At 41.5% G+C, this 144,179-nt stretch overlaps 1 long non-coding RNA gene across 2 annotated transcripts; it reads left to right on the forward strand.

Annotated features, from left to right (window-relative positions):
- Positions 1–12,306: 12,306 nt before the first annotated feature.
- Positions 12,307–115,134, forward strand: LOC113256117 (uncharacterized). 2 transcript variants are annotated; one of them, XR_003316548.4, is made up of 5 exons: positions 12,307–16,324; positions 79,744–79,787; positions 81,631–81,732; positions 114,011–114,094; positions 114,826–115,134. It is a non-coding gene; the product is annotated as an uncharacterized LOC113256117 (long non-coding RNA). The 2 variants fall into 2 exon arrangements; XR_006409693.3 differs by lacking the exons at positions 114,011–114,094; positions 114,826–115,134 and adding an exon at positions 86,186–93,672 and having other exon boundaries at positions 12,340–16,324.
- Positions 115,135–144,179: the final 29,045 nt, after the last annotated feature.

Below are 144,179 nucleotides of genomic sequence, written 5' to 3' on the forward strand. Positions count from 1 at the left end.
TGCTAATGTTAATTTGCTTATCTTGCGGCTTTCTCGCCTGTTTTTTGTTTTGCTTTGTTTTGTCTTATTTGTTTCTGATCAGAGCTGAATTTTAAGAGCATTTTATCTTTAATTTCCGAATGCAGCCATCTCCAATTCCCAGGCTGTTACAGGTATTTATTCACAAACACTGGGGAACATCCCATAAACTACCAACCCCTCCTGTAATCTAATAAACACGGTTCCTCTAATATTTAATGCATATTTGTGGCAGTTGTTTTAGACAAGGAGTTTTCAAATCCATTCCCAATGCAATCAAATATCTTGACAATAGCAAAATGTTTCAGCTTTATCCCTTAACAATAGCAAACATTATAGAAATTGGCTTGTGCCACATGAAATGCTGATTAACACACACACACACACACACACACACACACTCACTCACGCACACACGCGCACGCACACGGAATACCTGGTGCCTGACTCACGATCAGTCTTAGGCCCCACTTTTTGCACCTGGAAAATTCCAGGCAACAGATAAACCTTTATTCCTTTGCCTATATAGGGATGCGTGTAACTCAAAATGTTTTCCTGCCTTGATGGAGAAGATGAGGCATTATCAAGACTAACACTACAATTTAACGCTTCAGAGGAGCAGTGTATATCATTACTCCCTCTGTAGCCAAGCACACTAATTAATATTTATTGCACCTGTCAAGCCAGTAGCCACAGCCAATCCATTCCTGTGGCAGTTCAATGGGAGACTGGACACCATATTTCTCCTTGGCAGACATGTTTGGGTCATCAGCAAAGACAGAAGCCCCTTTCCCCACCGAGACGTCGTAAACGCTCTCTTTTCTCTTGCAAAATTAAACCATTAATTCTGTTCCTGTTAATTTTTTTCCGTGTTGGGGATTGCTGTAAAAAAGGAAGTGAGGGGAGGATGGAGAAAGGATGAGAAGCCGCTGTGTGTTCAGGATCAGCTGTCTCACGTGTTTATTAGAACAAGGGCTTTTGGAACCCATGACCTTTCCTTTGTATGAGACATCCCTTAAAGGTTGCAGACATGTTGGGGGAGAGATGGTTATAAATCCTCATGAAGTTTAATCAAAAGTGGCAGACCACCCAGCAGTAAACACGTTATTAAAACTCTTTGGCTTCAAACTTTGTTCAGCATTGTCAACAGACCTCTGTCATCAACAGGTAGCTGGCAGTGGAATTAATTACGCTAGGGTAAAATAATAAATGAAATCTCATATTGCACCTACAGCAAGGAATTTGGCACTCAGCGCAGAGAAGTTTCTATCAAGGCTGTGAATCATTCTATAGTGCATCTGAGTAAACCCAGCATGGCTGTGGAATGAAGTTTACTCAAAAATTTAATTAGGAGAACATGTAAACCATACTGGAGGAAAGTAGGGCACCAAATGCTGCTTTATTTATTTTATTTTACTTTTTTGCTAATTCTATCAGGAGCACCTGTGTCATTAGACCTACACGACCCAGACTGCCAAGCTTTTGATTAACAGGAGGAATACCCGTGAACTGATCACCGAAGATTATGTGGGCCATTAAATTTTCCCTCTGACATAATTACTCTTCCCTTGAGGATGACAATATATTTTTTAAATTTTTAATTTTTAAAACGATTTTATTTATGTATTTGAGAGAGAGCGTGAGAGAGAGAGCACGAGCAGGCGGAGGGGCAGAGGGAGAAGCACACACCCTGCTGAGCAGGGAGCCTGATGCTGGGCTCCATCCCAGGACCCTGGTATCATGACCTGAGCCGAAGGCAGACGCTTAACCAGCTGAACCACCCAGGCGCCCCAAGGATGACAATATTAAAGCTGATGATAACAAAGCAAGAAGAGCAACAATAGTAAAAGAGCCAGCAGATTCTGAGCTGGCATGATGCCCCAGATACTAAATGCTTTACATATATTATCTCATTTAATTCTTACAACCATTGGAGACAGGAATTATTAGGTCCATTAAACAGATGAGGAATGGAGGTATAGAGGAGGCTTGTAACCAATGTCACCCAGGTATAGTCTGTTATATTCCAAAGCTGTTCTCCTGACTACTGCCTTGTCTCTAGGGTGGAGGCTGCTTCAGAGGGCTCTGGGGGTGGTATGAGAAGAATTCATTAACATGGGAGAGCCACACCTCTGCAACTTCTCTACTGCTGTGCCCTGGCTCCTGCTTGGGTCAGTGTTTCCCTGGGGCAGTTTTATTCATCTCCCAATCTCTGATTTCAAACTCCTTTCTTCCAAGCTCTCCCCATCCAAACTTCTCCCCAGGGTCCATGATGGCTCCCTGGTTACCTTCACTGTATGTTACTCATGTGTGGTAAGGACCATGCTTCTCTGACCTGTCCCTAACACGATTCTTTGGGAGCCTTCCATTCTCTTATTCCATTTCTCTTCTAACTTATTGATAGGCCTGGCGCATACATCCAGTTGCTGTCTGCAACATGATTGATTACTCCTCTCACAGTGCATAATGGCCGCACCAGTAATGTTTCCCCAAAACTACCCTGCAGTGTGTTTATGAGTTTACCACTGCTATGGACTTTGATAGTCAATTTAGCGATTTCTAATTTTTCTTGGGGGGGGGGTGGTGGTGGTCCATGATGACTTAGTTGGGGTTGGTAGTGCCCAGGTTGAAGGGAGATTCTTAAAATCCCAACGCTAAGAAGACTGTACAGACCACTGGGGTTTAGGATTAGCCTTTCCATTCACTGGGCTGGCCAGTCACCTTAGCCTCAGATTCCTCACAGTAGGTTGGGGGTATTTATTCCCCTTTCATAGCATTGTTAGAAAGATTAAATAAGACGACATACCTAACACCTTCAGCACAGTATAAGTACTCACTACTATTAGACGTTTGCATGTAGTTTTCCAGGGGTGGTTTCCCAAGGGTGGTCCTCAGAACAGCAGCAGCGGTATCGCCTGGGAACATGTTAAAGTGCACATTCTCGGGCCCGCCCTAGACCTACTGAATCAGAACTCCTGGGTGTGGGTCCCCGCTACTGCATTTTAACAAGCCCTCATGTGATTGTGATGCTCTAATATTTGGGTTCTCCTTGGCAAGAGTTATATTTTGACTGCTGGACACATGTTTCCCCCTTCCTCTCTTCTTCCTTTGGGTAATGATGGTGGCAGCTTGCTCGCCATCTTTCTCCTCTTCACTCTTGGTGTGTGGGGTAGGGGATTCAGCTGGCTTCCCTATCCAAAGTAAGATTTTGACCGGGAAACTTTGCTCCACTCGTGGCTCACTAATAGATGTCTCCTACTTCCTCTTGCCGTTCTAGTGGAAATCATGGACCCTCTGAGTAGGAGCTAATTCTATGCTCTGTGGATTGTCTGCTTCACTTTTTAGTCCTGATGATTATTCCTAATAATAATAATTACTGAAAGCTTTTCTTTGACTTGATTACTGCTTCATGCTGAAGAAAAAAAATCCCTTCAATTTTTTTCCCTTTTCTGAGGCCTGACAAATGACTATTACCATGTTAAATCATTCACCTGTGTAAAGCAAAGATTTTTATTTATGTCTCTAATGTTTGTTCTTTAATATCTTTAGAAAAACATAAAATTTGTATTAAATTGTAAATGGGGACTTTCACTCTAAACAAGGGTCGGTGGCTTTTCCCTTTTACTTGTTTGCCATACTTAATTCAACCCTAGAAGACTGGTACACGCATCATTTCCTCCGCATCTCTGTTTCACCGTTGAGTGAAGTGTTTTGAATTAATTTTGTTAAATTATTAATAGCTCACTATTGGAAAACATTCCAGCTCCAGAGTTTATATTTCATCATGCGCTGTGAAGTAATATGGTAGATTCCATGCACACGAATGAATATGCTTCTAGTGGTTAGGTGAAATTTTGGCTCTGGCCTACCCACAATGAATTCTCATGAAGATATAATTTAATAATGAAGTGGATATTTTAGTGTTCATTAAATCCTGGGAATCAAATGATGAGAATTACAGAATGGCTTGGGTCATTCATTTATTTTACAGAAGTGTGCTAGGCACTCTGTTAGGCACTGGAAGTACAGGGGATTAAAGGAGACATGGGCTTTGCCCCTAAGGACCTCACAGTCTAGTCAGGAAGACAGACAGTCAACAAATCACTAGAATAAATATAAAATGACAACCATGGTAACTGTTATAAAGGAAGGGAAGAAGGTATGTGTGAGCATATGACAGAGAAATTGACCTGGTCTTTCCTGGGAAGTGGTGTTTGCTCTGAGGTGACGCAGGAGTATGATTATTTCAGGTAAGGGGGTAGGATGGTCATGGAAAGGGCACTGTGGAGAGAAGGAACAATATGTACAAATGTCCTGGGGCAGGAGAGAGCATAGCATCTAAGTGGGGCTGAGACAAGGTCAGTGTGGCTAGGAGTCAGGGAACAATTGTGGCCCATCAAGGAGTTTAAAGCAGAAGAAGATGTAAATAGATTAAGGTTTTGGCAAGATCACTCTGGTTGCAGTGTGGGGTGTGGGTTGTCAGGAGACCAGAATGAATGTAGGCAGACTAGCCAGCAGGCTATTTCAGAAGAGATAGCACAGAAGGGCAGAGATGGAGAGAATGAGTGAATGTAAAGATAACAACAGGATGGTGACGGATAGAGAGGTGATTCTCGGATTCTGGTGTGCGTAGGGGTACTGTTCAGCAAGCTAAGAGATCTCTGGAAGAAAACCAGGCTTGCCAGGGAAGCTCATGTCTGTTTTTGGACTGTTGAGTTTGGTGAGCCAAGGGAGGGCAGGATATTTGGGTCTGGGGCTCCGAGGAAAGTCTGAAGTGGTATATGTACATTTGGATTTATCTGTATGTATGTGAAGTTGCATCTACGGGCGTGGATGGGACGATGGGGCCTAGATTCCTACTTTAAGGCACAGCAACATTTAATGCTAAGTAGACGAGAAGACGAGGAGGGAATGGCCAGAGGGAGGGAAGGAAATGAGAGTGAGGTATCACTGAAGCTGAGGAAAGAGAGTATTTCAAGAGAGCAGGAGTGACCACAAAGGCAAAATATGCCAAGAGAAAAGGCCAGCAGAAAGATCTATTGGATATGAAGAAACCCATGGTTTGGTTTATTTGACACTGGATCTTGGGAAAACATTGGCTGATAATAACCTAACGGTGGTCCCTGAGAATAATTGAAATATGTACTGTTGAGGTTATCCATATCTCCCTACCTGAACCCATCTGCTTACCGCCCAAGAGGGAAGGGAACAGGGAAGAAGACCCCCTGAGGAATGAAAGGTAGTGAAGCATATGCAAAAGCAGGCTCCGGAGGCAAATGTCAAAGTTCAATTCTGACTCCAAACCACGGAGCTTGGCTGGATTTCTTTATCTCCCTGAGTTTCAGTTTCTTTATCTGTAAGATGAGCAGAACTACCTTATAGGTACTTGTGAGGATTAAGGAGATAGGGACCAAAAGCTTAGCAGGGTATCTGGCCCACAGTAAAGGTTAAAAACAATTGTTCATTTAATAACTGAGCGATGGATTTCAAGCAAGGAATGAGGAAGCGATATGTATTTTAGCAAGATGACTCTATCTATCTATCTATCTATCTATCTATCTATCTATCTATCTATCATCTAACATCTAAATGGCTTCATAACTGGAAGAATATCATCTATCTAAATGGCTTCATAATTGGAGAATAACAATAACTAAATACAAAGAATGCTCATTTCTGTTACCTTAGAAGGGAGTTTCTAATAGTCATTTACCTTTTCAGTTAATGCCTTTCATGAGGATATAACAACAATCTTAGGAAATGCACAGATGATAAGATGATATGAATGTGGATGTGATAGTAAATATAAACTGTGACAGAATAAAGATTGAAAACAAAACAAAACAAATGGTCAGAATCAAATCAGACAAAAATTTAACAAATCGACTATTGAGTCTAATAAACCAACCGCACAAATTCAGGACAGTATAACTCATGTGGCTTTTTTTGTGAGAGAATTACGGTTTGAATGGACAGTGAGTTCTATGTAAGGCCATGATGGGAGACAGCTGCCCCCCAACAGCTCTGTAGACACCACTGTAATCAACATAACTCAGTTTCTCTCTTCTTTTGGGGCTCCATCTAAACTACATTTCCCAACCTCCCTTGTGTCTGGTTTTTGCCAATGGAACGCAAGAAGATGTGCTTCCCCTCTGGGCCAAGGCAGTTAAGAGCACTAAGTCTTCTCCATAATTTCACTTTTCCCTTGACTTAGGGCTAGACCCAGTGGGGCACTCTGAGGTCCTAGGAAGTGCCAAAGCCCAGGTCCATGAAGGACTGTGTTGAGGAGAGCCCTTCACTGCCATTACCTCCTGATCTGTAACTTCGTATCACCTGAGAAGTGAGCAAAAAACCAAACTATTATTGGTTAAGCCATGAAGATTTGGGGACTATTACCATAATGACCACTATTATTCCTCACTAAAAAAAATCAACAACAATCAAAAATAGAAACGAAACAAAACCACTTCAGTTTTTGGTGATATTAAGAGACAGATGTATGGTGTCCAGTTTAATGGGAAATGATATTCTTATAGAAATTGTCCAGGAAGATACTAAATGACTTGACCAAGTTTTTGTTTTCTATTAGTAGAGCTATAGACCACACCTATAGCCTGACTTTTAGGTTCTTGGCTTCACACAAGAAGACATGGACACGTTAGGAGAGTTCTTGGCATACACTAAACACTCACTATCTGTCAAATGAATAAATATTAAAATGTATACATTCAGTGGTATGACCATAAGGAGAGTTGGTAAATTGAATCTATGTCCTATTAAGGGTGGTTGGAGGAGCTGAGATGATTCAGCCTGCAGAAAATGAGACAGGATGTGTATCACCAACTATTAAAAGTACTATTCTGTAGAAGAAGGCTTAGATCAGTTGATCAGTTCTCTGGGAGCCCACCAGGTAGAACTGGAATAATATCTTGAAGTTAGACATTTCTTTTTTTTTTTAATTTTTTTATTATATTATGTTAGTCACCATACAGTACATCCCTGGTTTCTGATGTAAAGTTCTATGATTCATTAGTTGCATATAACACCCAGTGCACCGTGCAATACGTGCCCTCCTTACTACCCATCACCAGTCTATCCCATTCCCCCACCCCCCTCCCCTCTGAAGCCCTCAGTTTGTTTCTCAGAGTCCATAGTCTCTCATGCTTCATTCCCCCTTCTGATTACCCAGACATTTCTGTTCATTGTATGTGATGGAACTTATGGAAGTCCCTCATCAGTCAGAGATGTTCAAAGAAGTGGCCTCTTATAGCATTTGAAGTGTTCAAGCAAAGAGTGAGTGACCATCACTTGGGGGATATTATGGAAGAAATTCAAGTACTGGATGGAGTCCTGGATAAAATGCCCCTTAAGACCTCTTATAACCTTAAGGTTCTACGTTCACATGGTTCTAAAATAAACTTCATCTGGAAGTAGTGTCGACAACAGGCACTGAACATAGAGACTCCCATGGTGGGCCACACATAACTTGTCTGCAGTGAGAGAAAAAGTCCTTTTCATCTTTCCAATAGTAGTACTATTTTGTTCCTTATAGAGCAGAGATTATGAATGTTTCTTCCCAACTGCCTTCTCCAGATTGCTAAATGGGGCTCTGCCTGATAATTTTTTTTATCATGAAAGCAATATTCATAGGAGGGCTCTCCTTACAAGTGGTCTTGAACCGCTGTGGAGAATTTTTAATTGAAGCTCAGTTGATTTGAAATCTATTGCATATCAAGTTGTGTTGCTCTGAGTGCCCACCAAATGCCTGAAGCTCTGTAGGTTACAGGCACCTTCAAGAAGGTTCCAGTCTAAGCAGTTAAAGTCAGCTCTGCCACTGAAGTTGGTGAAGAGCTGGAGTGTGAGCCCAGCTTTGTGCACACTGTGGCTTGTAAGAAAGCTGTGAATAGCTCCCGAGTGAGTGTTTCCCTTCACAAAACAGAGGCACAGCAATTGGCTTTCCTGAGAGGGATACTGTAAAGATAAAAGAAAATGTGTGTGAAATTGCTTTGACTTTTTAGGAGAAATAAAAGAAACTTTGGAGAGTAGAGCCAAGGTTTATACCAGCTATTCTTTTAAGAAAATACTTGGAGTCTAAAGGATGGGCCTCTGATCAACTAGGACCTTGATGTAAATGTCAAGGAATCCTGTACTTTTATTTTGCTATCTATGTTGTCTATTCAGTTTGCGAACTCTCAAGAAGCTTGACCTCATGGAATTATACAAATAAAGTCACGGACAAAATTTATGAAACAAACAAACAAATAAATGATGGGCCTCAATCTCTAATGGGCTCCACATGATGCTTGCCAGTGAAGTCTTCAACTGAAAAGTCAATATGGTACACCTAAAACATCCAAGATTCCCTTTATTGCCACACTAATATGTGAAAATCAAAGCTCACTACTAAGAAACAAGTATTTGTCTGAGGGCGAGTTGACTAAATGGCTAGTATTTAATAAAACCAATAGGGGTAGAATTAGAAGTTTCATGTAAATTTCCATCTGGCACAATTGTAAAAAGGTATAGAAGCAAGAGAATAAAGTGCATACCATATATTACTCTAAGAAAGGATGTAAATTTAAAAGATATAGTGTGTTAAAGTTTGATGATGGTTTTGAATTTTGAGGGAATATTTAGATTCTTTCCAGGAGGCCACTGATATCCCCAAGGGGCTGTTAATTCCCTCCGAAACTTTTAATGCCTTAATATGTTCTGCAACTATTTTCTGAGTAAACACTAGGAATGAATACATTGAATTTTAAAGTGAATTCTTCCTTTTTTTCACGGTTGTCACGCATTCTATTTCAAATACCACTCTGGCAGAAAAAGCTCTGATTTGAGAGAAATACCAGATAGTTCTACCTAACATAATGAAATCAGCAGGACTTGAGGCTTTCCACACTCTCCTCGTTTGCTCTGCTAACAAGGGCTTTGCCTCCGTTCAGGAAACTCTCACACATCCTCCGCCACCCCCCCCCCCCCCCCGCCAAAGCGTCAGGTCCTTCGTTGGACGTGAGAGACGCAAGGGATGTATGTACGCAAGGGATGTATGACTCGGAGGAGCTCACGGCCTAGAGCCACTGTGAGATTTATCCGGTGCTCTAATACTGGGCTTAGAATGAGTTTGAGGCTAGATTAACCGGGAACAACCTGTGAACAGTTACTTAGCTTTGATTATCCTTTTCTTGAATCTTTCTCTTTCTTGAAGATAACGTCTTGGGCTGTGAATCCCATAGATTTTCATGGAGCCCTTTTGGGCTCAGAAATAAAATACTTCAAGTCCAAAGGATGGACTCTCCTTTATTCCTGTTGTCCGGTGGGTTGCTCCACATCTTGGGCATATTTAATTCATTTCCCACACACTGGCTGCTCTCGCCACACTTAAGAGCATTTGCCGTTGTTATGGACTTAATTGTGTCCCCTTTAAATTCATATGTCGAAGTCCTAACCCATCATACCTGGGAGAGTGACTGCATTTGCAGATAAAGTGCTTGAAGAGGTAATTAAAGTGAAGTGAGGTCATATCGGTGGGCCCTGATCCAATCTGATGGGTGTCCTCCTAAGAAGAAGAAGAGGACTAGGGACGCACACACTCAGAGGAAAGGCCAAGTGAGGACACAGTGAGCAGTGGCCATCTGCAAGGCAAGAGGGAAATCTCGGGAGAAACCAAACCTGCCAAAACCTTGATCTCGGACGTCTAGCCTCCAGAATGGGGAGGAAATAAATGTCTACTGTTGAAGCTGCCCAGTCTGTGGTATAGCAGCCTGAGCTGACTAAGACAGCAACTATTTTTGATACTGCTCCATTTTTGGTAAAGTTGCCAAATTGAGCAGTTATTCCCAAATTTTCCTCCAGGTTCTGCAAATGGCCCCTTTGAGTCCCAACCATTCTTTCGTGCCTCTATGATCAAAGTTCTCTAGCTTTCTGTTCCAGACTTCCCATAAGATTTGAAAAACTTGAAGGCTAAAGAAGGGGAGAAAATCCATTTTTTCTCTTTGAACTCCGCCAGTGTCACCTCAGGAAAGGCTTGGTTGTCACCTTGTTCTCTCCTCAGGAGAAAGGAATGGAGAACCTGGCTGAGATGTAACGCTGAGTCTCTGCAGTGATGTTTGTCTCAAGATGTACCAGAGAAACTGCACTAGTGGGAGTGATGGGTGGCCCTGCCCGTCTGCAGTGGGGCAGCTTGGGTTAACTTCTTAAGATCCCAGGTGTTGGAAATATACCTGCAGGAGCTTCATGAAGATAGGTATGTTCTAAGGCAGAAACACTAATAGGAGTTCAAATTAAAGAAATGACATGCATTTCTTAAGGAGGGAAATAACACTCAGGAACATTAAATGATTTAATTATGCTTGAAAGTGCTTTTTGAGCTAAAAAATGCAGCAAAAGCAAAGTGTGTTGGGATATAGTTTGAGAAAGAAGCCATAAGAAAAATCTTGAAAGCAAAGTACGTAATCATCCATAGCCATATCGAGGGCAAAGAGGACCCTCCATTAACATTCATTTTGCTTTTTCTAGGACAAGGACCCGGAAGAACAGAGCAATACTTTTGTGTATTATTGAGGCTTAATTATCCCTAGTGGGAAGAAATAGTGTGAGCCTTCAGATTCTTCAACTTAATAGTTCTCAAATATATTAATGTACATTTAACACATAGCATTAAAATCAGTCAATAGTTCTTCTAGGTTCCTTAAGGACATTCATATAAAAGATGACCGCTCCCAAAACCAACTTATTGTTGAGATGTTAGCAGATACTTTCTGGCATTAATACCTGAAAAATTTTATGTGTGTGTGTGTATGTGTATAACAGAATATATATTCGTATATATATGTATACATATATATATATGACATTCCGTACATGCCAGTGTTTACTATAGAAAAGGGTCATGGGCATATTTACCCCCAAATGTTTTTCTAGTAATAAACTAGCATCCTGAATGGAATCTATGGCTTAAATAGATTCTTGAGGCACCTCTGCAGCCTCCAGCTTCAGTTCTAAACTTTAAACAGAATACAAAATGGTCCATGTGGACTGGGATGCGAAGTCCCCCTAACTGAACAGTTCCTGGTATGGTGCAAATTTTCTTTTATGGTGCCAATTAGTGGCTGACTTGTCTTTTTGCCATGTGATGAATTAAAACTGCATGATTTGGAGGCTGGAAAGCTAACCAGCTCCTGGATAGAAGCCCCTGGACACTGCCACTCTTCCAGTTGATCTTTTTGCCCTCCCTGTGTTGGCAAGTACCGCCTCTCTCGCCCACTGCTTACATCTTTCCCTAACAGATGGTTCTTTTTACTAGTCAAGATCCAATCTGGTGATTTACTTTAATATGCTTTGGCCTAAAGAATACCCATGACAGACAGCTAGCACAGCCTCCTGAAGCAAAATTTTGCAAAGAAAAAGTTAAGTAGACACATGCTATCTAGACTGCATTCCATTTTATGCACCCCATAAATCAGAATATTTGTCAACAGCAATTAAAATGTAGTTTCCCCGGTAATAAACATTACGGGGGGAACAAATCAAGTTTCATTTATTCTGTCAGAAACCGAAGGCGAGCGCTTCGTATTATTTTGTGGATAATCTCTGAGGAGTAAACTAAGCACAATTACATTCTTGATTTTAATTAAAACTCTGGGTACCTTTCAAGTTCCGTTAGGGAGATGTCCTGGGTCTGCTTAGCTGAGGTCTGCACTGCGAAGTTAATTTGACATATAACATATTTTTCATGAGGTAACTGTCGCAGGAAGCTGTTTGTAAGAGCGGCCTCTCCAGTGCCTGTGGGCCCCACAAAAAGTAATGACTTCTCCTGAAGCAGCAACTTCGCCAGGAAGTACATCTGCATAACAGTCCCCGAAGCCCTCCCGATAATGTCATTAAGCTGGAAAAAATCAAAGGAAAAGGCGCCCCAAAGATGCTGTTAAAAATGTTTCATTACTCACTGTACACAGAACAACGATAGAACTGAGTCACGGAGTCATTTCAAATCCCGGTAAAAGTGGAAGCATCCCCAAATGCCTGAAAGCGGGGCAGAGGCAGAGGTGACGGGGTGCGAGCTGGCCCTGTGACTCCGAGAAGGCCGCCGTGGAAGGCCCGCGTTCCCGCTGCCGTCTGTGAGGACCCCGTTCTTCGAGAGTGGGCCTGACTCTCCACTCTCAGCCGTTAGTTTTTGTGTTACTTGACCAGGGTTTGGCTTCTCATCTGCTGATTTTCTACTTGGCCCATGTTTTCAACTTCTTTCTACAAAGTAATGAGCAGAACTGCCATGAGGGCGCTGGCTAGTGTGAGCTGTGTTGTTCCTGGCCTGTTGAGGGGAGAGGCCACACACATGGCCCTCTTCCTGACCCTCACCATAACCCTCCTCCCCTCCCCTCCTAGGCAGGATTTCCCTACACTTGTCTGAAAAGTAGACTCTCCTCCTCCAGGGCATTTCTTAAAATCATAGCAGACCTGAGCTACTGTTGGCCTTTGGAGACCATCTTCTCCAGCTGGTGTGTTAATTCACAGATGGCGAGGCTAACGCAGAAAAAGAGAAATAACAGCTTCTCTTGGTCTTTCCAGCCACATATATTCATTGCCACCTTTGACTCTGAAGGGCACTTGATTTATCCTTTCCTGTTGGAGCTTTTCACTTCCAGCAATGATGGCCGTGGTAGTGATATTTATCCCTATTTACATAATAATAATATTATTGTCTATACTCGTGATACTGGGCATTAGATCTGTTTGGCTTATTCACTACTCCTTACGTGTTTGTGCCTTTAAACATCAACCTTCATCCCCTGGCGACTACAATTTTACTCTCTTTTTTACAGCTTTGAATTTTTCGGGTTCCACATATAAATGATATTGTACGTGTCTTTCTTTGTCTGACTTCTCTCACTTAGCAAAATATGCTCAAAGTCCATCCATGGTGTCTCAAATGGCAGGATATTCTCCTTTCTCGTGGCTGACTAACATTCCAGGTAATAGTATTTGTTACTGTTAATAACTCAAAAGCCTGACTACAATGATATATGGACAAGTGTGCTGCGTATACCGTTTAGTATATACCTGATTTCTGTTCTCAGTTCTTGACAGCAACCATCTTTACCACTCATAATAATCTTCTGAAGAAGTATTATAAACCCTACTTTTCAGATGAGCAAACAGAAATTCAGTGAGTGTAAGCAAGTTGCCTGAAGTAACACAACTACTCAGTGCTGGCCAAGCCAGCCCTCCAGCCGAGGGCAGGCCAACGTCATCATTCCATGCTGAACTGCATCGTGGAGGAGAGCAAGAGGGGTGGTTTGGACCCTTAAAGCTTAGAGAGGAATGGAGAAATGGCGGGCTAGTACTGGGTTTTGAGCTGGAAGGATGGGACCCTATGTTATAAGAGTTATAGGGGTAAGAGGTCCACCCCCTCAAGGAGACCCATGCTCCTTCAGCTTCTTATTTCTCAAAACAATCCTAGCACAGGGTCCCAGAGAGTAGGAGCTCAACCATCATCTGTGGGATAAAGAAAAGAAACGACTATGGACTGGCCGCCCAGTGCTTATTCCCTCATTGCTAACCTTACCTCTTACTTTGCTGCCAACATTCCAACGAGGACTTTTTTAGCCACAAATGTGTCTCTCCTTCCTAACTTCCCCAAGTTTCTGAAGGCTTATTTATATCACTGTCTTTCCAGGACTTTTTTTGAAATTGTGGACTTTCTTTCACAAATATAGAAATCCTCAGCAAAGCTGGCATTATTCTGTGAGTCGGTACTGAGCAGGGTAAGAAAAATAAATAAACACGCAAAAAAACAAAGCCCACTTTGACCAGATCCAGTTTTGGCCACATACAATAATTGCTACAGTTTATGTATTTCCCTGAGTAACTTCTCTTCACGAGATTTTGATCATCAGAGAACATAGGGCCTGATATCTAGATGGGTGAAAAAAAAAGAGATTAAAAAAATTAATCTTACATGTTATCACCACACACACATGAAATGGTAATTATGTGAGGGGATGGAGGTGTTAACTAACCTTATTGTAGTAATCATTTTGCAATATATTCATGTATAAAATCACTATATTGTACACCTTAAACTTACATACGTTATATGACAGCAGTATCTCGATAAAGCTGGAGAGAAAAAGTACCATAATGAATATACACTGCTACCTTTTGTTGGGTATTGAGGTTATTTCTTAGTATCTATGTGTTTGTTTTGATTATGATCAGAAAGGAGCAAGGAGCATCCTGTACACATAATTTTGCCAATCTGCCTGAGTTTATCTATGAAATAAATTCATACAAATAAAAATAGCTCCCCCCCCAAAGAATGGGTAGATGATACCCCAGGTATTAACACACGAGAATTTCCTTTGACTTGCTGTATTCTTCAAATTAACCAAACCTTAGTGAGTAGCAGAAGCTGCACGTGGCCAATGGAAGGAATCCCTGCTAAGCTGGGATTCTGGAATATTCAGCAACTGCTGGCACTGTTGAAAAGCCCTTTACTCCTTTTGCGGGCCCTCCTTTTTTCCTTTGAACTTACTAACTCCAGGACATCAAACAGCTTGAAAGAGTTAATGCAACTCTTCGTCAATCTCTCTTGCTGAGGTTCAGCTTTCTCATTTGTGAAAAGGGCTGTTATGGTCTGAATGTTTGTGTCCCTTCCAAATTCACGTGTTGAAATCCTAACGACCAATGTGATGGTATTACGAGGCAGAATGGCCGGCCAGGAGGTGTTTAGGTCTTGAGGGTAGAGCCTTCACGCATGGGATTCATGGCCCTGCAGAGCTCCTAGCCGCCTTGGCCAGGTGAGGCTACAGCAAAAAGATAGGCCTCCGGGAGGCAGGTCTTCTCCTGACACCAGATCTGCCTGGGCCTTGATCTTGGACTTCCCAGCCTCCAGAACTGTGAGAAATAAGATCCACCTCGTCTCTGGGGTATTTTGTTAGAGCAGCCTGAACAGACCAAAACATTAGCTCTACAAAGTCTGTCTTCAGTGTTATAAGAATTAAATGCAGCATTCATAATAATAATAGCTCACCTTACTATTCTAAGGTATATTTATATCTATCTATACCAATGGCTATCTATCTATTTATATAATCATTTGATCCTTATAACAACCCTGTGAGGTAGAAATCATTTTCTCTCTAACAGAGAAGAAAACCCTGTTCAGTCATGGCCTGAGATCATTGCACTGAGGCAGATTTGTGAATTCCCCAGGGCTCACCCACTCTGGCTCTTGGCACGTCTTCTGGGGCCTGGAACAGTGCTAGGCACAGAGAGGCACCTGCAAATGTACCTTGACTCTGAATTTGGATGCTGGTATTTTTCTCTGCAAAGTCAGAACTGAAAAATCACGAAGTATAAGAAGAACATGCAATTAGTTGTGCTGTGTTGTGGCTTTATGTTCTCCAGCTTGGCTTTGGTCACCCAGTCACAGTAACAAAAATGTCTGTGGGCAGCCAGTCTATCCCTCACTCAACCTCTGCTGGCATCTCATGGCTTCTTAGCTGGTGAAATAATGTTCCATCCTGGCATGTGGATAAGCCCAGTGAGATTTTTAGTGGGCTGAGGGTGTAATATGAAGAAAAAATAGTCCGGGCTGACATGGTGTGCCAGAGACAGCCATTATGGATGATATCATTGTCCTCAATACAGCACTTGGTTAGACTTGAAAAACTCCCTCATTTCCTGCTACATGCAATTCAGGCTTGCCTTTCAACCTCTGCAGTGTTAATCTGTGTAGCCACAGGGTATCTTCAGTCATAAGAGTACAAATCCCTGGTCTAGAAGGTCAAAAACCACATCACCATCACTCTAGATCCTTCCTCCAGCATCCCCTTCCCTTCCCTCACCGCTCCTTGGCCCTCATCGCTTCAAATCCCCTGAAGAAATGGAACATGCAGTCATTCAAAAAATATGTATTGTTGCATAGGTCAAAGCAGTAAACTCCAATTCAACAGAATCTAAGAAGGATTACAATTCTGATCCCCCTGTCTGGTGACAGACATCATCTTTGGAGGAGAAAAAAAGCAGTGTGCCATCAATCCACTCTAGTAGAAAGGGCAGGAGGTACCATGAATTTAACTGTTGTGGTGCCAGGAGGACTCCGGAAAATCTCCCCAGGATGTGCTGTGAGCTGGAATGGCAGCCGCTCCGGCCGAGTTCTTGGTCTCTGTCCAGGATTTGCAAGGAGACTGGCAGTAGCTAAGAAGCCTCTTTGAAATGACTTTGCATTGTGGAAAGAAGTTCACGGTGGATGGAATGTCCTCTCCATTTCCGAACAGAGACGAAAAAGTGCCACTGCATAATAGTGAGTTGTCAAAGAGGGGAGAAAGGGAGGTTGAACAGAGATTCTCTTGCCCTCAGTGGGTTTGGGTTGAAATTTAAAAATAATCAAACTAACTATTATGGCTCTTCTAACGGAGCAGATGGATCATTCTTATATCCGCCCCCCGCCTTTTTTTTTTTTTTTTTTGTAAATAGAAGAGCAAATGCTTTAAAGGACACCTTACGTGTATCTGAGGGTGAAGAGAACTTTATTAGGAAAGAAATCGTGAAAAGAATAAAGTACTAACATAACATTAGGTTCATAGCTCATGCAAAATGAGGGTGGGATGTGAAACTCGGAAATCAAAAAAATGCAGGGATGACGGATTGAAGAGGAAATGCTTTGAATCGGCTAATTTTCACAGTCTGAAGGCTGAAAGCAAATTGGGGCATGCGAGGACTATGTGTCAAAAGTTTTAGCAAGAAAAGAGAATGTTCTCAGCAGACTGAATTGTAACGGTTTGGGTGGATCAGAACTCATTATTCAGGTTCATGCTCCTTCACAGAGGCTCCAAGCGGGAGCTTGTTAGAAATGCCAACTCTCAGGCCTCCTCATTGAATCAAAATCTGAATTTTTAAGAAAATCTCCAGATGACATGTATACACATTAAAGTTTGAGAATTTCTGATATAGTCTAGTACTCTCTACTAGTACTCTGGAGTTATTAAGTTTTTCACCTTTTCCTCCCACTATTTATTTACCAAATCCACTACACAATAAACTTGCAAAGAAAATTAAGCCCCATATTATCTGGCAAATATTTTCCTTCAAAAGACGGAAGACGAAGGCTGAGGCCGTCTAATGAAGCTTTCCCTTGACCTTTCCACTACGATTTCACCCCGTATGTTAGCAAATTTAGTCATAAATAGAAATTGCATTGTCAAAGCACAGGGGTCATGCCAAGTAGCAGCAACAGCATCCACTGAACTCTGTTAATTGTACAAAAGGCTAGTTGGTCTTATTGTGACCGGAAGGTCAGCTAGCAGCTATGTGGAGAGAATGCTCCTTGGGAATATGTACCTTTCCAAATGACAAAATATAATTAAGGTTTGAACTATTAAATGAACTGTCAAGAACACAATTATTATTACTATTGTCTCTCTCTCTTATTTCTTTTTAAAGCAAAATTGGGCTACATTAAAGGCCAAATTCAGATATTAGATCTGTATGGAATTTCTGGTTTGGAGGGTTTTTTTTTCTTCAATAAAAGGGGTTTTCTAAGTTACTATCTCCCATAATAAGCAGCTTTTCTGAATCTTGAGATTGCTATAAGCATACGGAGAATGTGATCTGCCTGTGGTGAACTGCTGAGAGCAAATTTTTGTAAAACGTCCTCAATTTGCTTACAAGCTGATTTTTTAAAAATGTATTATTCCAAATTCTCTTGCTTAGATGATAGGAAATATGTTGGAATAATCCAGACTGGTACTAACACAGTGATCATGTAAACCTCTTTGGTCTTTGTGGATTTTCTTGTCCCCAAAATTTGGAGTATTTATGTCTCTGATATAAAAACTGGCTCCAGCTAACGCTAAGGAGAGCAGAAGATCAAGCAATGAGAACAATGAATAGGGAAAGGGGCAAAAAGTTGAAAAGAGGAAGGAAAGTGAACGAATCTTGATATTGGGGATATCTTAAAAAAATCATTTATTCTTTTGTTCATTTTTCAAATATTTATTAAGGGCCTTCTATTCAAAACACTCTACTAGGCACTGAGGATACATAAGAGTCATACATAAAAGACACGGTCCCTGACCTCATGGAGGTAATAGTCTAGGAGTGGTGACGGGAGCCAGTCAGTAAAATATATGTTGAGTTCTTACTCTCTGTTCTGTCCTTACTTTGTGCCTAGATGCTCTGGGGAATGCCAGAAAACTATGACACAGTAAAGCCTCTTAAGAGGCATTTAGATCACCTGGAGCTTGTGTCATTTACCTTTTTCCCCTTTTTGCTCCTCATCATCTGTTCCCTTCTTTTTTAGTGAGAGTGCCCCGTTTTATGTTGGGGAGCTACAATGAACCCATTAGGTAGAATATAGAGGGATTGTGAATTGCAAGGGGTTGTGAACCCATTAGGTAAAGTATGGAGGGATTGTGAACTGATTTCCCTTATAAAGACTGCCCACAGGGTAAAGCACAACCAGTTGGGTATTCTCTCTTTAGAATTTCAATCCTGAGCCAAACTGCAAAAAGCCTGAATTGCTGATTCAATCCTCAGTAATGGTGGCCTGAAGAGCTAGTTCTCAGGATGCTGGACGTACACTCCCAGAGCTTTCTTGGTTTCTGGACTTTTTAAGCCAAGTCTTTCATCTGGGAATTTCTCCATATGCTTTTCAAATAAAATCCTTTTTGCTTACGTTAGCAGAGTTGGTTTACGTTTCTTGCAACCCAAGAAACTTGCCAAGTGAAAGTAGCACCAGAAGTGGGGAGATGGATTCTGGGTAGCAAAGAAAAGTGTATTACAAGTATAGTCACAGCCCTCAAGGAGAATACAGTTCATCTGGAGCTTCCCTACTGGGTTGAGAGCTTTTGTCTTGCTAGAATTATTTCTACAAGTACCAGTATTAGAAAACAAATCTTAACTGCCCTACTTTCACAGGGAGTTTCTGTAGGATCTCAGGGTTAAGTAAACTTGAAGGGAGAAAGATCCTAACAGAATCATTGAAGAAAATAAAGAAAGGAAAGAATGAGAAGAAAGACTAAGAGGGAGAGAGAAAATGAGGGGGTGGGGTGGGGGGGGAGAGAACATTGTTATGTGTCTTAATTTTTATTTTTGGTTCTGAAACTGTTTTGTGAAGATTTGTAGGGAAAAGTGTCCCTCTGGCACAACACATCTTGTCAACTGTGAAGGGCATTTTCAGAAGAATGAAAAAGACCCTCTCACACCCCGTTCATAGCCTGTAGCTTATGGTTGATGGCTCACCTACGAGAGACTAAAAAAATAGAATCAGTTTCAAGACCCTTCAGCCAGTAAATAACGTTTAATACCGAGGGATTTCAATCGCCCAAAGGTGTCTGTCTTGATGACTCTATTTGTGGATAGTAAAATTATCAATGTTTATCAGGGGGTAAAATATTGGCAAGTCCATTCTGTACTTTACCATCTGAAAGATTCTATTTTTCAAGCAAAAATGTCTGACAAGCAAATCGCTTGTATATATCAGGATCTCACTGAACAATCTCTGTTTCTAGACAATTTAAATCAGATTCGAGCAGGGAAAACTAGATGCTGATAAGAACATTAGTCAGTGATTTTAAACAACGAGCTTGACCTCATCTCTGCAAAGATGCATAGTCTTTAAAGGACAATTAGCCAGGAACATTGCCCCAAGTTACTCTCTTGCCTCCTGTGCGCGGTCCTACCCATACTGCACTGTTGAAAAGACTCTTCTTAGTCTGGATACCTTCTCTTGGTATACTTCTTTCTTTTTCTCTTGTCTTTTATGAAAATAGAACACAGTTGCCTCAAAGGCCTGATGTTACTTTTTTATGTAGCTGGATGTCCTGCCTGGGGACTATCATGCCTGAGAGCCCCTGCCCCCCATTTCTTTACCTATAGAAGTTGCCTGTTAGCACCCAGATTATACAAGGACTACCATCACATGATAATCACTAATTTTAGCTTTTCTCAGAAAAGTAGCTTCGGGCACTGTCTTAGTCTTTCAGGCTGCTGTAACACAATACTATAGATATTACTACTTCGCTGGGTGGCTTATAAAGAGCAGATCATTATTTCTCAGTTCCAGAGGCTAGGAAGTCCAAGATCAAGCTGCTGGCAGCTTTGGTGTCTAGTAAGGGCCAGCTTCCTCACAGGTGCCTGTCTTTCCTCTGTGTCCTCATGTGGCAGAAGGGGCAAGAGAGCTTTCTGGGATCTCTTTGCAAGGTCACTAATCCCAGCCATGATGGCTCTATCCTCATGACCTAATATTACCTCCCAGAGGCCCCACCTCCTATTACTATCACCATGGGGGTTAGAATTTCAACATATGAATTTGGGGGGTGGGGGAGATAAATTCAGTCTATTACAGGCACCATAGAAACACTAGTAACTTCTCTCGGTGGAGTTACGTGGTTAAAGTAACCTGAATGATCAGGAGAGAAGGGTATAAGAGACTTTTTGTATTTTGGGTGGCGGGGAGGAAGTTTAGGCCTTATCTCCTGGGGAAAAGGAACAGATTTAGGTCCCATTATGCCAATTTGTGCCCTAAGAAGTGGGAATGATGTGAACTGAGAAAGATGTCCACTAGAGTTAGTCTTGGAGCACTGAGGGGACGGGACCAAAGAACATAGACCTGGCATCACGTCACCTAGCGTGAACATAAACCCATGGATTATGGTACTGTGTAAGGATAAGCATCGACACTGACACCTTGTGTTGTGAGGAGCAGTGGTGGTGGTGACTTTGAGTTCTCTGTGCACCTGGAAAGGCAAGAGAAGGCAATTACCTCTGGAAGCTCTCAGGAGTTCTTGAACAATTGGCAGGGACACTTTGACAGGAGAATATTGAACTTCCTGCTTGTATGGCAGGTGGGAACTTAAGTGATTATTTGTAACAATAAAATATGTGATTTTACTTGTATTGGTTTTTTTTGGAGTATTTCCTTTCGTGTGTGTAATCAATGACATCAATTTTTATTCTCTAATGCTTAAATCAATTAACTTCTTTTTCTATTCACATGAACGTGTCATAATTTGTCTTCTTTATTATCACAGAGAGATTAAAAAAAAGGGCAACTCAGTATCATATCCTCTATCATTTTTTCTGGTTTTATTGAGAAATAATTGACATACATCACTTTAAGGGGTACAGCGTGATAGTTTGATTTACATATATTGTGAAACGATTATCACGTTAGGTTAAGCTAATATCCATCTCCTCATGTAGTCACAATAACAAGAAAGAAAAAAAGAAAAAACATCTCTTTCAGATGAGAACTCCTAGAATTTACTCTCTTAACAACTTTATGTATCTTACAGCAGTGTCATAATCATCATGTTGTGTATTACATCCCCAGTACTAATTTATTTTATAACTGGAAATTTGTACTTTTGAGCATCTTCCCCAATCCCCCGCCACCTCTGATCTCTTTTTCTCTGAATTTGGTCCCTTTTTCTTTTCTTTTTAAGATTTTTACATATAAGTGAGATCATACAGTATTTGTCTTACTCTAACTTATTTCACTTAGCATAATGCCCTCGAGATCCATTTATGTTGTTGCAAATGGTAGGATTTCTTCATTTTTAATGACTGGATAATATTCCTCTGTGTGTGTGTGTATTTCTTTATCCATTCATCCATTGATGGATACTCAGGTTATTTCCATGTCTTGGCTATTGTAAATAATTCTGCTGTTAATATAGGGGTGCAGATACCTTTTTAAAATTAGTTTTAGAGGTAGAATTTAGTGAATCCTCAGTTGCATGTAATATCCAGTGCTCATTACATCAAGTGCCCTCCTTAATGCCCATCACTCATTTATCCCTTTCCCCCAACCACCTCCTCTCCAGCAACTGTCAGTTTGTTCCTTAGAGTTCAGCATCTCTTATGGTTTCCCTCCCTCTCAATTTTTATCTTATTTTATTTTTCCTTTGCTTCTGCTATATTCATCTGTTTTGTTTCTTAAATTCCACATATGAGTGAAATCATATGGTATTTGTGTTTCTCTGACTGACTTCACTTAGCATAATACACTCTAGTTCTATCCACATCATTGCAAATGGCAAGATTTCATTCTTTTTGATGGCTAAGTAATATTCCATTGTGTATATATACCACATTTTCTTTATCCATTCATCTGTCAATGGATATGCAGGTATCTTTTCAAGTTAGTGTTTTCATTTCTTTTGAATGTATTCCCAGAAATGGACTTGTTGGAGCATATGATAGTTCTACTTTTAATTTTTTGAGGATCTTCCATACTGTTTTCAATAGTGGCTGTACCAATTTACATTCCCACCAACAGTGTACAAGTGTTCCCTTTTCTCCACATCCATGCCAGCATTTATTATCTCTTGTCTTTTTGATGATGGCCATTCTAACAGGCATGAGGTAGTATTTTATTGTGGTTTTAATTTGTATTTCCCTAATGACTAGCAAGGTTAAATATCTTTTTATGCTTCCTGTACCTGTTGGCCTTTTATATATCTTCTTTGGAGAAATGCCTACTCAGGTCCTCTGCCCATTTTAAAATTGGATTATTTGGTTTTTTGCTATTGAGTTGTGTGGGTTCTTTATATATTTTGGAAACCAACTCCTTCAAATATATGGTTTGCAAATATTTTTTCCTATTCCATAGGTTGTCTTTTCATTTTGTTGATTTTTTTTTTCTGTGAGGAAGATTTTTAGTTTGATGTAGTCTTACTTGGTTATTTTTTGTTTTGTTGCTTGTGCTTTGTCATTTCCAAAAAAAACCTTGCCAAGACCATGTCAAGGAGCTTTATTCCTATGTTTTCATTTAGGAGTTTCATGGGTTCAGATCCTACATTTAAGACAGTAATCCATTTGAGTTAATTTTTATGAGTGGTATAGATATGTGTTCAATTTCATTCTTTTACATGTGAATATCCAATTATCCCAGCACCATAACTTAGAGACTGTCTTTTCTCCATTGAGAAATTGACCATATGTGTTTGGGTCTATTTCTGGGCTCTTGATTCTCTTCTATTGGCCTACTTTGCTGTTTTTATACCTGTACCATACTGTTTTGATGACTGTAGCTTTATAGTATAGCTTGAAATGAAGTGTGATGCTTCCTACTTTGTTCTTTTGTTCTTCCTTCTCAGCTTTTTTTTTTTTTTTTGGTATTTGGGATATTTTATGGTTCCATATAAATTTTGGGAGTGTTTCTTCTACTTTTGTAAAAAAAAAATGCTATTGGAATCTTCATAGGGATTGCATTGAATCTATAGATGACGTTTGGAAGTATTGGCATTTTAACAGTATTAATTCTTTCTATCCATGAACATGGGATACCGTTCCATTTATTTTTATCTTCTTCAAATTCTTTCACCACTGTCTAGTGGTTTTCTGAGTAGAGATCTTTCACCTCCTTAGTTAAATTTATTCCTAAGTATTTTTTTGTTTTTTATTTTTGGAGCACTTTTTGCCAGTGAGATTTAACATTTAGAAATTATATTGCAACTGCTAACTTACATGTTCTTTCAAATAGGTAGAAACTTTTTATATCTTTATAACAATTATACTATAATTCATATATAAGTATTTCATGAAATAATATTACATAATAGTATTGCCTATTATGTAATGATAAAGCTATGACTATGTAGTCACTTTATTTTTTAAAAAAAAATGTATTTATTTATTTGAAAGAGAGAGAGAGAGATGGCAAGAGAGAGAGAGAGCAAGCAGAGGGGAGAGGGAGAAGGAGGCTCCTGGCTGAGCAGGGAGCTTGATGTGGGGATTGCTCCCAGGACCCTGGGATCATGACCTGAGCTGAAGGCAAATGCTTAACTGACAGAGTCACCCAGGTGCCCCTATGTAGTCACCCTAGAATTAGGATTTGTTCTTCTGCCAGCCTCTTTGGTGATTAACATAATTTTGGCAAGAGAAGTAATTCAATCTTGGCCAAATGAGGCCTTTGTGAGTACCATATTCTTACCAACTCTAATCATTAATTGATTGAGTCATTTATTCATTCATTGACTAAACATTTTTTGAGGACCTAACATAAATCAAGCACTGTATAGGATTCTGGAATTTCAAATATAAAGATGATATGATGTCTTTTCTTTTTAAAAAAATGTAATTAATTAATTAATTATATTGTTCAGTTAACCAATATAGTACATTGTTAGTTTTCGATGTAGTGTTCAACTATTCATTAGTTGCATATAACACCCAGTACTCATCACAACATGTGCCCTCCTTAATACCCATCACCCAGTTACACCATCCCCCCCACCCCCTTTCCTTCTGTAACCCTCAGTTTGTTTCCTGGAGTCCAGAGTCTCTCATTGTTTGTCTCCCTCTCTGATTTCTTCCCATTCAGTTTTCCCTCCCTTCCCCTGTGGTCCTCCATGCTATTCTTTATGTTCCACATATGAGTGAAACCATATGATAATTGTCTTTCTCTGCTCGACTTATTTCACTTAGCCTAATCCCCTCCAGTTCCATCCTTGTTGATGCAAATGGTGGGTATTCATCCTTTCTGATGGCCGAGTAATATTCCATTGTATATATGCACCACATCTTCTTTATCCATTCACCTTTGAAGGGCATCTCACCTTCTTCCGTAGTTTGGCTTTTGTGGACATTGCTGCTATGAACATTGGGGTGCATGTGCCCCTTCTTTTCACTATATCTGTGTCTTTGGGATAAAATACTTAGTAGTGCAATTGCTGTATCATAGGGTAGCTCTATTTTTAACATCTTAAGGAACCTCCATACTGTTTTCCAGAGTGGCTGTACCAGCTTGCATTCTTACCAACAGTGTAAAAGGGTTCCCCTTTCTCCACATCCCCACCAACATTTGTTGTCTCCTGCCTTGTTAATTTTTGCCATTCTAACTGCTGTAAGGTGGCATCTCATTGTGGATTTGATTTGTATTTCCCTGATGGCTAGTGATATTGAACATCTTTTTTCATATGACTGTTAGCCATTTGTGTGTCTTCTTTGGAGAAGTGTCTGTTCATGTCTTCTGCCCATTTTTTTGACTGGATTATTTGTTTTTTGGGTGTTGAGTTTGATAAATTCTTTATAGATCTTGGATACCAGCCCTTTATCTGAAATGTCATTTGCAAATATCATCTCCCATTCTGTCGGTTGCCTCTTAGTTTTGTTGACTGTTTCCTTTGTTGTGCAGAAGCTTTTTATCTTGATAAAGTCCCCAAAGTTCATTTTTGCTTTTGTTTCCCTTGCCTTTAGAGATGTGTCTTGAAAGAAGTTGCTGTGGCCAACGTCAAAGAGGTTACTGCCTATGTTCTCCTCTAGGATTTTGATGGATTCCTGTCTCACATCGAGGTCTTTCATCCATTTTGAGTTTATCTTTATGTATGGTGTAAGGGAATGGTCCACTTTCATTCTTCTGCATGTGGCTGTCCAGTTTTCCCTGTGCCATTTATTGAAGAGACTGTCTTTTTTCCCATTGGATATTCTTTCTTGCTTTGTCAAAGATTAGTTGACGATAGAGTCGAGAGTCCACTTCTGGGCTCTCTGTTCTATTCCATTGATCTATGTGTCTGTTTTTGTGTCAATACCATGCTGTCTTGATGATCACAGCTTTGTAATATAGCTTGAAGTCAGGCATCGTGATGCCCCCAGCTTTAGTTTTCTTCTTCAATATTCCTCTGGTGATTCCAGGTCTTTCCTGGTTCCATAAAAATTTTAGGATTGTTTGTTCCAGCTCTGTGAAAAATGTCAATGGTATTTTGATAGGGATGGCATTGAAAGCGTAGATTGCTCTGGGCAGCATAGACATTTTAACAATGTTTATTCTTCCAATCCATGAGCATGGAATGTTTTTCCATCTCTTTGTGTCTTCCTCCATTTCTTTCATAAGTGTTCTGTAGTTCTAGAGTACAGAACCTTTACGTCTTTGGTCAGGTTTGTTCCTAGGTATCTTATGGTTTTTGGTGCTATTGTAAATGGAATTGATTCCTTAATTTCTCTTTCTTCAGTTACATTGTTGGTATATAGAAATGCAACTCATTTCTGTGCATTGATTTTGTATCCTGCCACGTTGCTGAATTGCTGTATGAGTTCTAGTAACTTGGGGATGAAGTCTTTTGGGTTTTCCACATCCTAAACACACAAGCTAACCTTACACCTAAACGACCTGGAGAAAGAACAGCAAATAAGGCCTAAACGAAGCAGGAGCAGAGAAATAATAAAGATTAGAGCAGAAATCAATGAAATAGAAACCAGAAAAACAGTAGAACAGATCAATGAAACTAAAAGCTGGTTCTCTGAAAGAATTAATAAGATCAATAAACCTCTGGCCAGACTTATCCAAAAGAAAAGGGAAAGGACCCAAATTAATAAAATCATGAATGAAAGGGGAGAGATCATGACTAATACTAAGGAAATAGAAACAATTATTAGAAATTATTACCAGCAACTATATGCCAACAAATTAAGCAATCTAGAAGAAATGGATGCATTCCTGGAAACTTATAAACTACCAAGACTGAAAAAGGAAGAAATAGAGAATCTGAACAGACCAATAACCAGCAAGGAAATTGAAACGGTAATCAAAAACCTCCCAAAAAACAAAAGTCCAGGGCCAGATGGCTTCCCAGGGGAATTCTACCGGACATTTAAAGAAGAAATAGTACCTATTCTACTGAAGCTATTTCAAAAAATAGAAATAGAAGGAAAACTTCCAAAATCGTTCTATGAGGCCAGCATTACCCTGTTCCCAAAACCAGACAAAAGCCTCATCAAAAAGGAGAATTATAGACCAATATCCCTGATGAACATGGATACCAAAATACTCAACAAGGTCCTAGCCAATAGGATCCAATAGTACATTAAAAGGATTATTACCCACAACCAGGTGGGATTTATTTCTGGTATGCTAGGGTGGTTCAACATTTGGAAATCAGTCAACATGATAGAGCACATTAATAAAAGAAAAGACAAGAACCATATGATCCTCTCAATCAATGCAGAAAAAGCATTTGACAAAATACAGTATCCTTTCCTGATTAAAACTCTTCAAAGTATAGGGATAGAGGGAACATACCTCAATATCATAAAAGCCATCTATGAAAAGCCCACAGCAAATATCATTCTCAATGGGAAAAACTGAGAGCTTTTCCCTTAAGGTCAGGAACAGGACAGGGATTCCCACTCTCACCATTATTATTCAACATAGTACTAGAAGTCCTAGCCTCAGCAATCAGACAAAAAAAGGAAATAAAAGGCATTCAAACTGGCAAAGAAGAAGTCAAACTCTCTCTCTTTGCAGATGATGTGATGTCTTTTCTTAAAGAGTTTACAGATTATTGGGATGGATAGTCACATGAATGGAAAATCACATTACTTATGGTCATTGCTTGAACAGCAATATGTTTAACATGTTAAGGGAAGAGGTAGGCTTGAGAAACTGTGGCTGTTGTGGGAAGGGCTTCACAAGGGAGATGAAATTTCAACTCAGTTTTTTTTTTTTCCAGGATAAAGAATCATATACCAGGTAGATGAAGAAAAGTGCAGGCCAGATTGAGGGAGAAAGCTAATGGGTATAAAATAACTGAAAAACAAGAGCTAGGCCACTATAACCAGGAGAGTGGTTTGATAACGCAGCTCAGAAGTTGTATGTATGGAGGTAATGGCAGAAAAACCTTCTGAAGCACTACTCGGACCAGAAGGGTCTATTGCTACTGAATTTCTGGCAAAATTTCTAACTCAGGAGGAAATAGAAGACATTTCTTTGCACTTGTAACAGGCATAGTTTTCAGAGTAGGCAGTAAAGGAAAGATGTATTCCCTAAAGTTCCCATATGTGCACTGATCTGTAGAGTTACTAACAACAACAGACCTGCCTATGGTTAGTTCAGTAAACAGTACTTACAGGTGTTATCAGATAGAGTATCTGAAGCAGAACGCAATGAATGATTGCAATCAAGATTCTGGTGCCATAGTGGACAGACGTGGTAAACGACACACATGTTATATGTATTACATATGTATTATATATATCACATAACGTCAGAGAGAGATTTGGGACTATTAAAAATTTTAGTGTCTTTTAAGGGTTGCAAGTGGGTTGTATGCCATACTTAGAAATTTAAACTCGATTTTGTATTTCATTATTTCCCAAACAGTGCTCTGAGATGTTTGTATTGGTTACACTTTAATTCAGCTACAAGTACCAGAACATCCAAAACACAGTAGCTTCAATGATAAAGGAGTTTAATTTTCCTGTGAGAAGTCCAGGGTTGGTTCACGGGCAATGATATCATTAGGGAAACAGGTTCCTCTCATCTTCCTGCTCTTCCATCCTTAGCAGAGGTGTAAGATGGCTGCCATTTCTCAGGAAGAGAAGATAAGGAAAGAGGCAAAAGGAAGTACTCTCCATGACTTCTGTCTACATCATATTGACTAAAATGACACTTAGGCATACCTGGCAGCCAAGAAGTCTAGGGAATATTTTAATTTTTCCAACTTCTGTAATAAAGGAATATAGAGAATAAAGGGGTTGATGTAGATGATGAGTGAGTCAACCTACAATGTCGGACTTATTTCCCCACGAAAAAAATCTCAAATCAAATATGTTGGGAAAGGCTTGCTTCCTCTCGAAGACTCACCATACAGAGCAGGGCATCAAAGTTGCTGAGAAGTCCTGCAGCAAACCTGTTTAAATGAGTTTAAGCCAATGTTGCCCAAAATTATTTAACCATAGGTCACTTTCTCAATGAAACACCTTCTAACAATGTAATTTGGGAGTCACTGAAGATTTTTATGAGAGTGACCTAAAATGTGTGAAAGGTGAAATTGAAGATGGTAAAGAATGTTGACAGGGAGATTATTGGAAGCGACTTTAACAGTTCAAGCAAGAAATAATTAGGTTTGCTAAGTCAGTGGCAATGGAGACCATGGAGAAGAGAAAGACTCAAGTGATGGATTAATATTCATGAAGGAGAATAAAAAGGAATTGGTGAGTATTGCAGAGTAAAATACAAAAACAAAAAAACAAAAAAAGAGCTTGGTGAATTAAGAGAGACAGTTTCTAACTTGAGAAACCAGGAGGATTTCAGTGTCATTAAGTGATATAAGGAAAACAATAGAAGGAGGTTTCAGAAACAAAATAAAAAGTTTAATTTTGACTCTGTTGAGTTTGGGTAGACTTGTCAAATATAATTGACATTAATATTACTATATAGTAAGCAGGTTGAAACTTCTATCATAAAAATACTTTTATTTAAGGACTGAAGGAGTATTAATCTAATTTAGCTTTCCTCTAGGAAAAGAAGAAATATGCTTAACCATTTTGATATTTTTAATTTATCCTTTCATTTACATCTGCTTAATTGAAGGAGAGTTTATTGAGGCAATGCCATATAAGGGTGCTGTGTTAGGAGATGGCCAAGGGGTTTGTAATCCATAAAACATGAGCCAAACATGAAGCATAAAGAGCTCTGAATCAGCAAGATATGAAGGGGGTATAGAAGAGGGAAAGTGGCCAGCGTGGTATTTGATCTGAATCTTTATGAAAAGGCAATATTTCAACAAGAATGGAGAGGGAAGGGTACTCAGAGGCCTGTCTTTCTAAAATTTTTACTCTTTTTCTAAATATTAATACTTAATCTTCCGAAATGTAAGTAATTAGCACCCTTCCTTAGAATGTCAAGCTCTGGTAGAACAAGAATGTTATCTGTTATGTTCACTGCTGTATCCCTACCACCTGGAAAAGTGCCTGGAACATAGTAGATGCTCCAAAACGTTTTGTTGAAAGAGTGAATGAATTAATGAATGGACAAAATGCCTGCCTTATGTCTCTTTTTACTACACTTTGTCATATATCCATAATGTCCTTTTTGGAAGCTATGTATAGATCTCCTTTTTTTTTCTTTTTGCTTTGTTTTTTAAATGAAGTTGAAAGAATATGAAGAATCACAGAATGTAGGCTGGGAATTTTTACTAGTTCTTGACAACCAGATAATTTTGGTTTTGATTCTTCTTTTCCATTTTTACATGAAATGTAAGGAAGCCACTATGTCTGTCTTGTCTGTGATTTCATCACCAGCACCTAGCAGCGTTTGGACCACAAATAACTGTTGAATGAATGAATGGGTAAATGAATGAATAAGTGAATGAATAAAATAATAAATCTACAAATAGAAAAGGGTTTCTTTTTACCTTTCAATTCAACAATAGAGAGTGAAGTATTTAAAATCTTCCTGCTGACCAATTCAACACCCTAGTCCCATTCCCCCTAATGATATTAGATTAGCCATGGAAGGTGATTTTTTAATTTCCAAAAGTCAGAAGAACTCATCACAAATGTGTCAGAAGCACTATCCAGTGTTAAACTCAAAATGTGGGAAGCAGCTGTAGAACTCGCAAATCCTTAGAACACATGCTAATGAATTTGGTTTACTCAAAAGAGGCGAGTTGATTCAAACAACTGGACCAAATGTTTAGCTCCTTTTTATTGCTGTAATTTTTTTTATTGTTACACTGTAACCCATGGGCTCTTTGTACCACTTACAAAAGAACCACATTACTAAGTTTTACAACAATCTTATTTTGTTTGGGGAAAAAATACAATAAAGATTATTACTTCTCTATACATATCACAGCCTCGAGCTCTCAGGGCTTTTTTTTGTTTTGATTTGTTTTTGTTTGTTTGTTGTTGTTGTTGTGCTCCTTGGAACTTCTAACTATCTGTCCTTGGTCTGGGCTGAGGACAAAAACATCCCCTGTGCCATGGTTATAGCTTCTCTGCCATAAGTATACTCCAGAGAAGGCTGATAGACCATTATTAAACTTGCATTAGTGAAGCTAAATTGTTTTGGTTTTGTTCAAAATTTAAAAACCTTTTACATTTTGTATGATAAATATAATTTATACTTATGTACAAAATTTACAGAAGAGCAAAATTAAGATAGAAGGTCAGTTGGCTTACAACTAACACTCAGGCCAAAAGAGCGTGAGATTGCCCATTTCCCCATACCTTTGCTCACAGTGAATAGTGGCAAACTTAAATCTTTGCTTGGGTGACAGGTTAAATCATTCTTGAAAGCATGAGAAAACTATTGACTACAAAAATGCTGAAAAGTATAGAAATTGATGGTAATATGGCTTAATGGTATAGAGTCTATGCTGCTTGGGTTTTTGAGAATAGGATTGACATCTTTCCTATTTGACACATAAGCAATAATAGTAGCTAATATTTATTGAACATTTGTTATCTACTTCTAAGTGTCTGGGAGACAGTGAACCATTATTATAATGAACATTTTACAGGTGAGAAAATGAAGCACAGAAAGGTTGAACAATTTCCCCAAATTCACATAGCTAGGAAATATACCTACATTTTTCATTCCAGTGCCCTCCTTTTTATTTAAAAATATGCTTATCACATTTAATAGCTAACACCCAAGCAGGAGATGGAGAATGCCTTTTGTATGTTGGAAAGAGGAAAACATAAATATATAATTATATTGACTAAAGAATAGCCCCAAATCACTAAGAGGGTAATGGAAAATCTGGAGAGGGGTATAGCCTAGAACATAACTGTGTAGGTTTATTAGTTTTCTATTGCTGCTGTAACAAATTATTACAAGCTTAAGGGACTTGAAAAAGCACAAGCTATCATCTTTACAGTTCCATTGGTTAGAAGTCTGACATGGGTTTTACTGGCTAAAATCAAGATTTTGACAGGGCTTTGTTCCCTTCTGGAGGCTCGATGGGAGAATCTGTTTCCTTGCCTGTTGCAGTTTCTAGAGGCTGCCTGTCTTCCCTGGCCCATGGCCCCTTTCTTCATCTTCAAAGTCAGCAATACTGCATCAGTCCTTCTCGTATCACATCACTATGACCTCCCTTTCTGCCTCCTTCTACTTTTAAAGACCTTTGTGGTTGCTTTGAATCCACTTGCATAATCCAGGATGAGATACCTATGTTCAGGTTGTTTTATTAGCAACTTTAATTTCATCTGTAACATGTTCACTGAATCCAGAGAATAGGATATGGATATCTTTGAGGGGCAATAATTCTGCTTACTGTAGTAGGCTCCAGAGTCCATCTTCCTTCCTTCCTTCCTTCCTTCCTTCCTTCCTTCCTTCCTTCCTTCCTTCCTTCCTTCCTTCCTTCCTTCCCCATTTTCTTTTTCATTAACTAAACAAATACTTATGCATCCCTCTATGGTTTAACCATGGTTCCTGGTTCTGGGAATATAGCAGAGAACTTAACCAACTAAGTTCCTGTTCTCACAGAGCTTACATTTCTAAGGAAGAAAATGAATAATAAGTGAATTAATACACCTGTGAAAAAATGTCAGGTAGTAGATAGTATCCTAAAGAGAAGGAAAGTAAGGAGAGGGGATAGAGAGTAGTGAGGGGAAGGGAATACGGGGTGATTTTTGAGAGCCATAGGGAAAGCTGACTATTGAGAAAAAAACCTACATGAAATGAGAGATCTCAGAGATGAGCATCCCGGGCAGAAAGAATGGCATATGCAAAGGCTATGATGTGAGAGCGAGTGGTATTTTTGAGAAACAGCTATCTGGTCAGCGTGTCTAGAATGGAGTAAATGAGGCAGACCTTGATATGAGATGAGGACAGTGAGGTGGCAGCAGCCATGGAATTGATTCTGAGAAGTACAGAAATTCCGATCAAAGAATGACTCTGATCTGACTTGAATTTTGAAAAGATCATTTTCCCCAGTGTTTGGTTCAATGCCTTTGAGAAGGTAAAAATGGAAGCAGGAAGACCAGTCAGATGACTTCTGCAATAATCTAAACAAAAGGTTATGATGACTTGGACTATGGTGGTGAGTCATAGAGCTGGTAAGATGTCAGATTCAAGACAGGACTTGCTATGGATTGTAGGGGGCTACAGAGGAAAGAGAGGGATCAAGAATGTGCTTTATGTTTCAGCTCGAGCAATAGGATACATGCTCCTACATTCTGACATAGAGATGGGAAATACTCAGAAGGAACACATTTTGGGAAGTGGTGAAATCTAGAGATATTTTGGACATGTTGGATTTGTCTATTCAAGATCCAAGTGGAGATGATTTGAAGGGAGTTGGATACCTGAGACTAGAATTTTAGGAAGAGTCAAGCCTAGAGATACAAATTTAGAAGTAATTAGCTTATGGTGGTTTGTGCATCAAGGCTGGGTGTGAGTACTGGAGAGTGAGAGAGTGAATTAATTGCTTGCTGGGTGGTTTTGCGGAAACTTTGCGGTCATGTAAGGTGATAATGTTAGCACAGTTTGCATTTTGCTCTAGCCACATACACTAGGGTAGTGAATGAGGAGGCTGAAGAGGACTGTAACAAGGACTAGGAGCTCTGGATTGGAACTCCAGTTTTTCACTTCCATGCTTCAGTCTGCAGCTTGTCTTGGTTCCAGTCTCCTGGCAATGGGGACAATAACAATGTCCATTTCTAAGGACTTTTTCTAAGGAGGATGAAGGAGTGTGAAGGGCTTAGTCCAGTGTCTTGAGCAGGATAAGAGCTCAATGGTTGGCAGCTGGGATCACAGATATGGTATTTATTTTTGCTATCATCAGGGTGAGTAACACTGCATCAGAGTGTCCCAAAGTACTGAACTTATTTTTAAGGAATAACATGTTAGGAATATGTCTCTAAAAATGACAAACAATAATGTGAAATGAGTCATTTGCCTTAATATTGATAATAAATCACACATGATGCAGTATTTTTTAGACATCCAGATAACTTCCCTCTTTTTTTCTAGCACCTTAACCAATTCTTTGTATTTCACATTTAGTTGCAATAATTTCGAACTCCTCCTCATCTTCTCTGCTTATTTCTAGGTGCCATTGTTTATACTTAGTGTCCCTTTAGATGACTTTAGTATCTTTAGATGACTTCAATATCTCCCCTATAACTTCTTATTCTGAAGCAGGTTTTTTTTTTTTTTAAATTCAACTCTCATGGAAGACAATCTCAAGAAATGAGATGATCAAGGGTCAAGTGTTGCCAGAGACTGAATGCTTGTGTACCCCCAAAATTCATGTGTTAAAACCTAACCCCCAACATGATAGTATTACGAGGGGGGCCTTTGAAAGGTTATTAAGTCATGAGGGTAGAATCCTCATGAATGGAATTATTGCCTTTATAAAAGTTATCCTGGACCTACTCTAAAAAAAGACAAGGGATAGCAAATGCTGCTGAAGATGTGGAGAGAAGGAAACCCTTGTCCCCCACCTTGGTAAGAAGGTAAACTGGTGCAACCACTGTGGAAAACAGAATGGAGGTTTCTCAAAAAATTAAAAATAGAACTACCATATGACCCAGCAATCTCACTTCTGGATATATGTCCAAAGGAAATGAAATTATTATCTCAAAGAGATATCTGTGCTCTCATGTTCACTGCAGCATTATTCACACAAATGAAAGTATGGAAACAACCTAAGTGTCAGTCAACAGGTAAATGGACCAAGAAAATATGATACACACACACACACGCACACACACAGACACACACACAGACACAATGGTATATTATTTAGCTTTTAAAAAGAAGGGAATTCTGTCATTTGTGACAACACGGATGAACCTGGAGGGCTTATGCTAAGTGAAATAAGCCAGACAGAGAAAGACAAATATCGTACTGCCTAGCATCAGTTATATGTGGAATCTTAAAAAAAGAAAAAGCTGAACTGATAGAAATGGAGACTAGGAAAGTAGTTGCCAGGGCCTGGGGTGTGAGGGAAATAGGGAGAGGTTGGTAAAAAGATACTGACTTTCAGTTATCAAATTGATGAGATCTGAGGTTCTAATGTATAACATGGTGACTATAGTTGATACACTGTATTGTGTAACTGAAATTTGCTAAGAATGTAGAACTTAAATGATCTCACCAAAGAAAAGAAAAGAAAAGAAAAGAAAAGAAAAGAAAAAAGAAAAGAAAAGGTAAATATGTAAGGAATGGATGTATTAATTAACTCAATAGCGGGACTCCTTTCATAATATATACATATATCAAAGTCATCATGTTGTTCATTTTAAGTATATTATCATTTTATTTGTCAATAAAGCTAGAAAAAAAAAGAGAGATCCCAGAGAAATCCCTCACCCCTTTAGCCATTTAGGACATTAGCAAAAAGGTGTCTGTCTATGAAACAGGAAGCAGACTCTCATCAGACTGCCCATGCCTTGATCTTGGACCTCCCAGCCACCGGAGCTGTGAGAAATTAATGTTTGCTCTTTTTAAGCCACCCAGTCTATGGCACTGTGTTATGGAGCAAGACAAGTGTTTATTTGCTAAAGATTCTGGAATTACTCTGAGTACCAACAAGAAATAGATGACACAAATTAGCAAATTAGATCAATTTGAGCATTTTTTTTAAGGGTTGGGTAGGGTGTGGAAGCCAAGGGAAACAGATGAGGGGTAAGATCAGCGATCGGTTTCAGCCCATGAAGACACTACAGTCAAGGAACCAGGGAAATAAATATCTTGACCTCACCCTTCTTGCACCCCTACTCCTTGCATCTCCTGCCAAGACTTCCCACTGACCAACCCAGCTGGAAACCAGGGAGTGCAGGAGCCCGGTGATACTGCCAGTCCATACCACCCGGGGATAGCACTCTCAAGGCAGGGAGCAGGGAAGAAGAGGATTTAGAGTGTGTCTTCTTCCCTAGGGAAGAAGAGGATTTAGAGTGTGTCTTCTTCCCTAGGGAAGAAGAGGATTTAGAGTGTGTCTTCTTCCCTAGGGAAGAAGAGGATTTAGAGTGTGTCTTCTTCCCTGCTCCCTGCCTTGAGAGTGCTATCCCCGGTTGGTATGGACTGGCAGTATCACCGGGCTCCTGCACTCCCTGGTTTCCAGCTGGGTTGGTCAGTGTGTGAGGTACTCAGGAACTCAGTAAAGGTCTCTAGCATGATGCTTACTGAACACCTGCCCTCAATACAAATATCTCTTGCAGGAAGAGCCCTTTTCATTTCCTGATTTCCCCATCTGCAACACCTGGACTGCCATCACAGCATCATATTGGCCTTAGGTCTGCATTTATCTTTTCTCCTCCCACCTCCATCTTTCTTTAAAATGGATTTCTTTAATTAGGCCTTCAAATGAGAACCCTTCACTGGTGGTTCTATCCAAGTAGCTAAATGAATAAATAAAACTGTAGGAATTTAATACACTCACCACATCTCCTTCTTTCCTGATGAACTTTCCCTTTGACTCATACTGCCTACAGTCAAGGAACTGTATGCATATTACTTTGAGAGTTCCTGAGCCGGATCTGGTACCATCTCTGAGACAATATTCAGGAGTTAGTGTTCCATAGAAGGTAATAAGAAACCAATGAATCTTAAATGTGTGCCATAAAAAGCCATTTAAAAACACTAGCTCCAAGTACCCTTCTAAAGTCAGTTACTTAAGAAGACAGTGTTTTTAAAGGAACACTGTCAAGTTAGTTCAGTCTAGCATAATTTATAGGCTTTTAAATTGCTCTGGCCCTACAGTTGTTAACAATGTCCCTGATATAAAAATACATTTAAGAAATTGCCAACATATGCAATGGCCATGGCCTTCCAAAAACCATTTCCAATCTTCACTCTCCAGTGCTATGGTCGCTAAATAAATTGACGACATTCTTTTGAGAGGGATCTGCTGAATCCCCAGGCAGACAAGAAACAACCATTGATATTTTGGCTCTAAAAGGAAACCAGGAATATTAGATCGAGGGCTTTTCTAGATGGAGACCAAGTAAAAAGAACTTGATGTTGAGATTGAATTTTATTTTCAGAGTGTCCCCTTGAACAACTGTAGGAAGAAGAGAGGAGAAATGGCACGTGAGGAACACATTGTGGCAGAAATAACAAACACGCAGTCTCATGACCAGAGATGGCTTTGTGGTCAGGCAGAAGATGATACCGAGTGTGGCTTTCAAGAGAGGAAAAGATGCGGCCACCTCTTTGACTTCCAGCTTCAAAGATTTGGGGTTGGGGGTTGGGGAATGGCCTTGGAAGCAGGTGGGACTGCCATTCTTGATCCTTTTTTCTAATTATATGAAGTGTGGGGAAAAAGGATATTGGAAACAGAGACCCAGCTGTGCAGAGTGACAGTTCAAACATAATGAGGACAAAGAACACCAAACATAAGAGGGAAGATGTTTTAATCTTGGGTGTCTGCACTCTTGCAGCAATGAGTAAAAGAGAGAAAGCAGAAATAATGAAAGAGAAATAATAAAATGAATGGGTTCCTCTCTTATAGTTCCTTCTGGTACCAAACCTTAAATCAGTCATTAAAGAGAAAGCCCACAAGACAAAGCGAGCAAGATCGAGTAGGTAGCTAGCTGTAGAATTTAGAGGGTGTAGACTAATCAAATGAGAGTAACACTTTGTCCTTATATCACGCAACATGGTAGTGCATTTAAGGGGACTGTTTGAGAAAAGGGAGAGGTTATCTCATGGGAGAAATGAAACAGGTATATACTTATCTCCTTCCACTCTCTTCTTTCCTTCCCACCCTTTTCCCCCTGTCTCTCTGCCTCTCTCCTTCTTCACACAGTGTTAGAAATAATTCCAGAGCCTGAACAGCTTGGAGCTGCCCACAAAGTGTTTGAGGAGCTGGAATCTCGGGCAGTAAAAATAATTCAGACTGTTCTCTTCATGTGTCATAGACACAGCTTGAACGACAGAACAAACTTCCTACAGAAATGCAGATCCATTTTGTCTAGTTACTTTAGTAGCTAAAGTTTGGCTGATTACAGCATGTACTATTTTTAGTAAGACTTCTGTGTAACCATGGAAACTGCTTTTGCTGAAAACTCACACTATTTCCTTAGAAATTAGCCACAGAGAAGAAAACCTTTGCAGAAAACTAATAAGGAATAAATGAGTTAGATTCAAGGAGGAAAAAAAAACAACTTAGTAGGTCACAATAACATTTATATGTATGTTGACACCTGTACTTTTGTTTGGGGACAGAGTTATAATCCATAGGCCTATATTTGTATGCGAAAACACTTGCATTTTTCATTCTTTTTTGACTGGCAACAGCCTGAGCGCATGACACAAGGGGACAGCACTGCGTGTAATCTGAGGGGAAGCCTGCTCCTGAGGGAATGGGGCCACAGCTTCCCAGACATGAGAGATGGGAGAAAGTTTGCAAGACAATCCTTTTGTCATATTGGGTGCTTGCTGGGGTGGGTACAGTGGGTGTGGGGAGAACAATTCACCATACCAGTTTGGAAAGACTGAACTAGTTCTCCCAAACATTCCCATGGGAGGAAAGATGGCTAATCACATGACTAGATAGCAGAGTTAGTGCAGCTTTGTGGTTCTAGGGGCAGGCTGGATGGCCACCCCCAAACTACCCATGCTCTCATCCCTGGAACCTGTGAATATGTTGTAGTACATCCTGAAGGGGACTTTGCAGGTGCAATTAAGGTAATGGACCTTACAATAGGGATGCTGTTCTGGAATATTGCGTGGACCCAATCTAATCACAGGAGCCCTTAAAAGCAGGGAACTTTCTTGGCTGGAGTCAGAGAGATGTAGCACAAAAAGAAGTCAGAGGCATCCTGAGTGCAAGAAGGACTTGACCCGTAGTTGTTGTCTCAAAGATGGAGTGAGTTATATGGAAACTGAGAAGGAAATGCATTCTGCTAACAACTGAATGGGGCTGGGAGAAGCCTGGACTTCTCCCCCAGAGCTTCCAAAGAAGAGCCCAGCCCAACCAACGCATTTATTTTTCACCCCATAAAACTCTAAACAAGAGTACCCAGCCAAGCGCATTGGACTTCTGACCTAGAGAACAGTGAGACAATGAATGTGTGCTGTAAACAGTGAAGTTTGTGGCAATTTGTTGCCATAGCAATAGGAGACTAATACATACCCCAAACTGCTATGTTAGGAATGTAGCTTAGTAGTGAATCTTCTTTCCCATTAGCACAAAAGGGGCCAAGAGAGAAGTTCTTTGGGTAACTTTTAAAAATTTGTCATTTATCAGAAACCTTGAAATTAACATTTAGAATGTTATATATCGCTGTACAATATGGGAAACTACTTAAAATTTTGGCAATACAGTTCTAGTTAAATTAATTATGGAACATCTGTTTGGTAGAATATTATGCTTCATTAAAGTTATGCTGCATAAAAATATTGATTGATCTGGGAAAGTATTCATGTTGTATATAAGTTAAAAGTGGGGAGAATAGTTGAAAAAGATATATATGCATTAAAAAGGCGGGAAAGCTGGTTAAGTATTTAATGCTCTTTCCCTCTGGGTGGTGGAAATACATGGTTTTCTATTTTTCAACTCTTTCTATGATAAAATATATCCTTTTTTTTTTTTTTAAGAGAAAGAGAGAGCACACACACTTGAGCAAGGGTGGGGTCAGAGAGGGGGAGGGAGAGATTCCAAGCGGGCTCCACACCCTCAGATTCTGACCTGCGCTGAAATCAAGAGTCGTAGCTTAACCAACTGAGCCACCCAGGTGGCCCCTAATATATAACTTTTATAATTGGAAGAAATGGTAATAAATGTCATTAAAATCATAAAAATAAATAGAAGAGATTGATGTTGGGCAGAGCTGCTGGTAATGGAGCAGTTTAGGCTGTGCATCAAACAGAACTTCTTTCAAAGGCTCACCACATTGCTGCCTTGAAAGTGGGGCATTATGACTTCAGCTCCCTCCCACTTCTTTTTTTTTAAATTTAAATTATATTAGCCAACATATAGTAAAACATTAATTTCTGATGTAGAATTCAGTAATTCATCAGCTGCATATAACACCCAGTGCTCATGATAACACATGCCCTACTTAATGCCCGTCACTCAATTACCCTGTCCCCCCACCTCCCTCACCTCCAGCAGCCCTCAGTTTGTTTCCTATAGTTAAGAGTCTTTTTCTTTCATATTAGATAGGATTTGTGCAGTTGTAAGTAACTGAAACCTAATTCAAAGTAGCCCAGTCTCAAGTAATGAAAAGTCTAGGGGTAGATCCTGGCTTCAAGTAAAGCTAGATCCAAGTGCTCCAACAAAGTCTTCATGGCTCAGCACTGCTTTCTACTTCTTGGTCAGCCTTTTTCTCTAGCCCAACAGAAAGAGAGCTCTGATGTTGAACTCTGATTAGTCTGGTCACAGGAACCAGGGGGGGTCAGACTTAAGGCAGGTTTAGCTTTGCCTGAATCACATAGAGTGGCTTTTCTAGAGGAAATAAGGTGTCTTTTAGGAGAAGAAGGGAGAAGAGACACTGGAAAGGAAAAGCAAGAGCCACCCATCAGCAGATCTGTACAATGCAACAACCAGAGTCCTCATCTAACCAGGATTACAGTCAGTCTAGTTCTTGCATTTCCAATGGAGGCACATACTTCCAAGGAATGCTAGAATCTTCTTCATCTCCAACCAGTATGTGAGCCATAGCCACCAGCCGTTCCATAGCTTCTGCCATTGCCTTCATGCTTCCTACTTCCGAAACTTGAGAAAAATTATTTCCACATTTGAGGAACACCATGCGATGTCACATTAAAATGCTTCGTACTATAATAAGGGCTAAATCTTTGGGCTCCTTCCTAACCCATAATGAATTCCTTGCCTTTCTAGCTCAGTGTCTGGTTCATGGCAGCAAGTCAATAAATTTTTGTTAAGTGAATGGAGGTTTCTGACTTCTGCAGTTGGTATAAATATTTGTCTCCTGTCTTTGGGTCTCAACCTCATCGTCACAGGATCTTTACTGCCAACCCTAACTTCTTCCCCACAGAGGCTCCCAGGAGGTGGAAGGAGGCAGCTCCTGCATCCCATGAAACCCCAAGTTCATAGGTGGTCATTCAGATTATGCTGTCCATTCAAACCTTACAATAACCAAGTCAAACATTATTATTTATAGTCTAATTGTCTGAACAATGGTAGTCTATTTTTCCATATGTCTGTCTTCTGTATAATCCTCAACTACTAAACATGGCTGGAGAATTTGGAAGAAAGCATTTTAAAACTATAATAAACTCTTACCAGTCTTTGAGGACAGAGTCCCTCAGAGTCCCTTTGATAGGCAGTGCCTGGAATAGGAAGAGGAGAGGCTGAGGGGTCTTTCAGATGGCCTTTAGATATCTCAGTTTTCTAACTTGTTTGTGTTTCTTTACACGTGTCATATTTCTGGATGTTCTCTGCTATCAGAAAAGTTGTGCAGCATGGACCCTAATACTTAAGGTGGTAAACAAACAGGAGGAAATGAGGAGCTGAGGGTTCAATCTATGGCTTACATACTGGATAATAGCCTGCATTGCTGCAGAGAGCAGGGCAGGGTGACCTCTGGTCTCTTCCACTTAAAACTTCTTTGTTTTTGATGCTCTGTGAGGCTCTTTGCACAAAACCTTCCCAGACTGGCAGCAACCGTTTGCACTTTTTTGAACACTCTTAAAAAATACTCTTGAGTATATGAAAAGGCCTAGAAATCAGAGGCAGTGTGTACTTTCAGATTATTACCCATTCCTGGAGTTCTCTTTGGAGGATACTTGCTAGATAATTACCAGAACAAATCACTGAGTGACTGGAGGACCCGCAAGACAAAGGCTGTCCCTAGACAGAATGGCAAAGTAGGCAAAATTGTCATTTGGTGCCTTTGGTTTTCCCACCCCATCCACCCCCGTATCTCCCCCCCACCCCAGTTTGCTCATGGTTTCATGCTCCTCCTCCCGAGCACCCTGGCTCTCTAGAACCATCAGCTGTACACTCCATTAAAACATAAGCTGGTCTTGCCTTGAGTTCTTTCCTAGTAAATACAGATTCATGCTATATTCCGGTCCCTCAGGCATCCTTCTGGAATGATAGCTCTTTCTGAGTGACAATTAGCTCATCTGGCAAAACGTATTTATGGTATGAATTAGTGTTTCCCGTATCATTTGCAGGTTAGCAGGGGCTCTCTGGAGATAGCATGTTAACATGCTGAAGCCTGATCAAAGTCTGAAGGACCTTTTCTTCACACTGCTTTACTTCAAGATACATTTTACACATTACTCTCTTTTACCAAAATAATCTTAAGGGAATACATTGCACTTGATATGTCTATTTCCTTTCTTACTCTGTTATAATTTGTATTTCCTTCCTGCTATTCCATAGCTGACAGACTCTCAAAAATTACCCATTGCCTAATCAACATACTCTCTCTGCTAAGCCTGTTTGACCTGTCCATGACATTAGATAGTGCTACTCTGATCTGCAGCCTTCTTTGGTACTCCGCTAGCTCTCTTCTTCTTTGATGAAATCCAGGTTTCATTTACTGGCTTCTCTTCCTTTGTTTAAACCCTTAAAACTGGAGCCTCCCCAAGAGCCACTTGGAATTCTCTCTCCCGCTCCCTAACACATCCAGCTAATCCCAAAATCCTCAGCCCAATGTCTGCTAAATCTCAACTCTGTTGCCATTGCTTTCATTTCATCCCGTGCTACTTTTGCTTGGACTCTGGCATGTTTCCTGTCCCTAATCTCTTCCCCTGCACGTCTGTCACGCACACAACCTGAATTATCCAGTCTTGATAGTCCTACTAGGTCTCAAATATATTTGTGTTTCTCTATTCCTATTCAAAGAGCTTGCCACATCATTTGTACCTTTCTTTGAAGTTCTTATCCCTTTGTTATTCTTTCTCCCCTTAGTCTCTGCCTCTCCAATAAACATCGCTCAGGAGAGAGCCCGGTGGGCCCCTCATATTCCATTCCCGAAAATATCTCCTGTTTTAGTCCCCCAGGGCTTCCATAATAAATTATTACAAACTAGGTGGCAAAACACAACAGAAATTTATTCTCTTGAAGTTCTGGAAGCCACAAATCCATCAAGCTGTTGGCAGAGCTGCACTGCCTCTGAAGGCTCTATGAAAGAATCCTTCCTTGTTTCCAGCTTCTGGGGCTCCTGGTATTTCTTGGTTTGTGGCAGCAGAACTCCAATCCCTACCTCTGTCACTGCATGGCCTTTTCGCCTTTGTCTCAGTTTCCTTATCTGTCTCTTGTATGGATATTTGTCATTGGATTATGGCTCATATTAAATCCAGGATGATCTTACCTAGAGATCCTTAATCATATCTATAAAGACCCTATTTCTTTCTTCCTTCCTTCCTCTCTTTCTTTCTTTCTTTCTTTCTTTCTTTCTTTCTTTCTTTCTTTCTTTCAGATTTTATTTATTTATTTGACACAGAGAGACAGCCAGTGAGAGAGGGAACACAAGCAGGGGGAGTGGGAGAGGAAGAAGCAGGCTCCCAGCAGAGGAGCCCGATGTGGGGCTTGATCCCATAATGCCAGGATCACGCCCTGAGCTGAAGGCAGATGCTTAACGACTGAGCCACCCAGGCGCCCCTAAAGACCCTATTTCTGAAGTCCCATTCACAGGTACCAGAGGTTAGAACTTGGACATGTCTTTTGGGGGGATACTGTTCAACTCATTACACCTCCTTCCTGTGAAGTGTTCCTTTACAATAACAACCTTGCCTCTTGGAGTGGTCTCTTAGCCCTTTCAACTTGTCTACTTCCAACCCAGTTTTGAAAACTAACCCAAATTCCAGCTTCTCCATGGGCATGCCGTAGAGTCTCCTAGAACTACTGTCATTTTCAAACTCTCAGAGTACCTTATATCTCTCCTACAAACCTTCCCATGATATGCCTTGAGGCAGAAATATGTATGAACCTGTCTATCTTTATTTATTCTGCATAAGACTCTTAGTTTCTGAAGGCAAGACCACCTCTGTAGCCCCTGCCAGAAATTTCCAAATTGGAGCCATTTATGCATTGGCTGAGTGAAATGGACTGTAAAGGCATGTTCTAGTGGAGGGGACTTCACGTCCATGGGTAGACAGTGGGGATCTCTGTGGGCTGACTGGGACCATGGTTTCTTTGGCTCTCTCCAGATAGGAACTTTTGGGAGGGAGTGCAATTTAAACAAGGTAAAGCAGCTAAACAATCACCATAAATCTTGAAGACAAAGGTAACATTTCCAAAGAAGAACCCAGAAAAATCCTTTTGAAACACCTGCACCCAGCATCGGAAATTTTTTTTTAACCAAATGGAGCAGTCTTATAGTTAATAGATTGCTAGGTACTAAAGAAGCTCAGTCCAATCATAAAGATGAGCGTATGGTTTGCTTAAAGCCATAGAGCTGCTCCATGCCAGAGTCTGCAATGGAAAGTGCAGGTCTTCTCGCTGAAAACCTAAAGAGTAGTTTCTTCTAGTATTTTCCTGTTGAGATATAGCCAGTCTGATCCCCTTCTGTGAACCCCTCCACACTCTAATTAATAGCAAGGATGACAGAATTTACTTTGTTTTAAAGAAGCTTTGGATTCTTGAATGCCTTTGGCATAACTATCCTAAATTGGAAAAGAACAGAGCACAAATAACATGGAGATGTATTTCTCATATTTTTAGTGTATAAAATAGCCTGTTTGTTTTTCATCTCATCTTTTCACATTCTCACTAATAAGCAGAAGTCACTAGATCATGTGTTCATTGGGTCTTGTGGTCATTAGTGCGAATCAGAAAGGTTGTACTCTAATAGCTTACACCCTGCGTAAAGCACTCTGTTGACCAAGGTGCAAACCAGCTTCCTTAGCGACAAAGGGAATCTCTAGGTCAAAAGCCCTCACCACATTTTCTTTTCTGTAATTTTTAGATGTGCTGTTACCAACGTGGGAATCATTAGAACCTATTCTTTAAAATTACATATACTCATTACAACCATTTTCAGAATGAAAAGTCAGGACCAAAGGATTTCAGCGTGATTTGTAAAATTATGTATTTGGAAACCTTGCAGTGATACAAAAATTAAATCTCATTTAGCTATCTATTTAGCAAATCAAGGCCTTTTATGAAAGAAGAATAAAATTGGGTTATCCAACAAAATCTGGGACATGTGATTACTGCACTATGCTTTATCAGCGTTGCTAAAAGCCAGAGATAAATAATATGTACACATTTCCTCAAGAATATCCTAAAAATGAGGTTAGTCATAGAATTGTGAGATCATGCAATGATTGATGAAAAATAGAGTCAAAAATAATACACAGAGTGCAGAGATTGGATGGTCTCTTACGATCCTTCACAATCTTGTGCTATTAACCTGTTGCTAATATTAATAATAACGATAACTAATATTTACTGAGCTCTAACTACATGCCTGATTTATGCTATAGCATTAGACGAATCCACTGTCTTAATAGCTTTATGTCTATTAAATTAGTCCTCAAAATAAACCTATGACACATGTCATAATAATAAAGAAGGTACTAATATTATCCACATCGTACAATTTTACAGATGAGAAAATTGAGGCACAGAAAACTTGTGTAACATGTCCAAAGTCACACAATTTAATAAATGGCAAAGTGGGATGGACTGTGGTGTTTAGGCTCCAGAACCTGTTCTCTTAGCTTCTATATCATCATCAAAATTTACTTTAAATGTCACCATACATCTGAGTATATATAATGTAATGAAATGTAAGGTAGCCTGGCAGGATTGATGAAAATATTTCTGAAATAGTGCATGGGGGTGACTAGGATGCATATATTCGCCTTCTGGCTAGGGGTTATTGGGCAAGGTACATGAGGAGGAAATCCTTTTCTTTTCCCAATCCTTTATTTATTTTCAACCGTCTAGAATGACTGGGTCATTTGACAGCCGTGAATGCAAACACAGCATGAGAAGTTTAGGCAGTTACTCAAGCCTCTGGCACCATGTGGTTGGAACATACTGATGGCTGAGCCATTCCACTGTGAGGCCAGGTGCTCTGGCACCATGCAGGTGCAGTAGACAGCAGGCCCTGGGTTCTTGGCTCCCCACTAATTGCCATTCTTGCCCCTCCTCTCGTCTTCCTAATCCCTTCAGCTTCCAGCACATGCTAGAATGGTCTCATCATGGAGAGCAGGAGGAGGAGCCCAGTGAGGTGCGTGATCAGCTGTGAAATAGTGATGCTTTGGACCTGTTTTCTTCCAGGAAAGGACTCTTCCACTTTTCTCTCCTCTTCCTCTTCTCATGCCTAAGTTTCCACAAAAAAGATTTTGGATGCTGCTTAGTTAGGTATTCCTTTCTTCGAGTATGGCAGGTTGGTTTTTTCCTCTGGGATGTGCAAGATCCAGGTGAGCACAGACCTACCTCATCAAAGATTATTTACCAGCAATGTCATCGTTTAGAATTGCCTGGAGTGTTATGGGAAAGCAAATCCACATGGTAGGTCAGGTATTTCTGTCTCACTGCTAGCCTTCAGGGATTATGTCCTTTTGTCCCTCAAGGACAGGGGGACAACAGGTTGCTATTTATTCTAGGGCCATTGTGTGCCATGGGGTCTACATACCTTGTTTCTTTTGTGTCTTATGACAATTTGGCAAGATAGACATTAGCACCCCATTCTACAGATATGGAAATAGAGGTTTTGAGAGGCAAGCTCAAAGAGCTAAGGAATAAAATGGGATTTGACTCCCAGTTGGGCTGACTCCAAAGTCAGCATACTGTCCTAAGTGTTGTTGCTATGGAGGTTACCTGCATTTTAACTGACATAGGGGACTGAGACTGTCAGTAGAATTTTAGACATCAATCTGATGCTGCTTCTGAGGAATCCTTGTCTTGAAATGATAACAAACTAGTAGTGATTTTGTGTTGCTCTGTGGATAATCTGCCCCAGCATCCGGTACAACTACTAGTCTTGTGCTCCATGAAGGGAGAGGCCTGTCCCAGGAAACACAAGATTGGTACATTGCATACAAGTTGTAATGCTTACAGGCAGGAATGACCTGATCAATTAGGGATATCTTTGTCTAGGCAATTGATTGCAATTGACAACAGATAGAAATAGGACTCTTGTTAATGAATTTGCTAACAGTTGCTTCCTGCTAACTCACATTGGTTTAAGTTCAGACATTGACATTATTGTCTGAATGCTCGACCTTTTGAGTGCTGACAGGGGTACTGCTACACGCACCATACCTGGGTGTTTCCTTACCTGGGGTGACTGTTGATTAGATAGTGGCCCCCTGCTCATCAGTCCTCATATTCTCCCCAGTGGAGAGCTCATTTAAATTCCATTCCTTTGATATCCCTTCCTTGTAAATAACCTCCAAATTGGCATCACCCCTGCTCCATTTCCACAAATATCCCCCTGCCTACCAGGTATTTCCGATTGGACATGTCACAATCCCTTCAAGCCCAGAATTTCCAAGCCCACTAATTATCTCCCCTCAAAGAAAGGTCTTTCTCCCAAACAGTCCATCTGCTGGTAACTCAACAATGCTAGTCATCTTCACTTTGGGATCCTTTATGACCCATCTCTCTTCTTTATCCCTTGCTCTTCTTCTTAAGCAAAATTTCTAGGACCGTTTCTTTATCCTGATCTTTATGGACTCCACTCTTCCCTGCAATGGCCTAGCTTCTGCCCTGGGAGACCCTGATTCTTCTGCATCTACAGACTAGATTCTATCTTCAAATTCTGGGACTCATCCCATTTGTAGACAAAGGAAAATTAAAGAACACTGGACTAATTGTTTTCTTCCCCCTCAGGAGCAAGCATCATAGTTTTAATCATGCATTTAAAATTTTTCTAAATTAATTTTTTATTAGCCAAGTAATATGTGAATATTCTCCTTGTAATAATTAAAACATTATCATTGAAGCTGAAGTCCCTACTGACCCTCTCTCCTTTGCCCCTAGAGAATTTCCAGTTTGTTTGTATCCTTCCAGATCTTTTCCTAGGCATTAATGCACGTGCATATATGTATCCATAGAAAATACTATTGTTTTTCTTTTTTCCAATACAAATGATCACATGTAAGAGTATCATACTGAACATATTCTGTAACATGCTTTTGACTCAACTTCTGTTTATTCAACAAATGTTTATTGGGTAGCTGCTAGGTGGCGGACACTGTTCTGAATTACTAGGAATACACTGGACAACCAACAGAAAAAATCAAAACCCCTAAGCTCATGGAGTTCACAAGGCAATCTATTCATGTGGTACAAATAGATACATATCATGCTTTTCAATGACTATGTAGTATCCACAGTATGGGCGTGTTGGAGTTCATTTAGCCATGCCTCTACTGATGACATTTAGTTGGTTTCTAATGTCTGCTTCTGGCAGGACTACTGTGAGCACCCTCAAATGTGCCTCCTTGAGCGTATGTCTGTGTCTCTCTAGGGCAAATGTCAGGAGGTGGAACTGCTGGGCCGAGGGCCCTCCAAAAACTTCCAGCACTTCCAGCAGTGTGCACAAGAGGACTCACTTTTGTACATCCTCTCTAATGCTTGATATCATCCGAATTTTATGCATTTTCACCATCTCATGAATGTAAAATGGTATCTTGCTGTTATTCAAAGTCAATCAAGTTTTCATAAAATTCACATCTATACACTGTTGTGGGTGAAATGTATAGATTGAGTTCAATTAAATCTACCACTTAAACATTGATGAGGACAGATATGAAGGACAATGCAAGCAAAAACGAACATGAAGTGGCTACATACAGTAAGTAAAGTAGCTATCTTTGGTCTACCTGTCTTCTTTGTGGACAAGTTTCATGGCCTTAAAGTTCTTCTGAAACCTGGAGATTTGCTTCCCTAGTGGTCCTCTCTGATCTTCCTTCATCCTCTATGTCTGAATCTCAGTTCTGATAATCTGCCCTTGAAAGAATACTTGGCAAAACCAGAGGGAAGTTGGTAAAGGGAAGGAACAGCACATACAAAGGTCACTGCAGGAAACTACTATGCCGGGCACAGAGGAGGTCCCACTCAGTATCGGGTGAGTGATGGATTATCCTGAGTTGCTCAATACGTCAAAATCTAAAGCAGGAGGCAGAGAGTAGTGGCAGTGAGGGTGAAGGAGAGGGCAGGAGCCTGGTCATGAAGAGCGTAGTTTGATGAATTAAGGATTTGGCCTTGACCTTATGGACAATGGGAAGCCCTTCCACATTTATTAGCACTCATCTATAAAACTGTTGTCTGTTAGGGGTGCCTGGGTGGCTCAGTCAGTTAAGTGTCCTACTCTTGGTTTCGGCTCAGGTCATGATCACGGGATCCTGGGATTGAGCCCCGAGTCAGGCTCTGTGCTCAGTGCGGAGTCTGCTTATCCCTCTCCCTCTGCTCCTCCCCCGCTCACGGCTCTCTCTCTCTCTGGAATAAATAAATCAAATCTTTAGAAAAAAGCCTGTTGTCTGTTTTATGGGTCTTATTGTTAAAGTAAAAAAAAGAAAAAAGAAGGCACTCTTCAGAGAAATCTCTTCCTGGTATTAAGATCACTGAATTAGGACTACAGAGTGGTTTAATGAACACAGAATTGGAGCAAAGAGATGGGGATGGCTTTGAGGGAGTATACAACTATATGAACCATGCATTCCTCTGTTCAACAAGTATTTATTGGTGCTTACTATGTGTCAGGTACTGTTTAATTTCTGAAGATAACTGCGTGCACATAAAAAATATTCCTATTCTCATGGAACTTATATTCCAGTGGGGGTGGAGGGGTAGGGGGAAGTTAGTAAACAAATAACCATGTGCTATGTCAGGTGGTAAGTGCTGAGAAAAGCGCAAATAAGGGGAAGGCAATGGGAGTGATTGGAAGGAAGAGCAACAGTGAGCAATACAGATGGGAGGTTGAGAAGTGAGTAACAAGTGTGAGTGTCCTGAGGCCGGGTGTGCTAGGGATATTCAGGGAACAGACATGTATGGGGCACCTGCCTACACACCATTCTGGAGTGCTAGAATACAAAAGCAAATAAAGGAGGCAAGGTTGCTGCTCTTATGAAGAACACCTTGGTATACTGTTGGTTTTTTTTTTAAGTCTCTCTCTTAGAGGGTGTATTAGTTTTCTAAGACTGCCATAACAAAGTACATGTTGGCTTAAGCAACAGAAATCTGGTTTCTCACAGATCCAGAGGCTAGAAGTCCAGGATCAAGGTATGAAGGGTTGATTTCTTCTGAGGCCTCTCTCCTTGACTTATACGTGCTCTCTTCTCCCAGTGTCCTCACATTTTCCTCTGTGTGTGTCTGTGTTCTAATCTCCTTTTCTTTTAAGGACACCAGTCATATTGGATTAGGGCCCACCCACATGATCACATTTTACCTTAATAAGCCTTTTAAAGGCCCTGTCTCCAAATACAGTCACATTCTGAGGTACCAGGTTTAGAACTTCGATATATGAATTTGGGGGAGATACAGTTCAGCCCATAACAGAATTATGTTATTTCTAAGTTAAGAATAATTATTGGGCCATCTGTCCATGGTCTCCTTTTCTCTTTTCCAAATGAATATTTGTCTTTTAAGACTCAACTTAATCCTCACCTCCAGGTGCTTCTTCTTAGCCCTGCTCTGATTTGCTGCTCCACCCTGTCTGTGCCCATGAAACCCATGTACTTCATGTATTTTCATACAATATTCTGTTTATGTCCCTCTCCCCAACCAGTCTGTGAGCCTCTTGCCATGGTGAGAACTGTATATTTGGTGGTTTTGATCCTTACTAACATTTTCTCTTACATGATAATTGCTCCCTATGATCTTTGCTAAAGGAGTGAATATATTATCTAAATCCATATCAGAGTCATCTCCAGAGGCTGTGGGAAGACCATCTCATACTGTCCCTCCACAGAAAGCCCAAGAGAGTGTGGGAGAAGCTGATGGAAGAATGTCAGAATGAAGGGGCTTTCTTGGTGATGGGCCTCTGGCCTTCTCTTCCAACATGAAGAGGAGATAACTGGCCTTTCAAACTACTCTTCCTACCCCTGGACAGAGACACTAATTCCTCACCAGGAAGATGGGCATGGGAGGGCCTTGGCTCTGAGCAAGATATCAACTACAAAGGCTTTGATGTGTATGTAATCTTTCTCCCCCATTTCCCCATTGATGGGGAAGTGTGGCTTTGGATTGGAAGACCAGACACGGCTGCTAATGAACATGGGTCACATCTTCTCTCCTCCTGTCACAGAAGGTCCCTAACTATTCCTTCTTCAGGACGTGGTTACTTTATATCACCGTGAGACCTCAAAAGACCCCTTTTCCTTCAAGTAGTTGATTGTAATTTTAATGGTTTTCCTGGCTGTGCTCATCTATATCTACGGAGAGAGGGAAAGAGAGAGAGAGAGAGAGAGAGAGAGAGAGAGAAGGAAAGAAAGAAAGAAAGAAAGAAAGAAAGAAAGAAAGAAGAAAGAAAGAAAGAAAGAAAGAAAGAAAGAAAGAAAGAAAGAAAGAAAGAAAGAAAGAAATAGATTTGCTCCAACAGATGACCGGCCCACCTCTGAGAAGCAATCAGGCCTGTGTGTATTGGATTTGTTTTCTTTTAAGCTGAGGCCATCTCTTGCTTGCAGCAATGATTGCCACTTCTCTGGGCTTACTCTAGAGGGTCTGTGAGGTTGTTTTATTCCAGTTAACAACTCAGTAATTGGAAGTGTTCAGGGTGAGAGGAACCAGTGACTAGAGGAAAGGATTAGCTATTGAGGGATACCTAGGAACGGGGGCCAAAAAGGGGTGGGAAAGTTATTAAAAATATCACAGAGGAGGCTGTTTTATAGAAGTGGCTCCACTTTTGATGAGTCCACAGCAAAGTTAAATGGCCATTATAAATCATCTAGCTGTCAGCTGTAAGATGCTTGAGCTTGAATGGGTCTTTTCTTGTGTGTAAATACATTGGTAGGTGTTGCTGTCTGCATGGGTCTTTATTATGCTATAGGCACTCCCTAGTGATGAATGAATTATGCTCCCAAAGTTGGGTCTTAGGTTGTTCGGTAAGCTTTATAAGCTCAGTTTTCTCCACCAAAGGGCATACTCTACTACGTAAAATGTGCACAGTGGAGGCAGATTTCCTGATTTTAAACCTCGCTTCCATCACTTAGTGCTGTTGGCTCTTGGAATGAATCACTTTGTCTAAGTGTCAGCTTTCTCACGGGTAAAATGGGAATAACCATAGCAATTCTTGACTGTGATGTTGTGGGAATGAGAGGATCCAAGAGAATTGCTTCCTGCCTGGCACTTAGGACAGCCTCTTTGGGCCAATCACTGCATCCTTCTGCCCCTATCTTCTCATCTCTCTATTTGAATGGCCACTGCACATGGGACTTTTGCATTCAGAGGAATAATTTCCAGAATGCATCTTTTCCGGGAGACAGGACAATCAAGAATCTTGCTATGGATTATAAAGCAGTAAGCACCCAGGTTGTCTTTCGATTTATCAGAAATTGTTAACTTTGTCCTTGATAAAGGTCCCATGAGGATGCTCATGACCTTGTACCTGACCAGGCATGGGCCTTGAACAGAACCGGCTCTGAACATGTATGCAGCAGCAGGTGATGCCATGAGGCGTGGGGTGCTGTAACTCTCAACACGGGATGTCCACTTAAGCCTTTGCCCCACCTTTTGCCCAGAAGTTCCAATGACATCATGAAAGGGTGTTAACTTATCCCAAGACCCGCCCCATGAGGAAGAAAGCTGGGTACCCAGACCAAGCTGCAAAGTGCATTCACGCAGTGGAAAACATTTCTTAACTGCAGAAAACTGGACATTGAGCTGAAAGGAAAATCTAGAATTCATGGCAGGGGTGCTTTTTCTCTTCTAACCATTTTTTCCAATCTCTCATTCCCAAGCACATTTCTTTTCTTCCCTCCTGCCCCCACCTTTTTTCCCCTCCACAGAAACAGGCTAACAATGACTATAGAATTATTGAGTTTTGTTGTTCAAATTCATTTTCAGGAATTGTTGACCCAGTAGACCTTAATGACACTTCAGAGTTGAGGCCCTTTGTGTAAATCTTTCATCCTTTGCAGATTAACAGCCAGATGGGACCTGAAAGGGCTCCAATGTCCAAATGCTAAAATCTATACTAGACTTTCAGCTGAAAGAAAGTTACTGTTCCTGCATATAGCTTGATTAAAAAAAAAAAAAACTGGAACAACAACAACAACAAAGTTCAATTGATGTCCCTTCCCTTTCTAAAAAAAATTTTTTTAAGCCAAGAGACTAATCAACTGGCTGAGAATCAGAAACACTAACTCAAAGCTCTCTCTCAAGTGTTCTTTGCTCATGGCCTGTAAAAATCTGATTTCTAACAACATCAAATTAATTATGTGTAGACAGCAGATTTTATTTTAACTTTAATCCATGAAAAATAGGGAACTGCATTCCTAGGTCCTGTACAGAAAGCCATCCCTCTATTGCTAGATTGTGAAGTGCAATTTTAATTCTCACCTTTTAGCAGAGAACCCTCCACCCCTCCAAAAAAGGGGATATGAGATGTTGAGTTTGTTTGCCTTTAGCCAGTTTCTAGGGAAAGCATGAGACTGCTAACTCAGTGCCTGACTCCTCTGGGATTAGAAGGTATTGGGACATGGAGGAAGGGTGCCGTCCTCCTGTGGGAGCCCATTCCTCTTTAAAATGAACCCAGATGCACAGCCCGGGTCCTGTCTGACATGCACAGCTTGGGCTGGCACCGTTATTACCCTATCAAGGCATCTGCCCATTTCTAATCCTTCAATGCTGAAGAGACAATTCCACCATCCCACATAATATGTACCAGCTGAATGGATCCCAATTTATCAGGAAAACTATAAATTGCAGAACACCAGGCTGAAACTAAAGTAATAAACCCTGTGATCTCTGTACCATACATTTTAGGCTGTTATTTAAGGTCTCCAAGGAGATCGGTGCCATAAAAACCATTTCTCAGGAATTCTGCCAGCTATAGGAGCGTGCTGCAACTGTTCGCGCTAATATATTACAACTTGTTTATCACACTCCCGGAGCAGCCACGGCATCAGCAGCGTTACCAAGGGAGGGGAAATGATGCGCATACCCTCTCCATAGGCAGCCAGATTTTTGTTTCCTATGTACACATAAAAAAGGATGCTTTTCTTTTCTCATCCTCTTACTACTCTGTACCCGCTCCCCAGAAATAGCTCTTGGGCTCAAAGGAGATGGAAGAGGGCCTCTATTAATCTTCATACCTCCTTGGGAGCCTTCACCACTGTCAGTACAAAGATAACATGCAGCTGTGTGGAAAACGTTGTGCAAAATTTTGGGAAAACGTAGGAGCTCGAGAGCCACGTAGATCTAGATGTTAATTTCACAAAGCATCCATGTGGCCTCGGGCAGGTTAATTAACTGCTTTGAGGCTTGGTTTCCTCATTTGTGTTTTTGTTTGTTTGTTTTTTAAGGAACAACAATGCCTCTCGTGAGGATTAAATGAAATAACAGATGTAAAGGGGCTGTTCCAGTGCCTGGTGTATGGCGGGGACTTGAAGAATGTTAGTCCTTTTCACCTAATCGGTGCAATGAACAGAATATAAGATACCAATTTGCTGCTTTTATAAAAGAGTTGAATATATTGGAAACAAGATCATAGTACATTATTTCTGACTTTTTGCCTAGTAGAGAGGTCGTTAGTGCAATTTCTAGGGTGCCAATAAAGATAACGCCCTGAATTAATTTGCTAGGACTGCCGTGGCAAACTACCATGGATTGGGTGCCTTAAACAACAGAACTTTACTCTTTCATAGTTCTGGAGGCTGGAAATCCGATATCAAGGGGTTGGCAGCTTTGGTTTCTTCTGAGGTCTCTCTCCTTTGCTTGTGGATGGCCATCTTCTGCCTGTGTCTTCAGATGGTCTTCCCTCTGTGCATGTCTGTGTCCTAATTTCCTCTTCTTAAAAGGACACCAGTCTATTGGATTAAGACTTACCCTAATGACCTAATTTTAACTTAATTATCTCTTTAAAGGACCTATCCCCAAATACCATCACATTCTGAGGTACTAGAGGTTAGGACTTCAACAAATGAATGTTAGGGGTGATGAAATTCAGCTTGTGACAACCCCCTACCTTGCCACCCCTGTGTCAGCAGTGGAAGGGGGATGGGGAGAGCCTTATTCCACTTTGGGAGGTGTTATGTGGGTCTAGGTGCCATTATGTGCTCATTATCATCTGTTAACACTTGAAGTGAATTTGGAAACTCATTCATTATGTTGTCTAACACATTAAACAAATCTAGAGGATGTAGAAGTTTCAGTAGAAACATTATTATCTTAAGATGTCCTCTGCTTAATTGGCTACCCAGTGAAGAACTTAAGAAAAAATGTCAAGTCTTCCCAGTAATGGATTAGTAATCTGATGACTGAAATCCTTTAGGTTGCTGAGAAGTTATTTCCCAGTTAATAGAGCTGGTGTTATCTAGAGTGCCGTCAAGGTTGGTTTGGCCCATGATGGATAATGGCTGGATCACAGAGTTGGACAGCTGCACTGTGAAGAGGCTCTGCACATCAGTATTGGGACTTGCTCCTCTTCTCTAGGGACTAGGGCTTGAAAACCCAGAGTGGCTTCTTATCTCTATGTGACCAGTGTAGCAAACCAAGGTGGGGAGGAGCCCAGCAGTCAGGCCCTGGGGCTGGTTCCTTGGAGGTGTATTAGTTTCCTATGGCTGCTGTGACTAATCATTACAAATACAGTGGCCTCAAATCACAGATATTCTCTTCTGTTTCTGGAGGTCAGAAGTCTCAGGTCTGTTTCGTGGGACTGAAGTCAAGCTGATGGCAGGCTGGTTCCTTCTGGAGGCTCCAGGGGAGAATCTGTTTCCTTGCCTTTCCCAGCTTCTATAGAGCACCTCTGTTCCTTGGCTACTGGCTTCTTCCTCCATCCTCAAAGCGAGCATCATAGCATCTTCAGATCTCTTTCTGATTCTCTGACCTTGCTTCCCCTGTTACATCTTCTCTGTTGCTCTGAACTTCTTGCTTTCCTCTTTCACTTATAGGTATCCTTGTGATTACATTGGCCTCACCTGGATAATCTAGGATAATATTTACATTTCAAGATCCTTAACTTAATCTATCAGCAGAATCCCTTTTGCCAGGCAAGGCAATGTATTCACAAGTTTGGGGGATTGGGTTGTGGACATCTTTCAAGAAGCCATCATTCTGCCTATCACAGAAAAGAGGCCTGGCAAATGGGCCCTAGAGCCAGGAGATAGGAGGTTGTCAGCAGTTCCAAATTCCAAGCAAAGCGTTCTTAACATCGATTGAGGGTGGGGAGATGGGTGAGCATCTGTATGTGGGAATGGAGATTAGGGGGGAGCCCATGTGTGTCTGTGGGGGGGTTGTACAAATATAGGGTTCCGGAGGCCCATGAACTCTCATTCATTCATTCATTCATTCATTCATTCATTCATTCATTCCTATGAAAGTGTTCCTCTCTTTAGATCCTGAAAGGTATCTTTGCTTCTACTAGGTTAAGAGCTGAACTTCAGGCCCCAAATAAACAGACAAGGAACAGCAAGACCCTACAGATCTCAGCGCTCCCTAGAGCTTCTCTCTCAGGGTGAGCCACTCACTCTGCTCATCATCACAAGTTCTATTCTCCTCATTCTCCTCTTCTTCCCCTCCTCTTCCTCCTCCTCCTTCTTCTCCTTCTTCTTTCTCTTCTTTTTTTCCTGGCTACCATTTATTGAGTACTTACCATGAGTAGATAGAGGGCTACATGCTTTTCCTGTTATTTATCTTGTAATCCTTGCTGCATTTGTGGGCATGAGGCCTCCTACCATAAGAAATAAATCACAAACTTTCAGGGGTTCAACACCAAAGAGGCTTATTTCTTGTCCACACAGCCCTCCAACGCCAGAGCTCTGGTCCCAGGGCAGCTTTCCTCCCCAGAATGGTTTGCCACCAAGGCCTTGTCCGTGGTGCTGATCCACATTCTCTAGGACTGCAAGATCCTCTGTATCCAGTAGGTGGTTGGGGAAAAGCAAGTAGAGAAGGTTTACTTGCCCCTTAAAATATCCTGGCCATAAGAGGTATGTGTCATTCCTGCTCACGTTCTATTGTCCAAAACATGGAATACTTGCCACAAGAGGTCTAGGAAATGCAGTGCCTAGCTGGGCAGTTTTCTCTCAGTAACAACTCATACTATGCAAGTTTTTGGGAAGTGAGAGTTTTGGTGCACAGCTGCCATTTCTTCCGTCCTCTGGATAACCATATTTGGTAAGATTATCTCTATTTATCAATGAAAAAAAATCAAGACCTAGAAATCTCTAATAAGGTGACCCGGTTGAGTAAGTGGCAAAATGAGAATTCCTGTACAGGTCTGTTGGAATTCTCTATGATTGTCTTTGTAACCAGTGTCTCATTGTAGGACTTGTTCTGATGCAATGTTTATCAACGTCCTTTTCACTTAATGGTCTTTGAAGGAATCAGCCACCCTCCAAAACCGTAGGGTGTCACATCTGCATGGCCTATCCCAGAGGCAGCCTAGAATCAGCCCCTTGCTGTTCTCCTTTCCTGGCATCTGCCCTTCTCCTGCCAAACTCCCAGGCCCCTCATACTGTCCCCAGGTCCCATGATCCAGATAGTTTCTAATCCCCCATCTCTCTTAGTCACACAGGGATTCGTCATAGTTCATTTTCCCAAACCTGTTCCAAAGAGGTTGCGAGACATGTAGGTCCAAACATCAGCCATCTTTAATTCCTCCCTCTCCTCTACCCATCCACTTATCCACCTCTGGCATTTATCCTGTGCCTACTCTGTGCTAAGAGCTGTGCAGTCTACTTGGTAGGAATATGACTCAGGACTTGGGATTAAGGAGCTCATGTTACCCGTTTCAGAACCAATAATGCCAGCAGTTGTCCGCCTCTCTGTTTCTACTGTCAAATGTTCCAGCTCATGCCCTTACTCCTTTTTACTTAGAGCATTTGGTAATTTCCTCACTGCCTCTGCCTTATTTGTCTTTAGTTTAAATGCTTCCACACATTGTTGCCAGGTTAATCTTTACAAAGCAGATTCTTGATTATATTAATTTCCAGTTCCCTACTGACTGTAGAATAAGGTCTAAACTCTCTAGCATGATATATAAAATCTTCCATGATCTGACTGACCCCTCTTAATCTTTCTAATTTTATATTCCATTTCCCACTTTCATGCATCCCATCCTAAATGGAATTTCTTATGGTTCTCTTCATATCCTTTTTCTTTAACCCTAACTTGTATACATATCCTATACATACTCTTTTTGTTCTTACATTAAAATCTTTGATTTTGCGTGGTCTCTCATATGAATGGGTCTATTTGTGCTCAATAAGTATGTGTTGAATGAATGACTAGGTGCTAGCCTGGTCTTTAGCACATCTAAATTCCAAACATAATACTTTGTACCTTTGTCATGGCAATAAATTCACTGTACACTGTATTATATTTGTTTATGTACATATTTATCACTCCTACTAAGTGGTTCTCAGGGCCATATATGATTTACCTTTATCTATCACATGCAAAACCATCCTCCACCTGAGTACAATGCCCTGTGCATAATAGGTTCTCAAAAGGTGTGTGTGTTGGGGCACCTGGGTAGCTCCGTTGGTTAAGCATCTGTCTCTTGATTTTAGCTCAGGTCATGATCTCAGAGTCGTGAGATTGAGCCCTATGTCAAGCTCTGTGCTCAGCACGGAGCCTGCTTAGGATTCTCTCTCTCCCTCTCCCTCTGCTCCTCTCCCCAGTCTCTGTCTCTGTCTCTCTCTCAATCTCAAAAAAACAAGTGTGTGTGTGTGTGTGTGTGTGTGTGTGTTGGATGGTTAGACCCTGCTGGAATGTTTTCAGGATTATAGATAAACTCTATATAAGGCACCTAGCATAACCCACGGCACACAGTAGACTGTCATCTGGAAACGTGTCATGCTAAGGTGTTAATGGCTGATAACTGTGTCAAGCCATTTCTATAGGAACATTTAGTAAGGAATCTAAAGAGATGAGTGTCCATTTTTAGGGTTCCTGGACCAAGTGGGAGAAGTGCTTGGGGATAGGGCTCCTCTAATCACCCCACATGGGCAATGGGACCCTCAATGGGACAGGGCAGCCTGTCTGCTCGCACATGAAGCAATTCAGGCTTGCTGAAATTAACCGTGTAGAGTGAGATGCCCTGCTATCCATCCTGGCAGAAGCTGGGGAAGTGGAGTGGGAGTGACTGGGTCATCTATAATTCTGCACAGAGTTGAACAGAATATTGGTTAAATGAGTTAATAAAGGTATCAGAGCTGGGGTGTGAATGAGAACTCTAGTGTAGGGTTCTTTGCAATAGTCCCCTCACTGGGGGCTGCTTCTCACAAAGGTGGAGAAGGACTTGGAGTGTCAAAGGAACAAGGAGCTTCACTGTGCCTCCATTTGGTGAGTGGGCAGCTCTCTAACTGTGCCCTTCTGATAACCACAACTGTCCCCATCCTCTTCATTTGGTGCTAGTCCTGGGGAGCACAGACACAGGCTGGGGGTTATGTCTTTATTAGAGACATTAGCCACCAGGGGAGCCTGCTCAGAGTTTCACATGGTTTTCTCTGAGCAGGAGGCTAGCAAAGTCACCAGACTCCACATGATTTAATTAGAGACAAGATTTCAAGCTTTGTTTGTGTTCCCAGGATTTGGCGTGATGGTACAGCTGGGACCCTGGTATCTCAGCTTCCTCTGTTTAGGTAATTGGTACAGCAGGGAGGGCTTTATTGGACCAACGGTAAGTTTTCTCCACTGAAGATTTCCAATACCCAAAATACATTTCATTGACTTTAAATGAGTCACTGGATACAATCCAGCCAAGGAAGGCACACGTCTTAGAAACTCCGTGGCTTAAATTCTTTTTGAAGGATTGGGGAAGGCAGGATTTGAAATCTAGCATACCCAACTCTTACATTAGAGCTGGAAAGTTAATTCTTTTTGTCAGTCTTCTCTATAGATTGTCTCCTTTGTACGTTTCAGAATGTTGTCAGTCCATACTGGAAGTATGACATAGGAATCCATCATATCTCTAGCCCCCCACCATCAAGTTTCTCTCTCCTACTCTGATATAACCTGTTCTCACAGCTGCTGTCGCTTTCTCCTTCCCCTCGGCCATCTCACTGCCAGGTGACCCAGTGTGGCTCCAAGTGGCCTATGTGCTGGTCATCGATCCTTTCTGTACCCATGGCAGACGGCACTAATTAATCGATCACAGCACACTTTCTCAAAGAGCTGGATCTTATGTGTGGAGTTCTACTCAGGAGAGCCCCAGGCAGCCCACTGATCAGTGAAAGTTAGCATGTGAGATAAAACCTATTTCCCCAATTAAGCGGTTTCTATTGACTCCTGGAAATAAAAAATGAGGAATTAGCTCACTTGCACTGTTCCTTCTCCCACCTTTTCTCCTCCAGGACTTTTAGTGTTTCTACTGATCATCTCTGTAACTTTCAATAACATAGTTAATTTCCTCTTCTTTGTTCAATCAAGTTTTAGCAGTATTTCTTGATTTTCCATTTTGTAGGAAGAGGTAATAGCTTTCTTATGGTTTCCTCCATCTTTTCTCTCCCATTTTACAACCTCTATATTGTCATTCTGTTAACATTCACATCCTTTCCTTTATGTAGCATGTCCTGATCACTCATTGACAGTCTACCCCACCAATCTCCTTGTTAGTCTACTTTATTTTTTTTTATTTTTCTTTATAGCATTTTTCACCACTTAAATAGTACATATTTTTTAATGACCTCTCCCCAACTAGAATTTAAATTTCATAAAGGGAGGGAATTTGTTTGTTTTGTTTAGTAATATATCCCTAGCACCTGGAATACTGTTCACATGGTAAGTAAGGTGCTTAATAAATACTTGTGTAAGGAATAAATGAATTCTAATCATGCTCCATACCCCAGTTAACTTTGTCGTTGTTGCTGCTGTTGTTTTGAGAGAGAGAGAGAGAGCAGGGGAAGGAGGGGGAGGGGGAGAGGGAGAGGGAGAGAGAGACAGAGAACGTTAAGCAGGCTCCACACCCAGCATGGAGCCCGCCTCAGGGCTTGATCCCATGACCCTGAGATCATGACCTGAGCTGATATCAAGAGTTGGACACTTAACCTATTGAGCCACCCAGGCATGCACCCCCTCCCGCCTCCCTCCCCCCAATAACTTTTATTGTGCATGAGGAAGCTCTCTGACCCTGCGACATGAAAGGATAAGCTTTGGATCTACTAGAGCATTGAAAACATCCATTGAAGGCATTCGCCAACCCAGGTTCCTATGAAAAGAAGATTGCTTAACTGATAATCTAGCTTTAACTTTATAAAGCATATTGGCCTCCCGAGAGAATGGAACCCAGAACAGGCAAATTTTGATAGGAAGGAGGAAAAAGGGAAGTTTCAGAACATGAGTTTGCGTTTGCTTAGGGACATCAAAGTTTGGGAGTTGCGAGATTATGCAGCTCAGAATATAAACTGAAAGGAGAGAGAGAAAAGAAAAAGGAACTTTGCCTACTTAAAATATTTCTTATTGGAATGGCTAACAAATACATGTGTAGCAACAGTAGTGTTTGGAAAAGACTGGCCTTTGAAGCAGGCACACCTGGGTTCAATTTTTTGTTGCTGTTCTTGGCTGTGTGACATTGGGTGAGTTACTCACCCTCTCTGAAAATTGATTAGTGTTATTCATAACGATGAACCTATGTTGAATAACACTTCCATATTCCTGCTCAACTGCTCAAGGACAAAATGGAGAGTCTCTCTGTGCCCTGGGGGAAGACAAGAAAACAAGAGGGGTATCGTTCAGTTATAAATAATGAGAGGAGCTTAAATGCTAAAAGCACTTCACTATCTCACATGACAAGGAGCATGGTGCTAGGTCATTCTGGCTTAGTTCAGTAGCTCTGTAATGCTAGTGAGCAAGACCAGAATCTTGTTTTAGCAGTTTCCTCAAGATTTAAGATGCCTGCAGCAGCTTGAAGGATATTCTTACATGCAGAAGGGTTAGAGAGTGAAAAAGGGGTTTTCTCATGTTCTTTGTCTTTTATCAGAGTGAAAGCTCCTTCCAAGAAGGGCCCCGCCATTTTCAGGGACGCTTGGCCCCAAAGGATGATGGGAAACGGGGAGAAGGCATTTGAAGCCTCCATCATGGAAGCAGGCTCCGCCGATAGGAGGCGGGGGTGAGTGCCTAATCAAGGTCTACTCCAGAGATCACCTGACCAAAGGACCATGTCCGGAGCAGATATTTCCCTTCATCTTCAACATGTAGTACTGATCAGCTAACAGTCCGGGGAGAATATCTTTTATAAATCTGAAGAGTAAATTCTTAATGGGAGTTACCACTTCCTACTTTGTATCAGACACTTTACAAACATAAATGTCTTTAAAGTTTTCCAGCAACATCTCATAAAGAGGTAGCATTATTTCTTTATCACAGAGATCTGGAAATGTATAACAAGTTGCCTAAGGCCCATGAACAGGAAGGGGCTGAGCTAGGATTTGAAGATTCTTCTGACTCCTGTGTTGGTTGTATTCCTTTGTCTCTCCCACACTCTTCCCCAAATGCCCACCTGCTCCAGTCTTTTGGAGGTAGTAAGATGGCTAAATTACTGCTTCTGAAGCCCTTTCGAACATAGTCGTCTATGAAGCGAACCTTTTTGATGGTTTTAAGAGATCTTTCAGTTATTTTTATTTTTCTCCTATTGACCTAACACTTTTTTTTTTTTAAGTGTGCTTAGGTATGATTCAGTGATTTTGAATACTTTTTTTTTCTTCCACGTTTAATTTTTCTTTCTGACTGCTCCACTCTTGTTTGCAGCTCCCGTGGCTGGATAAAGCCAGGGCAATTCTTTGGATGTCAGTCATTTTGAAAGGCGACTTTCTTGCATGACTTGGTAAGATCTGAAAGGAGGATAACCACAATGGGGAGGCTGTGGTGAGTCCTCCCCAGGCAGCTGGCGGTCTTGAGCATCCAAATGTAATTGCTCTATTTTATTCACCACAGCCTGCCCGCTGTGTTCATCAGACTGCCCAGCGGAACAGAAGGCAATCAGGGCCGAGGTGGCCCCGGAAAGTCAGGCAAACACAACCAAAGTTAAAAATATGTAAAAAATTACTTGAATGTAATTCGCTCTCATAGAACTCAATTTCTGGATAAGAACAAGAGGAAACAGTGCAAAACTGGGGCACTAAAATTCATCCTCGCTGGAGAAAATGCAGGGAGATCTGTGAACATTTAATAACTTCAGTATCCAACCGCCCATAGTAAGTGCTTGCTTAATGCATAGACAAGACAGGGAGATTCAGAAGGCAGGCAACTCAAGGCATTTCCAATTTATTTAAGGAACTCTTTGATCTGTTTTGAAATTTAGGATTCTGCTTTTGACTTTGTTAGATAAAGTTGGAGTAGAAATGAATTATTCATATGAAATATTGCCTCAATAACACTGCATCAAATAAACATAATGAAAAGCTGCCCATGTTATATAAGGGAAGCTAAGTCACAACTCTTTTGAATTGCAAAGTTAAGCACTCGGGGCTAGACTCTTCTCCAACATTACTCTATGGAAGAATCCGCTTAGGAGGATGTAACGCTCAGATCCTTTTTATTTCCGGTCGGACATGCATTTGTGGTTTATGGGTTTAAACTACAGTTGTAACCATGCTGTTGTTAAATCTCACAGTCTTCGTCCTGATTCCATCCAAGTCATCGGAGGCCAGAGAGCAATTTCCATGACAGTGTATTCCATACCACTCCAGCATTTTAAGTTCACCATAGAAACACAGTGACCGGGATTTACCCCCCACACTCCACAAATTGGGCATAGTACCATATTTTCAGCAGCCACTGAGCGCATACCTATATCCAGGCCTTGAGGGAACATTTTAAGACAACTAGAACCCTCAGTATTATCAGTTATGTTTCTTTTCTGACAACGCTTCGGCTAAAAATTAAAAGAGAGAGAAGGATAAGGTGAACCTAAATAAACAGCACACATCAGGGGGGTTGAGCTCTGCAGGAATTCAATAGATCGCACTTGAATTCTTGCCAACAAGCCAACTTTAAAGAATTGTAGTTCAATAAATGTATAGGAAGTGGCCAGAGTCCGCTGTGGGCAAAATGGTGAGGAAGACAGAGTGTGTCTTCAGAGTCGCCCTTGCCCCCTGTCCTCTGTCCTTCGGACACTCGAGGCTCCACGGGAGCAGGCCCACCACAGAAGCCTGTGCTCCACGATTCCTAATCACTGGCTGAAGGCTGCCGAGGGGCTCTGTGAAATTGGGCTCCTGAATTGCACTCTGGACCTGAACAGGAGCCTCTGAGTTGGGGAGCAACCTGTGTTCCTATGAAAGGGGTGCTGGGCCCGAGCTGGGGGCGGCCAGTGCCTTCAGGACTGAGAGATCGAGCTCCGCAGTTGGCCCGCGGGCAAGCCTCGGGCAAGGTCATGAGCGGCTGTGCCTTAATTGCCGCACCTGTGAAATGGTGCTCGCCCCGCCATCTCTCCGGGTGGTTGTGAGAATTCAGGGAGAGGTTTTCGCACCCACCTGAGTCCTGGGTCTTGGGGGTGTCATGACTTCAAGTGGAAGGAGCAGAGCATGAAATCTGGAACCAATTATTGGTGCTACAGCCTTGGGCCACTCAAGCTTGAGTCTAGGTTTCTTCATTCATAAAATGAGAAAGATGAATTCTTGCTGATTCTGTCATAGACAATTGTTCTGAGGCATAAGTGAGACAGTAATCATGGTTCAATTTATGTTTTATATTTAATAAGTAAATATATAAATATAAAATAACGTTAAATTTATAATATAAATTATAAGTATATGCAAATAGAAAGAAATATGTAAACATAACACATAAATAAAATAATAATGGTAGACAGACTTTACGGAGAACAGACATTTTCCAGGTGCTGTATTTGCTGTTCTAGGGTGGTGATACTGCTTCTCGAAAGAAAACACGTATTGTTTGTTGAGACTCTTACCGGCTCAGCACTGGGTGAGGTGATCTCTAGCATTCCAAACACGCTCCTGTAGAGCACTTATGGGCCAGGCGTGACTCCGAGTGCGAGCTTGACATATGTGCATCAGTGTAGTCATCACAGATACTGGGAAGCCTTGTTGTTATCGCCATTTTACAGGTGAGAAAAGCGAGGCCCAGGAAGGTTCGGTAACATGCTCAATGTCACATAGTAAGTACTGGAACTCTGATTAGAACTAGACATTCTGGTTCTGAAATGGGCTCTAAATCACAATTATAAACTGTATTTATGATATGAAATATTTTTTATAATATAATGCCTAATAAGTATTAGTCAAATGAATAACCAAAGCTTCCTTAGGACTTTGTGTCTTCTATGAATGGCACCGTCAGACCCACAGAGAGAACTGCCTGGCCTCCCTTTCTCACTTGCCTTGGCAGGTCCCCTCTAGAATATGGAGCTTAGCTCTGGATGATGTATTTTAAATGGCATGTGCCATTTCCCCCTCCTCTCCTCCCTTCCTTTTCTCCCTTCTTCCTTCAAAAACATTTATGAGGCATGTGCTATTTTCCAGGCACCACACTAAGCTCTGAGAGTTCAATAGTAAACGAGACGGTATGAGCTTCGCCCTCAGAGAGAACTAATGTTTCAGTGAGGAAGAAAAGCAACATAATAAGTTGTGCGATGAACACGAGGCCTGGGGAATTGTGAAGAGCTGTGGGAGTGGATGGCTGGGCATCCTAAGCATCAGAGAAGATGTCCTTGAGGAAGTGCCAGTGAAGCCAAGACTGGAAGCATGCATTGGCCAGGTGATGGGCTTGTTGGTAAAGACCTAGCAGAGGGTGTTTCGGGCACAGAAAATGCAAGAGCAAAGGCCTGCAGGTGAGATTGAGTGTAGCTTGTTGTTGACACTGAAAGAAGTTTTCTATGCCTGGGGCTAATGTTTCCAGGGGGGCAGATTGGAGAGAGATGAGAAGAGAGAAATCAAGAAGAAATCAGATTGTGAAGAGTTTATGTTAGAGAAACCAAAGGGTTTGAACCTCATGCTTAGAGCCATGGGGAGCTGTTGAGGGTTTCCAGCAGGCTGCAGCATGGTGAGAGTAATATTTTGGAAGCGTCACTGGCCGTGTTCTAAAGCCCCAGCAAGAAGGGAGCAAGGAGGGAGGGAGGCAGAGAGAGAGAAAGAGGGAGAGAGACACGTGAGGAGGCTGCTGGGGGAGGAGGTAGCCAGGGGAGGGACTAGGGGGTAAGGAGATATATAGGAGGTACAATCAGCAGGACTTGACCACTAGGTGTATATGAGGGGTAACTAGGTACCCCCAGGAAACACTCTCCTAGAGAACCGAGAATAAACTCTTTTGAAGAATTGAGCATGTTCAGTCAGGAGACGTAGACTGAAGAGGAGACATGTGAGGTATTCTCAAATATTTAGTATCGAATTGCTTTAAGAATGTTTTGATTAAATTTATTGTCTCCTGTAAAAGTGATCAGCTAAGAGGGCATCTATTAAAATATTATGTTGGCATGACAAGACAAGCTCCAGACAGCTGTTCTGTGAACTTACCCATCGCTTCATAGACCTGTGAACTGCGAGTATTTCTCAGCCCAGAGATTCCCCACTGCGAACCCAGGGGTGAGGAAGAGGAGTTGGGGTGGGGGGCGCTGAAGCTCCAGCTGTCTGATGCATCGGTCAGTCACCCGTGGGTGCAGAGCAAGTCCTTCCTGGGCTGAGCTGCGGTGCTTCCGGGGCTGGGATGACAATTTCAAGGAGGCAGATATCAGCGAGGAAGAGCTCCCTGGCAGTTGTCAGGCAATTGTTTCAGAGGTGAACTCCTCGCTCCCGGATATGGTCAAGCGGATCTGTCACACATCTGCCAGGCAGGGGGTTCCTAGTGAGGGCCACGTCGCGTGACGTCTAGTGTTTCTTATTACAGTCTGTAAATAAGTAATTCTAAGGAATTGCACTCCCCTCCACTGCCAGGAAGCCGTCCATCTCTCATTTGCATCTGTACCATCACAAGCCAGGGTGAGGAGCACAAGATTATTACTGTAGGAGCCGAGAGTCTCTCCAAAGAGTATCGTTGTTCTGTCATGCCAGACATTTGCCATCTTACAGCTTTATTACACTATGGCCTCTAGATATTGTCTTTGCTTCTCTAAACAAAATTGGAAAGAGAATTCACATTTTATCAAGTGAAAGCTACCTCACCAAGTTCTTTTCCAGAGAAGTTTGTTTTATAATTCAACACATGATTTCAATTTGGGGGAAAAAAATTAAGGGAGATCCAGAGGAAAATACTGCGTCGACTCTGCCTCTAGCTTGACTACCTAAAAAGAACGATGCAGGGAGTCAATCTGATGTCAGGGCTCCAGGTGAGCGGGAGTTATCTGTGTTGTTCCCAGTTCCTTTCCAGGGCACTGCGTGCTCTATAAGGTGAACAAATGGCTGCTCAGGACCTTCCTAATGCTGTCAGATTCACTCTACTTGTGTCCACGTTTTGTTTTTGTTTTTTTTTTTTTACCTGGGTTTGCTAAGTAAGTAGGAGCCTATCACCCCCGCACCACCTTTCTTCCTCAGGGTTCTGCTTTTAAAAGCGTTCTCAACAGGAAATAAGTTTCATTAGGGCTTGGAAAACAAATTGGTGAGGTGACAGATTCTGTGGTTTGATGGAAGCTCAATTATAATTGTGTAACATAATATAGCAAGTGCAGATGAAATCCTATTAAGGGCTGGAAATCCAATATCTCATCTCTATGACTTTTAATTGATCTTTACACATATTGTCATTGCAGTCAAATATCTGAGCTGATTCTGGTACACATAAACAAATGTAAGCACATTAACTCTGTTAATAATTTTAACAAGTCATCTGTATTTCCCATTAGACCATCTCCAGTTCTGCCTCGCCATAATTAAAGATATCATCAGTGATAAGCCTAATTCGTTATTTAAAGCATGGAAGTATTGCAGTCTTGCTTTTATCATTAACTAAATCGTGATGCAATCTATGTAGCCATCATTCAAAAATTAGACTTTCTCTTTCTCTGAAGTAAATATGGACAGTGGGGGGCGGGGGGGCGGGAGAAGGAGGCCCCACGGGTGGTGTAAAAACCACAGAGGAAGAGTGGAAAGTCTCATTTCTAGTCTTGACTTCACCACTAAAATAGCCATGTGAGATCTTTAACCTTTTTGATCCTATTTCATCACTCTTGGTAACAAAGATGTCCTACTTTTTTTCTCTCAGCGCTAACATTCTGGTTTCTGTGAGGCAGACACTGACTCCCTACTTCGCTAATCATTAACACAGTTCTTACTGTGGCCTTTATGTTCGTTTTTGCTCAAGTTTCATAGAGCTGGACAATGTCAGCTCATGTGTCGGGGGAGGCGGTCTGGCAATGTGTTTGTCTTGCTGATTGTTATATCTGCAACATCAAGGTCAGGGCCTGGCGCTTGCTCAGTCAGTATTTGTCGAATGAATGAATGAATGAATGAATGAATGAACACATGCATTCTAGTCATTCTGCTTTCCCATGAAAATGGGTTGGAGAGATTGCCTGGACACCCCACAAGTATCCCTTGTGATATTATCCTTTGGCTCGATGAAAACATCGTGGTTACCTCTGAAAGTACACCCTTAATGACATGATCTGACACCGAATGCCTTCTCCGGGACTTAATGAAATGGAAGTGAATCAGAACAAACCACTGCCTCCAGGACTGTTCCCCACTCTTGCCTATTAGTCAGAGCACAGTGTGGAGATGCTCTCTTGTTAGTCAAAGGCAGGCAGAGACTTAATTTGTTAGTTTCCAGCTCACTCAAAGTGGGAACTATTTGCATGTGCTGCAAATATGACATTTGAGAATGTTCTTTGAGTGCTCAGAGAATATTAAAGTCTCAACCACGCTGTAAACAAAAACAACTTTTAATACCAGCTATGACTAATCCAGTGCTTCTGTTCATTAGGTAGAACAAACATTCTGATTCGCAATCAAATATCTACAATTACCGTGAAAGCTTGAGAAAAATCCTCCCTGGCAGGAGATCTTATCTCGGCACACAGAACAGATAAGATTCATTCCTTGATAGACAATCTCCATGCACAGGTGATCCCAGTAAACAGTATTTTCAGAGCGATTTTTAGCAAATGAGTAGTGTATTGGGGGGGGGTTATCTGTTTAAGTTCATCACTTCCTGAAATCGTCTTTGCATATATTAGCATACATTCATTTCACTGATTCTTTGTTTCTTTTGATGGGGGATACTCCTTCTGCTCCTTATTTCATCTGCTTTGCTTTTGAAGTGAAGAACGCTTTTCTTCTTTAGGTGTCCTTTGAAAATAAATAGAATTTCCTGTACATTAAAAAAAAATAGCGGAGTTTTAATAGCAAGGCTTCATTAAAGCCAAAAGCCCCATGGAAAAATTATTAGTGCACTTTTTCCTGCATTAAAATACACACACACACACACACACACACACACACTTCATTAAGGGCTGAAGCTCCACAGAAAAATTAGTAGTGTACTTCTTCCTGCACTAAAGACTTCTAGGTAGCTGTTTGAGAATATTAGGGATTCCTGAAGTGAATGAGATCAACTCCAAGGTGACACCAGCCTCTCTCGGATTAGTGACCTTTTGCTTGGTTTTTCTTGTTTGCCCAAGCAAAGACTTTCAACATATTCCCCAAGACCCTTAATTCCCCTCTGCTTGGCACATTACCAGCAACATAAAAAAGAGAGAAAGCGAGAAGCTCTCATTTTATCTTTGAGCTGCTTAAATATTTATGTTCTAATTTGTTATTGACTTCATGTGAAGTTTTATCAAAATATAGATGGAAAAGTTTAAAGATCGCTCCTGGGAGAGCACTTAATCCATTTAAAAATAAATTTCTAATGGCCAGATTTTCTGGGCTTAAAACATGAAGCTATGAAAGAAAGCAAAACCAAAGAGGCCCAGTTTATATGCTGACATTTGTAGACGAGGATAAAGAAACTTGGTAATGAAAATGCTAATCAAATATCATTGTGAATGCTCTTTTTTTTTTTCATTTTTCTAATATTTGATGGAAGCCTTTACTAGATTTCTATTTTAATTACTTTTCATTTGCAAAAATTGAAGCCTAATTAAAAAACACCCTAGGGTAAACCCTTGGGGATGGTCTTTGTTGCATTCCACCTCCAGTTTCTAGCTCACTTTTAGCCTACTCATGCTTCCTTAGACACTTAATATGTTAATTCTTTCAGAAATAGTTATCTGTTAAATGAGGGGACTGGGCAACATATATGAAATGACTGCATTTTTAATGGTGAAATTTTGGACGATAAAAAGAGAGCTAAACTTAAATAGATCATATACACACATATTCTTTCAAATGCAGTCATACAGATCGAGGCTTGAAGATGTATCCCCAGTCACTGCTGCCTTTATGATATAACTAACATTATTTACCCTTCTATTCTGAGACCTTGCTGACTTGTTTTTGACCAAAGTTCTGACAGCAGTGAGTTCCATGTCACAAAGGAGGAGAGCCTTATCTGAGGCGATTGAATAGGTATTTCAATATTCTAACCCACTGAGATTTATTTTGCTGGCAAAAGTAGTCCATATTTTGATTACTTTATAAAGGCTAGATATGGCTTTGCTTATTTTGATTGGTCAGAGATTTTCTTGTTTGCTTGGATCAGAATTTCCCATAGTTTAGGCCTCAGATCAGGGCCAGTTCACAGAAAACTGGTATGGATTCTCAATACAAACCTAAAATTGAAAGGAGAAAGAAGGGAAGGAGGGAAGAAAAGAAGGGAAAGAGAGAAAAAGAGAGAAAGAGAAAGAAAGAGAACTCTGTGTAGTCCCAGATTTGTGTCTGGCCTCCCAGGAGTGGTCTACAGCCTCCTGGGGAATGAGCAAGGTCCCCGCTAAAGAGACAGAAGCGGGAAGCAAACATTTATGACGTCTCACAGAAGCGGTGTCCGCTCCTGCCAGATCCAGCAGGCGTGGACTCAGAGCTAGAGCTGCTTCAGGCAGAAAGACAGGCACCGCCCCTGTCCTGAAATTGGCCCGCACTCTGACTCATCTTTTTGAGCTAGTACACCTGGCAGAGTTGTCAACACAGTGCATGTGACGGCTTCCAGCTTAGAGGCTATTGGGTGAGCAGAGCTTCTAGAATTCTCCTAACTCCCTTGTGAGAGATTTAATGATGTGGTGGTGATGATTGTCTCCTGTTGAGAATGGAGACCACCAATTGGAAGACCTGAGATGCTTTTGCATAATTTGGGCCTAATTCCTTATTACTCTGCCAGAGCTGTTATTCATCTCAAGCATCATGCATGTACAGTGTATTAGTCAGGAAATAGAACCAGTAGGAGATCTATGTCTATATCTCCACATATCTGAATGTGTATCTGTATCTCTATTTATTACAAGGATTGGATCATGTGGTAATGGTGGCCCGCCGTCTGCCATCTACAAGCTGGAGGCCCAGGAAAGGCAGGGGTATAGTTTGGAGCTTGGGTGCTAGAGAGCTGATAGAGTGGATTCCAGGCCAAGTCTGAAGGCCTGAGAATCAAGAGTGTCGCGGGCAGGAGATCTGTGGACCAGCTCATATAGTCGGGCCAAGAGAGGCTGTCTAAACTTCTCCTGCCTTCTTGTTCTGTTTGGGCCTTCAACAGATTGGATGAGGCCCATTCGTGCTGAGCAGAGCCATCTGCTGTACTCAGGCCAGCGCCAGTCCCGAAGCTCATCTCTTCTTTGGATGCGAATTATCTCCCACATTCTGGAGCAGAGAGGCAAATAGATACAGTTCCTAATCATCTTCCCCATGTCTATTTTGTACCCCATCCCCAAAGAGACACGTGCACAAGGTCTGGGGTGTGCTGGCTCTCTTTAATGTTCCCACACTTTTGTTTCCCGTATACTTTCAATGCAATGTATATTTGGTGTGTCTGTGTATGTTTGGTGGGGCAGGGTGGGTGGGAGAGGGTGGGTGGTTTAGGGAGCCTGAGCTGGATAACAAAAAAGGTTTTATTTTGTTTAGTAAAGAATATATCTGTTCTTTATTATATATCTGTACACCCATCATCCATCTCTGTCTGTCTCTGCCTCTCTTTCTTATCTATTCATCCATTTGTCTAATTTTTGTGTCAGGATATTATCTATATTAGAATCCTTTCCCAGTTATAGTTTCATGTGGGGAACCCTGATTTTGATCTGACAAAAATACTTCTAGAAGTCACAAAATTCTGACTCTCTACCAGTTACCAGTGAGGTAAGAATCCGTTCTGATGATCTCATTCATCTATCAAATATTAATTTAGAGCTTGTAAGATAGATGCTGCGTTAGCTTCCTTACTACGCATTTCAAACTCATTTCCCCTTGCCTCCTCCCATAGAAGTTGCAAAGGTAAACACTTACATTTTTAGACAACCCTGAAACTATGGGTGGCCATGTAATGCTGTTCTGGCCAATGAAGCATAAGTAGGAAATATTGCTTGAGATTTCAGAGAATGTCTTTGCTTTCTTGATACAATATATAGTACCATCTGCTTTTATTCTACACCCTATCTTCCGTTATCTTGCCTGGAATAAAGATGTGATGTCTGGAGCTCTAGCAGCTACGGCATGATCATGAAGTAAGACCAAGAGAATTAGTGACCGTGGCCCTAATGTCCTTCACCTAATGAATCCACATAAGCAATTACCCTCAGATTTCCTGTATATGCCCAGACAATTGGGTTTTCTAAGACTCACAACCAAATGGAAAATAGTGGAAAGAGCACAGGATGGAGTCTCGGGCCTATGATTTTGTGAGCAAGACAGATCTATAGAAGTTGAGGTCTTTAAGCAGTGTCCTCCACAGACGTACTTTGGAAGCTCAGGGCTCATTTCCTGCCTGAGAAATCTGGAGCACAGAGACCAATAAAACACATTTCTAACTATTAATGCAGAATCAGTGGCAACTCCAGTGTTAATCCTGCAGGCTGGAAATAAATTATGCTCTGTCTCCACCAGACTGAATCTTTACTAAAACAGCATTAATACCTATTTATATTTTTCTATCAATATTTCATAAATTTGAAGAGAAACAACTTGAAAGAATTCAGATGGTTTTTTTTCTCCGTGTGTGCTTTCAGAGCATCAATTATTGCTGTGGGGCACCTTCGGCATTGCCTAAAGCTGCAGTAAATTCCCTAGTTCTAACTTTGAAGATTTTAGAAATGCTAATGGTGGAATGTGTATGAGTTATTACTCTTGCTCTAACACAGCAATACTCTCCTGAAGAGTAAACAAAATCCTCATTCAATTTAAGAATGAATGATAATTTTTTTGGCTTGAGTTAGAGGAGGTGTGAGTGGAACGTGGGAGGGATGTGTGAACTTCTTAATTGTTTTAAATTCAGTATCTCACTGAGTGAAGAATATAGATAGGTCAAAGAAGATTGTTAGTATAATATCTTTACATTTTTTTCTAAATATTTCACATTTTCTAACTCATCTGATTCTTATGAAAATACTGTTTGGCAGGTAGGTTAAATATAACTATTTCCATTTTGCAGATGGGGAGTTCAAGGCCTATAGTACTTCTTCTTGATGGACTTCTCAGTGTTCTAGGAGGACAAAACTCATTACTCACAATTGGTATAAAAATGGTGATCTATTGGGATGCCTGGCTGACTCAGTCAGTTAAGTGTCTATCTTTGGCTTAGTCATGATCCCAGGGTCCTGGGATTGAGTCCCACATCAGGCTCCTTGCTGAGTGGGGAGCCTGCTTCTGCCTCTGCCTGCTGCTCCCCTTGCTTGTGCTCTCTCTCTCCGACAAATAAATAAAATCTTAGAAAAAATGGTGATCTATTGGTCACAACTGTTACTTTGTAGTCCTTTAAGCTTGGTAATTAAAAAAAGAAAAAAGAAAACTTGACCAACTTCCCTCATTTCACTCATGAAAACAACAACAACCAAAGAATGGAAATATTCTATTTATGAGTCTATTTATATTTGATCCAAATTGAACCAGGAAAGGTAGAGAGGGAATGAAGAAGGGAGAAAGGACGATCAGAATTAGCAGCTATTGAATACTTGTTGTAGGCTGGGAAGGTGCGGGAGATATGATATATATCATCTCAGGAACTCTGGATAAGAACTTGGTGGGTGGTGCATTAGTCACACCTTCCAGGTGGAGAGGTAGGCTCGGAGAGGTTAGCCACTTGCCCAAGGTCATACAGGTAGTATATCATGGAAGAGTGATCATACTGGGGAATCTGTTTTCAGGTTTTTTATTTTTTTTAGTTTTTAAAGATTTTTATTTATTTGACAGAGAGAGAGAGACAGCCAGCGAGAGAGGGAACACAAGCAGGGGGAGTGGGAGAGGAAGAAGCAGGCTCCCAGTGGAGGAGCCTGATGAGGGACTCGATCCCATAACACTGGGACCACGCCCTAAGCCGAAGGCGGCCGCTTAGCGACTGAGCCAATCAGGTGCCCCTGTTTTCAGGTTTTTTAGATTGTGTCTCTCTAGGATTTTGTTTATTTCATCTAAGTTATCTAATTTATTGTATACAGTTGTTCATAGTATTCCTTTCTAATCCTTTAAATTTACATAAGGTTGGTAGTAATGCTTTGTGTTTCATTTATGAGTCAAGTAATTCGAGTCTTCTTTTTCTTGATCAGTGTGGTTAAATGATTGTCAATTTTGTTATCTTTTCAAATAATCAACTTTTGGTTTTGTCAGTTTTCACTACTGTTTTTCTATTCTCTATTTATTTTCTCTATTTCTCTATATTCTCTATTTATTTATTTTATTTTGTTTCCAATCTTTATTATTTCCTTTCTTCTACTTACTTCAGGTTTAGTTTTCTTTTCTTTTTTTCAGTGTCCTTAGGTAGAAGGTTGGGTTATTGATTTGAGATCTTTCTTTTTTTTTTTTAAAGGATAGACATTTATTATAATTTCCTTCCAGATACTGCTTTAGTAAACATTTTTTCCCAAGTACTGCTTTAATTGTATCCTATAAATTTTGCTATATTCTTTTTTGTTTTGTTTTCATCTCCTCAAAGTATTTTATAATTTTGCTTGCAATTTCTTCTTTGACCTATGGGTAACTTAGAAGGGTCTTACTTAATTTCCACATATTTGTGAATTTCTCAAAATTTTTTTCTGTTATTGAGTTCTAACTTCATCCCATTGTGGTTTGAGAATAGTCTTTGTATCCTTTCGATCTTTTAATTTTTATTGAGTTTTTTTTTTAATGACCTAACATACAGACCTAGCATCTGTACTTGTGAATGATCCATGTGTGCTTGAGAAGAATGTATATTGTGCTTTTATTGGGTAGAATGTTCTATTGTTGTTAGGTCTAGTTGATTTATAGTGTCATGAATTTTTCTATATATTTGTTGATCTTCTGCCTGGTTGTTGTATCCACTAATGAAAGTACGGTATTGAAGATTGAATTGTCTATTTCTCCCTTCAATCAGTCATTTTTTGCTTGTGTATTTTGGAGACGCTCTTGTTAGGTACACATATGTTCATAAATGCTTTATCTTACTGATGGAGAGATACATTTATTATTATAAAGTGATTCTCCTTATCTCTAGTACCATATTTTTGTTTTAAAGTCTATTTTGTCTGGTATTAGTATACTCATTCTAGCTCTCTTATGGTTGCTCTTTTCATGATACAACTTCCATTAAAATGAGCTGGAGTGTGAGGTGATAGAGTGGGTCATGGCTCAAATGCCACTGATTCTTGCTGTTCTTATCAAGATTGATTAGATTTTCTTGAATGAATTTTCCATTTGTTATATGCCATTAGGACAATTTACAGAGACTTTACATTATTTAAAAAATAAACTTCACCAGTTATGGTTTTGTTGGGGAGATGACCCATGGAGATCTTCACCTTACTATTGTAGGAGTTCTCCTCAAAATTGATTTTAATCTCATCTCCTTCTTCTCTCCACCCCCATCACGTACCTTTCCTTTCAGATCCAAGTGGAACTTAAAAGACCCGATGTGGGGAAAAATATGGAATCTCCTTTTTCATACCTCCTCCCATTTCTTTGTCTACATCTGGGAGAAAGGATTAAGGGAGTGCATGAATGTATATTTATCTTTTTAATGTAACTGGGTGGTTTTATTATTATCTTTTAATAAGTTCTTTCAATTTCCCCAACTGAAACAAATGGTCATTTTGTGCCCTCCATGTAACGGCATCCAATCCTTACTTTTTCATTAGGTGTGTTTGTGTGTGTGAATTTTGCAGAGGGGTCTATGCAACCTCCCTACTTCGTGTTTATCTGAAATAGGAGACTAATATCCCATGGGTTAGTGTTCTTTATTCTGTATTCCAAAAGGTCTCCAAATTGATCTCAGGAGACCCTGCACTCTATGCAGCAGCAAGGATGGGGATCTTTCCAGGACTGAGTAGAACACGAATGCCCCATTTCCAAGGGTCCACCTTACCTGAGTTCTCTCTTTTGCTGGGGCCTCCTTATTGGGTGTTTGATGGGATACCAAAGTTTTAAGCAGAACTTGGTTTTAATTTAGTACTTGAGTCTAGAAGATTTAAATGGTGCAGAATTAAATCAAGTCTAATTCTTAAAATCAGTAACAAAGAAAGGATGGATATGGTATCATAAAATAAGTGATAACTTCAGTATCAATTTAACAAAGATGAAAATTGTATTCCCATTATTGAAATGTTACTTAACCATTCAAGTGTAACTCTCAGATTCACTATACTGTATAAACTACTTTATCTTTCTTTACTTGGGGGAGGGTTGGCCTTTTTGTTCTATTCAAGCTTTCAACTGATTAGATGAGGACCACTCACATTAGGGAGGGCAATCTGCTTTACTCAATCTACTGATTTAAATGTTAATCTCCTCCAAAAAACACCCACACAGGGATACCCAGCATAATATTTGATCAAATAGCTAGGCACTTTGTGGCCTAGTCAAGTTGACACATGAAATTAACCATCATGCTCCCTCCCTCCCTTCTTCCCTTCTTGCCCCATCTTCATGGCTATAGTTACCTAGAGTTGAACTTCTGTTGCACTGAGCTGGGTGTAGAGTGAATGAGCAGGTTGTAGCTCAAATGCCATGGATTCTTGCTGCTCTTATCAAGATTTATTAAATCAATCTTTCTTTTCTTTCTTTCTTTCTTTCTTTCTTTCTTTCTTTCTTTCTTTCTTTCAAGATTTATATATTTATTTGAGAGAAAGAGAGAGCCAAGGGAAAGGAAGAGGGAGAGGGAGAGAGAGAATGCCAAGCAGACTCCCCACTGAGTGCAGAGCACAATGCAGGGCTCAATGGGGCTCGATCTCACAACCCTGAGATCATGACCTGAGCTGAAATCAAGAGCTGGACACTTAACCAACTGAGCCACCAAAAATTAAATTTTTCTTGAATAAATTTTCCCAATTTACTATAAGCCATTAGGAAAATTTTAAATCCTTTGGATAAAATGGAATTCATTCTCCCTCCCTCTTTCCTTCACTTCCTCCCTTCTTGCCAGAATTCCTTCTTTTCACATTGACTTCCTTTCTTTTCTTTCTTCCTTCTTTTCTTTTTTCTTCCAACATGGGATTATTAGGGCCTCTAGCCCTATCATAGTCTATTAAGAGGAAAGTAATTTATACAACCATCCTTGTTTATCAAACTCTTTGGGGAAAATACTTGTAAAGATTGGAGATCTAAGAACTCTGGATGTCGGAACTGAATGCCAGCTCTTGGATTCCCAGTGGGAAGTGTGGCCTGGGAAAGAGGTTTACAATGGTAAGGGTCAGCAAGATTTGTCTGTTTATAATGGAATGTTTACCTCAAAAGTCATCTGTATTCTGTGACTTAGAGGAGAATACTCTACTGGAAATTATGCATTTATTGGTTTCAGTGTTCCAGATTTGGTCCTGATTTCAAGATTTTAATTATTTTTAATTAATATACATGACTTACACTGTTGCCTTTTCTTTTTAATGAATTTAAATATTGGTCTACACCAGTAACCAAAAATCTCGTAATATAGTTATTGTCCTCTGCAAAAAGTGGGTTTTTGTTTTTGCTCATAACTTTATTGAATATTTTTATGCTTAGATGTAAATGAAATTTCATTTTAGAGATATTTACATTATATATCTTAAAGTAGTGTTTTGTTTAGATTTTCCTAAATTATTTGTGCTGCTACATCAGAAAATTGAATAATGATTTTGTAATTTTCTTTATTAAAAATAGCTGAAGCAGTTGTTTTGAAGCTAGTGGTATATGAACCATCTCTAATTCAACATGTTAATCATGGATGCTTGGGGGGAGTATTTTGGAATCACAGTATTAAGAATAATCATTATCTCCTCAAACAACAGGCATTTATTTTGTGTGTGTGCACGTGTGTTTTTGTTCAATTCAAAAAATGGAGATTAAATGTCCTTTGTGTCCAAGGACATGTACCAGAGACACAAAGGTCTTCCATCAATTTTCAGACTACTTGGAGAGTGGGGGACATCTAACTGAGATGGTAGAAAGTCTAAGAAAGTTCCTTCTGAGATTGGAATAAATACTACAGAGTTTTGGAGAAGAGAGTAGTGCAGTGTGTTTCAGGGTCCAGAAAATGCACAGGGGAGGTGATGCTGTAATTAGTAATATTTACACTTTTAGTTGGAATTAATTGCTTCTGCTTCCATATTCTCTGCATCTGTGTTATTGTAGTTTTTCATTCAGCTTTAGCATATTTCATTATTTGTATTTGCTTCTCTGACTGTTTTAAAGCTTCTTGAGGACAGGGACCCTGTCATAATCATATTTGCTCCAAGTACTTGCTATTCCTTTGTATCCTTTCATCGAATCCCCATGGTAGTGGCTAAGCAAATGTTTGTTTAATTCAATTTGGAGCTATTATGGGGAGAAAATTATGCAGAAGCTCAGAGCTCTAGTCCATATGAGTCAAAATACCTTTGAAAATAGGGTTTAAGATTAACAGATAAATCCTGTGAAGTAATTAACACTTTCCTCTGAAAAGCAGTCAGAGCCCAGATAGACGTGAGGTTAGAAGCTGTGAAAATATTTTTGAGAAGCAAGGGGGATATGGCAGGACACACTTGTTTACAGACACACAGGACAGAAAAGGTGAGCGGTGCTCGTTACAATTAAATGGTGCCTGGAGGTTTTAATTTGTACCTATGAGTACAGATGAGTTTTAGCTTTTGCTGAGGGTTAGCTATAGTGCCCACCGACCTTGCGACACTGTGGCATAAGATATGAAGAGATAAAGAAGACTTGGTTTCTGCCCTCAAGCAGCTTTTCAAAATGTGTTCTCAACAGAAACATATTATCAGCATTGTTTCTCTTGCTTCTGCCTTCCCTGTTTTTTGTACCTAGGGCTGTTGATTCTCCACCCCCCCCCCTCCACTAGCTATTCCTGATTCTAAAGCTAATCTTGAGTGAGGCAGACATATAGCCTCATTTTCACTATTTAGGAGGACTTGAAAATGAGTCTCACCCTGGGACCTGGGATCCAGGACTCAGCCCAGCCATGGACGCTGGGCTCCGTTGCTTCCTTGAATCTTCTCCTTAAGTTAGACCTGGGATGGCAACTGTTTTGTTGTCACATGGTTAGAGCTATATATTATTTGCTACTCTCTCTTTTACCTGGTCTGGCACCTTTGTTCCCTTAAGCTTCTGCCTTAGCCACAAGAGTGGCAGCCATGTATCTCTCTGCCCATTTCCTCTGGCTCTCTGGCCCCAAATACCAGCCTGTTTGGGTCTTTCCAGTCTCTTTCTCTGAGGGCTGGGCACCATCCTGGTACAACAGACTGCAGGCCCCAACTCTGTAGGGAATGGGACAATCTCCCAGGACTGCCATTACTGTCTTCTTCCATTTCTGAGATTCTCTGCTCTACTCCTTTTGGAATTGGCCATTTCTATGTACTCCATCTGTAAGACCTGACCGCCCAGGAGCAATGGTTTCCTGCATTGTGCTGTGTTTGCTGTATCCCCTGGATTCTAAGTCTTAGACTCTCCAGCTCCTTTCCCCGGGCCAGTCTTCGGAGCTGGACCAGGTTCTGTGCTATCCCCACCTCCATTGTTACTTTACCTGCTCTTTCTCCTCTTTCTTCCAGTTCCATGTTTCTGAGGACCCTTCATACTTCAAGGTCAAGTCCAGGTAGGTATTGCTAAATTAATCTTCTTGTATTAAATGATGCTTCTAATCTAGTTAGAATAATTTTCTTAGCAGATATGGATACATACACACACACACACATGCACACACTCACACACACAAACACATGCATTCATCCATAGTCCATTCTCTTTAAATATTAACTTTGTGTCCAAGTGTTGGTATTTCTTTTCATCCGTCCATCCATCCATCCATCCATCCATTCATCCAACAGATATTTAGTAAGAAACTACTGAACTTAAGCCTTCTGGCTCAAATGATTATTGGTAAATTCAAGCGATATAGACACTCTGAAGATAAAACTCTGCTAGCTTTAGAATTTCTAAGATGACCACATGAATTCTTTAACTTTTGTGCTATATAATTATGAGTGATAAATTCTAGACCATGAATGTAACTTTAAGGCTAAATGTATTTTAAGTTCAAGTAATAAAAATATGATCTCCACTCTATTATATGGGATTTTAAAGCTAACTGTTATATATCAGGTACTTTACATATTTTATGAGATAGGTGTTATCATCATCCACAATTTAAGATGTGAAAATAAAAAATGGAAGCTCAGAGAAAATTAAGTAACTTGCCCAAAGTCAATTGTCAGAAAGCAGTGGAGGGAGATTGTATCCTTAGGTATTTCTAGGTCTATAGTCCAGGTTCTTACCATATCGCCTCTCTAATATTTAATACAGAATCAAAACATTTGAATTTTTACAATCTGATGCTATTAGAATATCTTATTATATTTACTTTAAAATGGTTGCATTTTTATTCTTCCTGTTAAGTCTATCATAGAAACATTATCTGGTCACGTCCAACTCCCACCAAGCCCCCAGAATTTGTCTAGCATTTAAATAATCAGGATACAGCTAAAGAAAGGGGTTTGATGAGTAAGGGGAAAATGCATGGCTGCTTCCCTGCTGCTCAGGAACTTTACTTGTGGTCTAGTATCTCAGCCCTTCATTTAAATTTTAAAGCTCTGAAGTTCTACCAAATTCTAACAAAGTTTCCCATCTCATGGCAGGAAGAGGTGGTATGAAGGCATATAACTGCAAGAAATAACAGCTGCTGTTTTTTGGTGAGAGAAGGGATGGGAAAACTACAAAGGCAGGCAAAGGGACTAAGAAAACTAAGAAATTTAAAGACCCTTTATTGTGAGACACTAGACACACATGCCTTAAAAAGGTATTGTAGGATAATTGCCTCTTTACAATGATTGTGTAGGTTGCTGGGACGTAGGGACACACATGATGATGATTTTGGGAAACACGTAAAAGATTAAAATATATTCCAATTCTTTCTCTTGGAAGGCAAGAGAGTGTGTATGACATATGAGAGCATTGAAATCCAAAATGGCTTTAGGACTTCAAGGAATACACTTCATTTTCTGAAAAATTACACTCATTTGGAATATGCATCCCACTGCTACTTCTTACCCTCTCTGTGACCTTCGGAAAGTCATTCAGTTTCTCAGAGACTGTTCCCTCCTCCGTAAAATGAGGCTAATAATAACAACGATGGGTTAGTTGTGACGATTAAGTTAGATCAAGGGTGAACACAGCTTCCAACATATGGTAAGTACCTAAGAAAGAGTTTGCTATTGTTTCTTAGGTTCTGTCCCTTTGCATTTTGCATTTACTTGGATCCATGGATTTAGGTTTTTGCATTTTAGAGCTTAAGAACATTCGTCTGCAGAGATGTGTTTATTAGAGTTTGCTTGTAGTATCTTGAGATCCATCTTTGCCTGAGTTTCTCATTACTTTTTACAATTACATGAGACTCAATTATGTTTCTCTTCTCTTTTTTTTGTTGTCCAATCACTCCACAGGAACCACATGGCAGCCATGATCTGGTTTAAAGAACACTAGGCCAGCCTCTGGAGATCCAGATTTCATTTTGTCTCTGCCAGTTACTCACTGTGTGAACTCGGGTAAGCAGCTTAACTTCTCTGGGCTTTTTGAGTCTGAGTTTCTCACTGATGTTCCTATCACCTTCTTTTATAGCATTTTCTATTAGTCTTTGGAACTATTTAAACGCTTTCTTTGAATATATTTAAATATATGCAAAGTGTAGTGTTGAAGTACGTTGGCTCTGGGGTCAGTTTGACCAGCTCCCGCACATGCTAGCTCCGGGAAGGTAGGCAAATTACCTAACTTGCCTGTACCTAGTTCTACTTATTTGAGAAATGGGGATAAGAAGGATCTACTTTGTACGGTTATTAGGAGGATTAAAAAATGACTAACACACCTGCAGCATTTGAAATCATGCCTAGCAGGGTATAAGCCCCATAAGGGATATGGAGATGAATACATTTTTAAAGAGCCTGCAATTTACTGGAGGAGATTAAGGCATATATCAAATAACAAGGAAGAGTATGATATATATTCAGTAGAGAAGAAATTGAAGAACCTGATGGAACATGGAGGAAGGAGCAATTAATTCCTACTGAAAGGACCAAGGAAGGTCTCATGCGTCAGGTCAATATTGTCCGGGCCAGGAGGACTGAGCTGGCTATCAACGGAAGGGTTTCTTAATAGAAAAAAAAATAGAGTCAGTGAAAAAAACCCAGAAAGTACCTGCTGTGTAGCTCTTTTTAGCTGCAGTGTTGATGCTGAGTGAGGGTGTGTACTGAGAGGTGAAGCTGGGAGAGTGACCTGGGATGAGATCAGTAAGGGGTTTAGTGCTTTGCTGAGGAGTATGGGGCTGACGCTACCGTTATTAGGAAGCACTGAAGGTGGTCGTTGAAGCGATATCATCCCATTTGTGAACTAGGAAAAAGTCTCAGATGGTTCTGTTAAGGAGAAAGTAGAGGAGAGGGAAATTGAAGTCAGGGAGAACATTTAACGGCTATTGGAATAGTCTAGTAAGAGATTATAAGGGTCTAAATTGAAGTGTTTGTTGGGATAAAGAGAAGGGCTAGAACTGAGAGCTGGGAAGGTAGGTGCTATCTTATAAACTCTCCTACCTGCCCATCATTTCTTTTTTCTCCCTGCTATGGTTCTTTCTGTCCACCCTCCCAGCTCCTGCGGCGTTCTCTGTGTGGTGATCTTCCTGTGCTCAGTGGCCCACGTGTTTCTAGTCATGGGAGGGTTAAATGGCAAGCCCTCAGTGAGCGAGGAAGCCAGGAGCTTGTGTTCCCACGTGTTTAAGGGAGAGGACGTTTGAGAAGCAGAAAACAATCACACAACAAATAGCTTTTGTTTATTGGGGGAGACGCTTCCAAGCAGTAATTATTCTGAAAGTCTTCCTTTACTGACAGGAACCCAACTATTGAAAGATGCTTTTAAACCTCTTCATTATATATGTGCAATAGATACTGTGTAGCAGGAATTGGGGGGGGGGAGCGTTTTGTAATGCAGCATCTGTGGTGTGGAGAGCACGGTCTTTCATCATTGCCGGGGTTTGTGTCATAGGAAATAGGAAAGGGACCGTCTGGATCAAAAGAAGTAACTATTGTAGACAGCACCTATGTATCGCAGGGCAGGTATTCTCTTCGCTTGAAAGAGTGCATTGTAAGCAATTGAAGGTCATGGGGATTCTCTTTAATTAGTTATACCTGGTTTGACAAAAGAAGGTGAAATTCATGAATCTGCAAAATACAAATCAGAAACCAATCCGTGAATACTGCAACAGAATAACAAAAGGAGATCAGAACCAGGTAGAAACAAAGTTAACAATTTTAGAGTGACAGTGATACCCTGGTGCAAAGAGACTGTTAATGAATCCCAGAACCACAGTGTAGCAGCTATTCCGCACTGACATATGTGAGTATGTACACCTGTGCATATCTATCTGTCTATCTATCCATCTGCATAGGTGTATATACATCATATAATACATAATATATGTAAATAAAAAATTCATTCAGCAAGTGTTAACTGACCACTTACTGTATGCCAGACACTCTCCTAGGTACTACGGATAAAACAGCCAACAGAAACAGATCACATCCTAAAGAACTTATATTTAGTAGGGGAGACAGACAATAAATACACATGAAGTCAGGTGGTGATAAGTACAAAGAATGAAAAAGAGAACTCATTAAATGCAGAATGAGTAGTCGAGGGAAGGCTGTGTTTCATATAATACGTCAGGAAGGGCCTCCTTAGTAAGGCGGAGATTTGAGGGAAGGCTTGCAGAGACGTGGGAAGGAAAAGTGGTCCAGCCAGAGGGGGCAGGAAGTGACGAGCTCTGAGTGAGAGGTCTTGGTGGTGTTGGGGAACAGCACTGAGGCAGGGTGCTGGGAGCAGACAGAGGGAGAAGGAAATGGTAGGTGGGGTGAGAGGAGTAGCTAGGTTTTTCAGGCCCTTTTAGAGCATAGTAAGGACTCTGGATTTTATTCTGAGTGAGATGGGAGGCTTCTAGAAGCATATTATAATGCTAATCACATAGGGTTAAATTTACTACTTCCATCTAGTACTTTCTGATCCCATTTCTGCATCTATACATTTCTATAATTAGGCATGTCCCCATCTAGCCCTCTTCTGTCCTGCTGGCCTCCTTCTCTCTATGTGCCTCAGCAAAGGCAGCTCTGGATTCCGTCCTGGAGTCTGCCACCGTATCCTTGGATAGTTTCAGTAAGTTACCCTTCTCATTTGGTTCTCTGTCAAAAAAAAATGGGAATACTTTCACCAAACTCATGTGATTAAAGATTTAACAAGAAAAAAGATATAAAAAATGTCCAAACTCATAATATTTTGGTATTCTTTGTCTTTACACAGTTACCACAGGGCTTAGCATGCAGTAGGCACACAATAAAGGCTGCGGCATTGAATTAGAAAGTTAAATGAGGGGACACATGAAGTGTTCTCTAAGTTTTGTTAGGGCTGTTTTATTCACTGAGCTCAAAAGATACTCTTTCTGGGGAGTATGACTCTCATTACCTAGAAAGTTGAGTTATTTTTGTTTTCATAATGCTTCTCTAATATTCTTATTAAAGAGCTTATTTTACTTCTTAGAGAGTGAAAATGGTTCATTATACTTAGATTTGTACTTTTCACGATGCTACAGATAATATATATTTAATTATCCCTTTTACAAAATTTTGCTAACAATTTTAGAACAATTTTAAAGCTTTGCAGAATGTTCTGTGTGATACGTGTATGTGTGTGTGTGTATGTGTACTTTGAGTCTAGCTTCTGTAGATGTGTGCAAAAAAGGTCAGAAATTCTTTTTTTCCTATGTGCATGTCCCTTTGATGTACCTTTGCAACTCCCATGAAGCTGGTATCTGTTCTTTATGTCTTGAATCCGAACTTGGCCCCATGACTTGCTTTGCCAATAAAACATTAGCATATGTGACACAAGCAGAGCCTGGAAAGTTCCATGCACAGGACCCTCCCTTGCTGCTCTTGGGGGCCCTGTGGCCACTGGCTTGTCAACAAACTTAGGCTTACCTGCTGGCTGATGAGTCGCATCTGGCCAGTTGCCTCCTTTGACTCTGCCAGCAGCCAGCCGACTACCAGACATGCCAGTAATGCTCGTGTCAGCCCCCTGACACATGATCGAGCCTGACCAACAACAAACACATGGACCAGAATAAACCATCCCAGCTGAGCCGAGCCCAAATTGCTAGTCCTCTGAACTGTAAGCAAATAAATATTTTAAGTGCTAAGTTTGGGGCAGGAAAATCGAACCAATACAGCTCTTATCCCTATTAATTGTTTATATTTTTGTGAAGTGTATTTTCTCTTTGTTTCTTTTTCCTCCAAACTCACTGTAGTAGAGACAGTTAGTCCCCCAACATCCATTTTCTCTTATTTGTTTTATTAATAGACCTTTCCCCTTCCCCCACCTACACACATTTGAGTTTTATCTGGGCTCACAGCTGTCCAGCCTGAGACTAATTTCCCTGCCTTTTCTTGCACCTAAGGTGTGGTCATGTGGCAATATTATGGGCAATGTGACACGAATGGACAAAACGTGTGCTAAGAAAGCTGCTTGCTGTCCACTCTTTCCCCCCTCTCATTTTTCCCTCCAGGCTGGGAAGTAGGGTAGCCTCAGACCAAGAGATGGAAGCCACAGGTTAAAGATGGCAGAGGTAACCCACTAGCTTGGGTCCTGGGATGTCTTTGCAGATCGTGCCTCCTTACCCATGCTGGACCACGGCCTACCACTGGTCTGCTATGTGAGAGAAAAAGAAACTATCTTCTTAAACATGCCACTATATTTTTGGGTCTCTTTGTTATAGCAACTTTTACCCTAACTCATACATAACAAATACTCAGCAGACACAAACTCATAAACACACGCTGTCTACCATTTAGAACTCAGGAGCTCAATTAATGTTAGATTCATGCAATAACAGTTACTGATTTCCTATTGTATGTTAGGCACAGGGTTGCATAAATAATGGCTTTTTTTTTTTTTTTTTTTTTTTGCCAGGAGCTGACGAATGAGCAGGGATAGAAAAAAAATAACAAAGAAAGGAATTAAAGGTGACAAGTACTGTACGAGAGGACTCTGTCAGGGGCAGTATCCGGAGAAAATGAAAGGATTTGGACATCCTTTAAAAGTTTGCTGTGCTAGGATGAAACACACATCATGAAACGAAGCAGCCATTCAATGCACCTGTACAATTACTTTCACAGAATTTGGAGGCCTCCTCGCCTGTTTCTGGGTCACTGACCTTGAGCTGGGGCGGGGGTAGGGGGTGGCCTGGCTTACTGTTTTCTCACTTCAGACTTCCAACACTGTCTTTTCAAAGGGTTTGTGTGTTGGGTATAGGGGTGGCAGTAGGGATGGAGGTTAGGTTTAGAGGATTACTGACAATCCTGTAATAACTTTTGAAATAGCTTTTCAGATCAATTCCCATTCATTTCCCACTTTACAGAGAAAAGAGGACCAGGGAAGGATCAACAGTTATGAGAAAAACGAAGAGGGAAAAAACTCCACTAACCACACCTGGAAATGGGAAATATCTCTTTGTTCCTGTGTCCCATTGCCCACCCCCCACCATATCCTGTGGCTTATTTGTGTTTTCCTTCTATCAGCCACAATGGCTTTTATTTTATATTAAGAATGCCCTGGGAAGAAGGCACTAAGTGAGAAATCACCGCAAAAGTTCAAGAAAAGAACATATATAATATCTTGGGTGTTAACTAAGAGATGCTAAGCATGAAAAAGAATCTTGTCAAATTAGGCTTCATGTCTACTTCATCTAATTGCACCAGACCTCCTGTCATGCTCGTTTGCAATAGTGTTATTTTTTATTTTGAGTCATAATGGCCTTACTTTTTATGAATGCCTTGCCCATACGTGCCCTATGGTTTCAGAATACCTTTCATTTTCAACTTGTAGGGGGTACACCTTTATACAAATCATTTATCCTCTGTAAGCCTCAGTGTTCTCATTTGTATAATGACTAGATAATCTATGAAATCTCCTTTGGTCCCAAAGTCGACAATTTGAGTTCCCTTATAAACATATTGATTAAAGTCTGGTGACAACTGTAGCTACAATGACAACAGAATGACGAAGCATATTAACATTAGTGTTAATGCAATAATCAGCTGTGTTTTATTCCATATGGCAATTTATTTCAATAATTAAGCCAAACTCCATCTGCTTTGGCATACACAATTTCTTTTCAAATGGTTTCCTGAACTACATCTTTGGAAATAATTTTATGTTTTTCAAATATTGCTCCCATCAATATATGACGACTGTGTGGAATCTTTCTGATTAAAAAAAAAAAAATCATGGATGCCAAAGCCCATCTCATTTGACAAAGGGATTGTTTTGCTGCTTGACCTTATGGATATGTTGCGTGGTCTAATCAAGAGTCCCAGAAAAGGAAGACAAATCTCAGTGTCGGCAGAGAGAGAACGCACATGGGGTGCTAGTTTCTGGAAGAGGCAAAGCAAGCTGCAACGCTGTCAGCAGCAAATTTCTATTTTTCTGACCTGAGGATCCTGTTGGGACAGGATGGGCCTCAATCTGTGATGGAGACAAGAAATATGGCTCCTCCCATACATCCGGCAGGGGTGCCTTTCTTTGACTTGGGTTGAGGTGCATTGACAGAACAGCAATAGGGAACATTTGTCTTTATCTTTATAACGCTTGACAAGAGGCATGATTACTGCTGTAAGGGTATCAAAATAAAGAAAAAAATGGGCTGTCCTACAGCCCTGTTATTTATCACATTCAGAAACGCTAACCCAGACTAGCAGGAGAGAAATTCCTTGTCAAATTGCCTCTAAAAATCATTATTTTCCTCCCTGAGATAATATGTGAAGTCCATGGATCCACCCATGCTGTCCCCCTCCCCCCCGCCCTCTCCAGGTTTGCAGTTGGGGACAGTCTTCCCCTGAGCCAGGCTGCCCCTCCACAGACTGGGATTGCCTCCGTGTGGCTCATTGCATGTGCCAGTCTGACAATAAACACACTGTTCCCTGCATGTGCAGGCAGTACAGAAAAATGCTGGCTGGCGACTTATTAGCAAATATTGAATGTATACAACAAAAATTCGATTTATTTTGCAGCAACTGTTAGGATGTCTCCAGGCAAATTAGTGCTGGAGCTGACTTTTTCAACCCCTTTATTTATTTTCCCGTTCCTTGTTTCCTAATTAGGCAGGCTTTCTTCTGCTTTGCAGACACCCTGTCTGCCTAAATCATTGCAGGTCTCTTGCATCCTCAATACAGCAGGCTTTCACATTCGTATTGACGCCATGATAGGGAGGTATAAGCCACCCTTCTGCATATGGGCTCCAAATTGTTTCAAGAGTGATGCTAAATGCCTTTATGACCCAGTATACGTTTTCCTGCTCTGACTTATAGAGGGCCTGCATGTGCTAAAGCCAATGTTTTTTTCCAAACAAATTGTGAAGAGTAGATGGATCTAAATAGCGTTTGCAATGAAAGGCCACTACCTTCAGTGCCTGGCACCAAACAGTTTTTTTTTTCCCCTCAAAGTGTTCTCTCTCAGCAGGTCTTTGCAAAAGAGGGCATTTGCTCACAGTTCCTCATGGAGAGCAATTCAAGAATTAAATCAATGGCCATGTGCTAAAGCTTATTTGAAATTCTGCATTTTATTTGGATTTGCATTCTTTTGTAGGGCTTAGGGCAATGGTTCTCAACCTTAACTGTCCGTTAGAATCGTATGTGGAGCTTTAAAAAAATATTGATGCCCGGGCTCCTTCCCAGACCAATTAAATCAGAATATCAGAGGGTGGAGCCATGGCAGTGGCATTTCTAAAGTTCTCTAGATGATTCTATGGACAGCAGGCCATTGGTTTATAGGGTTATTATGATCAGAATACGTCCAAAGAACTCTTGTTTATGCAATAAATATCTGAATAACTAGTATCTATTAGGGAAAAGACTATGTACCATAGGGGATTCAATGACATATGAAGAAATTTCTATGTTCTCAAAGTAGCTGATAAGTTAATAGAGGCCATGAAGTAAGTTTTCATTCATTCCACACATATTTGTTGAGTCCGATTATGAGTTATAAGCATTGGGGAGTGAGTATGGAATGAGAAAGGCAAAGCCTCTGATGTCATTGAGCTTACATTCTAGCAAAAAAAAATTTTTTTAAAGCAGGTACCGATTAGTCATATAAAGAAATGAATACAGAGGTAACATGATAGAGAGTGGCTGAAACGGGAAGGGAAGAGTTTTGGGATGCTTCTCTGAGTGGCAGATCTGAGTGATGTGAAGGAAACAGTTAAGTGAAGGTCTGGAGGGAGCGAGTTTTAGATAGAAAGAACAGCAGCATGTCAAGGTCTTGAGGTGGGAGTGAGCAGATGCCAGAAGCAGAAAGAGGCCAAAGTCCTCAGAGGAGGTAGTTGGACACAGAGTCCACATCCTGCGTAAAAGCTGACCTTAACAGAGACAGGAAAGCAGGCAAGCTTTGGAGGCGCAGATGAATGTTTCCGAGCCTCTGGAGAGAAAGGACATTGCTTTGGTATGGGCATTCCGTGTTCATAGGAAAAGGGGTTTTGAATCGTAGCTTGAGGGAGAATACGCGAGAACTGGAGGGGAAGGGCATTTCAAGCAGTAGTGTTTCTCTGCAAAAACATAGAAGGCACAGCGATCTAGACCATGAACGGAAGCAGCACATTGTTCCACTTGACTGGAACGAGGGATGCAGGAAGCCGTGTGGGAACTCAGAGGTTGGGATAATGAAGGACCATGTATGTAGAGAGCTTGGGCTTCATCCTAAAGACAAAGGAAAACCCAAATATATTTTGTTTACTTCTTCAGCCTTATGTCTGGCCAATTCCTGCTTCGCTCCCTGTATCCTAGCAACTCCAAACTACTCCTTACTACTGCACCTCCCCCCCACAGTCCTGCACCACCATGCTGGTCCTCGCCTTTAGGTTTTACAGTGGTCTTTCCCTCTGTTTGAAATATCTTTCCCATACTCTTGGGCTTGTCTCTGTCAACTAGTCAAACTCCTACTCAGGAATTAGCCACAGTTCCTTCAGGAAGGGGTTCCTGACCCTCCTCCGTGCCTCCATAGGACGAGAGGCATATTTCTTCAAGGGCACTTTGCGTGTCGAGAGGATCATTCATGAGTGCTAGGTACTAGCTCTTTACTGAGTGTTAGGTACCATGCTGTGTGCTTGCATTATGGCTTAATAGATAGATAGGCAACAAATGCTGAACAAATAAGCAAACTGGTATGTTATAAGATGGTACGTATGGAAGGAAAAAGTAGTTTAGGATATGGAAGATTGGGAGAGGTGCAGGAGGGTAGTTACATTTGTAGTACAAAGTCAGAGTGGGCCTAATTGAGAAAGCAAAATTTGAGCACACTTTGACCAACTGTTCCAATTTGTCACAGACTGAGGAATTTCCTGGGATGTGGGGGGTTTTCAGTACTAAAACTGGGACAGTCCTGGGCAAACTAGGATGGTTGGTCATCCTCGAACTGTATGTTAATATTTGTCTTATCTACTAGTTCTAAATTTGAGGACAGGAACTAGAGAGTGAGGGTAGCGTGGTGGTAAAGATCATAGGCTTTGGAGTCAGACTAGCTGGGTTCAAATTATAGCTCGGCCATTTGTTAGCATGGTGACCTCAGACTAGTAAGATTTTTAATGAGCCTCTGTCTCTTAATCTATGAAACTGAAGTAGCTGGCACAGAATAATCGCTCAATAATCGTTGCTGTTGTTATTATTCATAGTGCCTAGCACGGCCCCTGGGGGACTCCAGCTCCTCGATAGCTGTTTGCTGAAAGAACAATGAATTAATGATAATGTACCATGTGCCAGGCACTAGGCTAAGCCCCGGATATACAAAGATGAATAAGGCATGATTTCTGCCTTCAAGAAAATCATAATCCAGCAGGGGAGACCTACATGAAACACCATATTGGATTTTAACAACTGCTGTCTTGTTCCACCATGGCAATCCGCATTCTACTTTCCTAGTGTGCTTTTCTTTTACATGGAGCATAGTACCTTTTAATACCCTATAGAATATTCTTATATGTCACAGTTACTCTCATTGGAATGCAACGGCTTAAAAGCAGGGACCTTGGTTCTTTCACTGAGCTATCCCAAGTGCCTGGAACTACTGGCTCCAAGAAGATGCTCAATAATGTTTGGTGGATTAATGAATCGAAGTAGCATTTGATGTGACAAGAGCTTTTAAAGAGGATGTACAAAGTGTGGGCGACTACATTTAGAGTCAGGAAATGTTCCATGGACAATGTGGCATTTTAGGTTGATCTTAAAGGGTATATAGTGTTTCTTTAGGAGATTGGAAGGCATTTCAGGCTCAGAGCCCATCAAGAGGAACTGACAGGAGCAATGCAGGGCCAATGAAGGTGGAAAGAGGGATTGAGGGGTTGAAGAGATCTGAGGCGGTTTGGCATGGGTGAGGTTTAAGAGACATTTCAGTGTGTCGGTGCTGATGCAAAGTGGATCAAAGGATGAAGCAGTGTGTGGAGTGACACCATGGAGACCAGCGTGTGGTTACTTAAGAATCTGGATGGAGATGAGTTGGTAATTTGAGAGAGGATGGTTTTAATTTTTAATGAGATAAGATCACTTGAGCAGTAGAAAGCTAAGGGGAAATAGCCAACAGAGAAGGCAAGAATAAACATGGACGAGGGCCCAATTGATTCAATCTCTGGAAGAGGTAGGAAGAGATGGCATTGAGAGGACAGACAGAGGGAGGGAGGGTGTCCTCTGAAAAGAGAAGAAAAACTCAGTTTTCTTCAGAGACTAGAGATAAGCTTCTCACCACTTGTGTGGAACCCAGCATTGATTCATTAAGTAAGTCATAGGAGACAGTACTGTCATAGATGCTGAGTCACTATTGGCAACTCAGTGAAATCCTGTTACCTCACTTTATGCTGGAGAGCAGTTAAGAAAGGTGGCAACTGGGAGACTTTCTTCAAGAGGAATGTTTAGAAAAAAACAGAACTACTCAATTATTAGAAAACACAGGGTCCTGTAATGGAATTTTCTGGCTAACTCAGAATTAACACACACACACACAAAACACTGTATGTTTCCACCATTGTTAAAAGTGATTGCACTTTTTCTTTCCCTTAATGAGAATTACAACTGAAAAAGTCATTTGGTTTTTAAAAAAAATTTGAAATACCTCAGAATTTTATCCCAAATTTTCATCCAATTATCCTGAGTCGCAGAGGTGGATGGCGTGAGGGATTAGTATTAATGGGCATGGGATTCAGAAGTACCCAGAGACAGCTTTTTTTTTTTTTTCAAAAAAAATTAATTCCAGTTGTAGCAAAAGTACTTAGTGAATTGAAGATCCTGGTTATTTGCTTTTACTTATTTTTGACTTCTGTATTACATCTGAAAATTAACATCTAAGAATTAGGAAATGAAAGATTATGAGTAGCCTGGCTTTTGCAGATCAAACTTTTGCTTATAAATTTTGTATCGGGTGGGTAATCTTTATATTCTGCCACCAGCCAAAGAAGTGGGTTGTCTCTGAATATAACTATTATATTATCAGCCATAATAGTCTTTTCCTCAAGGGCAGTTTCTCAAACAAATGATTTCAAAATCAATAAACACCCTGTAGCCTCCTGTTTCAGAATTTACTTATTCATGAGATGCTTATCTCTCTGTAAATTCCCAGGAAGAATTCTTATTGCTTAATCCCACCATATTGGATTGAATGCTTATCAGTTCAAAATTAGTTCTTATTAAATTTTCTTGGCAACTTTGTAACTATCTCAGGGGGTTCTCCCCCTGTGAGTTATTCTTACTTTTCAATCTTACATGAGTAGAAACCTATTTTAACATCCTAAAAATCATTAAACATTGGCTTACCCATTTGCAATGTGTTCCATTTCAATGTTAGTTGGACAAAGGCTGTGTGCCCACAAACAGAGCTTTGTAAAGAGACTATTTTGTACGGCTGCATGGTTTCGTTATTAGACACTAACAGTCTCCATCACTGACAGGTAGAGACAAATTGAGAGCTAAAGCATAGTAGAGGCTAGTGTAGCTACCTTCTCATTTTTCACCTTGAAGGCTGTTTCTGCCATCCTTTGGTCTGGTCCCAGGGTCATTAGTAGCTTCTCTCCCAATCTAGGATGTGGTCTGGTGCCTGTGGAATTACGGTAGCACACGCATGTCCAGGTAAACTAAAGAGGAATGGTCTGCTCTGCCCGCCTGATTGTGAGAAAAGATGCCTGCTCAAGATGGCGAGAGCTTCTGAAATAATGCTCTGCTGTGGGCTCATTTGAATAATCTCCCCACTCATTAAACACAGCTGCAAGGCAAAAGGCAGCAGAGTTCAAAAGGCAAGCCAAGGGAATATATTAGTAATAGAATTATAGTTTAAGCCTTTAGGCATGTTTCCCCAATATTTTTGTACTCCATTAATTACAACAAGAACGCTTTTGTCACTTACCAAAAAAAAAAAAAAAAAAAAAAAAAGGTTAGAGGAATATTTTGACTAAGAAACATAAGGAAAATGTATATGTTTTATAAAAGTGCTAGGTAGGCTGCAATTAAATTTTAAGACAAACTCTGGAAGTTATCCAATAAGTCATTTCCTCATTGTACAATTTAAATCCCTGGTGAGCTGGGATTAGAAACCATCAGCGTGATTTAGCTTCATGAGTCACTTTACCCTCGGCCCAGTACATGGGTGTCCTCACACTGTCTTCTCACAGCTGTGTGCGTGTGCGTGTGCGTGTGTGTGTCTGTATTTGCTCTGTTGGGTGATTTCTGGTCTAAATCCCAGAATGCCTCTTATACCCACTCAGAACGTCAAATTTATTATAGGACTAGAAAATATTTAATAGAAGAGAGAAAACAGTGGAAATAAAAAGCAAAGGTTTCCTTTCAAAGACCTCACCAGCAGAATTTTTCCTCTGTCTTTGAGTTGCAGGGTCACTTTGGGCTCTTCTGGAGTTGCGGGCTCTAGGGTGTTGTTTCTGCTCCCGATTAACCCCCACCCCTAATCTCATCCACCACACCATCTTGGCTAGATGACTCACCGACATGACATTTTAAGATATTGGGAATTTGATGTATTTAAATTCTGAATGGTTTAACTCTGAATTCAATTCTGTATCCTCCCTTGGGCTGTGGATTGGATTGTGTTGAGTTTTATTACCCCAGGGACTCATGTCCTCTTCCAATACAGAAGCAAATGGCTTTCATTTTGTCACAGTTTCTGTAGGGATTTTAAGGATATATTGGCGTCCAAGGGTGGACAACTCCATCCTTCGTCTTTCCTCACATAGCTGTCTAAATTGACAGAGAGTGATGCAGGCGTAGCACAGAGGTTGTAGGGACATCCCAGTCCTCTGTTTTCATTAGCATTTCCATATTAAAATCTTCCCAAGGCATCATGCGAAAATGGTGACCCAAGTAAAATACTTTGAAATCAAACTACTGAAGTGTTTTTCTTTTTTTAAGGCATCTGATTTCACCCAGCATCGTAGGAATAAAGAGTTCCTTTATAATTTTCCAGATAACTGGAAATTTTCCAGATAACAGGTGAATTTTCCAGATACCTGAATTTGGCAAAGTTTGAAGAAGAGTAAACTGATAGTTTGTCACTTGATTCTGGATTTGCTCTCTCCCTCTATTTGATTTTGTATGTGTTAAGTGATTGGCAGGCAGTGAGTGGGGTATGCTCAAAAGTGGGCTCTCAAAAGATTTCCATATCCTAATACCTAGAACCTGTGAACATTACCTTATATGAAAAAAAAAGGTCTTTGTGGATGTTATTAAGAGTCTTGAGATTAACGACAAAAGTGGAGATTATCCTGGGTTAGCTAGTTGGGCCCTAAATGCAATCACACATATACTTACATGAGGAAGGCAGTGCGAGGTTTGATACATACAGAGGGGAAGGTGATGTGGAGATGGAACGAAGTCAGACTTTGAGATACTGGCCTTGAAGATTGGAGCAACAGGCCAAAGAATATTGGCAACCATCAGAAGCTGGAAGAAGTAAAGTATGACTTTACCTGGAGAGACTGTGGCCCTTATGATACCTTGATTTTGGCCCAGTGATACGAATTTTGAACTTCTGGCTTCCAGAACTGCGAGGGAATAAATTTCTGTTGTTTTAAGCCACCCAGAACGTGGTAATTTATGACAGCAGCAGAAGGAAACTAAAAGAGGGAGGCACTTTCACAGCATTCAAACACTGGGGCCACCAGCCAGGCAGATGAACCTGCACACTGTCTGATAATTCCATGTTTGCAAATGACCTTCTGGACTAGTTGGAATAGTACAGCTGCCCGTTTCCAATCCAGCATCCATAAGCACAAAATGTTTAACAAAAGGAAAAGAAGCCTACTGATTTAAGGGCTACAGACCAAAAAGAAAATACAGATTTGGTACCCATGGGTTTATCCCTCCCTCTTACTTTCAGCCTAAAGGTACCAGTGCCTATAATCTGGATGTTCTTTCTCAGGAAGGAAGTAGATGACATTGGACATGATACAAATAGGTCCTCGGATAAGTATCTGGCTGCTGCTGTGTCCACATTTTCAGTTGCTTGCCATGTTATTGTAGGGGAAGCCATAAATTGTCACCTTGGGTCTCAGAGTATCAGGCGGTCGAGCAAGAGGCACAACATAGCATTCCTGCCCTTGACTGTGCCCTTGACCTCTCATCTTTGGTTCTCCCCACCTCCCCAAATAAAAGCAGCCCTGATTTTTAAAGCTCTTTTCCACCAAGTTAAATCAGAAGCACCTTCTCGCTAGCCAATTTCCTCCTAAGACATCCTACTCTTGGCCCCACCAGCTCCATTTCAGTTAAGGAGACGAGTTCAGTAAAAGAATACATCAAAACATCTCTTTGCCTGGATTTATGAAACCAGAATAATATATATCTTCTAAGCAAAACAAAAAACAAACAAACAAACAAACAAAAAACCAAAAAACAACCCAAAAAACAAGCAAAAAAAAAACCAAAAACACAACCCTGAAATATCAGACACTAAACATATCCATATAATTTTTATTTCTCTATGGAGAGGAAGAGGTGGGATCTTTTGCTGGACAGCCCCTATAGCAGAGACAATGCCCATTTTCCATTTTATTCTTTTAGTTAAAAATAATGAACAGAACTTTGAGAATGATTCCACGTATCTCTAAACACCATTATTACATTGGCAGCAAGACTTCACTAATTTAGAATAATGATGTGAGGGTGGAGGAAGACAGAGATAGCTGAAAATCTGGTTGTGGGAAATATTTAAAGAAGAGCACTCTGGCATCGGCTAGAATGCATCGTAGACAGTGAGATATAAATGTACGTTCATTAGTGAAATAAAGCAAGTTGAATTAATTTAAACATTCTTTTGCACTGGACCAAAGAGATAAAAGTCATTTAATATGCAAGAATTTATTATGCCTCCTTAGTGGTCTAACTGAACGTATCTGGAGGCATGTTTATAAAGAAATCCTTCATTTCAAGAGCTTTTGGTTAGATATAGCTACTGATTTTACACTAGGTTCCCTCCCCTGTGACACCCCAAAAAGGTTTTCCAGGAACGTGTTATTTTGACCTCCAGTAAAAAATAAAATGGACAGACAACATGTTTGAGAATTAAAATCTCTGTCCTCCCTTTCAGAACTGAGTTTATTACAATAAACTCGTTTCCACAAGCTGCCTGTTTATTCATCTTCTTTCCAACTTCGACCCAATACAATTTTTCTTCTGTCCTCCATCAAAATTGTTCTTGGAGAGAGGAGTGGTGATATCGTTACTAAAGTCATTGGGATTCTTTTAGTACTTATTTTACTGAGTTCTTGGAAGAAGGGTGATCTGGTCCCAGCAGTAGCCCCGTAAAACATCTTGGCATCTGCCCTGAGAATTCCACTGGACTGGAACAGTTATGGCCTGAAGTCTCTGTCACCCTCATCATTGATCCAAGCCATCAACCCCCTGTTCTCCTTTCAGTAGCTCTTCTGGGCAGACCCCATGCTGTCGAATGAGAGTAAGACAGGATAATCTAAGCTCTGATCCCAGGGTAGCCATCTAAGCTCTGATCCAGAGTTAACCTCTTGGGTCACCAGGGCAAGTCCACGTGTCCTTCCAGGCCAGCTGCTAGAAGTATGAAATAATGATATTATTCCATTGAATCTAGGGCACATCTTCCCCCTCCCCCACACTTTAGCATCTTTTACAGTTCATGGCATTTAGAATCACTGTTAGCCTGCATTGACATTGACCTCTTCCCTGAAGGATTTGAGTTTCCCTTGCCAGTCACTTGGTCTACTCTCAACCTGAAACCACTTTCAAATAAATTCTCAGCTTGAGGTTTCTCTTGACCACACTGATGGTGTAAATTCAGGTCAAAATCTGTGCTTTGGCTCCTATTTTTAGGGGATAGTTTCTAATTTCCTCCCCGACGAGTGCCAAGATTGAGGTCCCCATTCTTCACTGTCCCTTTCTGTGTGGTGACTTTATTTCTCATTTACTTTTACATGGAGAATGTAGCCCTTCTGTCTTCCAGCTCTAGTCAGGGGTGTTTTTCTCTCTTAATAGTATGCAAAATTATGGTACATGGTTTGTTCAGAGACAATAAGAGAGCAAAATTTAGTGTTGTTTCTAGAAGCTCTCTAGTAGGTCAGCTGAATTTACCTCCTTTATAGAGAGCTTGCCCTCTTTTCGTCATGACCACATCTTTTGTCTGTAGCATCCAGTCCTCACCTCCCTCCTCTAGTACCAACCCTGATCTTCCCCTATGGTAGAACAAGCGTCACTGCACCTCCAAGTTTATTTTTCATAATAATACTATCAGCATGGCATACAGTTCACTCACGATGAGCTCACCCAGGGGTGGGTTTGGTCTTTATTGAACTTTATTAAAATGTGAAGTTTAGTCTTTATTGAAATTAACCTTAACCTTACGTGGTCATGCTCCCATTGCATTCTTGACTCACTTCAGAATCCCCGACTGGCAAGAATGCATAGCAGTTCACATTTCTACTATTCTCTTCCCCCGGTTTTATCAGTCTTTCCTTATGCACTAGTATGCTTTACCCCTAAATTTGCTAATTTAATTCCCTTTTTTCAACTAGCTAGCTTTGAAGCTTTTCTCTTCTGCTACATACAACAGGTTGACCCTCTGAACTTCCTCTCTCACTGGTACATTTTGTATAAGTCATATCACAATTGTAACACTTCCTTCATCTTAGAATGCTCTCTTGTCTTCTTTGACACCATGCTCTTGTCTTTCTCCTACTGCTCTGCCCACTCCGGCCCCTTAAATGTTGGTGTTTCCCAGGCTTCTTTTTAATGCCCTTTTCTGGTCTCACTCTGTATACCTTCTCCAAGCCATCTTATCTATACTCTCATGGTTTCTATTTTAATTGCTACACTGGCCACTTCCCAACCCTTATATCTGGTCCAGTCCCTTTCCTGAGCTCTAGACCCATCTATCTACTTGCCCTCAGACATCATCCATAGGCACCTGAGACCCACTAAGTCTACAAAGTAGTCAGCATCTTTTCCACAAATGTGTGCCTCTCCTCTATGTTTAATCTTGGTCAATGGCACCATCATTCAGCCCTTAGCCCAGCCTCCAAAACTGGACATGACGTTTACTGCGCCAGTTATTGAGTTTACAGGCTAATTACTTCTTTGTCTTTCTAAGTGTCATTTCCCTCATTTCCAAAACAGGAATATAGTGCCAATTTCATAAACTTGAGAGAACATTATAAATATATTTGTAACACTTTGCACAGTGATCTATGATAAATGCTCTATTAATATTTATTTTTTAATTATACTTGATTCCTTCCTTTCAGACAACCCCTGTTCAGTTGATCACCAAATATTCCTGTACCCACCTCCTAATCCATCTGTCTTGTGTCATTTGTTCACTTCTTATATCCCTGTTGCTAGGATTTTAGTTCAAGACAATAGTGTCCCTTAGGGTAACTATTTCAGCCGATTTCTTTGCCTCCCATCTTGCCAGCTGCTCATCCATTTTCCACCATCCACCCAGAATAGTCTTCCCAAATCATACACCTGATCGAATAACACCACTGCCTAGAAACCTTTCACCTTTCCATTGTCCTAACGGTGTTCAACTGTCTTTATAGGGTCTCCGTGGTCAGGCGTCTGCCGGTCTCCCCTGCCTTCTCACCCCGTGCCCAGTCACTTTGTACAGCAGTGATGGGCATACGCCAGTCTCTTTCTCTGCATGTGAACTTTGCTTTTGCGTTCCTTCCTGGAATCTCTTAATTTTTCTCTCTTCTTGATTCTTTCAGATCCTGGTTCCCTAGTCTGGGTTACTTGTACCTCCTTAAGCATTTCTTTAGCATTCGGATCATACTTACCACTTCACACTGTTGAAATAGCCCATTTACCTTCTCCTAGGGTTACCAGATTTAACAGATAAAAATACGGAACACCTAGTTAAATCTGAATTTCAGATAAACAGTGAGTAATTCTTTAGCGTAAGTATGTCCCATGCAAGCCTTTCTTCTACTAGACCTCTTTCACTGGAGGGCAGGGACCATCATTGCTTCCCAACACCTAGCGTTTTGCTTAACCCACTGCATACACTGTGCTCATTGTTGACTAAATGAGTAAACTACTTAATGAAGTCCAAATACATATTTATTATTTGTAGGTTATGTGCTGACATGTTCTAGATCTTTTATTTTGAGGCTATGTTGTTAATTACGAGACACGTTCTTCTAGTCGGTTGTCTGTCTTTCCAGTGCGCTCTAAAGCAAGCAGAGAGCTTGGATATTGACCACCCTCAGCACAATGTGCCTTTACGTAAATGATTTGAAATGCTCATGTTTGGAAGGTTCATGCGGCAGAACGAAGTTGAAATTTCAACCACAGTTTTCAATAAAACAGAAGCAAAAATGTAACTTCCATAACTCAACTGCCTTTTCCTTTTTGATCAGTTTGAAAGGCTTTTGTTCTGTCTAATACGAGTGTTTTCTGTTCATGCATAGCAAAGACATAATCTAATCTCCAAGGTTTATTTGCCAAAAGAATCACTAGATGTGAAAAGGAGCAAAGTTTTGAATTTTTATTAATTTGGAATGCAAGCTCACCTGAGAATTAATGTGCAGATCTCTCATAGGAACCTTTTCAAAATAAAAGTATAACTAAGGGAAAGCTCATAGATATTTTCCAACCTGTGAACTTACAGTTTAGTTAGCTAGATGAAGGGGTTTCATTGTGCTGACTGTAAATGGACTAGAAGCAAACGGGTTTCAAGGTAAAGGCTTCATGCCCTGCCTCACTGAATGCCGTCCTTCTAGACAACAACAGAACCCCTCGGCTATTTTATAAAATTTGAGAAAATATCATGGGGTGTGAGATTGGCTTCACTGTCTGCTGTGATTGGCCAACTCCTTTCTCCTTTAACTGTGCTCGTTCAGTGGTCTAGTTTAGCCAACAAAATGCTGGACTGCTTTCAAAGTACGGACTAAACACCTTACTCTATTTTCCAATATACTGTTCTCAAGGCAAGTAACCATAGGATCGTACTCTAGAATGTTATGCAAGTGAGATAAAACAAAACCTTCCACACTCATTAAACAGGTCTTTTACCGTTTTTAGTGAACAATAAGATCAACAGCTTTTAGTCATTTTGGTGGCTGTATGATTTATACAAATCTGAGACCAAAAAAAAAAAAAAAAAACTACAAGAAAAGGGCATACACCAACTATGTTTCCTAGGGGATTAAACGCATTAAAATCAAGAGGCACTCTCATTGTAGAATTTAATTGAACTATTTTTCAGGGGCTGGTATTTAGTTTGCTTTATTTATATTTAATGTAGCCGTAAGTAGGAAGACCGTGAATTGGGTCTCTGGGCTAGTCATGCTGACGTGTTCAGGGATGAAACTCAGGGGCTTTGCATAGCCGAGTTCTGTGGTCAGGTCAGCGCTGGGTTATTGAGTTTCTGAGGCTGAGGATGGGCTGTGTCAGTTTATGCTTTTCCAGATAAGGAAAAGAAAATTGCACCTGGAGGCAACAAGAAGAGTCAAGAGTAATTTGCAATGAGTGAGCAAAATGAAATCCTGCAGGAGGTCAAGTTTGTTTTCGCCAGGAGGTGTCACTATTGTCAACACACATGACTGGAGATGGAGGAAAGCTAAGAGGCGGTGGCTGGCATCATTTGACAATAACAGGATACAATTTTTCCGAATCTCTCCCTTCTCCCTTCCTCCCTCCTCTCCACCCTCCGCTTCTTCTTTCCTTCCTTTGATGCCACAATTTCGGTCCTCCATGTTACTTGCGACGGGTGTGCCAACATGCTTTTATTAACATTGGGAGGGAAAATTCAGCGGTGGGGGAAGAATGGAGAGGAATTCACGTCATCCAGGGGTCACCGGCTCAGAGGCATTATAGGCTCTTTCCCCTCTTCGTCATGACGGAACAGCCTAAGCTAATGAAAATTTAATAACTTAAGGTTGTGAGAACTGACCCCTTTGCATCTTTCTATTCCTGACAACTCAATAACATTTCTCAAGATTATCCATAATAAGTAGTATGGACGGTCTTCAGAGTGCATGCCCTGCGCGGTTATCTGGTTTTGTAGGACAGCGTTGGAAACTTCCGAGTTGTTTTTATTTTTGCTCCGGCTCCGCAGTCCGAGGGTCTGGGCCGACTGGCTCTCATGAGCCAGCCGCATCATCCTGTTTGGCAGGATATTTACTCCGCCAACTCTCAGCTTCCTCCCGTGGAAGCTGAGCATGACAACGCGACCTACCGCCGCAGGAATGCGGGGAGGATGAGGTGTGCTTAACGAGAGAACGTGCCCGAAGCGCCCACGATGCACGGCCCAGAGAGGCGCTTAGAGTCAACGTCACGGTTCCCTCTTCACGTTGACATCTGGGCAGTGGGGAGGCTCTGAGAGGGCTTGAGACTCATGCTGCCCTTCAAGCTTTCCTAACCTGTCTGTCACCAGTCCCTGCGGGATCTGGAAAAGACTTTATGCTTTTATTTTCTTCAAAATCTCGTATCCGACACTGTTCTCCATTTGAGTTGATATTTTGCAAAATGTGTTGATGATACTTCCGGAGACATTATTCCTTGTTGGAAATCGATGCCTTCAATTGCCTTTTCTCTCTCCTCTCTGCACGTCCAAGTGCTTCCCTTCCTTTGAGCTTCAGATCAACCTCTAGCTTTCATGTGCGGCTCTCCTCATCTTTCTTCGGCTGAATTTCTATAGCACTCAGAGTCCTTATTCCACAAACTAGATTACTATCATTACTGCTTTTCCTTTTTTCTCTAGTAGTGTTAGCTGTGCAAACTCTACTTCCTCAAATAGCTTCTCTGTTTCCTAGGGGTCAGAAGGACATTTGTATCTTCCTTTTATTCCCTGTAGCCCCCAGCTCAGTTTTAAATGTACAGGTGGGATTGAATACATTTTTTTGGTCACTGGTTGACTTATTGAGAATTCAGAATGTCAGGGAAACATGTTGAAACAAACACACGCAAGAAATTTTGCTACTCTAAGTAAGATGAAGGAATTCAGTGGGGACTTGGGATTGGAGGTGGAAAAGGAGGACTTTGAGAGAAGGGATCAGGTCTGGGAGGAAATCAAGAGTTTGGCGAGAGCTGCCGTTGCTGGGTAAGGCAGCCCTGTTTGAAAGAGACAGTGGGCTCTAATGGAGGCTTATTGGAGCCACGGATTTGAGTCCTGACTCTGTCACCACCTGCGCCCTTGAAAGCACCACATACTCTCTCTGGGCCCATGTTTCTTTGGTTATAAGGTGAGGAGTTTAGATTGACAACATCTAATGTCTCAAGTAGTTCTAAAATTGTATGTTTCTAGACTATGTAGGGTGGGCAGGTTCTTGAGATGCCAGATGTTCCTTTCTTCTCCCCCAAATTGTAAAAGAAAGAGTGTGGGATAAAGAGCTGACACTGCTCTCTCACACTGTGCACCATTCATCCATTCAGCCGACACACGTGAATGGAGCCCGGCCATGTGGCCGGCACTGGGCTAGCGATGGCGATGAAAGGGGGAGTGACACTGACATGTCCCTGCCTCTTGGGATTTACAGCCTAGTGGGGAAAACAAGCCCAGAAATGTAAAGCTAGGAATGTGATGAGGTCTAGGAAGGACATGCAGATGGTGGGTGAGATGGCACAAGGGAGACTTGGACGGCAGTCCGGAAAGGCTCTCCAGCAGAAATCATCCAGGTGAAAGGCAGGTAGAGGAAAAGAACATGTGAGAAGATCGCTTGGTGGGAGGGAGAATGGAAAGTTTGGAAAATAGAACAGTCCAGTTGGAGACTAGAGAACTAAAGAGGGGTAGATTTAGATAATGAAGGAGGGATAGGGGTCAGATTATGGGGGACTTGTCAAGCATGGTAAGAACATTTTTCTGGATTTTCAGAATTAGAAGCCACGAGTGAGAGACAGGGGGTGATCGGCATGGTGGTAAGTGGATTTGAGAGTGGATGGAGTGGGTGTGGGTCAGATGGGTTAGGAGGAATCCAGGTGAGTGATAGCCATAGCTGGGTCTAGGGGGGTGAGGCTAGAGACAAACTGATATAGATTCCCAGGACCTCAGTTTCCTCATCTGCAAAGAGAAGAACTAAATTCAACACTAGGATGCTTTCTGGCAATTTCTTTGATTTGATGGGATGGAAATACCTTGGGGAAGAGTGTGTCGCTGTGTGGCCACGTGACTGGTATATAGACATGTACTCTCACACATCTTTTAGGTGGGGCCTTTTCCTGGATTTGGGGATTCTCTTAGAACTCCTCAGATGAGACCTGGGTTACAACAGAGCTTCAAAACTTACAGAATTTCTGACAAATGTATTTTGAAATTTTTACTGTGAATCAAATTACAGCACAGGAGGCAGGATTGTTTAAATTTTCCTCTGACTTAAACCCCTCTCTCTCTTGTTTTTAAATCCACATAGGTTATACGAGACACAACAAAACAAACCGTTTCATCCACTAGTTTCAGTTCTGGCTCCACTGGAAGAAATAATGAGAACACTTTGGAAACGTTTTCCCTCAGGAAGCATAAATCCCACGAAAATCTCAAGAATTTTATACCATGACTTTAGGCTTCTTGGTATAACAAGAAGAGGGACAATCTATTGTAAAGTTTACAGCCTCTCCCCTGACTATAAAAATATACGCTAATTGCAGAGAATTTTGAAAAATACAGAAAACTGTAAAAAAGAAGATGAAGATTTCTCATAATCCTGCTACTTAGAGATAAACACTGTTTAACATGTTCATTTATTTATGACTCAGTCTTTCCTATCCATGTAAATATGTGAGGGTATTTAGACATATAAACACAGGCACCCTTCTTTTGTTCCTGCAGGGTAGTGTAATGTTTAGGGGTAGGCCCTCTGCAGTTAGACTGCCTGGATGCAATTTACTAGCTCTTCTTTCCTAAGCCTCAATTTTCTCACCTGTAAAATGGGTATAATAACAACAGCAGCCTCTAGCACACTGAAAGAACTAAAGAGATAAAGTATGTAAAATCCAGAGTGGCTCCTGGCGCCAGTACTTTAATTTGCATTCATAAACAGAGGTTATTTTTGTTATGCCATTTTGTCACACAGTCTCTGTCATCTTAGATTTTCTTCCTTTGTTCTCTGTCGCTTTCAGTCTCTCTTGTGATTTGGAAGCTTCACATTCTATTTTTATTTCTAGGGGCTATTTTTGAGTTTTATTTTAAAACTTTGCTCAGTCTATATTTCTCTAAATATTTTTTTAAAATATTTTATTTATTTATTGGACAGAGATAGAGACAGCCAGCGAGAGAGGGAACACAAGCAGGGGGAGTGGGAGAGGAAGAAGCAGGCTCATAGCAGAAGAGCCTGATATGGGGCTCGATCCCATAACGCCGGGATCACGCCCTGAGCTGAAGGCAGACGCTTAACCGCCGTGCCACCCAGGCGCCCCTATATTTCTCTAAATATTAAAGTCAAGAATGAAATGATATTTTTTGACCTTCCCCCCACCATGAAAGAAAGGACCACTGAATATTTGGGGCCCCCGAGGACGTCTGATTCGTTACATGGATATCTTTCCTGACTTTTCATAGACTATTAACCCCATTGCAAGATGAGGACACTGAGGCTTGGGGAAGTTAGGTCACTTGCCCATGGTCACATAGTTTTAAAGGAGTTTTAAGGAGTCAAACCCAGTTCTTTCTGACTCCAAACTTTTTAATTCCTGGCTTATGTCCTCATCATCAAGCGGTCTCCGAGTTCCTGTTTGAACACCACTGAGAACAAAGGACTCATCACTTGCTGAATCCACCTAATCCATCTTGAGCAGGTTGTAAGTTTTCCTTACATCCAACTGGAATTCCGCCTGGCTCCCCGGCGTCTACTCCTCATTTCCTAGAACACAAATATGTTCTGAACGGTCAACCGAACGTTTCTTGATTTTTACGTGCTTGGATTCGAAGTTTAAGACATGATCTTTGCTCTTAAATAGCCTTCTGGTGAAGTGAGACCAAAATATATAGAGTAATTACAGAACAAAATATAACTGTAAAGAATTAGGGTAAAAATATGTTGAACAAATTATCAGCTTATGAAAGTTCAACAAAAGGAGAGGAGAGCACGGGGGTATAATTTCCATTGAAAGTTTATCTTTCCCTCACCTCTTACTCCATCTGACATGATATAATTATAATCAAGAATTGGGGATTCGAAGTGCATTATTAGAACTAAATGGTAATGCAATAGCAAAAGAAACGTCTGCAGGGGTCCTTGGATGTTTGATGTAAATGTAAAACAGATTTCACTAAAATAATAAATGTCAAATATAAAATCCATTGTTTCCAATTACTGCCACTTCACAGACTTTAACTACCTAATTTAGCCAAAGCATGGGGGAAAATATTTTGCACTTGAAAATGTAAATTAAAACATTTTCCAATGCAGCAACAATGCTGTATTATTGAGCTTGGCAGACCCCTGCTCCATCTCCTATGGTCCATTACCCTGGCCTGGCGCCTTGGAGCTTATCTGGGCTGCAAGACATTCTTTGCTTCAGACTCTGCCTCTTGATAAGGGTTATCACTTTGCTAGATGTAGAGAGCTCGCATGTGCCAACTTCGGGCTTTCACCAGAAATCCATGGCAAGGGAAGGGGCATGCTGATGGGGTTGTTCCAGAGCCCTGTTCTTTTCTCTTTTACTGCAAAAATTGGGATACGTCATTTCTATCGAGACGTCGCAAACTTCTTAGCAATAAAGACACGATGCTTCTGCTTAGTCAGGATCCTTCTTGTACCAAGTTTTAGGTTCTTTATGTTGCTTAGCTCAGAGAACAGGCAGCTGACCCATCTTTCAGGGAGTTTCTCTTACGGATCGGAGCAGGATCAGCTTGAAGGCAGGTTACGCTCTGTGTATCTCTCACGGGCTAGGGGGTCTTTGTGATTCATGGCTTCTTCCTGCACCGGCCCTCAGTATCCGCCAGCTTCCTATGTTCCCTCATAGTTACTGCTTTCTCATAATGGCCTGCCCCTGGCTCGGACATGCCTTGGTCTTGGAGTCTACCTGACAATGCTAGCTGCCACGTGCGTGGTGCTAACTCGATGTTAGTCATCATTCCACGTGCTTTCCATATTCGTTTCCTCTTTGAATCTTTACACTAAGCCCACAGTGCAGGTCCTATCATCATCTCCATTTTACAGATGAAGACACCGAGATGCCCAGAGATAAAGTCCCTGGCCCGAGATCACACAGAACTGACAGAACTGGTAACGGATCCAGGCAGAAGATCTGCACCATCTTTATTCCTTACTGTAATCTGCCTCCTAATGGTGTACTTTCAGTTTTAACTCCCATCTGGCTTGGCTTCATTCGCCCAGTATTTTTCAATACACTTTCTGCTATAGACTGAATGTTCATGTACCCCCAAATTCATATTCTGAAATCTTACCCCCCGCCATGGTCATGGTGTTAGGAGGTGGGCCCTTTGGGAGCTGAGTAAGTCATGAAAGTAGAGCTCTCGTGATGGGATTAGCACCCTTATTAGACACCCCAAAGAAATTTTTTCTCCTCCACCATATGAGGTTACAATGAAAAGACGGTCGTCAATGAGGAAGTGGGCTCTCACCAGACATTGAACAGCGCCATGATCTTGGACTTTCCAGTCTCTGGAAGTGTGAGAAACAAAGGTTTGTTTTTTAATAGCCACTCAGTCTATAGTATTTTGTTATAGCAGTCCAAACGGAGTAAGACAAATTCCCAAGGGAAAGAACCTAATTGGTCCAAGTCTTCCTTCTCGTGCCTAGTTGCATCATAATTTTCTGTCCCTGGGCCAATGAACTATATATACATCTAAGTACGGGTAAGGGGATCATATGGCTTGCAGTGTGGCCACATTGGGTCTCCTTGTCAAAGGGGTTCTAGAGAGGGCATCATTGCCAAGGTCAAGTGTGGAGCGGTAGATCCCACTAACCGAACGTTTATACCCATTAGCACTAGTTTTGACATGTAAGATTAAAATATTTACATGTATCCATAGGCTTGCCTCTTACAGTCACTGAGTCTGTTAGCTTGGTTATCTGTCTGTCCAAACTTTGAAGTGTTCACCCATAGTATTGTGTTCTGGTTGAGATGAGGGCATATTGCAGCTGCTAGAAAGCATGCGACCTGCTGATTTAATTTGCTCCCTGTGGAGCCCACTGCATTAGCACATCAAACACTACCGGCTCATAGGGGATGTGTAGGGTACGGAACAGCACTAAGAAAGTGTCTCTGCCATAAGGAATTTATAATCTCGAGGAGAAAAGTCTCAGGCCCTGGCACGCAGAACAAAAAAAAGCCCTGTTGATGAAAGAAAAGCTCTACCAATATTTATCAAGTACCATGCTGGGTGTTTCCACAAATGGTACCTCACTTGGTCTTCACAATCATTCTGCGACATATGTGATTTATGCCCATTTTTCAGATAAAGAAACCATGGGATGGAGATGTCAACTGCCCCAAGACACAGATGATATGTGATAGGCACAGTCTTCAACTGCAGGTTGGCCTGACTTGTCACTGATGATGTCATGCCTGCCTTTTGAGCACTCAAATTTTTTGTTCCAAGTGGCCCACTCCTAATCAGAATGAGTCACATGAGTTTTCTATTTATGTAACTGCCTCTCAGAGCCTCCCAAAGATGGAACTGGTTTAACAAAGTTTATTTCTAAGGACAATGAAAAACAGAGATTTTGCTGTGACAGAATTCTGAAAACCTTTGCCTTGGGTCTTGCTCTGCTTCCTGGACCAAAGCAGCAGGACTGGGCTGGAGTTCATTTCTCCCAGGCGGAGCCCAGGGGAGTGCTGAGGTGAGGTCTAGCTAGATACAGAATCTGTAGGAGAATGAATCTTGACCTGAGCCCAGCTTCCTCTGCATCCCTTCAGCTTAGGTGCTAAACACGAACTTGGATAAGTCGTGGGCTTGTGTGATCCCTTCTCTGGTATTTTGCATAGTGATTAAGAGCTTGGACTTTGGTGACAGACAGACCCAGGTGTGATCTCGGCTCTGACATTTATCATCTGTATGAGATGAGGCAAATTATGTGACATCCAGAAGCCTCATGTGCCTAACGTGTGCTTGCTAGAGGGTATGTATTATCATTAATTTCCTCTCTCTTATCATGTCCCCAGTTTCTAGGGAAAGCATTTTTTTAAAGGTATTTTGTAATACTAGGCTTTTTGGGGCTAATCTTTTCTTTTTTTTTTTTCTCTACTTCCCTCTTTGAAAAATAAGATTTACTTCTCTTTGGAAATTTGGCTGATATGATCTCCTGATAGGAGAGAAACTTGTTCTTACCAGCCAGGTGATAAAATGACACATGAAAACAATGACGTCAAGTGTTGTCAGGGGATTAGCATTAGCTGAGCATGTATGCTCCCTTACACTCCCATGCAAGCATACAATGAGTAGTGAGTGGGCCTCCTGTTCTCCTTCCAAGGAAATTCTGCTTATCCCATTCTGCTCCTAAGAAAGGTTTTTTTTCTTCACGCTAATCATGTGGTTTGGATGGAGATGGACATATTCTTATGGATCCCATCAACTTGGCCTCCACTCTAATTTAGGATAAACATGTGATCTGTGCTAGGCCAACTGGAGCACTTTCCAGCTTTTAGAACTTGGGATGGGAGAAAGTGAGATGTAATGCCTGATCCCATTGGCGGCCATGTTCTCTGTTCTATGGAAGAAGCCTGGCTGAGAGAATGAAATATATGTACAGAAAGAAGCAGAGGTGAGAGATAAAGAAAAAGTGTTTGGGCATCTTTTGGGGCCCTAGTTCCATTGTCCTTGAAGCCACGTGCTCCCAGACTTTCCTATGGGAACATAGGTTAAAAGGTTACAGGCTGTTTAAAGCTAGTTGAAATTGAGCTTCTGTCCCTTGCAACCTGTATCATTATCGATTGCTGAATAATAAATTACCACAAAAATTGGTGGCTTAAGACAACAATGCACATTTATTATCTTATTACCCGGTTTCTGAGGGTCAGGAATTCAGGAGCAGCTTCACTAGGTAGTCTTGACTTGGGATTGATTTGTTCATTCAGATGTTGGTTGGAGTGGCAGTCACCTGAAGGCTGATTGGAGCTGGCAGATCTGTTTCCAAGGGAGCTCAGTCACATGATGGTACACTGGAACTGGCCACTGGTGGTAGGTGTCACTTCCTCTTTACAAGGACCTCTCCACAGGGCTGCTTGTGCCCTTATGACATGACAGATGGCTTCCCCTAGAAAAAGAAATCCAGGACGTCAAGGTGGAAGAGGCAAATGTCTGTTCTGACCCAGCCTTGGAAGTCACACACTGTCACTTCTGCAGTATTCTACTGTTCATGTAGGTCAGCCCTGATTCAGTATGGAGGGGAATACACAGGACATGAATACAAAGAGGTGAAGACTGTTGGGGGCTGTCTTGGGGGCCAAAGGGGTCCTGTTGGTTCATTGTGGTGACAGATGACTCTACCTCAAGGTTAGATTTTATACTGTATAGGTATTCTGATCACTATGATAATCAATATGTATTCTTAAGGTAATTACCATTATTTATCACCTATCATCTTTCTGGAGGTTAAATTCACATAATATATTTCTCTCTCTTTTCACCACATATATAGTATATAAATGATCCAGGAATAGAGGGGTTCCCTTTGTCTAAATAGATTTTTCATTGGTGTAAGTTCCTTAGTGGTTGTGTGTGGGCAGGGAGTTGTCAGATGATGACATGAAGAAGTTGAGAATAAATTGCCAAGCTCCATGTTCTGTCATGTTCCCAGTTCATAGGTCGTACAGTTAGGATGAGAGGGATGGAATTAAAATATCTGGCTTCTAGTTCTGAATTTGCCACATACTAACTGTGTGGCCTTGGTCTCTTAACCTCAATGAGTCTCTTTCTCTATGTTTAAAAAAGGGATCAATATTTTTATCTTATAGCGAAGTTATGAGGACTCTGCGACCTAATGCTTTATAAGAATGAGATGCTATTTGTTGGTTCAGAAAGGTACCATGATATCGGCTTGGGAATCAGAAACCACACTTAGGTTCCAGTTTAGCCACTTGTTGGCCACATGCTTTTATGAGGAATTATTTATCCCCTCTGAGTTTCAGTCTCCTCCTCTGTAATGCGGAGTTAATGATAATAATCCCCACTTCATGCAGATATGCAGTTCAGATGAAATGCTGTCTGATGGTCAAAGTTTGGAATATAACTGTTGCTATGATTATGTCTCTGTTGTAGAAGGGTTAGAACCAAATTTACTGTGTCTTTTATATCAAAGTTAACATGACTAATTTATTTAATGAATAAATATGCATTGAAGGTAAGTCTGTGGCAGGTGTGAGCTAAGCGCTATGGATACAACAACAAACAGGACAATGCTATGCCTGTCTTCTTAGAGCTCAGAGCTTATGCAGGAACGACAAAAGCCAGAAGTTACAAAGCACCGTGATAAATGGTATGAGTGGGTGTGTGGGTACCATGGGAGCACGTAGGAGTGGTGCGGAGCACAGACTTATAGGGTCATGGAAGGCTTTCATGAAGTAAGTTCTAAAGTAAGATCTGAAAGTTGAGTTGGGATTAGTTAGGTGAGGGGAGGTGGGTAAGAGTTTGGGGGAAGAGTGGCCCAGATGGAAGAAAGAACCTACCTAAAGAATCAGAGCACAGGATGGTCAGAAAATCATTCACTGTGGCTGGAGCCATTTGTGAGCTAGAGGTGAAGAGATGCTCGATCATAAAGAACTTTCTTGTAGGCATGCTAAGGCTTTGCCCTGGATTTTTTCTTAAGGGCAGTAAGGATTCCCTGAAGGATTTCAAAGCAAGGAAAAGACCAATCAGATTTTCATTTGAGAAAGATCACCCACTCCATATTTCTCAAAGAGGATGCTAGTGGCATTTTGGGTGGAACAATTCTCTAGCATGGAGGTCATTCCAACTGGAGTTGCAGATTACTCGCTCCCCAAAGATGCCCGTATCCTAATTCCTGGAACCTGTGAACATGCTACATTACATGGCAAAAGGAGCTTTGTGGCTAGGATTGACATTATGGACTTTAAAATAAGGAGGTGATCCTGGGTTACCTAGATTGGGTGCGCCCAATCTAATCCCATAGGCCGTTAGAGAGGAAGAAGAAGACAGAAGAATCAGGGAAAGATGTGGCAGAAGAAAGGATGTGGCAGAAGACACAGGGCATAAGAAGGATTCAATCCACCATCACTTTCTTTGAAGATGAAGGGGGTCATGAGCTGACAAATGTGGAGACCCCTAGAAAGAAGCTGGAGTGATCTCTGTTGACAGCCAGCAAGGAAACTGGAGCTTCAGTTCTACAGTCCCATGGAACCGAACTCTGCCAACAACCTTGTTGAGCCCGGAAGAGGAGCTTGCTTCCAGTGAGGAGCGCAGTCCTGCCGAAACCTTGATTTTAGCCCAGTTAGACCTCTGTCTGACTTCCGACCCACATAACCGTAAGATCATAAATGGCTGTTGCTTTAAGCTGCTAAATTTGCGGTTGTTCACACCACTGCAGTAGTAAATGAGAGCACTGGGTATCGCAGGCGCCCTGGTTCCTCCTCCTTTCATGCCAGCATGCACCCCCCCCCCCCCCCCCCCCGCCGCCAGTTACATGACAACCCCAATCGCTCTCACACATTTCCAAATGCCTGCTGCTGCTGGGGGCGAGGGCGGGGGTGGAGAGGCTCGCCCCTGGCTGAGAATCATTGCGGTGGAGAATTATGGGTAGGAAGAAGGCCGGGGGAAGACAGGGGAACCAGTTAGGAGGTTGTTGTGAAATTTAAGCTGAGAAATGAAATGGCCTGAAGGAACATAGTGGGAACCTTCATGGGAATAGGGAAGGGGATAACTTTAGGAGATAATTAGGAGGCAGAAGCAACAGGACTCATCGGTGGTGGTTTGATTAGCCCTGGGGATGAGCGATGCCCTCCGTCCCCATCCTCCACTACCACCACCACCACGCTCCCACTCCCACCAGCACCATGAGCATTGAAAAGCAGAGAGCATTTTTGCAGAAACCTGACTTGCCCTCCAGTGAGCGAGAGGACACACTCCTGGAGCCACCAGCAATTTGTACCAGGATCAGCCAAGGAAGGGAAGTGACAGCGGAGTTGTGCAAACCCAAAAGGCCCCTTATGGCCAGAGGCATCCAGTTGGTGAAACACAGTAATTGCTTGAACACGTTGCAGCTACTGGATGCTGCAATTGACGATAGGAAATGAGAGATTTTATACTTCCCAGCAGAAGCAAGTCGGGCGTTCCAACTGGCTGGAATGCAGTTTGAACCAGGGTGTTTGCTAAGCTGACCAAACTCCTGTGTGCAGTTTGAAAGCGTATTACCCTGGAGATCTTGATTTATACCTTGTCCACAAGACCCGTGACCCTGTTTACACCCGTGTACCCAACTCCTTGTACTAAATCCCTTCTGTGTGAAACACTTGGTGTGGTTTCGGCTTTCCTGTGTGGAGTCTGAGGCAAGGCACACCACACACACACCTACTTCAAATAGTGAGTTCATTCTCACTCTGGCTGTCACAGCCCACTGCTCTCCAGCCGTACTCTGGTTTGTGCCGAGTTCCCTAGCCTAGTGACGGGGAGGACCAACACTGCATAATGAACCCCTAATCTTGGGAAGACGAACACAACAGAGCATGTAACCAGTTACCCAAAACAAATGCAAGTGTCGTGGGAACCTTCTAAAGTTGGTTCTCAGTGGGGAAATGAAAATTCCCGTTGCATTTGCATTTTGTCCTATGCTCTTGAAAACAGCTATGGTGACACGAATGAAACATCACATCAAAAAATAATGATTCAACATAATTCATAGGTCACAGCAGAGAATCTGAGTTTTTGTGCTCTTTCATGCATAGGGATTGGTGAATCCCTCAGGTTTTCTTGGCATCGACACTTTAGGTAAGGTGTTCAGCATGTAATATTGAGAATAACTGGCAAATATGTAACTCGCACAGGAAGGTTTTGCCTTTCAAAGTCCACTGAAAGTTGACCAGACTCTCCTGTCCCCAGGAGAGTGGGGGTCTGAAGTGGGTCATGTCATGGGGCAGTTTGGCTCTTTGATTAAGCAAAGCATTCCCCCCTTTCTGCCTCTTGATCGAAGCCCATTTACGTGAAGTCAATTCTGTTTCTTAAAGACAAAGTTATTTCATGTTTGAATCATAATAACAATGTCAGGTTTCAGCCCTAAAGCGGGAAAACCCAGGGCGGATGTCTCTGGTTGTTCCACGCTTACCTTGCTTCTGAGTCATTTTCAGTTCCAAGAGTTCCTCTTTGTTCTCTGCCCAGGCATGGAGGAAAAGCCAAGGACAGAAAGCAGGCCTCCCCGTCAAACGTTTTTGGTGTCATTTTTCTAATGCTGACGACGTATTGGTATGTGTGATTTTATAATTATAGCTGTTTATTTGATTTGGATAGGAAAATTGGTTTGGGAGCTAAAGGGATGTTTTATGTCAAGATGCTCTAACTTTGGTTGGCAATTATCTTCTGGATATTTAGGAATGGTGACAGCCATCTCTCCATTCTTGAATATATTTCTGGCATTGTCAGGGCTTCCGTTTCAGGAAGGGAGGGAGAAGGCTCCTGTATAAGATGAGATAGCTAATAAAACTATAGTGGTGGGATTTTTTTCCTATAAAAGAAAATCCATAAGTGACAAAATATCTCACCAAGTCATTTTTCCTTCCCAGTGTCTTACGTTGTGCGTGTGCCAAGCACACGCACAAATTACGTTTACAGATTCTGTAAAGCAATTCATCCTGCTCTGAATCTAATGCCAGTAATTTTTCAAGGAAGTCAGCAAAATGTCGCCCAAGAAGGGAAACACTGCCATTGTTTCATTTGAACTCTTTTGTTTTTATTCAGTCTACTACGGAACTGTGACTCAATCATTCACTCTTCATATTTAATTTTTAATTTTGTGGTATTCTCCCCCCCACCTCAAATGAGGTCAAGTCCTAAATCTTGTACCCTAACATCCCAGCTGTACAGTCATAGAAGAGGTTTGTTTCAGTAAAAATGATTACTGGTGTCTATAATAGAATTGTAATAACTCAATACTGTTTTATAAATTTTTGATTCACTCTGCATTTTTTATTTGACAGCTTGCCAAGTTCCAGTTTTTATCTGATCATCTTTGCATCAATAATACATGAAGCTGAGATCTTCTGAAAAGAGGATACTTCCCCCCCCTTCATTGAATGCTTTGCTTTTGCCAGCAAAAACATTGATTTGGATTTAATAATCTGTAGTCCTTTTGGTTTGATCACACTTCGCAGGAAACCCCAAAAAGAGCCATGGCCACACATCCACCGACGTGGAATCAATTGCTCCTCTTTAATAAATGCAGTCATTGAACACCTGATCCATACTATTGCCTGTTATGTGTAATTGATTAGAGGTTTGACATAGTTGAGATTGGAGTGGCCCCAGGTTTCCCTATTCAGAGCCTCTCAACCAGAAAATGACAATCAACAAAACCTATGCCATAGAAAGATGATGTCTGATTGGAATTCCTTGTCACCGCCATCATCGTGCTTTTTGTCACACTCTGCTCTTAAGTGATTGCAGCGCTGCTCCCGAGCTCAGGCTGCTCTCACTCCAGCTGTTCACAATAAACACCAGGATGTGAGTAACAGGTTGACCCACCCATCACCCGCCTCCCGGCATAGTTACAAATGATCAGGAACGGGAACTGACTCCGAACGGGGAGTGTCCTCCAGCATCACATCTTCACCCATTGTCTTATTTTCCATCTTTCAGGAATGCAACCAAGGGCCTTTTAAAATACAGCATTCCCGTCTCAAATAAATGATGAAATGCTGGTAAGTCAGAGAATTGCTCACCCAATGGTTGTCAAGCAATTAAATCAGAATCTCTGGGGGTGCAATGTGGGCATTTGGTATTTTTAGAAGACCTGTTCAGGTCACTTCCATGTGTAGCCACGGTTGGGGCTCCGTGTGCTCTCGCCTGAAATCTCGCCGCTCGGTGTAGCTGGGTCCTGGCCTCATGGGCTTGTTAGAAATTCAGAAATCTGAATCAGCCAGACCCACGGAACCAGGTCTACTGATTCAGAATCTGCATATTAGCAAAATCTCCCAGGTGATCTGTAGGGACATTGAAGTTTGAGAAGAATTGACCTAAACCGCTATTATTTAAAGAAACATCCCTAAATTAAGCAAGCCAATTATTAAACAGATTGGCCTCTTTCAGTGTTTGTGGAAGAAGTGGGGTGTAACCATGGGGTCTGTTGTCAGGCAGTTCTGGGCGTGAGCCCTGGTTATCCCAGGTATTAGCTGCGTGGCCTAGGGTAAGTCTCTCTAAGCTTCGGTTTGCTTATCTGTGTCATGATACTCATAACAGTATCCATATAGGGTTATTGAGAAAATGAATTGAAAGATTTCACGTAAAGTGCTTAAGACAATGCCGGGTGTGTTGTAAGCAAGCAATATATTTTCGTGGTTAATACTAATATTAATAAAGTTATACTCTTCAGAGACTCTGCAATTGCTCAGGTGTTTAAATGCAGATAATAATTCTTTTTAATTTATCTCTTTACCCTTGAAGCCAAGTGGGGGCTCTTATGAAAGTCAGCCCTAATGTCTATCCTTGCGTTTTCAGCTCACGCTTGATCCCATTCATCAGTTACAGGAGGGACCAAAGGCAGGTTAATGAATGCCTAGGAAAACAGTGCAGTGGTGAGCCCAACCAGAATGCCTTTCCCAGTGCCCGAGTCTGGGTGACTTCGGCTTCATTTTCTTTGGAAGCCACTGCCACTGTGCGTGAAAGGACTCACAAAGCAGGCTTCCATGTGGGGCTAACTCTGTTCACCTAAATTTGGCCTGATGTGGAAAGCTTCCTTGGCTTTTTCCCATCCAATCCAAACAGGGATGGGAGATTTTATTAAAATGACTTGGGCCCAGCCTGCTCTGTGCTCTGAACCATTGAAGAGAGCCAAAAATGTCCCCCGGTGTCCATAGAAACATTGTTCTTATTTTTCAAAATTAATCCAGCTGAATTTGCAAGGCTGCCTCACCTCCATCAGAGCTGCAGCCGGCCAGGACAAAGAGCTGTTTTGATGTTCCCAGCTGGGAACCCTGCCCTCAGCAAATACAGTTGATATAAATAAATGGTCTCTTGCCTGCCTACATTCATGCCCATCTGTTTGGAGGGCGTGGTGCCCAATCAAAAGTTGCCTAGACGCTCACCATGGGCACCGGTGCCAAGGAGGGACGGTTTCATGGCAGACTGCCCGATGCTGTGAGTGCTATCTTTTTAGTAGTGGGTTCTCATCCTGCACCAGAAAGTGAGCGCTGGCACTGCGTGTTTCCTTACTGTTGATCACACCTGTTGACAAGGTGGTGCCAACCTAAAAAAAGAGGGAGAGAAAGAAAACTGCTGGGTAGGAACATCTTTGGGCTCCCAGCGCCTGGCACACGCACTAAGACAGAGATTCTAATTACGTAGAGAGAGTCTCTGCCCGTGGATGTTCTGATGGGGCACACGACTGGCAAGTCGAACTTTACTTGGCTCTGTCACAGGGGCAGAGGGCAAGCTGCTCCCAGCTGGCTGCCCCCCATCTAATACAGGAAATATAATGGAACACTGGTCTTTGAGGACATCAGGAGCCAAACAAACCAGGGGAATGAATCATGCTCAGCCCGGCCCACTATCCCCTCTCTTGGCTCCCAATTTTCACCCACCCACTGGCTGTGACAGACCTGATGAGCAGAACTCAGAGGCTGTAAAAACCTAGGAGCTGATAGTATTTTGCGTTGGCTGAGCTTGAGAGAGGAAATGAAGCCAGTCAGGAGAGAGCAGGATGTGGGGACATTTTTATGCTGATCAAGGTATGTAAATTCCCTTTGAGTTTGTTAAGCACGATTGGAAATAAATGCAGTGCAGGGAGTACTCAGGTCACCAGGGGACCACAGAGGGGACCAGGGGAGAATCTTCATGGCAGAAGTTAGGAAGTTACTAATCCCAGCATCCTCTGTGGACCTCTAAAGGGCTAAATACAGTGGTTCTCAGTCACAGAATAGTGTGGAGATGGGGAGTGAGCAAGCTTTCCTGATGAGAATTTCAGGCATGCTACCTCGTCCTGTGGAAGAAAAATAGGTTGAGAAACTGCTGGCTGAAAGAATCAAAGCAACTGCCTCATTTACACTTAAAAGGGCATTTGTTAGTCCAAGATTCGGTTTTGATTCTAAATGCACATTCCCTAACTGAGAAGTCTGTCAGTTAGACTTGTGGCTAAATCTTGACGTAGGCTGACAGTGGTCCTCCAAGACATCCATGTGCTAATCCCCGGAACCTGGGAATATGTTACCTGATAGGACAAAAAGGACCTAGCCGTTGTGATTAAGTTAAGCATCTTGAAATGTGGAAGATTATCCGGGATTGTCTGACTGGGTCTGATGTAATCACAAGGGTCCTTATCAGAGCAGGAGGCAGTGTGAGGAGGGCAGCCGAGGTTGGATGATGTGTTTTGAAGATGAAAGAAGGGGCCCAAAAATATACACAGCATCAGATGTTTAAAAAAAGCAGGGAAACTAGTTCTTTCCTCAGAACTTCCAAAAGGAACCGGCTCTGTGCACACCTTGATTTTAGCCCAGTGAGCCTGATTTTGGAGTGCTTATAATTCCTCCGGAATTGTAAAAGCATAAATGTGTTTTGTTTTAAACCACCGTTTGTGGCAACTTGTTATGGCAGTATTAGGACACTAATGCAATCCTCAGCCCTAGTCGCAGACTCGGGGTGGCCCAAGATGGAGGGCCCCAGGCTGCACAAAGCTTAGAGCAATACAGCCTATCGCTGCTCTGATAGAAACCACTAATTCAGTTAGTTGTTTCTCCCTGTAACTCACTGCCTTTTTGTTCACCCTCTTGAAGACAAAGACCATAATCAAATCCAATGTCTTTGTTTTTCCTTATGGGCATTGCAGAAGCCTAAGGTGGAAAGAAACTGTTCTGTATCAGGTCTTAAACTGACAACATTTGACCTACGAGGCAAGAATACCCCTCAAATTAACATAAGCACAGGGAGTGCAACCCCCAACCACAAGCATTCAGATCCCAAAGGTTGGGAATTATTTAGATAATTATTTAGATACTTAGATAAATAATCTATTATTTAGATTCATGTTTGACGAATATCATGTGCCCTACTATGTGCCAGGTACTTCCTACTTACATGTTGACATTTGGAGTATCTCTCCAAGCAACACAGTGGGTTAACTTCGCAGTTACTGGACATCCACGCAGCGTGAAATAGCCATTATTGTTAGAAGTTAGTATGTAACTTATTCTTCTCAGCAGCTAACCTAACACTGTAGGGCACCTGCTGTCACTGAACGTAAACAGCAGGTGTCTGTCCATATACCTGTCCGTCATTCCATCTCAGCAGCTAGACTGTTCATCATCTGCCTGCCTGCAGCGGCCATGGTGTGCAGAAAGCAGACGCTGGGAAGAACTCACGCTTTACCCGTGGCTAAATTATGCTTTGGCCAAATTTAATATATTTTTGTAACTCACAGCGGGCCTACTTTGCTTTTGTTTCTTCTTGTACACAACACACAGAGTACACAGTAAGTCTATTCAATAAGAATATGTAAGCAACTTGAACTCTTTCATGGACTAAGACATGCACTCCAAGTTAACAAGGATCCTACAAAGAGAAGAGGTAGTCATTTAACTGTTTTACTTTTCCTTCAAGGAAATTAAATACTTCTAAATTGTTTTTTTCAGAAAAAATTTGAGAATTTGATAATCTGCCAATTCTTCTATTGTTTATCTCTATTGAATAAAGCTAAGTGACATCTTTTCCAAGTTTGTTGAGTTGTATCATGTTTCCTATCAATTGGTCTATTTCAACATTCATTTCCAGTATTTGACCTACTGGAGAAATTACCCCCATCACTTTTTAAGCTAATATTTGGACCTTATTCTGCCAAGGTTTTCCTTTAACAATAAAAGTAAATAAAAATATTTTTCTTGGTGTATCATCTTCTTCTCAATGCTGTTTTCTTTTTCCATTTTGCTGGCAATCGGAGTTAGTGATAATTCAATCTTCTGTTATGATGATAGTCTCAGTTTTCAGGATGCCTATCAGAGTGAAAGGAAAGCATCTCTGTAGAATTTTATAGACCTGAGAAGAAAATAATCAAAATACTGTTTATTCACTTATCAACAAACATTTATTGCGCATCACCCTGCTATCCTTCCTTTATTTCTCTTGGTCTTTTCCCCCATTCTCTTCCTCCCTCTCTCCTACAGAGTTGGCATCATATTTCCAAAACTGGAAATTTAAAGGTAAACAAAATGAAGACTCCATTCTGAAAGACTTAGAGCTTAATAAATAGTAACAATGCAGGGCAACTGTTCTGTTATGGACGGTGTGAGAGGTACAATGGGGGTGTGAGGAGGGAGAGACCATCTGTTGTGGGAGTATCAGGGTAAGCTTCACAGGGAAAGTAACACTTAGGGTCTGAGTAGGAATTCTCCAAGTGAACAGGATTGGGGGTATGTTAGTTTTCTATCTCTATGTAACAAATTACCACTTTGTAGTGGCTTAAAACAAACAAAAAAAGCATTTATTATCTTATACTTGCTGTGGATCAGGAGTCGGGGCATGGGTTTGTTTCTCTGCTCAAGGTCACACAAAGCTATATCGAGGATGTTGGGCGGGCTGCATTCTCATCTAGAGGCTTGACTGGGGAATAATCTATTTTTTAAGCTCTTTCAGGTTGTTGACAGCTTTCATTTCCTCATGGTTGTCTAACTGAGGGCCCCATAGTTTTGCTGGCTATTAGACAGAGGCTATCCTCAGGTCCTAGAAGCCATCTGTAGTTTTAAGAGGCTGCCAGAAGTTCCAAGCTATGTCGTCTTCTCCTACGTGACTTATTACTTCGTTAAGCCAACAAGAACAGTCTCTAGTCTAGACTGCTAAGAGAGTCTTACGTAATGTAACCATATCATGAAAGGACATCCCATTACCTTTGACATATTCTATTGGTTAGAAGCAAATCACAGGTCTCACCTGCACCTGAGGAAAGAGGATTATACAAAGGCATGAAAAGAAGGAGGGACACATTGGGGGTCACCTTAGGGTGTGTCCCCCACATGAGGTGATTAGAGAAATGGGAGGAGCAGGTAGATAAGAGAGTGTGTAGGGAATGAACAATGGTTCTGTATAGCTGCAATGGGATGGAGGAGTGAAGAAAGAGGGACTCAAGGTAAGACTCAAGACAGGTAAAAATCATTGCTAACATTTAGATAATGCTTACTCCATGCCAGGGGACTTCCTGTAGGTGAAATCACTTAATCCTTACAAAAACCCCATGAGGTAGATATTATCACCACTAAGAGATAAAGAAACTGAGCCCAGCAAAGTTAGGTAACCTAGGATTATACAGCTTGCAAATGGTGGAACTGGATTCTAATGATCTGGCTCCTGAGTCTGTGTCTTTCACCACAACACAACCTGGTCTCTGGGCAAGTACTGAGGTGTGCAAGGAGAAGATTACGACGGGTCTTTTTATGGGATGTGAATTCATTCCAGGAAGTAGTGAGGAAACACCGTAGAGTTTTCCATCGAGGGGCTGGATGTTCAGACTGACACACTGCTAGCACACAGAGGCGGTGCTGGTACAGGTGAAGGAAGATGAGTTACTGGATGAGTCCCTGGATGCATGGGGGTGGGGTCGGGGAGGAGGGAACAGAGAAGGGCTCTCTGGAATATGGACATGATCTGACTCAGTGACCAACTGTGAGGGCTGGGTGTGCAGCGGCGGAATTGAAGCAGAGGAGTGTGCCTCAGGTAACTTCCAGCTTCCTGGCCTGGGTGATTTGACATGTGATGGGGCATGAGACTCATCCGTTAAGCTCAAAGTTACTGGAAGGCAGGGACCATATTCTTCTTGTTCAGTGTCACATCCTTTGGGCCCCGCATAGGTCTTTGCCTATGGTTATAAAAGCAAACACTTGCACAGTGCTTACTACAAAGTTCTGAGAACTTTGCTTATACTAACTTGTTTAATCCTTACAACACCTCTATGAGCTACACCACTATTATCCACATTTTACAAAAGGGGAAACTGAGGTATATCATGGTTAAGTAACTTGACCAAGTTCACAGAGTTGATAAAAATCACAGCCAGGACTTGATCTCAGGTGGGCTCTGTCCAGAGTCCATGCACTAAACCACCACAGTATGTCATATCCAAAACAGATGCTCAATAGTATTTAGTAAATATTGTTTTGTGACTTCATGATCATAGAATGAATATTTAAAATATGATGTGATAAATTTGTCAATAGCCTAAAATGGCCTTTGTATAGGTCTCCATGATCACATTTAGGAAATTGTATTCTAAGGATATGTTCAAATACCTTTCTCTCCTACTACTGTTGAGTTGCTCACACATAAGGGATGGGTTCTAGTCTAGACATTTCTACTGTGTCTTGTGCAGTGCCCTCAATAACCGTTTGTGGGGTGAACTGCTTTCTTGTGTATTATATGTATCATTTATAATTTTTAAAATGTATTTAATACATTATCTCATTCAATGCTGATATCAACGAGAGCAGATAGGAGTGGTGGGTCCTGTTATTCCCATTTTATAACCATGGACATCGAGCCAGAGGAGAGTGACCAAACGGAACCCAAAAGTTCAATTCTTCATTATAACTTAAATTTTGGCTGGGATAATGGGGACCAGTGAGAATGTCAAATCCTCAGCTGAAATACTCAATGTGATGGTAGTGATTCTTTGCAATTTTTCTTTTTACAAGTACATCAGGGAATCAATAAGGACATGAGAACATGGGGTATGCTAAAAACTAAAAGGACACAGGAAAGTATCACGACTGGCATTAAGTGATTAATTAACTAATTGAATGGCCATCAGAGTGTAGTCTAAAGAAGAAGTCTATTTATTGAATAAATAAATTAAAAATAAAAAGCTAGGGGAACAGACTGTGACTGCCACCCTTGCTTCAGCATATGTCCACTTCTGTCACTCTGACCTCTTCTCCACTTACTAATTCAAAATAAATTTAAGAAAATAACCCTCATCAGCACTGTGGCTTTCAAACTACTCCACAGGTAAGACTACCAGTCTGTTTTTCCTTTCAAAATTCACCTCTATTCTTCCCTTAATCTGTATCAATTGTCTAATTTCCTTCCATTATTTGAAGAGCATCTTTTTCCCCATTCTTTTCCTCTAAGATAACATCTTCAGAAATAAGGTAACTTACTTAACTTCCCCCACCCCCTTTGCCTTGTTTGCTTGCTCTGTCTCCTCTACAACCTTCTACTCTCTTCCCACATAGACAGATATCAACTTCTTCTGCTGTAAGAATTGGTTCAGGAGTTCTTTTGGGTTAGACTGACTTCTAAGAAGGCCCTCCATGGCCAATGCTCCTAGTATTCATGCCTTTCTATCATCCCCTCGCCTTGAGAATGGGCTGAACCTAATGACTTGCCCAGCATTGGCAAAAGTAATGGGATTATTAGTATGGCAAAAATGATGGGGTGTCACTTCCATGGTAATTATGATGTCCATCTCGCAAGTAGGCTTTCTCTTTTGTCTGCTTGGCTTGCATGTTTTGATGAAGCAAGCTGCTATGCTGGAAAGGTCCACATGGCAAGGAACTGAGGGAAGCTTCCAGACAACAGTGAAGAATTAATGCCCTGAAGCCAATAGTGCACACAGAAGTGAATTCTGCCAACAACCACACAACTTGGAAGTGGATCTTTCCCCCAGTAGAGCTTTCAGATGAGACTGCATACCTGGACTAACACCTTGAGTGCAGACTTGCAAGAAATCATGAAACAGAGAACCCAGCTAAACCATGCCCAGATTTCTGACCCACTGAAGTGATGTGTTTATATATATGTGCTGTTTTAAGCCACTAAGTTTTGGAGTAATTTGTTACACAGCAATAAATTAACACCTCCCTTCCAAGGAGTTTCCCCACACCCTAGGCACCTCTCCTTTAAGCAACCATCTGTATAGCTCTATTCTTGTACTTAGAACATGGTATTCTAATTATGTTTGTCTTTGTTTCCTGCTCTGCACTGAGCTCATTGAGGGCAGTGACCTGATTTATCTCCTAGCACAGCACCTGGTTCAACAATAATTGTGTGTTAAGTAATGAACATATATTCAATAGCCCTCTCTGCTCCCACTGCTCTCCCACCAATCACCTGCATTTGGTGCCACTAGGGCAAGAGAAGATGGTCCAGCAACAGTCTTCTCAGGTAACTGCTGCAATTCTTCCTGTGCCCCTTCTCCCTTTGTCCCTTTGAGCAACGTATTGGGGCAAAAATGGGAAGAGCAGATTTGAGATACATTGTCTTCTTTGATCTTCCAGTCAATCCTATGAGCTAGGTATCAAGATCCAGTGTATAGTGAGGAAATTAATGTTTTGTATAGAGTTGCACAGCTGTTAAGAAGCAGAGTCAAATTTAGTATCTAACTGTGTCTGATTTTTAATTCAATGCAAATCTCCATTCACAGTTACGCAGCACAGATATTGAGTCCTTATTCTGTAACAGGAATTGTTCTAAGCCTTTTAAATGTGTTTACTCATGAAATTTTTGTGAAACCTATGAGGTAGGTATTTTAAGATATGTGGCAATCTCACCTGATGAAAAAAAATAAAGTTTATAAATTCTTCTCAAGAAATGAACTGGAGGCTCCCATAATGCTCTCTGCTCCCGGTTGAGAAAATCTTCCAATTAAGCTTTCTTCTCTCAAAAATCAACTTCTGTTTTGCATCTCCTTCCCATTTTAAGATAAGAAAACTGAGACGGGAAAAGATTAAATAAGTTCTCAAAGTCATACGCTTAAGTGGCAGAGCGAGGATTCAACTCAGGTGGTCGGGGTCTAGTAATCAGCCTGGTTTTAGGGGACTTGATTCATCTCGGGTAAGTTTGACTTGCTCCTCTAAGAGAGTAGAATGACAGAGCACTGTTCACATGTATTGGAATCCTAGGTTCCCAAGACAAAATTAATTTGGAGATCCATTTCTCTTTTGTTAACGAGCATCAATTTTTCTCTGGAGAGAGGACCCCTCCTGTTACAGATCCCCACTGCAATGTCGGAGCTCTAATTAAGTCTATGCAAAGTACATAAAAAAGGGAAATAATGAGAATCTGCAATTCAGATAGACATGACTCTGGTAGCAACCTTGCACACAATTTGGCCAGATTTTGTCACTTCCTTTTAGCTTCCTGTGGCTGTGAGCGATGGGAAGGAGATGCAAAACATAAGTTGATTTTTGAGAGGAGAAAGCTTAATTGGAAGATTTTCTCAAGCGGGGGCATGGAGCATTATGTGAGAGCCTCCAGTTCATTTGTTGAGAAGAATTTATAAATTTCATTTTATTTTTTTTCATCAGTTGTAATTGCCACATAAAAAGTCAAATAGTTCTGGAAGACTTATGAAAAAGATCAGCTCCCTGCCCTGTTCCCCCCCCCTTTGTCCCCCTCCCAGGCTATCTCGTCAAAGCCTTCTCAGCTGTCTCTCTTGATATTTACCTACATATTTTCAAATAACTTGCTCATACTGCTACCTCTTGATGATTGCAGTTTTAGACATCATTCTGGAGAAGGATTTGTCACTGGCATTTTATATGTCAAGTTAGCATTTCCTTTTCAGACATTTCCTCAAGAATAAAGAAAATAAGGCAAAGGGGTAATAGTCCACATCAAAAGTACCTACAGATTTGTACAAAGCCCCTTGAGGTCGGTGGGGTGGGAGAGAGAACGGCTGTGCAAGACAGCAAAGAGCAGCAAGCAAGCAGTTGGGGGGGAATACCCATCACTACTTTGGAATAAAAAATGAAACCCAAAGCAAGCTGGAGGTGCTGTTTGAAATTTAATTTATTAGCAAAAAGAAAGTTAATCAAACATCCACAGTGCTGGTAGTGGTTGTAAGTCAGAACTCTCACATGTTTCTGATAGAACGGTTTTGAAAATCAATATGACAATATGTACTGAGTGCCAGGAAAATGGTGATACTCTTTGACCCAATAATCTACTCCTGGAAATTTATCCTAAGGAAATAATATAACAGAGGCAAAAACCTGTGTGTACCAACATGTTCGTTGTAGTGTTATTTATAAGAGAGAAAGAGTTAGAACAAGAACACACACACACACACACACACACACACACACACACACACACAGAGCCAGTATAACTACAGTGCTTCATACATTAATATAAATCACTGGACGGATTACTGTCCCTCTGTTAAAAGTGACGAACATGAAGGCTTTATGAACACATGAAACATGTTTATGACGTCCTGTTACCTGAACAAAGCTAAACACAAAGTAGTATATATTCTCCGATTTTAATCGCCTGTGAACAAGTGCACATACTCACAGGAGTGGCTGCAGCGAGAGGGGAGTGGGTGTTGGAAAAGGATGAACTGATTTGAAGTCTAGGTCTGCCATTTACAAAGTGTTCCTTGGGCTTTAAAAAAATACTTCTCTGAGCCTTGTTTGTTACCGCTGCAAAATTGTAGAAAATATCAACTTTTTAGTGTTGGTTAAACATTAGAGAAACATGTAATTGGCAGCTAATATCGTACCCCATATATTAGTAAGGGCTCAATAAACGGTTGTAAGTATTGCTGACATGTGGACCATATTCAGGAGAGTGGGGGAGCTATGATAGGGACTTGGGAAAAATGAATGCTCTTGTGCCCCTTAGAAATTTTTATATATGCAGAGAATACAAACTCTTTGAGATATATATACACACACATATACATATATATAATAGAAAAAATTGCTATAGAAGCATTTTAATTCAATGGAATCACACGGAGTGTCTTTGCCAGCAGCAAAGGCCCATGTTTCTGAAGGTGTCATAATGAAATGATTTGGGAGTGGAGAGAAAGTAAGGCTGAGAGCCTTGGTCTGTTACACCTCTGTTCTCTTTTATTGCCCTTGGCTCTCCCAGCTCTTTGTTCTCCTGTGGGCAATTGCTGCTGGAACTGGTGCATTCCTGCTAAATGGCATTTTAACCCTGGTATTCCCACAACTCCATGCTATTTCCTTAACTGACATTTGCATGGCAGATGGCGCAAATGGCCTAGCAAATATATACTAGGTCAGTGTTAAAAAACTGCCAGATTGATGGCTTTGTTGGCTCTGTGCCTCTAAGCAGAGACACGACTGGAAATTGCACAGAGACTCAATTTTCCAGACCAACTTTTGGGCTTTCGGTTCCTCCCTTGCTATGGGCGATCAGTAGGACAGGTGAAGACGGGGCGAGTCCGATTGGCTTCACTTTTAAATAGACACTGATGTGGGCAGATGGGTTGGCATACAATGTGCTGAACTGGGAGCTAAATCTTTCTACTTCTAATCCTGCCTGCATCAGATTTGCTCAGGAATGGAAGCCAAATCTTAACCTGTTCATTTCCAGAGTGTTCCATAGGATAATACCGAGCTTCTTTCAAGAAATGTCATGATGGCTGATTTAGGAAGGTAGAATATTTTGTCTAAGTGCTTAAAGAAGACTGCTTTATGTAATACTTTTTTGTCCCTAACTACCTTTGGGGAAGAACAAACCATTGACTTGTCTTGGACCTCATCTTTGGTCCTTAGGATTTTCATCTCTTGCACAATTATTTCTGTGTTTGTGGTCTTCCCAACTAGACTATCAGTCTTTGATGACAATGACCAAATCTCATATATATTTGTCTTCCTTCTGGCATGTAATGGGATCTCTTGCCAATGGTACTTCTCAGTGCCTCGTAAATGTTTATGAAATAAGTCCTTCTGGCCGGCTTCATAATGCTATGACAAGAGGCAGGTAGAGGGACCCCTGCCCTGGCTCACCAGTGCCCATAGGCCTACTATTGGGGTAAAGAGTCCCAGATTTTATTATCTCAATAGATGACTGTGAACATGACGTGACAGTTAGGTAAGATTCTGCCTGGAGCCTCCCTTTTCCACACCTGCTAGACCATATTCTTCATACACGTGACTCTCAAATTTCTTATGCTAACGGCTCTGAGCCCACTTCCAGAACCCACATGGGCCTCTTCCGAGGGGCCCCTCTTCCCTGTTCTCCGAAGGGAAGACTATCCTAGTGTGTGCATCCTTAGGCCTGGAGGGTAGCCAGAGGGGCAGCTGTTTGCAGGGAGGGGAGAAAAAAGGTAGAGCTGGAGCCTGGAATTGTGCCCCAGGAGGCGAGTGCAGGTGGAGCTGGGGCCTGGAAGCGAGGGTGGTGAATGGGAGGAGGGAGCGGACGCCCGCCATGCTGCCATGTTCCGGTACAGCTTGTGGTGATCCAAGAGTTTAAATCTGAAGCTGGCCTTCAATTTTTCATACTAAGATAGGACTGTATGGCAAGGTATATTTTTCAAAGCAGACAGATAGAATGTACTTTATTTCACACGTGTTAGTCTGATTTATAGCTTTTAAATATATGGACGTCAAGTCGTAGGCTTCCATTCTTCCATTCGTAGTCTCACTCCTGAGCCCTGCAAATTTTAAGGGGAGGCTCATGTCAATGCATTCAACTCACAGACTAGTGTTGGGATGGAAAGGAGATGTCAATCCCTACATTTTATTAACTTATTTAACCTTTCTATAGATAGGTACCTTTGAATGTAGCAAATGACAGAGAAAAAAATGGTAAAAGACCCCCACTCTATGCACGTTTTACCAGGGACAATTTCCTTATATGAACCCGAAAGCACATCGAGTCAATCTCGCTTCTTTCAATATTGGGAAGTTAGGGAAGAACTTGAATGACAGAGTAGCTGGAAAAACAATACAACTTTGTTACCTATAATCACCCAAACTGATGACCAACTAAATCCTGCGAGGTCGAAGTCCTACGGGTCTCCTTTAGTAAAGAAGATAATTAGCTCATTAATGGCTCTGAATGGAAGGAAATGGCTCTTAAGGCCCTTGAAAACAATATTTTCTACAAGAGACTGAACACTGCATCTGTATTTTTGTATATAGCTTATTTGCTTAGGTCATTTCATGCTTGACCTTTTGTTTTCTAAGATAACGTGAACGTGTGCCTCCTTCGAGTAAGAATGAAGACCAAATTTCGAGGCGATCAGGCCCCGACTGGCAGGGTTTACGGCGCTGATTTGTGTCTGAGCACACGACAGGGCAGGTAAGATTCCAGAGCCGATGTCAAGCATCAGTTTTTCCTCTGGGATACTTTGGGAGAGCACAATCATCAAGATAATGATTATTACAATTTATAGAAACATTTTATTGTTCCTTTTCAAATGATTTTTAAAAATCCCACTATAAGCAGGAAGAAATTAAATTCAGAGGGAAAACAAGAACTTTATAGGCCATCTGCTCAGACTTTCAAATTTAAATTTTATACATAAGAGCACATTAGCTGTGGGGAAAAAATGTGATCACATTTTGTAGCTGTCTGAGCAATGAAGAAATTTCCCTCGTTGGGCTTTCTGCATGGAAATAAAAGGAACCGTTTTGCTGGAGAAAATGAAATGGCTTCGGTATGGGGGAAATTTGCTATTCACCATTTTATATTTATGGAGTGCTGAACTTACCCCGTCCTTTATAAAACATGAAGTCACGGTCCATGCCTCAGGGGTCCACAGGTGACATTAGGCAAACAGTATGGGAGAGCACCTCACAAAGAGAAACCCGAGCCCCTGACAGCCAGTTAGTGGTGGTGAGTAACGGGATGGAGGGGGGTTCAGGGCGACAGTGCGCCCACCTGTGCGAAAGGGGACACAGACACAGGACGGAGGGGAAGCTGCGCCCCTGAGCCCGGGGCCTTCACCTTACAGCCTGGTCCTACTGGCCTGGGCCGGGAGGCATGTGCTTTCTCACATGGGAACGGGGCATGGGAGGATGCGGCTGACAGCAGGAAACAGTCAAGGATCACACTGAGTCGAGAACGGGGGACAGCAACACTGCTCGCACTGGCCGCTGACCCCTGTGAGCCGCAGCTGCCGGCTTTCCTAGGAATGGTCAGGACAGCATTTGATGAGGTCGGGCTGCTCCTGCTGCCTCCGACCTACCTGTCTGATGCTCTGTGACAAGGGGAAGAGAGGTCGTGGCGAACGCCAGGACAATTAGTGGGCGCCGTTGCTTTTTTCACTGCCTGCCTTCCTCTCTGGGCTGTGATTACCAGAGAAACCTCCATCCTCATTTGGTCAAATGAAGCCTGGCAAACAAACCAAGCCTCTCTCCCCCGACTTTGTTTTGCTGTGAAATGATAAAAGAGGCACGGGGAACGTCCAGACTGATGGAATGAAGGCTGACCCTCGTAGGCAACGCGGTCTTTTCCAGCCGACCCTAAGAGCTGATACCTTAAAGCACCTAATTTAGAGAGGTATGTGAAATCATTAAAAAAAAAATACTAATTAAGGAAAACCAGCTACAGGGAAAACTGTGAACCGAGGGTCATGAAAAACAAATTAAATTCATCTGAGTCGGTGCTATTTTAGAGAAGCCTAGAAAGGCTTAAATTAATCTGATGATAAATGAATGAAAGGAACACAGAACTCAAAAGGAATGATAAGCACTGAAACTCAAACTTTGTTCAATCATAAGATCTTAAAAGCAAAATAGAATAGCGGTGCAGAGTCTGGCCTCAGTAGTCAGACCACCTGTGTTTGAATTTTAGGTCTCCTGTCTCCTAGCCGTGGGCCCTTGGAGAAGTGAATTACCCTCTCTGTGCTTCCAGTCCCTGATCTGTAAGATGGGGCTAAAAATAGTACTCAGTTCACATAATTTTGAGGGGGGTTAAATGAGATAATACATAAAACGTACTTAACAGTGTGCCGGAGATATGGAAAATGCTCCCTAAATATTAGCAGCTTTAATCTGGTGATTTTCAAACTATGCGTCAGACAGTTCGAAGGTTCTACAGGTCTCATTCTGGAACACCTATAAGTTTAAGGGAAGGATAAGCAGGGAAAATTTGGTTTCCATCTGCAATTGCCATAGTTGCTCAGCTTTTGCATATTCTGTTTTAATTTCTGTTAGCCATTTTATTTGCACAAAATCGTCTAAGTTAAAGCAAAACAAAACCTGCATTGTAAGACATCTGTGATCTGGTCTGTTTTCCCAGTTAGTTCAGGAATCTGTCTGTTGGTCATCCTGCCTCTTCTTGAACCTCTGTAGCTAATGAGCTCTCACCAACCCACAGGCCTTTCCAATTCAGGGTTGTTCAGATGATCAGAAAGGTCTTTTCCATGTTGACTTACCCGATTTCACCCTCGGGTTCTAGTTTTGCTCTCTAAATATGGCCAGCTTCTTTTCTAAAAGATCCCTTTAGATATTGGAAAACAAACAAACAAACAAACAAACAAACAAACAAACTATTACGTCCTTTGAGATCTTCAGTTGCCAGAGGCAGAAATTGACTCTGGCAAACATAAAAAGAAGATAAATTTCTTGATGAGCCATCAGGCTGCTCATAGAATTGAAGAGAAGTTGGAGAACCAGACGTAGAAGAAAAGGCAAGAATCCGGATCTTTCTGGAGGTGTTGGTGGCATGACCCACTTAGGTCTTCCCTTCCCACGTTCTTTCAGCTATTCCACCAAAGATGGGATTCCCATTCTCCCTGCCCATCAGTTCACCAGCCTCTCTCCAACAGTGGGGCCTGGAAAGGCCTGACGCACCCAGCATGTGCTCTCCTGAACTCAGTGAATCCTGGGACTCCCTTTTTTTTTTTTTAATTTTATTTATTTATTTGACAGAGAGAGAGAGAGCACAAGCAGGGGGAGCAACACAGAGAGGGAGAAGCAGGCTACCTGCTGAGCAGGGAGCCCGATGCGGGACTCTATCCCAGAACCATGAGATCATGGCCCGAGCCAAAGGCAGATGCCCAACTGACTGAGCCACCCAGGCGCCTGAATCCTGGGATTCTCTCCTCTAGTTATCATCCTTCCAGTCATACTGCAAAATTGGTTTGCTTTCCAAGGCACCCATGTCTGAAGGCTGATACTGAGCTTTCAATCAATTAGAACCTCCAGAGTAAGGCTTCCAGATTTACTAGTAAAACACACAACAACCAGTTACATTTAAATTTCAAACAAACGATGAGTAATTATTTAGTATAAGGATGCCCCATATATTTTATCTGGCAATCCTACTTAATCGGTTTTTTGTTTTTTAATAGAACTGGCTACGAAACCAATGCTTGTTCATCTATATTTTAGAAGCTAAGCTCAGGAATTTACATTTATCTCAATTAAATTTCATCATATTAATTTCAGCTTCTCTTTCCAACGTGTCAGAAGTTTTAAATCTTGATGTTATGAAGTCAGTGTATTCATCTACTTCTCAATCCTGAATCCCTAGTTTGATATGGTGACCAGATAGGGCGGGGGAGTGGAGGTCCATGGAGGGACAGGTAAAGAGAACGATGGAGTGTAGAAAGGGTGTTGGGAGTAGGGAGATAGCCAGTCAGAAAGAAGGACTCAGCATAGAAAATGTTTTAGGGAAATTGGAGTAAGAGAAAGAAATAAACATAAACAGAAAGGAGAGGTATCAGTTGGAGTTCTTAATTTCAGTCGACTCCTTAATTTAAGCAAAAACAGAAACAGAACATGAGAGGCTTGCAGATCTGATGGGAGGTTTGGATAACGGGCCAGGAATCAAGGGCCAGACATCAGGAACCAGAGCAAGGGCTGTGAAGTAGAAACAGACTGAACTCAAAGCCATTTGAGTTGTTCTCAGGCTGGTGAGTGACCTCTGCCTGGCCCCACAGCCTTGGGTCAGGGTGAGCTCTGGCAAAGAGTATCCCTCCGGCTGAGACTAAGTCACAGCCCACCCCACAGCAGTGTTGAGCCGAGGGGAACTTTGGCCAAGCCCTTTGATCTCTGTGGTGGAACCGGCCACACAGTCTCCAAAAGGGATCAGGGTGCAATTAGAAAGGGGCTTTTATTATAGGCACCAAAAAAAACCCAATCAAAATCAATCAACACATTATTCATCAAATAAGCACGCAAACAAGCATAATATTCCCCACGGAAAGATGAAAGAATAGAGTTATATGCAGATGACTCACTCCGTGCCGTCTCCAGCCCAGGCCTCGCTTCCTCGCTGCTGGCAGGTGTAAGTCATGTGCCTACTCAGTACTCTGACAGTATGTGTGAGCCAAAGCGATGCCAACACATTCTATCCAGAATCAAACTCGTGCTCTGCCCCAGCCCTACGTCCAGGCTGCGTCTTCTCTCAGTGTCACCTGTCTCTGTGAACACGGCCTGTTCCAAATCTGGTATCATCCTTACCCTTCCCACTCTTTCATCCTCCATATGCAATACACCTCTAAGTCCTGCTGAGTTTACTCCCTAACGTCTCTTGAATCTCTTGCCTTTCTCCCATGTCTTCACCTCCACTATCCTAACCCATCCCCATCCTACCCCTCGCCTTTACTACTATAAAACCCACATTACTGAGATCACTGAATCTACTCCACACCCCCACTCCCCAGACAGTTCTCCATCCCACAGCCAGAGGAATCTTTCTGAAATGCAAATTTGAACATGACACTACCCCCACCCCCAACATCTCTCAGTTCGGAATATTTCAGTGGCTTTCCATTGCACTTAGAAAAATATGGAGATCTTAAATCTAGCCTGCAAGGTTTTAAATGGTCTGATCCCTGGATAGTCCTCTCCAAACTCCGTATCCAAGGTTGGGGGTGAGAATGTGTGATAGTGTGTGTGCGTGTGTGTGTGTGTGTGTGTGTGTCCGTGTGTGGTGGAGTGGTCTCTGGTGGCAGTGTCCAAAGCAAGAGTGTCTGTTGGATACGAATCAACCTCTAGGCTTAGAGTTAATTCCAGCCTCCATAGAGCCCCTATGGTATGTATAGTCCTGATTCTTGTACACACGTTTACTTAACTAGAGGCAATTGTCTCGACCAGATGATGGCCCGTATTTTTTCCAGCTCCTTTTGCGATGTTTTAACGGACTGCCTGGAAATATTCTGGCCACTAGAGGGCCTCATTGTTTTTTTTCCCCTTGAAAAGCACTCAGATAGTAGGTAAGAACTACAAATATTCAGTGGGCTCAGCTGCTTCTGGGATGTGTGACCGGTGCAAACATTTTGATTATTTTGCCGAAAATGTTTTTATTATCATCAGGTAGTTTTATACTGAAAACAGTTAACAATAAAAAAATAAAAGTCTCTTCTGTTGGCATTGCTAATTTGTAGGTGAAACGGGCCGCTTGGAGCTCAGGGGCCCTCAGCAATACTGAGTACTCTTCTAGCCCCCTGCTGCACTTGAGGAAGTACATTTAGGGTTGCAGAAAGCTTTGTGTTTCTGGAACACCCCATTTCAACTGCCAACACTCACATTCTTGCCATCCCAATCTGCCAAAGAGATTGTCAAAATCAATCCTATCAGGACCTTTAACCAAAAGGGAATATGTCCTGGTTTGCCCGGTATGACCACCCTCCTCCACTCCTCGAAACGTCCCAGTTTGGGTGGTAATTTGCATGACCACCTCATCTATCCATGTTTACATATCAGGCATTATAAGAGACTTAAGACTCCCAGGTTACTGCCTTTCCCATGGATTCTTTTCCTCACATACTCTATGTTTGACCCCATTTTCCATCCTTTCTCAGCATCTAAAATCTGTCCTTTGTGCTATCTGAAGTTCATGATCTCCCTGCATCCAATTTTTTCCCCCTGTGTGTTCTTTTCAACCTCTTGTTCTAACTCAAATCCTCAGACACTCACTTCTGAGGATTCTGCTTCTCATTTGGGCCTGGTGGGGGGGTGGGGTGGGGGTGGTGTCCTCCTCGCTCCACATTGTTGCCTTTAGGCCACTCCCCTTCTCTTCCTCCTAGGAACATCCACTTCTGACCCAGCTCATGTCATCCCACTATACCACTTTCTCCTCCCCTTTATTGTTGTGATCAATGGACCCCCCAGAACACTCTCACTTTGTTCCTTGAAGGTTTTGACTCATCACTCCTTTTGATGCTCCTTAATGTCCCTCCTGACAAAATTCTTGGGAACTTCAAAATTCACATAGATGCTACTTCCTAAATTCTGGCCTCTTAGCTCTTTGACTTCTTCTCTGGTGGTTATGTCTTTGAACATACCTCAGTCACCAGGGTCATCCCCAGATCTTTCAAGACCAGTAATTGCATGTGTTCTATAATCTTCATTTCTATCTTTCATCTTTGACTGTTGTCTCTCTAGCTCTCTCCCTTTAGTATCTCAACTCCAACTCGACTTTAATCCCAAGATCTACAGTAGGTTAACATCATATTCTCAGTATCCCTCACCCTCTCATGTTCTAAACGTTACTCCTTACCACAGTTCATCACCATACTCCTCCCTGAAATCTTTCCTAGATAGACAGATATCACCGTGTGGAGCACTTTGATGGTGGAAGCATGGATTAGATACCTTCTGAATGCCCCAGTGTTCTCACTAGCAAAGAAGGCACAGGTAAGAGTGAAGGAAGGGAGGATGTGTTATATGTATGAATGGAGCCAAGATGGCTTGAAAGGGGCTTCTTAAACTTCAGTGTGCGTGGAGCTCACCCAGGGATCTTGTTAAAATGCAGATTCTGATTCAGTAAGTCTAGAGTGGGCCCTGAAATTCTGCATTTCAGATAAGATTTCAGGTGATGCAGATGCCTTCGGTCCATGGACCACACTTCGAGCAGCAAGGCTCTAGAATAAGGTTTCTTAATCTTTTTTTTTTTTTTAAAGATTTTATTTATTTATTCGACAGAGATAGAGACAGCCAGCGAGAGAGGGAACACAAGCAGGGGGAGTGGGAGAGGAAGAAGCAGGCTCATAGCGGAGGAGCCTGATGTGGGGCTCGATCCGACAACGCCGGGATCACGCCCTGAGCCGAAGGCAGACGCTTAACCACTGTGCCACCCAGGCGCCCCCAGGGTTTCTTAATCTTGGTACCCTCGCCATTTTGGATCAGATAATTATTTATTGTGCGGGGCTGTCCTGAACATTGTAGGACGTTTAACAGCATTCCCTTTTATAGTTTAGCTCCTAGCCCATATATTCCTCTGCCACATTCAACTGCAAATGCCCAATCCTGGCCAAATCCTACTCTCCCCTCCATGCCTGCACCTGTATAGTTGAATATGACTGAAGAAAACACACAGTCATAATATAAACCCATAAGCATCCAGCAGGTCCTTAATGCTGCTCATTGTCCCTACTACATTTTCTAATCTAGTTAGACACTCATTTTCCTACCGTAGTGGTTCTTAACCAAGGTTGATTTTACTCCCTCAGTGGATACTTGCAATGTCTGGAAACTTGTTTTTAAGTTTTAATTCCAGTATAGTTACCACACAATGTTATATTAGTTTCAGGTGTACAATGTAGTCTTTCAACAATTCTATATATTATTCAGCACTCGTCCAGATAAATGTACTCTTAATCCCCTTCACCTATTTCACCCATCCCCCACCCACCACTCCTCTGGTAACCATCATTTGTTCTCTTTAGTTAAGAGTTTATGTTTTCCGGTTTGTCTCTTTTTTTCTTTTTTGTTTGTTTTGTTTGTTAAATTCCACGTATGAGTAAAATCATATGATATTTGTCTTTCTCTGACTGACTCTATCCAGAGTCAGTTGCGAATGGCAAGATTTCATTCTTTTTATGGCCGACTAATAATCTTGCCTACGTAGACCACCACTTATTTATCCATTATCAGTGGACACTTGGGCTGCTTCTTGGCTACCGTACGTAATGCTGCAATAAACAAAGGAGTGCCTGTATTTTTTTGAATAGATGTTTTCATATTCTTTGGGTAAATATCCGATAGTGTGATTACTGGATCATAGGGTAGTTCTATTTTTAACTTTTTAAGGGAACTCCATACTGGTTTCCACAGTGGCTGTACCGGTTTGCATTCCCACCAACAGTGCAAGAGGGTTCCCCTTTCTCCACATCCTTGCCAACATTTGTTATTTTTTGGTTTTTGATTTTAGCCATTCTGGCGGGTATGAGGTGATATCTCATTGTAGTTTTGAGTTGCATTTCCTTGATGATGAGTGATGTTGAGCATCTGTTCATGTGTCTGTTGGCCACCTGTATGTCTTCTTTGGAGAAATGTCCATTCATGCCTTCTGCTGTCTGGAGACATTTTGGATTGTCAGAACTGGAGAAGGGTATGCTATTGGTATATCACATGCAGAGGTCAGGAATTCTGCTAAGCTGCTAGTGACCATATCGGGTCACTGCAATGATTACATAAAATAACTGGCAGATAAGGGGATTGAAAATGCTGGGAACATTGGCAGGGGATGCTTGTTTCTTTGTCCTGACAATTATATATGCTATCTCACTTAATCTTGACCATATCACTATGAAGTCACATCCTCTTTTTATTGGGAACTGAGGCTCAGAAAGATTGAGGGTTTTTTCTAAGCTAGTGAATGCAAAATTAGAATGCAAACCCATTTCTGGCTGGCTATCTCCATAACTCTGTATTTCCACAAGAAACATTACCTTCTTCCTGATTAACACAGATCTAGGCCTACACATGAGGAATCATTAAGAACCAGCACTTAACATTTTCGGCCCGGCACAGTCAGAAGAGACAGTGACTCAAATGGAGGAAAAACGTCACACTGACAATAAGAAAGAAACAATGACACTCTAGCTTAGTTTGAACCCTGAGCCATCTTGCTTAATGATTCCACTGCACGTGTACTTCACTAATTTATTCCAGCCTTTTCCTAACTGAGTGGGAGATAGCTGCCTTTTAGATTTTCCGCTCCTGTTTCATTGAATCCAACCCAAGTTTGTTGATACCTTAAGTGACTTATTAGTTAATTGGTGCCTTGCTGGTAGCACAGTGCCTTGGTCCCTAGGCAGTTCTAAAGGCTGGGGTGAGATGGGTGAAATCTTTTGGAAATGTCCCCTGTGGCTGGGTGGGAATGGTCTTGCTGGCTGCCTTCGCAGCAAACAAGGGCTTCCACCATCTTGCCCTCTATAGGCCAGTGAGCTGGAGCTCCTTGCCAGATTTTGTCTTTCAACCTTGAACTCAGTTCTTGCTGTGTGGGTGGCCATATCTCACTCTTACCAGCCAGGGTATCCTTTCTGAGCTATGGCAGCAGTTAGTAGTTAGTCAGTGTTTAACTTTCTCCGAGTCAGTGAAACTAGGGCCAAGACGGTACCATGGGTTATACCAGGAATGCTCTGATATAATCCTAGCTCCATGATTCACCGCTGGATGACCCAGGGCAAGAGATGGGGTTCTCTTCTCTGCAAAGTGGGGTAGGAACCCCTGTGCTACAGGGTTCCTGTAAAAAGCTCACTGAGCTCCAGCCCAGGGCTTAATGCACACTCCTCACTGAGGCCTTGATGCTGTGCTAATCCTTTCCCAAGGGTTACTTCAGTTAACTCTCACAATGGCCCTAAGAGGTAAAATAACATTAAAGTCATCATTTTATAGATAGGGAAAATGGGTCAGAGAGAGAGAGAGAGAGAATACTTAAATAACATGCTTGCTGTCACATAGGCAGGAGATAGTGGTAACAGGTTTCAGACTCAAGCAGATGAACTTCAGAGCCTATGTTCTTAGTCATTAGCCAACAATCCTCGGAGTGAGCAGTTAGCAGGAGGTGACCATGTTGTCGTTTTGGATGATGATGTTACTGTTTTATCTTTCTTATGTGGCTCCCTTCTCAACTTTCCAACTTCCTTGGGATCTGTGTCTATACACAAGGATGTTCCTTTGTTTTCTCATTCAATAGATATTTCTAAAAAACAGATTCTGTGCCACATAGCATCTCACCTAAGACAAGTAAACCAGACAGACATGGTTCCTGACCTCTTGGAATAGTTCGGTGGGGAAGATACATTGTAAAAAACGTGCCAAATGATGGGTTAATGGCAAGTGTGATGAAGAAGAAGTCAAGAGAGCTAGTAAAGTTGATAACAGGGGAGCTCTAACCTTGGAAGTGGTAGGGGGCCAGGAAGGCCTCTTGGGTCGGAAGAATTCTCTTCCTCTTTCCTGGAAGCCTGTAGGGGAGGGATGTTAGTATTTTTTTGAGGAGATTCAGAACAGACTATCAGAGTTATTTTTATGCTAACTTTCTTATTAAAAACAAAACAAAACAATTTATGGGTTTTAAAAATCACGTGACAAACCATTAGGAAAATTGAGTTCATGCAGTAGGTTAAATATGAACATATGATAAAGTTTCTTTTTTTCTTCTTCTTTTTTTTTTTTTATTAGAAACAGAGCGGGAGAGGGAGAAAAGAGAATCTTAAGCAGGCTCCACGCTGGGGAGCCTGAAGCAGGGCTCAATCTCACGACCCTGAGATCATGGCCTGAGCCGAAATCAAGAGTCAGATGCTGAGCCGCCCAGGGGCCCCGTAAGATAAAGTTTCTTAGTCGTTTTCTCCACAGGAGAAAGTTTCCTTCTGCTTTGGAAATACCCATCCTCCCTCCGTTCATGTGAAGTTTCATCCAGTCTACTCTAGCAGCCCCCCGCTCTTGAGTTTGGGGGTTGGTGAGGAGATACTTTGTGCACATACATTAGAGGCCTTTTGCCCCCAGCTGTTGCCAAATCCTAGATTGTTCCTTCAAAACACAGCCTTTAGACCCTTGAGGGCTTTCTTCCAACATACAGCTATGCCAGTTTATTGTCCTAGATCTGTTTTAAAAATTTACATTTCCTTAAGATGTTAAAATACTTAACCCAGGGGGATCAATTGTTTCCCCATAAAATGTTGTAGCTCTACATATTAAATTTCCACCTAAAAATATATGGAAGGATTTGTAAAATATTTAGGCTAAGAGACATAGCACAAACCCAATTTATCACATGCTATAAATAATGAAGCAGTTTTCTAATTAGATGTTATTTCCCCAAATAAAGACAGACCACAGTAGATTATTTCTGTAGTCCTTTTTTTAAAAAAAAATCAATTCATCAGTACATCTGAAATCCATATACCAAACTGGCAGAAAATCAAGATATTAATTTATATGGGAGAAGAAAACCCCTTGAGATTTCCATTTAAATATGTACATCCTGGATCCATTTCAGGTTCTGATTGAAAATCAGGGGTTCGATATTTTATGGCAGATTATAGGCAGAATCCAGAGAATTAGATGAGACATTTTCTGACATGTATTATCTCCTTGATGAACCAAAGCCTTGCTTTCAGATTCATTTTCAGTATGATTTCCCTGTTGGATACGTCCTGGATGCCATGGTGAGAAGCCAGCAGGAAAACTCCAGGGAAGAGGTCAGAAACGATGCTATCAGAAAGAGAAATGTCATGGGACAAGGACTAAAAATTGGAAACAATGAGAGAGGGAGTTAGGGAGGGAGAGAAAGAGGGAGAAAAAAGAGAGGGCTATACATCTGTATCTATCTATATCTATATCTGTATGGAGAGAGAATTTGCATGCAAGAAAGAACAATATAAGAAATAATACATGGAGTACTGCCACTAACATGATCATTTTGGTTCCTCTTATTTAAACCCTCTTTAAGCCTTCACTTGTAATTAATAAGAACTGCTATTTAAAAAATTTCAGAAGGACTTCTGTTTAGTGTTGAAACATAAAAGAAAAATATTGGCCTTTCATCATCTCCAAGAGAAAAAAAACCCCCACACGATTTATGTATATACTTTGGAATCAAAGCCCCTTTTAAGTCTCTTGGAGCTGATCATAAATAGAAGCCAAGTCTGATCTCCTAAAATAATAAAATAGTAGAAAAAAAGATAATGTACCCTACCATTTAAGCATTTGGACCACATCATTAAGTGTGGTTCAAGTGAGTGCCATTAAATTAGTCCTAAGAATGCAATGCATTGGAATTTGTGTAGCAGGGGCTGTTTTTCTGTATAGAAGCAACTGCTGATTAGGGAACAGTAACAGTAAGAGGGAAACTCTTTCTGGTTGCTTTCCCAAGAATGGTGCTGGCATCCACTGAGCTGGCCACTAACCCTCCCTGAACCCAGTTTCCCTTGGGCCTGATGCTGTTGGCTATGGTTTTTCTTCTAAAGGGAAACTGACAACCTTACTTTTCAAGTGGAGGAAACGTGAGTTATATATATTAGTGCTAGTACTCAGTTAAGCAGGTTACGTCCTAGACAGTAGAGTTTTGATAGAGACCAAACCTTATCCTGGGAAGAAGAAATTAGCTGTACATTTGGTGACAAAGGCAGCTGAATTTTCCCCCAGAAAGGCCGATTTAGATGCGAACCTGAAGCATGTAGCCAACACGTGGCGCAGAGTCTGCTGAAACTTAATACGTTTTCCCACCGAAGTACATTTGGGAGGTGGGGGGAAGTTCAAATAGAGATAAACAGCAATCTAAGACCGGGAAGCATCCTTAGAGACAATCATTTTTTTAGACAGAAAACAGAAAGGCTTATGTATACAGCTGGTATTTACATGAATTCCTCCCACTGATGCCTGGGACTTTGGAAGACAGACCAAGAGATAGGAGGGAAGCAGCTGTCTGTGCAGATGTTGTCAACAAGTAGGATTCGGAATTCTGATCTGGTATGCAAAAGCCCGCAGCCAGCGACTTTTACCTGAGGATCTGGGGGAGACAGGCCGCTAACTGACCTCTAAATGTTGGTGTATTCAGGGCTTATTCCTCAGCTTCCTTCTTTATCTGTCTTTTCTCCCTAGATGAACTCACCCAGTCTGGGCTATGTAAATGCAATTTACGCAGATTTAATGTTTGTAAAGCGATGCGAGCCATGCTAGTTCATAGTAAGCACCGTAGACGCGTCAGCTCTCTCTGTTTATTATAGCTAATTGCCTACTAACTCTTTCCACTTGGATGTGATAGGTATCTCCAAATTAAGTCCAAAACGGAATGGCAGGTTTTACTGTTCCCCCAAACCAATCTCCCCTGTGCTGTTTTTCCATCTCTGTAATAGCAGCTTGACCCAGTGACTCAGGCCAAACGCTTAGGAACCATTGTGGATTCCTCTTTCTCTCTTACTCTTCACATCCAATTCAACAGCAAGTCATTCCGGTTAAACCTCTGAAACAGAAAACAAATCCGTCCACCTCTCTCCATCTTTACTGCCACTCTTCTTGAACAAGCCTCCCCCGTCTCTTGCCCGGAGGACGGCAGAAACCGTTTACCTCTTCTTTTTGCTTCCAGTCTTCCATTATGGTCCATTCTCCACACAGTATCTGGAAGGATCTCTTTAAAACGTGAATAGGGGTCAGGCTTATGACTCACCAATGACTTAGCATAAAATTCAGTCTCCCTCCGTTCTAGTCCATTTGGGCTGCTGTAACAGAGCTGCTGTGGACAGGACGGCATGAGCAACAAGCGGTTCTGGGGGCCGGAAGTCCAAGATCAAGGTGCTGGTATATTCGGTGTCTGGTGAGAGCCCACTTTCTGGTTCACAGACAGCTGTTTTCTCAAAGTGTCTTCATATAGCAGAAGGGGCGAGGAAGACCTCTAGGGTCTCTTTATCAGGACACTAATCCCATTCATGAGGACTCATGATCTAATCAGCCCCCAAATCTCCACTTCCTAATACCATCACACTGGGAATTAAAATGTCAACAGATACACTTTGGGGGTGACACAAACATTCAGGCTAAGTCACCTTCCCATGAAGTACAAAGCCCAAGCCTTTCCTCTACGCAGCCTATCTCTTCCTCACTACACTCTAGACTTCTTTTTGTTCTTTCCATTTGTTCCCCTGCATTGTTTCTCCTCCCATCGGCCACCCCTGTCCCCCACCAACAATAGTTTATTTTTTTCTCAAAATTCAGGTTGCAGCCCACGTGTTGTGTTGGAGGATTTCCCTGACTGTTGAGCTCATTCTGAACAAGCTCCCACCCCCTTTGCTCCAGGACGGTTCTGTCTCTGCGCCCCCCACCGTCCGGACCCATCTGCATCATGTACCGGCACTCCGGCCGTCTCCACCTACTGTTAGCACAGGCTCCTGGAGTGCAGCGGCCTTTTCTGTCCCATTTGCTGCATCTCAGCTGCTTAGGACGGTCCTGGAACAATGAAGAGGCTCAAAGAATATGAAGAAATAGAAAATTATCCAGGAGTCTGATAGGTGGGAGGGGCTAAAATCTTGAAGCTTGTTTAGGGAGAGCAGCGGCGTGTCTGACATGTGAGAGTGATAAAACTACAAGAAGAGGGACCCTGTGATTTACTTAGAATGCGGGCTGGAAGCTCCGTCTAAAGTCACGCTTTTCATGTGCCCACTAGTTTCCTCGCCTTAACTATGCAAGGACAACGTTCCAGAATTTCTCTTTTTCTATATAAAATCACACTTTTTTTTTTTTAGTGTTCTGTTGGATCATTTCCATCATCATGCAAAGATGTGATCTTTCCTTTCTTAAAAAAAAAAAAAATACAAAGAAACAAACCAAAAACCCAACTTGACTTCTTATCTTCCTCTGCCTATTTCCTCTGCTCCCTGTTAGCACAGAATTTACAGAAAGGGGTGCCTATTCTTCCTGCTCCAATCCTTCTTTTCCAATTCTTTTTGGAACTCCCTCCAATCAGACTTCCACCGCCAGCCCACTACCAAACTGCGTGTGGCCGCAGATGACCTCCGTGTAAGGAGGCTCTAGTCCATGCCTGACTTTTCCTATCAGTAACTCTCACTCCGGCCTTGATTTTTCTTGACTTCCATACACCTCATTCTCTTGGCTACTGTCTTCCTCGCTGATGGCTTCCTCTCGGTCGTCTTTGCGGGTGTCTCCTCACCTCTCTCAACTCTAACGATTCGAGTGCCCCAAGACGCAGAGCTCAGGCAGCTTCTTTTTCTATCTTTACTCACATCCTTGGTGATTTCATGGAGCTTCACACCCTCAACTTTCCTCTCTATGCTTACGACTCCCAGATTTTTATCTCCAACCTGGACATTTCCCAAGTCTTGCCACTTACCTCACAACATTGAAATGTCCTAAGCTTCTTTTTTCACTCAAATCTCCTCTTCCTCTGTTGTTTCCAGCTCAGTAAATGGTGACTATGATTCCCCAGAGGGGCACACAAAAACTTGGAACCCCGGATCCACACTGAACAACTCCGTCCTCCATCCTGGAGACGCTACTTTTAAAATGAATCCAGAATCTGACAGTGTCTCTCCATTACTATCCTGGTTGAAGCATCATGTTTTCCTTGAATTATTGCAATATCCTCCTAATTGTTTTTCCTATTTCCTTTCTGTCCTGTTAGAATCTATTTTTAGCATGGCAGTCTGAAAAATCCTTTTAATATCTAAGTCACCCAAAGTCAGTCCTCTGCTCAGAGCAGTGTTTGCCTTCTTGCTCAGAGTAAAAGCTAACTTCCCAATAGACGGTAAGGTTCCTGGGAGCTTCATACATGCCTACAATGGCACCTGGCACATAGTAGGTACTTAATTAATATTTAATAATTCAATAAATTAAAAGATAGGCTCATCAGAAAGGGAGGCAGGGGCGCCTGGGTGGCACAGCGGTTAAGCGTCTGCCTTCAGCTCAGG

This window comes from Ursus arctos, unplaced genomic scaffold (genome assembly GCF_023065955.2).
Source record: "Ursus arctos isolate Adak ecotype North America unplaced genomic scaffold, UrsArc2.0 scaffold_21, whole genome shotgun sequence".
Classification (NCBI taxonomy): Eukaryota; Metazoa; Chordata; class Mammalia; order Carnivora; family Ursidae; genus Ursus; species Ursus arctos.